The 144,179-nt window shown below is 37.2% G+C and overlaps 1 protein-coding gene across 3 annotated transcripts; it reads left to right on the top strand.

Moving 5' to 3' along the window:
• Positions 1–29,816: 29,816 nt before the first annotated feature.
• TDRD3 (tudor domain containing 3) lies at positions 29,817–128,758 on the top strand. 3 transcript variants are annotated; one of them, XM_082042974.1, is made up of 14 exons: positions 29,817–30,049; positions 68,373–68,457; positions 71,651–71,716; positions 78,490–78,650; positions 80,709–80,850; positions 86,801–86,872; positions 87,415–87,564; positions 88,261–88,404; positions 91,321–91,477; positions 91,835–91,960; positions 104,155–104,993; positions 106,877–107,002; positions 124,033–124,169; positions 128,507–128,758. In XM_082042974.1, the coding sequence occupies exons 1-13, from the start codon at positions 30,009–30,011 to the stop codon at positions 124,150–124,152; spliced, it is 2,229 nt and encodes a 742-aa protein (XP_081899100.1). In that variant the 5' UTR covers positions 29,817–30,008; the 3' UTR covers positions 124,153–124,169; positions 128,507–128,758. The 3 variants fall into 3 exon arrangements, with proteins under 3 accessions (XP_081899100.1, XP_081899101.1, XP_081899102.1); XM_082042975.1 differs by having other exon boundaries at positions 30,023–30,049; positions 71,655–71,716; XM_082042976.1 differs by lacking the exon at positions 29,817–30,049 and adding an exon at positions 64,503–64,625.
• The last annotated feature ends 15,421 nt before the right edge of the window (positions 128,759–144,179 follow it).

Here is a 144,179-nt window from a genome sequence, read left to right as displayed (position 1 = left end):
TCAAAACTCCCTTGACTGCACTCTTTGAGCATCTGGACAGCAGCCCAGGATTGGGCTTAATGTTTTTCCTATACCATGGAGACATATGGAGAGTCCTGAAATACCACCACTTGCTTATATCCTGGATCTGACCTAGTATCTGTGTCAAGAAGCATCACTCAAGGCTGTTCACTTAACTCATCAGATATCCAGCTCAGTCTAAATATGACTTTTAAGTTAATTATCTCACCTTTTCTGTGTGTGCTAGAACACTCAAATTGTTGATTGGTTAGTCAGGTTTCTTGTTTTCATTGATGGTCTGAAAGAAATGTTAATCTTCTGCCACCTCCCACCCCAAATATATATATATATATTTTGAGGGTCAGGAACCTTATCCTTTCTTCAAATAATAAGTATGCAATGGAAAAGGTCTGTAACGATATATCTTCCAGAGACATAAGCAGGAAAATATCGTTATCAGATCATGGTTCTAGCAACTGAGTTGGCTAAGGCAAATGAAAGTCCACAGTGAGGGAATTTTCTGTTTTCTTTATTGTTTATTATGAATTCTTGATTGGTTTAAATCTACTCAGTTATACCTGGGCAAATGATGGATGAATATGTTCAGATAAAAATAACAGACTATTCTCATTCTTTTGCCTACACATGCAGCTCGGTGGCCCATTAGTACTTTCTTCATGTGGGTGGCTGCCTCATAGGAACTAAATGGATTAACCCAACTCATTTAATCAAAGTAAATGAACAATCATCAAATGCTGAAATCTGTTTTTTGACCTAACATGGCTTTGAGCCACTCACTTAGAGATAGAACTCTGTATTCCCCTGAACCACTCTTGCATATATTTTTAATATCTTTCCTCTCTATAATACACTTCTACTGTATGTTATGTTTTATGAGTGAATCTTCCAGCCATGGGAATTTACAATTAAAATAACCTTCACGTTGAGGACATTTCTGGTATTAGCTCTGTCCCTTATTATCCTACTTCTGTTTAAGCCTCTTAGATGTGAAATTGAAATGGTGAGTTGTACATGGTAAAACAAGGAAAATCTATTTCCATTTCCAAAAGATGAAACTTTCTGGTGCATTGGCTGGGACTAAACTCAAGGGCGGTAAATTTTCAATATGGTATGTAGGGAGTTAGCTACACGACTCATTAACATTAATTCCCATCTGTAAATAATTTTGAAATACTTTAACTAGCAGGGGAGCTATTTTATCTTTTATAGCTAGCTGATTGTAAAAATGTATGCTGAAACCATCTGGCCTTAGTGTTTTGTTGGACTTCAGACTTTTAATAGCCAGTCTGATTTCCTTCACTGAATTGGGGTTTTCTAATCCCTGGCTCAATTCTCCTTCCAAACTAGGTAATATTGTGTTGCTATTTGCTTGTCAATCAATCCCTATCTCACCAATTGAGATGAATAACAGAGTTGCTATAAAAACTTAGGAAGGCTTTGGGCCTAATTCTCATTCATGCTAAAGTTACTTTACACTACTCCGGTTGCTCATTTACTGGGTGTAAATGCAATTTACTGCCTGAGCAATATAAAGCGACTCTAACATAAATGAGAATCAGATCCCCTATGTTCAGAGCAGCTAACAACTTCAAATTGCTGAGCACTATTTTCCCACAGGAGCTACTGCGCTAGGATTTCAATGCATATAAAGAATGCAACAAGCCAATTAAAACTGAAGATATTAAACGAGAAGTTGAATGGTTATTTCTAAGGTCTTTTAGAGCTGATTTTTCTAAACAATGGGACTGATTAAGCCTGGCTGTTGCTAACATGCCGACTTCATCTAAAGATCAGCCCTGCGTGAAGCTTGGATATTTGCCACAGTATATGCAATGAACTCTCCGTATTACTTGGAGAAGAAGGACTATGCTTCAGAGGTTCATGCAGGACTCCCTGACTCACCTGATGGTGATTCCCACCCAGGGACTGTCACTGAGATTCAACAGTTATTAAGTAGCGATGCACAATGGTGTATTTTGATAATGGGTGAGTTGGCTGGATGATGGTAAATGTAACTTGAAAATGTAGTTACTACAAATTCCAAAGTATTCTTTATTGTCTTAAAGACTTAAAGCCATTTTTCATTTTAATGCCCCGTAATAACTGTGAAGATCTAAGCTGGTGTTGGTCAATACTAAGGAAGACATTTGATGGCAAGAAGGTTGTGGAGTCAGCTATTCTAGTTCAGACAGAGGTCAGTCATCCCCATGTTCTTCTTACATCTCTGTTACATCAGCATGAATATGGACTTCAATGTGAAGTCCACATTTCTGCCACCCTCCTGCTTTTCTTTCAGTCTGCTGAAGACACTTCAACAACCCACATGCTAATAAAGAATTGTTCTATTGTGGAAACCACAGATACATGAAGGCTGATTTGCTAATACATTAATCCTTATATGCCATAAGTAAATTGTCCTCTGTACTCTGCTCACTACTTCAGACCTATAAATCTTGTGCCTAGTCTTCTCTCACCAGCTGCTGATTTCAATCCTACCTTCACCTTGCTGAAGAACATAGGGAACGCAGTGCACATATCATCTTATACAAAGATAATAGCCTTCCACAGTTGCTAAATATCAGCCTGGTTATCTAACGCAGAGCTCTGTTAAGGTGTGCACGTCGTAGTTTATATCCCTCATCTGCTATAGCAGCACTCTTAGTGTGGTGGTTTTGTGGTGCTCCTCATGCTAACTTAGCTCTTGAAGCTGGATTCTCTAAAGGAAAACCCACGCAGTTCCTCTCCTGAAGGAGAAGGCATGTTCCTGTTGCATGAAAAAAACCTCATCATCAAGCTTTGTGTCCATCTAAAAGTGACTTTTGCACTGTTCTAAGGGAGACCTGTGTCTAAAGTTACTTTGCCGATTTTTAGATGAAAGGTAAAAATAATCCTTCTGCTCCTATGTAAGTAGAAAACAGGCTTTATGGATGCTAATAAACAGAATTCTCTTCTTATTCTTTGGCATTGAACACTGTGATTTACAACAATGTAATTGAGAGTGGAATATTCTCCTACTTCTTACTTCAAATAAATCACTGTAAGTAGTAAAATATTTTTGAGATGTTGGTGCTGCTATCGTAACTGTCTGTTTTGCTACGGGAAAAAACCTATACAAATGTTTTAGAGCAGAGTTGATCATCATATATTAGTCAGGCAGTTATGATTAGTTTTGCATATGTTAAAACACTACAACATTATTTAATGTTGTGGTGAATGCAGGAATTACTAGTGCCATCTATTGCTGGAAAATGTAGACTTGTAAATGTTAATTTGCAGATTTTATGGTAAAGCAGCATTAAAAATTTAATATATTACTGAGGTTTATTGCAAAATGAAAATAGTTTATGTAATTGCAGGTTTGGAATGTTTGTACTTAGCATTCTTTGAAATTTGTCTGTCTTCAGAAAGAATATCCTTGGGTTTTATTTTCATCGCAGTCTTGCATCTGAAACCAAGCTCTGTTTTAGTTTTGGACCCTGAAAAAAAGCTTGTAGTGATTTACTGTACAATAGGAAAGAAAACAAATTTTTGCTTTCTGAACATAGTTAATTTTGAGTTGAAGAAGCTTCAAAAATATGCAGCAATTTAAGCCATATTCCAACACAGTGCTCTGATGCAGAAGTCTCTGTTTCACTGACTGAGAAACTTAGGGCCAGATTTAGACTTAGAGCAGAGTGATGTGAGGCATCAGAGATCTGCACTGCCAATACAGGGAGGAGGTGTGTGGCTCCAAATAGACCTCAGAAGACCTAAATGTGGTTCCTACCCTTCGCCACTGGTACAAAAGTAAACTTCTGATGGGTGGGCTGATAAAGCAGAAGTACAGAGATGCAGATTTTCTCAGTCTCAGCATGCTTGGGAGCTGTTGCCTGGGGAGTGGCAGTGGTACAGTTTTTCCTGAGGGAAAGTTGAGACTTGTTCCTCTGCTGCCAGGGGAAGCACAGAAATAGTGCTACAGCATAACCAGATCTCTGTGGTCTCTGGCTGCCAAACCAGGTGACATTTGTCGTGGTGACACTTGAATGATGAAGTGTCAATATTACTTTCATGTATCACAACTGTTCGCTGTGGCTGCTGCATCACCACTCTCCATAGTCTTTGTCAAACGATGGGTCAGTTGTACTCCAGGAGTGTTAATCTTGTCTCAGCAACACCTCTAAGCCACATAGTTCATCACCTGGGGTTTTGGGGGCACTCTTGCTGTTTGGCTGCTGTTATTGTACGACAGGTCATGAAAAGGATTGTAACTATGGGAAGAGGGCAGTGGCTGCCTGTATCAACAGATACATACAAAGGATGAGGACATGATCAGAAGGAGTGTAGTCTAGCTAACTCCTTTTTAAAATCAGGCTAAAACTCAGCTACATCCCCCACAGCAATCCCTTCCATCTTGGTCTAATCCTTCAGGCACATAAATTCGGTGGTGGTGAGTTCCTGGCCGTCACTTCATGCTCCATTGCAATCCCCATATAGGCAGGCATTCCTTTGACTCAAACCAAATCCCCTAAATATACCCTGATTTTCAGACACAGTCAAGTCAGGACCAATGCACCATTGTATAGCTAGGCTTACGAGGATCATGTGGAAGAACAGACAAGCAAAGCCTAAATAAAAGTTTGAGGGTAGGGCAATCACCCAAGAGAGAACAGATCTCTGATTTCCAGACCACACATCTCAAACATGTACGTTACAGTAGACCATCTTTGACTAAAAATATCAGCAACCTTGAGAGCAAGCGCCACTACCGCTCATCTTCTAGCAAAGTGCCCTGCACATTTCATGCTTCATCATTAGGGGCTCAGGCAGTCTGTGTCTTTTCTTTTTTAACATGTTCCACTTGATAAGAAGGGAATTGTAAACTTTGAAAAGTTATTCTATTCTTTTACCTCTGACAGAGTAATTTTAACAATTAAAAATCATGTAAGAAAAATAAGTATATCATAGGATAATCTCAATAATACTAAAGGAAAAATATTTCATTTCTGCATGGCAAAATGGCTTCCTTACAACAAATCAGCATTGCTATTTTGCCTGGGGTAAATCACTCCATAAGAAAAATATCATGTTTAAGTATAGAACAATTTATTTTTCAGTTAAAAACTGTATATTTTGGCTTTAAATAAAATGTGAAATAATCCTTCACTTCCTCACAAACATGTCTGATTTTCCTTCACTTTATAACATATAAACTATTATGTTTGGAAATGACTTTTTTTTTTTCTTACACATCTATAATAAGAAGAACAGCAAGACACAACTTGTTACAGGTATATCTTGAGAAGTTAAGCAGTTTGAGACTTTTCAGATTGCTTCATTTTCCTCTGAAATTGATTTTGCAATCAGGTATGTCTTTTCCGTAATCTTGTTTATTTTAGAAAAATGTACATTAAATCCTGTTTTCCTGAATACAGTGGAAAATAAGAAACAGGAGACACATCTTTCACCTGCTAACATTTTACACAGAGTTCTCTTGTTTGGATTGCTCTCTGATGTATACAATTATTTCTCTTGCTGTTTCCTGTGTTTTTCTTCTGGTATACACACATGCATGCATAGCAATTTCAACTCAGGTCATGTATTACCACTTAATCTAAACTTCAAACAAAATCCCTATGAGGTGCAACCAACGACTTTGGGTTTGTCTCACTTGGAGAAGAGGTGGCTGAGGGACCCTCGTTGCTCTCTACAACTTCCGGAGGAGGGGAAGTGGAGGGGGAGGTGCTGATCTCTTCTCCCTGGTATCCAGTGATAGGATGTGTGGGAATGGTTCAAAGCTGTGGCAGAGGATTAGACTGGACATTAGGAAGCATTTCTTCACTGAGAGGGTGCTCAAACACCTGAACAGGCTTCCTAGAGAGGTGGTTGATGCCTCAGGCCTGTCAGTGTTTAAGAGGCATTCGGACAATGTCCTTAGTAATATGCTTAACTTGGTCAGCCCTGAGTTGGTCAGGCAGTTGGAGTAGATTATAGTCATAGGTCCCTTCCACCTGAAATATTCTATTCTAAATTTCCATCACTCTCTGCCATTACTAAAACAATCATAAATTTAACTGTTTCCATATTTGACTTGCATGAAATAGCTGGCCTTACTAACTACAACAGCTTTTGAAAATCTGTGATCCTATATCAGTTAAAGACCAAAGAGTTGTAAACCATTGAGCTTCCTGCATAATAGCTGGATTATGAACAAAACATTTAATGTAGGGTTTTCAGCAGGCATATTTACCTCCCCTATGTTTTTATGGTAGTTGAGGAAATGGAAAATTTAGAGACCTGAGTGTGTACAATGCTGATTAATAATAATATCATAGTTATGTCATGCCAAGTTTCAGAAAGAAAAGATTCTCACATGCAAAAATTAATTCTTAAACCTGAAATATAAAGACATGGGAAGTACTCTAATCCAAAAATCAGAAGCTTTTTGGAGAACCTCAACTACAAACTGTAACTTCATTTTTATCATCCTGTTGAACTTTTTGTCTTTGGTTGACATCAATAGATGAGCCACTATTATAAATACAGAAGAACTGTTTTTTAAAAAAAAATCTTATAGAGAGCCACAGCCAATTTCAAAAGTATAAAACGCAACTGTTTTAAAAGAAACATCTTGGCAGATTTTCAGTTGCCAAATTTGTTTAATGCTATTCTGAAACTGGATCGAAGTTTGATGGAGCTGGTTCTTCACTCAAGATAAAATTAAAAATCCATTATGCTGCTTTATAGTTCTAATAGCTGAAATAATTAGCTGTCACTAGGCAAAACGCAGGTCACATATAAGGTCAGTTAGGAATCTTAGTTTTATGGATCAGATCTGTTCATAACCACTATGTGGGCAATCCGCTTGACTGAACACTGCACGTGCCTCAGATCTGTTAGAATCGCTTCTAGATACTGTAAATATTTTTGGAAGGTTTAAAGGTACTTAAGCTAGATGTTGTTGAAATGTCTAATACCAGTTCAGGTATTTCTTGTGCTGTCTTATAGTGATATAATTTATACTAGCTCCAAGGTTCAACCATATTATCTTCAACATATTAATTCCTGAATCTAAGACCACTGTTTAAATTTATCACTATCTGATGTCTCAAACTGTCAGAACGCCAGGTGAAGTCGTGTATGTAATCATGCTCAACTGGAGAACATAATGGCAGAGAGCCTGAGTGGCAGAAAGCTGCAGGAAGATACAGAAGACTACCTTGGCTCTGCTTGGCAAGCGTGAAGGTCCAGCAACGTTTCAGGGCCTCACAGACAAGACACTAATGTGACTGTGGTTATGTATTCACATCTTGATAAATGCTGCCTTATGCATACATCTTACAGACTGAACATGTACAAAGAGCAAGAACTACTCTTCAAAAGTTATTTAGGCTAATGGGATTCACTTCCACCCCAGCCCTGTAATGAAATGAGAAATGAGGAAAACTACTGAGGATAATCTTTAAGAAATAAAAACATTCTAAGGCTTATAGATGTGTATTTTGCTGGTGTGTCCAGTTTTACCCACAAAAAGGCAAGTGAAATTTTTCATGGGCTTAGCTGGGGAACACGAAGTTGCATGCATATATCTTTTATAGTTTTGACTTTTTGAATGGACTCATTTGATAGAGGTTAAACTAAGGAAGATACAGACATGATGCACTGGTATGGTCAGTACAATGTGGGTGATGTGATGATTGGAGGCCATCTTGGGAACAGCAATCGTGAAATCAAATTTTTGATTCTTGTGGAAGTAAGGAGGGTGGATCAGCAGAACTTCTACTTTGGAGTTCTGAAAGGCAGACTGTGGCCTGTTTTGAAGCCTGGCTGACAGAGTCCCTTGGGAGACAGTACTGAAGGGCAAAAGTGCCCAGGAAGGCTGGACATTTCTCAAGGAGGAAATCTTAATGGCATAGAACAGGTTGTCCCCATGTGCTGAAAGATGGGCCAGCAGGGAAGAAGACTGGCCTGGCTGAACAGAGAGCTTTGACTGGAACTCAGGAAAAAATGAGAGTTTATGACCTTTGGAACCATGGCCAGGTGACTCAGGAGGACTACAAAGATGTCATGAGGTTATGCAGGGAGAAAATTCGAAGGGCCAAAGCCCAACTAGAACTTAATCTGGCTACTGCTGTATAAGACAATAAAAAGTATTTCTATAAATATGTGAGCAACAAAAGGAGGCCTAAGGAGAATCTCCATGCTTTATTGGATACGAGGGGCAATATAGTGACAAAGGCTAAGGAAAAGTCTGAGGTACTTAATACCTTCTTTGCCTCAGTCTTTAATAGTAAGTCCAGTTATTCTCTGGGTACCCAGCCCCCTGAGCTGGAAAACAGTAATGGGGAGCAGAATGAAGCCCCATAATCCAAGAGAAAATAGTGACCTGTTACACCACTTAGACACACACAAATCTATGGGGCCAGATGGGATCCATCCAAGGGTCCTGAGGGAGCTGGTGGAGGTGATCACCAAGCCACTTTCAGTCCCAGTTGACTGGAATTTGGCAAATATGATGCCCATCTACAAGAAGAGCTAGAAGGAGGATCTGAGGAACTACAGGCATGTCAGTCTGACCTCAGTGCTGTGGAAGGTTGTGGAGCAGATCATCTTAAATGCAGTGTCAGGTTTATGGTTGGACTTGATGATCTTAAAGATCTTTTCCAACCTAAATGATTTTATAATTCTCACAGTCAAACTCCTACTCAGCTGCTCTCTCATTGCGCCTCCTTAGTGGGACAGGAGGAAAAAATAGGATGAAAAAAGTCAGGGGTCAAGATGAGGACAAGGAGATTGCTTTCCAATAACTTTCATGGGTAAAACAGACTTGACATTAGAAAAAATTAACTAATATTGATAATTAAAATATAGTAAGATGATAAGAAAAAAGACAAAAACTAAAACACCTTCCCCCTACCCTCACACCATGTCTTCCCAAGCTCTATACCATTCCTTCATTCCCAGCTCCTCTACCTCCTGTGTGGCGCAGGAAGAATGGAGGTTGTGGTCAGTACATAATAACAGCTCCTCTCTGCTGCTCCTTCCTCCTCACACTTTCCGCATGCACCAGCATGGGTCCTTCCACAGGATGCAGTTCTTCAGGGTCAACCTGCTTCTGCATGGGCTCTCCAGGGGCTGCAGTTCCTGTCAGGAGCCTGCTCCACCATCGTGTGCTCCAGGATCTGCAGGGCAATCTCTGCTTCTGCACCTGGAGCACCTCCACTCACTCTCTCTTCTCTCACCTTGGTGTCTGCAGGGCTATTTCTCTGTTTTGTAACCTCCTCCTCTGCCTGTCTGGTGTTTTCTGGCCTTTCTTAAATATGTTTTCATGGACATGAGGCAACCCCTGTGTTTCCTGGCTACTAAAACCTTGACATCTGCACCCAGTACCATCTGGTCCATGTGGGTTACCCTTCCATGCAGATGCATGTAAGCCCAGTAATTAAACACCTGGACTCTACGGGGAATAGGATCTCAGGTTAATACTTCTGCAAGAGTTTGGAGAGGGAAACTCTCATATAACATTTTGTATGAGTGAAGCTACAAGATGATAGTGCCATTTTGTGGCCATCTGTGTTGTTCTAGTTGTCAAAAAGGTTGTAAACTAATGAGGGTGGGGGGATTTGAAGACATGGCCTCACTGGTAGCTGGCACTTCTTATACTATGGTCCTATGCTTTTGTTCAGATACATGAGGTTTGTTTTTGTTCGTTTGGTTGGTTTGATGTTTTTTTGGTGTGTTTTGTTTTGTTTTAAATAATATATGAAGACAGAAATTACAGACAATGAGCGAGTGTCTACCTCTAGTCTTGAATGGACAAGTAACAAGGATAACTACTATGGAAACCCAGGAGGAAAGACACCTCAGCCTGTAAGAAAAAAAAGATGAAGATGTTAGAAATAAGATAAGGAGATGATGACCAGCTGAAGGACTTGCATAAATTCCCAAGAGCAAACAGTATTTATGGCCTTCGAAATGGCCAAAGCCATAGATTTGAAAGTGCGTGTTGTTTGTTGGACAAGGCTGTTTCTGCCAGATCAGCAAAGGTCACTTGTTCAATGTGGGATGGTTGTGGTTACGCTCTTATTTTGCGTATTGACATAAACCAAAATCAGTTTGGAAAATTATTTTACCCAGAAATGTGGTGGTGCATATGTGCTTAAGAGTCAGTCAGAATCAGACTGATGTTTCCTTACCTGCCAGAAGAGATTGTCTTTGTTGCTTGGCCATTTATTTCTTTTCATAAGTGATAGTGCCACATAAAATCCATGCAATCGTCCTCACAGAATTATCACTATTATCCTCGTTTTCCTGTGTTTCAGAGTATGCAGCAATAATGTTGCCCTCACTGAGCCTGTGGCAATGGTTATCTGCTGTAGTTACGTTCTACAGAACAGAAGATAAGATGATTTTAAATTTGTAAGCTATCTGCCAGGTTGTAGAATTTAATTTGCAAGACCAAACTTCCTCAATATTGTGTTTATATTGCAGTGTCATTTACTGTTTAATAGAAACATTCACAATGCCCTAGTTCCATCTGTTATAAATAGTGAAAGCTGATAAACACTATGCAAACACAAGATGCAGCTTTCTGGCAAATTATGTTTAGCACAGCCCCCAAACATAAAGAAAGATTTATAACATTTGCATTTCTCTTTTTTTTTTTTTTTTGTTTACTCCACAGTAATTACTCTAGAGCTTTGAGTAGATATATAAATAACACGCAAAGTTTTACATTAAATTATAGTTTGAGAAGACAGGGACAAGTATATGCACACACACACATACATGTTTCACACCTTCAGTTGTACTGCAGTTACAAATCTTGTTATGGCTGCAGAATTTTTGATATAACTACTTTAAAATACATTTTTTACCAGACAAAAACTGTTGAAAGGCAAGCCCACACACTATTAAGCATTGTATGAACAAAACTCTCAGTTTTCAATCAAGAAAATGGAGAGGAACAAGACGAGCAGCAAGAGACTTGCAAAGAGCTCTCTGATGAATAACCAAAGATGCTGTTCCCTGCTCTCAGGAGAAAGGGAGAAATTGTGCCTTGATAGGGTGAGTGAGTCACTGAACAAGGCTGTTACTTAGCAGGTGTGGGTGAGGTGTGGTAGGTGCTGGTAACGGTGTTTGGGCGTCTTCGCTTTATCATCTACCCAGACTGAAAAACATATTATTCTACACCGTTAAAGAAAAACAAACTTGCAATCTGAAACACCTGAGACAGTATACAGAAACACTGAAAAAGGCAGTTTAAGTAACTTTACGTCTTCTTTTGCTCAATCTGGATGCCTGCAGGTGAGCCATGCATCCAGTCAAAAAGTGGAAGAAAGATTTTTTTGTTTGCTTTAGTTTTGAAGCAGACATATTTTTAAGGAATTTACTTGACAAACCTCACGGTAGTCACTGTTGACAGTCTTTAAGGTTAGTGGATATTTCTTTCTGTGAATTTTTCTTTTTCCAGTTGAATTGCCTGACTTTCACTTAACTGTACCTTTTCCAGGATGTATCCACACCATTTAAATCTTCCTGGTTGTGCAAGCAGATCATGTTATAGCTTGGACTTTTGGAAAGCTAAGTTAAAACAGTTGCTGTTGGAAAGAGAGGGTGTAAAAAGCTCTGAGATGAGTTTTGCACTTTGCACTTTCACTTCTCCCATGTCCACAGCCTCAACAGAGTAACCCACAGTGCTCATAGACTTTCATGGTTTCATCTTCTGTTTTCCTTAATTGAAGCAGTGACTTCTGAAGTATTTTCCTCCTTTCAGTATAAGAACATGCCTTTGATATGAGCCTCAAACTGGAGAGGAAAATGGGGAGGAAGATATGTATATTTAGAACACACTGGCCAATGCAACCGTAGCTTAATCCATTTCTGACTTTTGATGCAATATGGTCTGTTTTGTTTCTCTGCAACAAAAGCACAGCATTTTACGTATATCAAGTCAGAACATGTAATCAGAAAGTGACCTTAATCTGGAATACTGTAAAGTGTCAGGTATAAAGAACTCTGTCAGAAAGATGGATATTTACAGAAAATACAGGTCCCTTATCCATCTGGCCATTATTTCTCTATATTCTGGAATTTTTGAATGTGCACTCTTCCCATTCTTTGTTTGCGACCTTTCTTGTAAGGACAGGCATTTTCTTATCTTTTCCTTCCTGGAGTCAAGTTAATTTAATTTACTGATCATATCAAAGGCCTAATTCTTATGTATGTGTATTTCACTGGATTAGCTTAACTGGCTGTAAAAGAATGTTAAGTAAAGATAATAGGATGATTCGTTTGAACACAACAGGTACAAATTAAGTTGTTAACCGTATTATATACATTGCATTGCTTATCATGTCTGCTAAGCAAGCACAATACCATTTAGCTTTGGCACATCTTGTAGTTGCTTCAAAACCATAACTTTTTGTACCAATTTTTAGTGGCAAGAAAAGCAAAAAAGAAGGCTTCTGATTCAGAAATTGTTTTTGCCCATGCTTCCTTTTCCTCTCAACCATCTCCCCTCCAGTTGCTGTGGGGAGAAGTCAGAGTTTTATGCAGCAGCTTCTACTACATTGCTGGATATTACAGCATTGTTCAGTATGAGGAACTAAAGCTGGTCTATTGCAAATAATTGTAATTGATGCCAGTTTACCATACCAGGTTGTGCTGCAAAGTGAAGTAGTTTAGTTCATACGGGAGAGACAGGGAGGTCCAAGAGAAGTATGATGGATGGGGGAGATGGACATTCAGCTTTTGTCTGCCGTTTTGTTTGTATGAATCATCACCCTGATAAAACCTCTGTTCCTGCTGTCAGGTATCATGCAAGGCCTGCATCACTTCAGTTCCACCACTGAATAAGGCCAGCAGAGCTAACTAAGTAGTCATACAGTCAGAGTCATTAGGATTAGAAGGAACTTCTCTCTGGAAGGAACGTAGTGCAATCCACCATTCAGAGTAGGTCTGGCAGGTTGCTCGAGTCATCCAGACGATTTTTGAGTATTTCTAAGGGTGAAGATTTCTCAGCCTCCCTGGGCTCAATAGGAGTAATTTTTTTCTCTTAATATTTTATTAGAATTTCCTTTGTAGCAATTTGTGATCACTCCATCTCATGCTTTCACTGCACACCATCAAGGAGAGTCCTGCTTCATCTTCCCTACACCCCACAATAGGCATTGGTAGAGAACAACTCCCTCCAGCCTTCTCAAGGCTAAACCATCTCTGTTCTTTTAAGCTTCTCCTCATAAGTCATGTATTTCAGGTCCTAATCACTCAGAGTAGATAAACACTTTATCTAAACTTGCACATTAAACACCTTATAGTGTTCAGCTCTTGGAATTCAAGTCCTAGACACACAGCAAACTTATCTTAATTTTCAGGAGGAACAAAAACAAATTACAAGATTTATCCTAGATGCATGTAAATTGTCAGGATAACTTAATATCTAGTATCTGAACTAATTGTTGTGATAAATTAACAAGAAAACTGAAAGGTGTATTTGTATCCTTATATATGGTATTAGTGCAGAAAGGAGTAAGAAATAGTGCTATTTTCTACCATCTAGTCTTTAAAAACATACAGCAAATACTTGTAGATTTCTTCTAAATCTTTTTTAATTTGTGAAGTTTGGAAATCATGCCTCAAATCAAGGAGATAAATTAATGATTTTCATTTAATAAGTTTAGTCAACAGGAAACTTATTTAATCATAGTCTATCAGTATTGTACACTGGGATAAGACTTGTGTCAGAGAACGGTAGGAATCAGTAAGACAACATATAAAAGTTCCGTAGTTGGAAGACAAACATATCAAATCAACGTAAAATAATGTACATCATTTTGTCATGACGGCAATTTACAATCAAAACAAATTACTTTGGGAATTAATTAACTTATCACAATGTGAAGCTTTTAAGTTATGATTATGTGTCTTCCTAAGAGATGTCCTCCAACACAGCCAGAAATTATAGGTCACGAATTACTGGGGGAGGTATTGTGACCTCTACCATGCAAAAGCTCAGAGTAAATTGTCTACATAGTTATTTCAGTTTTTAACTCTGTGGATCTATAAATTAGAATTAGACTGATGTGCTACATGGTTAATCCTCAATGGCTCCCTGGAATGGAAGAAATATCTTACTTCTCTGTCAGATACTACCACGCTCTCCCTTTTACAAATTTCTAACCACCTGTGTTCATTTTTACAACAGAGGTTCTCCTACCCCTCTACTCTGCCCTGGTGAGACCACATCTGGAATATTGTGTCCAGTTCTGGGCCCCTCAGTTCCAGAAGGACAGGGAACTGCTGGAGAGGGTCCAGCGTAGGGCAACAAAGATGATTGAGGGAGTGGAGCATCTCCCTTATGAGGAAAGGCTGAGGGAGCTGGGTCTCTTTAGCTTGGAGGAGACTGAGGGATGACCTCATTAATGTTTATAAATATATAAAGGCTGAGTATCACGAGGATGGAGCCAGGCTCTTCTCGGTGACAACCAATGATAAGGTAAGGGGCAATGGGTACAAACTGGAACACAGGAGGTTCCACTTACATATGAGAAGAAACTTCTCAGTGAGTGTGACAGAACACTGGAACAGGCTGCCCAGGGAGGCTGTGGAGTCTCCTTCTCTGGACACATTCAAAAACTGCCTGGACACATTCCTGTGTAACCTCATCTAGGTGTTCCTGCTCTGGCAGGGGGATTGGACTAGATGATCTTTTGAGGTCCATTCCAATCCCTAACATTCTGTGATTCTGTGAAAACATGGCAGAAGGAAAGGATGTTCTTTTTTTTTTTTTTTTTTTTTTTTTGAACATAAGTTAGACTGTCTTCTTTTGATAGTTAAAGTAACTCAGGTTGTATAACATAACTCGGCTTGTATCTCCTGTTGCAAATAGCTAGATTTTTAAGGCAATTTTTGACCTCTGAGTATAATGAAAATGAAACCTATTAAATAATCCAGGTGGATTAAAAACCCTAATAACATTTCACTTTCAGATCATCTGAATTTACATTTAATTTCTTGAATCTACTGCATAAGAAATTCTACAAAACAAACAAACCGAACCAAACCAAAACATGATGCATTTAACTTCAGAAGAGAACAGAGAATAGCATTATAAACCAAGGAAATAATTTGTCTCCTTTTGGCTACATGGGGAAGCAAAGGAACATTTAAATCACCCAAGGAAAGCTGTTAAGGTAATTATGAGCTAAAATCTCTGCACTCCATCTTTCTGTGATGTTCCTCGTCAGAAAAGCATTAGACTTCAATATTCTGTGATTTCCTCTAGAAAGCCCTATCTTCTTCACTGGGACTCCTTCTGCTTTGCAGTACTGGGCTCTTCGTCCCTGGAGCTATTCCATCACTTCTGTGGCAGCACACCATGCACATCCGTCAGCCTGCTTACACAATAGATTGCAGTAAATCTTCAATTTAATATCCTAAAACCTTTTTTTATGAGGCATAGAAATAAGCTTCCCTTCAGTATGTGATACTTGCTCAGCTTTCCAAAAGCACAATCTAACTTGAGAAATCTCAAATAAATTGTATGCGTGTTCTATAGAAATCCTCTAAACAAACAAAATGGAGACATTTTATAGCAGTAATAATTTGTTACTTGCAAGTGTTTTAAAAGACTCCCACAGCAGCAGGTGTTAAGGAAATATCCATCTGTTCTTGTTTCTCTGCACAATGGAATATTGAATAGATAGAGTTTCTAAACGTTCAGGGTTGTCATTAAAATGGGGTAGCTGTGATCGTCACTTAAGGCATTCCTGATATTGAAATTAAAATGAAGACTATCTCTGGTTCTGTTGCAATTTGAGAATGAGATCAGTGGTTCCCTGGAGAAACATCCTGTCAACTGAGTACTTTTAAAATTATCTTCTGAAAACCGCTTCAGTATTCCTGTGACTGAACTGGAAATGCTGTATCAGCAGCATTACTGTTCTCTGAAAATACGTATCAAAACCCAGCTGTTGCAGATATGTTAATTGGTGAACAAGGTTAAGAGATCCAAAGCCTTTATGCTACACTGGAAACTTATGTTTCTATTTAAATATTGAAGGCTTTTCAGCTTCTCCTCCATTGGGAAGTTCTTTGAGTTACTTGTAAGGAAGGCTCCAGAGTCTCTGACTTAAGTACTACAGTATGAAGACTGGAAGACTGGAGCTTCATCCATGCAGCAGTGGAACTGGAATGAGAAAGAAGAGATGCACACAAGCTGAGAAACACAATGCACCAGTGTTTGCAGAGGTGAAAGAGAAAATGTAGGGGGCAATCCTGTGAATGAATCTATGAAACATCTATGAAACTTCCACACACTCCAGGGTGTCTTTGTACCTTCAGTATTTATATTTGAGTTACTACATTGTTGTATATTCAGATCAGAAAATGCATCTTGGAAAATAGTGTGAAAGTGTTAAGAATCAAAGTTCCATCTTTGCTGTTTAGGATTGTACCCCACTAAACAGGAGGAAACAAAAAAGGGTTTTTGTATGTAGCACATATAACAATTATAATAACTTTAGAATTAAAGCTAAAATTATACCAGCTGTGGTATTAAGGCTTTGTATTAGTTTGTGATTTGCAATGGCTGGTAGCTTCCGTTCAAAAAACTGCTAGCAGTACTTTACTTAAAGGCCAAAGTTTGATCTGTCCATTACATTTTCACTTTTATTTCTGTATTCCTCTGATTCATTGTCCTCTCATACAGGCGTGTTTCTTTAAGTTCTATGGAATATTTTTCAATCTGTGTGTGAATGACTTGTTCTGGATACCTGGTAGCCAAATATTTTCATTCCATGATGGAGTAATTCTGCCATTGTCAACCACAACCTTTTATAGCTGAATCTGTAAGGCTTCAGGAACTTACCTTTGAAACCATTAGTTAAAAAATAATAATATGGAGCTTTCATAGAGCTTTACATCTTCCAAAGAATCCTCTCAAAAAAGTAACGGCTGGCCAGACTCCAGCTGATATGGAGGTATGGGATTTCCCAGATTTAAAATCCAGCCTTAAATGCAGTTATAACTTTTATGGAAGGCTTTTTTTGTTGTTGATGTTGTTATTATAGCTAAGATTTTTAGATCTACGAAAATGTGACTGGAAGAAACTGTTGGATTTCTTTCTTTCTTTTTTTTTTTTTTTTTTAATCAATTTTGCAAGTGATAAGTGGTTAAAAAAACAAGCACAGCATTTTTACCCAGAAAAAAAGGCTAAATGAAACAAAAAAGGAAACAACCAAAAAAAACCCTCCCATCCTACCATGATCTGGACAAGAGAGCATGCGATATCCTAATTTGTTTGATGGAAAAGTATAGGCAGTGTGCTAGGATTGTTTCGGTACTAGGCATTGTGCTAAGCCACCTGCCAGGTTAAGCCACTCTAATCACGTAACCATGGTAATACTGCTGGCGTCAGCGTGAAAGACTGATTTGTGCAGGCAGTAGGGATTGAGCACCTTAATGCATTAACTGGAGCTGTTAGGAAACGTTTGGAAATAGATATGTAAAATAGGTATAAAAGGTTCTTTTAGATTGCTTAGTGTTTTGCTTCAGGCAATATTTGTTAACAGCAGGCCACCCTTTTTATAAGGCTAAGCGAACGTGGTTGTGAGCACTGAAATAGATAACAAATTGCTGGTAGATTCTGCTCTGCTGCTTTGCTTTTTTGTGCTTTGATGGAAAACAACTGTTTCATTTTTAGCAGTAAAAGTGTGTTAGTCCATGCCTGTATATCTGCTGATGTAAACCTGAGTCTTACAGCAGTAATTGCAGAAAATCTGAAAACAAGACAAACCCAGCAAAACTTGAAAGTTTTAATTAAGTTCTATAAAAAATGGTCAGTGAGCTGGCCAAGGTGTTGCTACCACATATTACCCCTCTTCTCTCCATCCATCTGTTGTTTTCCACACGCATTTTCTGTCCCTTTCACATTTGCCTTTCATATGCCCCTCAGTTGTGTGTTCTCCTCACACCTCTAATTTGCAGCTACACTGCTCTGCAAATAATGGGTTTGTTTTTTTCCAGAGAGGCAATGATCTGATGATATACTGTCTCCAGCATCAGTGCTGACTTAATTAATTTCTACATCTATGTCAACACAAATGGTGCAGGACTGTAAGATGAATCAGATCAGAAAAGAGATCTACTTTAAAGTAAAAGCCTTGCCCCCTTTCCTCTCCAGCTTGCCTTTTTTCAGTCAGGTGCCTGGTCCACGTGATAGCCCCACAAGCATAACCATATGTAATCATAGTTAAAGGAATGCCCCAGTGAATTTTACAGGGGGTGGAAGAGAGTAATAATTATCTCTGATTTTGTGGCCAGAAAGGGGAAAAAAAATAAACTTATAAAATCTGTATTCACCCTTCATGCCAAAAGGCAATTTGTATGAGAAGAAAAATAGGAGTCCTTAACAACCTCTATGTATATTCATATGTTGTATTTACTTTGTTTTGCTTACTAGCAGCATTACTTGATGCATTATTGTTTCATGACAAGAAATTATTTTCATTCATTGCATCTTATTTTACCGGTCTGAATTCCAGTTGACACAGGTAGCCCAAATTGTTGCTCTGGGGTGTGGCCCAGTTGTTGCCAGCTTTTCTTTATTGTCTCAATTTTTTCATTGTCTTCCTCTAGAACTTTTTCTTCTGATCTCTCATTTCTCTTTTTTTCCCCATTTTGCTAATTTTTTGTGATGAGTGCCAGTTCTCAATGGTTCACTAATTTGCCATAGAGCTCTGTGCTTTCTGGACAGTCTTTGTGTCCCCCAGGCCATCAACTGTTGGATTCTGCGTAGAGCAGTTGCTGAATTAGTGTGTATATTTGCTTCTGAACCAAATCAGGAGTTTTTATGGGCTATGGAGAAAGTGAGCTTACACTTTTGTACTGAATTAAAGGAATTACAGCTTTTTAAACAATTGTGGCAATGGGAGCCCACTTGTGGATTAGGGGCAATGCAGCTTTTTTGGTCTCTGAAGCTCTTCCCTTTGCTCTTATGCCATGTTGTTGTAGGGACTATATTTGAAATATCTTGGGCACTCAGGATAAATATCCAAGCCAGGGAAGTTCAAAGTGTGTATTTGCAAGTACTGAGAAGTTGCTTAGGGCTCTATATTTCTGTTTCTTCTCATTCTTCATCTTTGAGAACCGCAGAATTTAACCTAAAAGTTAGCTGGAACACATAGTTGGAAGAATAATATTTTGCTTTTAATAACTTAAAATATGCAAGGCTGCTTTAAGGATGATTCTATAATTCTGTAATTCCCATCATAGTTCTGCAGCTACTCAGAATATGGGGCCTAATTCTCTACTGAAAGAAGACTAAAAACCTACTATGAAGATCTGCCAATTCTTTCACATTCTTTTGGTTTCTTGTATTTTGCTAACAGGCAGGAAACAAGGAGTACTAAGGACAGAATAACAACTAAAATCAACAGAGACTGAAAAGATACATATATAAAACCAGGAGAGAAAGGAATTGAATAATCCGTAAGTGAAGATCAGCAAATAGTATGTCCAGTTATTGCATTTGATTTTTTCAAGTGTTGGTTTTTCTGCTTCTTAAAAGTTCTTAAGAAATCTAGCCAGTTTTCCAACCTGCACTGGTTTGGGCCTGCAGACTACAGGGGAAAAGCAGTGGTAGGCAAAAGCTTCCACGTCTGAATAGGAAAGAAGCATGACAGAGTATATTTTCACTGCCAGGAAATAACACAAACACATACTTGCCTGCTTAGTGTGCATTCAATCATGGATAGAAAGTTAACTGCTTAGCTAGAGCCTGCCATAGATTTCCAATAATTTGCTTTTCCTCAAGCACAAACATACGACAACACTTGTGGAAAACCACAGAGTGCATCTTTTATGATCCGAAAATAATCTTTGTAGATTTCCATGAGAAAACAATATTCATTTATTCAGTCTTTTTCCCTGACCTTGCAATCAAGTCAAGTGCTCGCACAGATTGCTGGATTATTTATGCCCCAAACTGTTCATATAGATATGACATCTTCTGGTATCGTGGATATATAAAATTAAAACTTTATGGCTGTTAATAGTAAGAATAACAAAACCAACACACAGATTTACTACAAAGCCATGTATATTGCTGCATAATAGGTAGACACTGTTTTGTTGCACAGCTGTGCTATCGAATATAATCTATTTTTATAGTTAAGGTCATATTCTGTTTGTGTAATATACAGGATGATGATGTCTATGTCTGAGTTGCTCTGTTGGGTTGATCTATGGACTTCCATGAGTGGCCATGTTTGGGGTGTTGCTGCCCTATCATGGAGGAACACGCTTAGCTTTAACACGGGGGACTTTAACATCAGTGGGACTGGACAGGCAACTCTAAGGTGTTCTATACATGCCCACACTGCAGACATTTAATGTCAGCCTGAGAGCTACCAGACACTGTGTGAGGCACCTATTTGCACAACACCTATCCTGCAAGGCCTTTAGCACATCTTGGAAGACTCTCCAAGTGCTTTCCTAGCTCAACTACTCCACATATATGCCATGATTTCATCATGCAGCCCTTCACAAGCAGTTCTGCCCAGCAGTGTCAATTAGTATCGACCTTAATTTCACTGAGACAAACTATGCTGAGTTCAATTTGAAAGGCAGGGGAAGCATGAGGGAAGCAGAAATCTCCAGAGAGGACCAGACATTCCTTACCTGCTCTCCTTCTATTTGAAGATACTGTTGCTGTCTTGTACATCGAGTGACTGTATGGATAGCAGCTGGCCTTCAGCAGCGTCTCCATTGTTATTGAGTTTTGTTCAGTTACATCATGTATATCGATTTCAGACATGAACAGACTGCCAATGGGACACTAATTTATCAATGTAATAGACCACATTCATAGCTCTGGGGTAGGAGCTCTCAGGAAGCAGCAAGCACAGGCTGCCCTACAAGGGAAGGCAAGCCAGGAGCTGAGGGTGACAGTAAGGCAGGTAGGGCAATGATCCTACCCAAGTGGACACAATCCCAGAGTACCTGAGCAGGTATGATGCTGGTGAGCAGGGTCAGCCCAATATTCAAGATTACTTGACATGTCTGCAGAGATGAAACACGTGCAAGGTCAAGCCAGTTAGTCAAATCAGTGGTTCAGGATCAGCAAGGCACATGGCCAGGCACAGGCATCCTTCGGGCAAGTCTCAGGGATGGAAGCCTGAGTTTCAACACAGTTCCCAAACAAAGGGCAGGAGGGCCCCATGAGGTTTTCCGTAGCTCCTTCTCACACAGCACTTTCCTCAACAGCCTGATCCAGGGCTACAGCTGCACCACATCAGAGCTGGACTGGGGCACAGGCAGCCAAACTACAAGGGGGGAGGCAGAGGCTGCAAAGCCCCTTGGTGCTCTCACAGCCCTGACAGCAGCATGCTTATTTGAAGATTTCCATCCAGTCCAGAAAGCACCAGTATCTTAAAAGTAATCTCATTAGAGATGAGGCACAGCTGTCCAGGGCTGGGATGTTTACTGCAGCCTGGTGGCAGTCTGAAAAGCCATATGTCATTTGATCCTCTGCTCCCTGGCTATTTACTAATTCAGTGTCCAGAGAAGCAGTAGGTAAAGCTGTTCCAGAATCACTGAAAAACATAAGCCCTTCTGCTGGCCCTTGAGGAAACCCACCAGCATCATAAATATGTGAGATTACATTTGTAGAATCATAGAATCATTTTGGTTAGAAAAAACCTTTAAGATCATCGAGTCCAACTGTTAACCCAGCACTGCCAAGTCCACCACTAAACCATATCCCTAGCCACCACATCTAAGCAACTTCTAAACACCTCCAGGAATGCTGACTCAACTACTTCCCTGGGCAGCCTGTTCCAATGCCTCACAACCTTTTCTGTGAATAAATGTTTCTTAATATGCAATCTAAACCTCCCCTGACACAAGCTGAGGCCATTTCCTCTTGTCCTATCACTTGCTACTCAGAAGAAGAGACCAAGACCCTCCATGCTACAACCTCCTTTCTGGTAGTTGTAGACAGCAATAAGATCTCCCCTCTGTCTCCTTTTCTCCAGGCTAAACAGCCCCAGTTTCCTCAGCTGTCCTTAATAAGATTTGTGCTCCAGACCCTTCACTGGCTTTGTTGCCCTTCTCTGAACTCTCTCCAGCACCTCAAAGTCATTCTTGCTGTGAAGGACCCAAAACTGAACATAGTATTCAAGGTGCAGCCTCATTGGTGCTGAGTACAGTGGCACAATCACTTCTCTAGTTCTGCTGGTCACACTAAAAGCCAGGATGCTGTTGGCCTTCTTGGCCAACTGGGCACACTGCTGGGTCAGTTCAGCCTGCTGATAACCAGTACCTCCAGATCCTTTTCCCACAGGCAGCTTTCCAGCCACTCTTCCTCAAGTCTGTAACGCTGCATGGGGTTGTTGTGACGCAATGCAGGACCCAGCACTTGGCCTTGCTGAACCTCATACAATTGGCTTCAAGTCATCGATCCAGCCAGTCCAGATCCTTCTGTAGAACCTTCCTACCTTCCAGCAGATCAACACTCCCACCCAACTTGGTGTTGTCTGCAAACTCACTGAGGGTGCACCAATGTGCTCAAAATGGCCTCATACCACTACATCTCCCACAAGTCCTTCTGTGTTCACAAATACAGGTCCAGTAGGGTGCCCTGCCTAGTTGGTTCACAGACCAGCTGTGTCAGGAAGTTGTCATCCACACACTCCATGAACCTCCTGGACTGTTTCCTCTCTGCTGTGTTTTATTTCCAGCAGCCACCTACTAAGTTGAAGCTGTCCACAAGAACAAGGTCTAGCAATTGTGACGCTTCACCCAGCTGCTTATAGAACATTTCATCTGCGTCTTAATCATGGTTGGGTGATCTATAACAAGATTCCAGCCTGTGGAATAATTACTGAGGGGACAAATTACTGAAACTAATTATCAAAGATACACTTATTGAGAATAAAGTTATATCCACATCTTCAGCATATAAGGCAGCTGTGCAGCAGCGAAGGAATCTGTTTTGTATTGTTTCACCTCCCTCCACCTGGGCTGCATTCTTGGATGGTCATGCATAAGGGAAGCCCAGTGTGGTGGCAGCTAAGAAATATGAAGGAGTGGAGTGGTGTGAAGACACCACAGTCAAGCCCTGCGTAAAAAGGCAGGTACAGGAATCAAATGGCATAGCTGTTGTCAATTAAAAAAGATAAGGTATAGCTGCTGCCAATTTAAAAGGTTAAATGTTTAATTCCATTCAAAATGGTAGTTACTGAGCCAGAAGTTTGTCTGGTGCATGAAATTTGTTCACGATAATCTCATTATAATACCAAAACACACCTCCATCTCAAAAGGATACCCGCCTCCCACACACCCACTATTCACTTTCAAGCATTCTCAGTTAAGTTTTTACCTTAAAAATAGAAGTGAGAGTTTCTACACCAATCAATAACAAAGGTGTGTATGACTAGAGTTGCTCAATCTCCATCTAAACACAGAAAATAGTATAAAAAATCCTAACAATAGGGGAAAGCTGGGGAAGACACCATCACTGAGAAGTCAAGGGAACAGCATAGTAGACTTCTGGGACCAGTTGATGGGCTGAGCCTATCTTCTCCACCCAAAGGGACTCTTTTGGGCAAGATTTACACACTTGGTTAAACCAAGTATTTCCCCAGGCCACTTAGACTTCAAGCTTGTATTTGTAATCACATTAGTAGTGCTATATAGTCATCTTAGAATTTATATATATTTGGTACCAATACTTATTTCTTGCAACTAATGTGTGTTTTTGCAACTAAAGTGTATTTTGCAACTAAAGTATGTTTTTGCAGACAGTGTATTTTATCAACGGCAATCTAAAAGTACTTGCACCTCTTGCTTTAATAAGCTTCATTATTCATGGATCTAGTTTTGAGAATTTCTCATTAAATGCGCTCAGACTTACAGTAAACACTATACTATTTGGGAACCTGTGCCAGCCCATAAATTCAAGGTTCATGACTGCCCTGTACTATCAGCAAATCCATAAATCGTGCAAATTCAATGTTACGCTGGACCGGCTGTTGAGGGCAACTGGACTTATAGTGGTGACTTGAGGTTATTTGATGTAATTGTGCATCACTCAGGGTTTCAGCCCAGCTGCATCTAGCCCCCAGTGCACACACTGAGGACAAGCTATAACTAGAGGGGGCTTAACTTCTGCTAAATTAACCCTCTTAATGCAATGCCACCATGATATCTGCCTTGCTAGCCTTCCCCCCGATTCTTATTCATACACACTCAACCCTGTTGTCACCATCATTAAGCTCTAGACATTCAAAACTTTCCCTAACGCACAGGGCTGCCCCACCACCTCTCCTTCCTTGCCTGTCCCTTCTGAAGAGTTTATAGCCATCCATTCCAGCACTCCAGTTGAGTGAGTCATCTCACCATGTTTCCGTGATTGCAACTATATCACATTTTTTCTGCTGTAGAGGGCTTCCAGCTCCTCCTGTTTGTTGCCCATACTGTATGCATTGGTGTAGATGCAATTCAGCTGAGCTGCTGATCTCACCACCTTTTTGGGGAGAAGAAGCCCTAATTTTCCTATGTGACCATTCTCAGGCGCTTCCATGGTTTCTAACACATCAATAACTCATGCATCTTTGCTGCTGCATGGATGTCCATCCTCTGCCTCCTTTAAGTTTCAGCTCCCCAGGTCTGTGAGCCCACTGCTGAACCAAGATGATTGGGGCTAGAGTTGGAGGGAGATCAGGTCAACAAGGATGGATCAAGCCACAGGTTGGAACCTCTAGGCCTGCTAGAAAAATCGGCCTTTGTTATCTTGTCCTGTGCACTAGTTCTGTTTGTTCTCTGCTTCACCAGTGCCCTAACGGAGGTGCTCAAGTAAACCAAACATTTTAGGTACTTGCAGTTACAGAGCATTGTGTAAATAACCTCTTTGCTGTAGATTCAGTTGTCCCAGGACCCACAGGCAACAGTCAAGAACTGCATTTTAGGCACATATTTATGTGGCTGTCATCACCTGCTACTCCATGGGAGGGGCTACCTCCCTCAATCACTGGATGACACAGTGTACAGGTTGTGGATTTTGTGAAGACATCACAGGATCTAGTTATTCTTTCCTAAAATAAACAACAGGAGCTACTTGCTGCCCCTAAATTCAATTTCTGCTCTCAGCCTCTTGCATTTTGAATGAATAAAGCAGATAAATACAAGAGATGTAAGCAAAGTGATAGTCACAGAGCATTAAGAAGTAATACTTTAAATTTTGTTGGTTAATAATCTGAATGTAATAGAAAAACTAGTTGTACCGCATAGCACAGATGAGGGGTCCTTACTTCTTATCTTGGTCTTCAGCTATATTATTTGACATAGTTGCATACTTGCAGTTAGCATGCTTAAGATGACATATTAAGCAATCTTTCTCCATTTACCCCCTCTACCTTTTTAAATAACCATGCCATACCTTGAACATATATAATACCTAAAATGTAAATTTAATAGAACTAAAACTTAGTGAAACAATCATATTGATTTAGGAAGATCTTTTTAAAATGCAAATAGTTTCATGCATAGCACCTGGAAGATATAAAGTACTAGATAAATTTTATTTATTTGAAGGAGAAGATCAATACAGATAATTCTCCAGTTTTCCTTAAAAGCTGAAATCCCTTGTACAAGATGTACCAGAGCAAGCTGTTAAACCTCATGCCCTGATTTTGGATGATTCAGAGACCTGTTTCTGCTTAAAACACTGAGAAACCCATCTTCAGAGACAAATTGTGAATAAATGAGTATGTTGTTCATCAGACCTGTTCACACATTCATAAACCAGCAGAAGTGTCTTGTTCTCATCCTGCTTCTAGGAGGTCAGGTAGCTATGTCAGTGAGCTTAGCTGGCCAAGTGCACGGTCAGTTTTGTTGTGAAGAAGATAAAAGTGAGGCTCTGCCTCTCCTTTCCCATGGAAGCAATATTCAAACAGTGGCCATAGTGCCAGCCCCTGCCTGGGCTACATCACAGCTATGTCTGTGTATGGGCTTCTACCTCCTCCATTCTGACTGGACTCAGACCTGGTTTCCTGGCTGTGCTCAGACCTGTCTTGTCCCAGGGGCTGTGCTGAGTGGTCACCGGGTTGTGTTTGACCCTGGCCACTGTCTCTGGCCCCAGTTCTCACCTGAACTTGCCACTCCGCATCCTGGCTCCTTGTGGTGAGGTTACTGTTCCTGCCTGCTGTGTTGCTGCACCCCACTTCTGGCTTGCTGTCCCTCGAGATACAGCCAGCCCTTCCTGCTCCATGAGACTTCTCTGTGTCATTTGTAGAATAATTGCTTGAGGGATTTTTTAAAACCTAGCATGGCCGATTTATGCATGTAGAATTTTTAAATAGGACTGTCAACCAATCATGCATGAAGGTGCATCTGTGCAAACCATCGCAATGACTAAAAATTACTCTTTTTTTTTTTGGCTGGTATTGACATCTTTCAAAGGTGTTACCAGAAGTGATTCTGTATCACAAATTATTCTGAAGCTATATATGAAGCTTCGTAGTGTTAGTTGTTCCTCACAGACCTTGTTTTTAACCCCACACTTTTCCATGGCTAGCACTTTGAAACAGATGCTTGGGAAGAGAAATTAGAATGAGGCTTTCAACTTCAGTGAAGTATATCAAACTAGACTATGGTTTGGACAGGAGTCCATGTGAATTCTGTAAGCAGTGATGTACTGATTCATCTTGAGTAAAACGCATTTTTCAGAGGAAGTTATGGAGGCACAGAGCCCCTTATAGGTGTGCTGGAGTCTAACCCCAGGTACTCTGATGCTCATTACATTCAGCAATGTAATTTATTCTAAAGGTGATGGATATGGAGATGTGCTCTAAGAATGCTTTACTGTGAACAGTTGGCACAGAGGGTCCTATCCCTCTAATTTGTAGTTTTCTTCTGCCTGGCAGGCATTGTATCACCTTCTGTTTCACGGTGGTGCTAATTATTTACCTCACTGCAGCACAGCTAACAGCAACTAGAAAGAGCAAAGATCAGACAGAGCCATCCGCGAGTAGATAAACAAGTACTAATGGGGACTTCTCATGTACAAAAGGATGTGTATGTATGTGTATATATATATATATATCAGGTTGCACATAATGAATTTGTTAGAACAGATGCTTACAGACCTTTAAGAAGGATAGCGCTGGATACTACATTTTCTTTATAGATGGTGTTTTGTGCCAAGAGGTGCAACAGCTAGTCATATCCTGATGTAAATTGTTGGTATAATTGCCTTGTGATTTCAATTAAGATTTAAGTGAGCAAAAAGCTCTAGTCTTAAACTAACATAAGGTAATGCATAAAGTCTGTAATTCTCATTATCTTCTCCTAGGTCATATTCTATCCCTTACTAATTGGCTCTACGGGTACCTCTTTTTGAGTTACAATAACGTTTACAACCTTTTATTGATAATCTAATGTGCAACCAGGCCAGACTGCTAGTGCAGAGTGCTTTTATGCTCATTTCTTTTGTATAAGTGTTTGAACTGGCACTTCACTTCCACCTATCTGCTGGTGCTTTTCTACGTCAGCAGTTGCTACGGTTGTTCATTGTGTAACAAGGGTGTGACTCGGCCACTAACATTGCAGCATGGCTCTTCTGCTTTACTTCAGGGTCTTCCTCAGCAGTAACTTAAGAGCTTCTTTGGTACAGACATACAGTAGATCTGTTCCAGGGCTCTTAGGGTAGTTCTCCTTGACATTATTCCTTTGGGAGCTCATATATATCTGGAGTCTTGTGATGATATGGGATTGCACAACCTCTGAAAGCCCAAACAAATGATATGGTTTTTCAGTCTATGAACTATATGGCTGGCTGGGCTGGCTCAGTTTTCTGAACTCCATGTAGATGACTCTGGCAATTGCTCTCTATGAGCGTGCATAAAAAATGTGGGTTTGCACTTTCCCAGTTAATAATGCTCCCTCTGCTATTATTTTTAATTGACCAGCACAAGGATTAAAACTTCCCTGAGCATGATACTTGTTTTTGGATTTTGCTAGCAGAGATCACACATATCAGTTTTCTATTTTAAGTGGAAATTTATTATTTTAGAGCTAGAGTATAATATTTCTGTTAAGACTCCAGATCAGAAAAGCTTCAAAGGTTATTATATGTGTAACATACAAGATTGCTCAGATTAATCTAAACAATATAGGTTTTGTTTCCTTTTTCTATATCAAACATTTTATATTTACCAATTTAAAACAAGATGTGTAACTTGTTGAAAAACAGCAGCCACACATGACACCATATGCGCTGGTGACAAAACCTTTGTCCTAGAATATATAAAACATATGATATGAAAGAGAATGCAATAAATGAACAGGAAAAGAAAAAAAAAAAAGGTGAATACTGCCAGCCAGCACAGCAGAAGTCTCAGGTTGTTGTGTGTAAAACTTCTGAGCAATTTCCACTCAGCATAGCAAAGAGAGGTGTCCAGGTGGATCAAAACACAAAAAACCAAAAACCAACAAGAAGCTGTTTTGAAGATGCTGCATGAAAACTGAAACATCCCAATGATGACAATGACCGATGAAGAAAAGTGCATCTTTAATAGACAAACACAGTGGGTAGCTAGGTTTTGAAAGCTCGGTGCAGTAAAAGAGAATTAACATTTGGCACCAATGGATTACAGAAGTAGCCAGACCTGACAAATGTGAACTGTCAGTGTTTTCTGGAAGGGAGCTGCCCTCACCTGCAGGCAGAAAACCAGAGCACCAAGGCTCAGGTAAGCATTTACTTAACTCCTGACCTGCTCATGTTACGCTTCTGGCAGTTTCTCTGCCTGCAGCAGCACGGATGAAGCGGGAGGACAGCACTCCAGACAGCACTCCTGCTGTCCATGACTGACACCTGAGGTAACCAGGCACCTACAACAGCAATAACAAAACAGTGCCACTCCTAATTCCTATTTAAAAGGCAGATCACAAACCCCAACATTCATGTCAGTGCTCAGCATTTTAGAGAAAAGCATTAAAAAAAAAAATAATAAAGATGCTAAAGAAACACAGGAACAGCCTTTTATGTCTTGTCACTCTAATTGTTAAAAGCCCCCCTTCTCACCCACAGTAGGTGTTTTGAGGGCACAGAGGAGACTTTTTCCTACACAATATTGTTACCCCAGCATCATTTATTGATCAAATGCATTTCAAAACACAGAATGTCCCAAGTTGGAAAGGACCCACAAGGATCATCAAGTCCAACTCCCATCCCTGCATATGACAGCCCCACAGTTCACACCATGTGTCTGAGGGTGTTGTCCAGTCTCTTGAACACTCAGGCTTGGGGCTGTGACACCTCCCTGGGGAGCCAGTTCCAGTGCTCCACCACCCTCTGGGTGAAGAACCTTTTCCTAATGTCCAACCTAAACCTCCCCTAGCACATCTTCCTGCCATTCCCTCGGCTTGTGTCATTGGTCGCTAAAAGAGAAGAGGTGGGCGCCTGCCGCTCCTCCTCATCTCTTCACGCTAGTACAAAGCGGCAGAGACCCCCTAGAGCGCCGTGTGAGACCCTCCGTAGCGGGGCAGGCCTGGGGGAGCCCGGGGCCCGCACGCAGCCGGCAAAGCAGTGCCCGCGCTCCGCCACCTCCCAGCCCCGCGGCGCCTCCTCCTTCTCCTCCTTTGCCCTCACGTCTTCCCTTCTCCGCCATGGCGGCAGCAGCTTCCACTCAAGCGGCGGGACACCCTCCCCCACCACCTCCCTCATCCCCGTAGCAGCTGGTCGCGGGCTTTGTTCGTCTCTCCCTGCGCCGCCTCCGCCCCTTCCTTCTCTCTGCTTAGTTCCTCTCCTCTCCTCTCCCCTCCCCTCCCTCCCCCGCCGGAGTGCTGGCCGGGCTGTGCGCCCGGAGAGGGCCGAGGGGCGGGGGAACGAGCGGGCCTCGCGTCCCTCCTCCGAGCGCCGGAGCTCCCCGCAGCGCCCGGCCGCCCCGGCCCCGCCGCCCCGCCCCGGTGGCCCCAAGTTCTGTGGGTGAGCGGCGGCAGGAGGCGCCATGGCCGACAGGACGAGGGCGGCGCTCTCCGAGTCGGGCTGGTAAGTGGGGGCGTCCTCGGCTGCACCGTGGCCTGTCCCGCCGCCGGGGCTGGGCCGCCAGGCCTCGCCGGAGGCTGCCCGCCACCCCTGGGGGAGCGGGCCGGGGGCAAGTGCATCTTGGCGGGTAGCCCTGAGCAGCAGTGTGGGGTTTAGGGGGTTCTCCCGTTTTTGAAGCTCTTAACGCTGAGGGGACACCCCTGGCCGAGCTCCGTCTTGGAGCCTGTCGCGGTGCCCGCGGGAAGGGGGTGCCGCCCCCCTTGTGCTTTTGGGGCCTGTCGCTGGAGCGGCTTGTGCTCGTCGCGGGGGAGCAGCTCTCGGCCCCTGCGGAGAGGGGCGCTCCCCGGGCTGCGCAGCCCGGGGCAAAGCGGCTGCCGCCGGGGCCGTGAGCCTCCCCGGGGCCGGCGAGGCTGAGGTGCGGCCTGCCCGCTGCTCCTGGCTGCGTTTTCCCGAGGCCTGTCTCGGCTGGGTGTCAGCGATAGCAAATGCCAGGTGGCCTGGAGCTTGCCGATAGTTTTATTGTTCTTCATTACACTGCACAGCCTTTCAGCAAGGAAGATAAGATGCAAAAAGTGGAGTTAAAGTAGAGTAAATACTCATGTGAGTCTTGAACCCGGGTATTTGTGTTTTCTAGTCGGTCCTAGTCGTTGGGCACACCACATCTGTTTTGGAACAATGTCTTTCAATGAGTTATGCAAACTCTGCATCTCACTTGGTAGCCTAGCGGTGTTTAGACCAGAAGTTGATTTTTGTTGTTGTTTGCTTTTTTTTAGTCTTTTTTTCCTTAACTACTTACCAGTCTTTCACCAAAACAAAAGTTCAGTACTAACTAGCAAAACACAAAGCAACTGATTTTTGGTTGGAATTGAGAAAAATTGCTCAAATGGCAAGAAGCATTGTTATTTCCAGGGGCATTTTAGGGATATTTCTGTTCAGCTGGCTATCTTAGTCCTTCTTCTGGATTGTTATTTTATGTATGGCTAAGTCATAAAATATTAAAATGGATGTCATATTGTCTAGAACAGAATAGGTTATTTCAGCTGGAAGGGACCTACAACTATAATCTACTCCAACTGCCTGACCAACTCAGGGCTGACCAAGTTAAGCATATTGCTAAGGACATTGTCCGAATGCTTCTTAAACACTGACAGACTTAGGGCATCAGCCACGTCTCTATGAAGCCTGTTCAGGTGTTTGACCGCCCTCTTTCTAAATAAATGCTTCCTAATGTCCAGTCTAAACCCCCTCAACACAGCTTTGAACCATTCCCATGTATCCTATCACTGGATACCAGGGAGAAGAGATCAGCACCTTCCCCTCCACTCCCCCTCCTCAGGAAGCTGTAGAAAGCAACGAGGGTCCCGCAGCCACCTCTTCTCCAAACTAGGCAAACCCAAAGTCCTGGGTTGCTCCTCATAGGACATTCCTGCCAGCCCTTTCACCAGCTTTGTTGCCTTCCTTCTCTGGGTACATTCAAGGACCTTCACATCCTTCTTAAATTGTGGGGCCCAGAACTGCACACAGTATCCAAGATGAGGCCTCACCAAAACTAAATGCAACGGTATAGTCACCTGTTTTTGACCAGCTGCTTCTACTTTGTTAACCTAGCTTTTGCAGTGTTACTTTTTGATAATACTAACTAAATTGAGAAAATTAGTGTCTTTAGGCCTGCTTCTTTGGTAAATGTACTGTATCTTTCGAAAATACTGTTCTAAGTGGTTCTGGATCTCAGAATCCTGTGATTCTGCCTGTTAGTGAACTGAATCATGACTATTTATGCTACTTCTCATAACATTAGTTTATTTAAAAGGATGTTTTGACTGTAACTTGAAACTCACCCCCCCCCTCCATCTATACTTATTCGCCTTTGTAAAGGAGAATACTTTTATTGAAAGCTATTTTTGTTTTCATGGTTTTCTTTTCTTGCTTTCTATTGCTTGTTAAAAATTTTATCACACAGTTTTCAATTCTTAGTTATTTTACTACTTAGTTAAATGATTGCCATTGGTAAATGGCTTTCAGGTTTTGGCGGTACGAATAGGAGGTGCCTCTGAAAAAAATCTGTCATTGTGCAGTGTTTGTCTCTCTCCTTGGGGGAAAATACTCTCAAATGGCTAAAAACACTTGCTATTTTTGCAGTATTGCAGGGTGTGAGCCAAAGACAGAGACTGAAAGATGCTTGGGCAAATAGTGGGCTCATTATCAGGTGCATTGGAATTGTGCCTTGGGAAGGTGGTATGCATTGGGAAGGTGGTATGAAAGATGACAAAATGAATGCATATACTTTTGAGGAGCATGAGGTGGAGTGGAAAAACAAATAATTAATCAGAAATCTTGTTTAGCTAAGTGTTCATGCACTTAAAAAAAAAAAAATAACCTAGGTGTCCGTGCTTTTAGCCGTTTTGCTGTTGCTCTTATGCTTGTGACTTTTCTCATATTAATAGTAGATTTTTAAAGTTATTTAACACATGTATGAGTAAGCCTTCAGCGGTATTTAATGTAATATGTTTCTGGCTGTGCTTTACTATGCTGGTGATTAAATCATGTTCTGTACCAAATTAATTACCACTGTTGCTGTCATTTTTTAGTACAAAAAGGAAGCTGAGTTTTTTACGTTAAAATCTGTCCCCACTTAAACTGCAGAAGTGTTGATGCTTCAAACCAATTAAGAAACCATTGTTCTTCCATAGTTGCAAATCTGCTAGCTTGTAAGATACTACCTGTACTGATTGAGTTTTACTGTAAGTTTTGTAAATCTGTAAAGGTAAGAATGGTTAATGTAGTTTATGTGAATTTCTGCAATTTTTTATAATTCTGGATACAAAGTGAAGTTATTTTTCAAGTAAAGCAGGAATGTAATGTGGTTAATACGGTATAGTAATAATATTTTTTTCCAAATAGGTGTTGTAAGAAAGTAATCCGTTGTAAAAATGCATGGAAATTTGAAGTTACCCTACGTACTAAATGGAACAGTGGTAGCTAATTGCTGAGGTGTGGTGTTTTTCTTTTCTTTTTTTTTTTTTTTTTTTTTTGATGGTGGCATTTTGTGAAAATGGTTAAAAGACCTCTGGAGTTTGTGTGCAGAATTGTAGTTTTTCTGAAGACATGCCCTTGCAGCTGTCTTTCAAAGTATGCATTTTTTTGAGGATGGTTCTTTTCATTACACACTACACTGTGCCTCGGAATCGGATATTGGCTCTGACTTGGAGATAAGGTGTGTCAGTATTATGTTGCAGTGAAAAAATCATCTGTCTTGGAACAAAAGTTCTGTGTTAACTTTTAATTTAATTACCAGACACTGATGAGGAGAAAGGCAGAGGGGCAGGGAGAATTACCTTTTTAATTATTATAGTTACATTCATGAATTTTGGAACCAATTTGCCAGTGCTCCAATTAAAATATAGACCTTAATGGAACCTGAGTTATTGAATCCACTTTTCTTACTGAAAGTGCAGTCCAGAAGGACAGCAGAATACATCCTTCTTATGTAAACAGTGATTTGTGGAATAGTTTGTGTTGGAAGGGACTTTCGAAGGTCATCTAGCCCAACCCCCCTGCAATGGGCAGGAACATCTTCAACTAGATCAGGTTGCTCAGAGCTCCATCCAGCCTGGCCTTGGATGTCTCCAGGGATGAGGCATCTACCACCTCTCTGAGTGACCTGTGCCAGTGTTTCACCATCCTCATTGTAAATGAAAAATTCTTCCTCATGTCGAGCCTGGGTCTCTCCTCTTTTAGTTTACAGAACACCTCTCACTGAGGTACAACACAATTTTTTGTTTGTTTTGGAAGTCTCCCAGGTGGTATTTCACAAGAGAATATAAAAAGCCAGGACCTCTTCAGTGTCCTAGATCTTTGCAGAACTTGGGAATTAATTGCATGGAAATGCCTATAGGAAGTCTGTGGAAAAAAATACATAGTCTAAAACTTTACATATTTTCAAGATTATGTAGACAATGTTCCAACTGTGAAGATTTCCAGAGATTAAGAGGAGTTGGAATTGTACTAGTTGTTTGGAAACAAAAGAGTGGTACTTAGCAATCCATGAGAAAACCTGTGTATTGATGTAATTCTGGTTTTATATACTTCATAAGTGAAAACTATATAGTTGGTGTATACCGGACTATTTTAAACTGAATTTTAGGTGTTTCAGGAAGTAATGCACTGCATACTGGATAACTTTAGATTTAAAATTGGTCTGTTCAAGCTTGTTCTTTTTATGGCTGGTCATGTGATGTGAACCAATCTAAAGCAAAAGCAGGTACATGCCTGGAAACCCAGGGAGGTGCTCACAGGGAGGAATCTAACACAGCTTTTGAAAAGTGTAGCAGGAATTTGGCAAAGTAGTTCTTGAGACTGCTTTTGTGATTAATGTTATTTGGGGAGATGGGTTGGTACCATGAAATCTCAAAGTGCCAGTACAAAGCAAAAAGATGCATGGCTGCATTTTTTGCTTGCTCAGTTGTATGCCTTACTGGCTGATCTGATCCTTTTGTATTCTTGCTGGATCATGAATGATGGGTAGTTAGAACCTGCAATTCTTTATGTCATTTTCACTCTAGAGGAGCAGAAAAGGTCCAGTGTTTTACCTTCGGTTAAGGGAAACAATTTCAGGAAAGTAATACAGGCACTATTTTTTTTTAAAGTAGATGCTAGATGGTAAGAAATTAGTGGAATCAGATGGCAACATCCTAACTTTTACAGGAAACTGATTTAGGGCTATAATTAATAGTTTAAAGGGTGCAAAGAAGGATAGCTAAAATAAGGAGATAGAAGGGCGTAGGGGATTAATATGTCTGAAAGGAAAAAAGCTTAGTCTGCTTGCAACACATCTAAAGCTGAAGCATTAAAACCTTTAAATTGTTACAGACCTTTTCTTAACACCCAGCTTTTCAGTGGCCTGACATTTCTTGTTATATTGTGTCTCAGTTTGATTCTCTCCAATCAATGAGTTTTGTAGGAGTGTGTAGTCTTTCCATAGCTAGTCTCCTTTTTGGAGTCCTTGGAGATTTTGAATGTACTGAGTCTTGTTTCAGAACGTATTTGCTTATAATTCATAGGCTTTGGTGCCTTTTTGAGATGCAAGTACTTCATTAGGACAAGTGTCACTTAATGTGTTTGACTCAGCGATGCAGTAGATTCCTCCTTTTTGCCTCTTTTTGTCACCAGGCTATTTGACTGACCCGATATTGAACAGTGCACGTTATCTCTGAGATGAGAGAGGTCTGCTGAGTTTCATATTTTCTGAGTTTGTCTGTTGTTCAGGTGATGATATCAGTTTGTTTACCATGTTGAATCGGTGGAGCTTGTTACACAGTCGTGATTTACCACTTTGGACTAATTTTCCTGTTCCATCCCACAAATTTTTCTTCTAAGTGTACTGTAAGAAGAACATGTAAAAATGTGATTTTGGTAGATATTTGAGAGAAACGCTTGGGCAGGATAGAATAGCAGCATGCTTGGTTATTATTTGCCTTTTCCAATGAAGCCAAATGGACTGCCCAAAGGAAGAGTGAGATACTATTGTCACTGATACTGGTAACAAACTGATATATTCAGTAGGTTTTGACGTGTGCATATTTTACTTAAATGTTACTGTTAGATAAAATACAGCTTAATGTAAGTGATACATGTAGGAATATGTAGAAGTATGAAGCTATCTTGAAGCTTTAATTAGATAGAATTACTCTTAGAAACATTGGGTTTTAGCTATCTACTGCATTGGTTCTTTTTTTTTTATAGGTTGCTTAGTCTGTGATAGTCATAAGAATATAATTAAAATAAATTTAAGACTGATTCTCTGAACTGTGCATATTGTTCATAGTTTCAGGACTAGTACATTTTCTACTTCTTTAGAGCAAAAGGAAGATATTTAATTCCAATAACAATAATTCTAATACAGCTGACAGAAAGAAGGAAAGGCTTTCTGGGGGATGAATCACATATACATGTTTCTAATCACATTTTATGTACTTAATGTAACAGATAATTGTGAGGTGTGAGAATTTAAGAAGACTGGACAGCTCTAGGACTGGTGTACAACTTTTGAGAGAGCTACTTTGCACATTTGAGGAAAAAGAAAGTTACTGTTTTAAATAATGTTTGTAGCAGTGGTATGTAAAGCGTGATGGGTGTTCTTGCATTGGCATCCTTTTGAGCTCTTCACTTTGAAAAATGTAGGTATTAGAAACAGGAGTGATGGCATTGACTGACAGCAAGTGAAGACTTTGAGTTAGAGAACAGACTGCTGAAATTGCTTCTTTGTCAGAGAGTGCTGTCTGGGGAGCGTGGTCAAGGCTGGCTTTTTCTTTCCTGTCGTTTGTCTCATAGTGCTCCAGGAATGGCTAGGAGCTACTTGTGCTGTGTCTTGTCTGAAACAGAACTGTTGAGGAAAGCTAGAGGAAGAAAAGCCATGTGTGTTCAGACAGCTTCAAGATACTCTAAGTGGCGTGGCAGCTGTGTCTTTGGCATGGCCCCAGCCTTAGAGTATTTGTGTTCAGTTAAACGGTTTAGGGTGGCTGCCAATCTTTTCTTGGGGAAATGTTGGGTGAGAAACAGTGTTCACAACTTGTATATGAGCAGAAAAAAAAAAAACTTTCATGAGGTGAGGAAAGAAAACCCTCATTGTTGTCGCTGTTGTATGTTGAATTGTTGTGACCTGTTTTGAATTGTGGAGTAACAAATCTTGTCGAGGAGCAAAGAATGCAAGAGCTGTTGTCCACTGCTTTTTGACTGCAGGGGCTGTTTCTAGCATCTGCTGTATTACAGCAGTGCCACTTGCTACAAGCTTATCTTATCGAAGTTGGGAGTTAGTGAGGTTATCTTGGGCACATCTCTGTGCATTACCTGGAAAAGCTTGACATTTTTGCATCTCAGCTATTACTGCAGGATAACAGTATGTGTACTTATCACTAAATCTTTTCTATTAAGTAGTTGTAGAGACTCAGGTTAACATTTTTTTTTTTTTTCAATCTGCTGAAGTTTCACTCTGTTATATTCTTTTCCTGTTGTAAGATACAGTGCGCTGTTATTGCAGTATTTAAATACTTACAGAGATGTAAATCGGGATATACCATATAAAACATGGGCTAAAAGTTTATGTTATCCAGGACCTTTACCAAGTGCATTAACAACTTTGTTTTCCAATTCTATGAAGATAGGAAATAATTTACTTAGCTCTGATATTGATGGTGGTATATTGAATGGGGAAAATACAATTTTCAACAGCTAGATCATCTTGTTATGTAGTATTCCTTAATAAAACAATAAAAACAGAAATTACCATTTATTATGGAAGAACATTTAAATTTCTTTCTTTTGGTTGATGTTACCATAATTACTGTTAGGGTCATTGTACAGTGGGAGTGGGGAGCATCAGGGCAGTTAAGTTTACTAGGAGGTTCCAAGTATGTACTTTTTTATTTGTTAAACTGTGATGCTGTATCTAAGATAATTTTAAATACAAAACAGACATGTTGAATTCTGAATTACTTTTAGAATGGTAACACTAATAAAGCATTGTATTTTTAACTTCTTAGAACACTTTCTGTGTTATAATTGAAAGTACTTGCAAGTGCTGAGGTTTTTATTTAACTGTTATTTGGAGGAGAGTTGGGCTGGGGAAAAGTCAATGAAAGAGATATAGAGAAGGTGGCTGATTTTTAGGGGTCTGATTCTGACTGCAGAATAGTGTTTTCTGAATGAAGCACGTTTTGTGTTGAAGTATTGAGCTGCTCAGGAGTGCTGAGAGGACACATGTAAAAAAAGTATGATCCATCAAGCTGCTTTTGTTTCAAAAGAAAGGTTGAATGAGCACAGTCATGAGTCTTGGTTTTAAAAACTTATTCAGGGTTATGTTAATTCAGATGTAACATACATATACATCTGTGTAATAAACATAATTATTGATAGAATTGAAAGTTGCTATTGAGCTTGTCTAAGAAACATCTTGGAGTTCTGCCTTCTGGCAAGTACTTGCCAAATTCTTCTGCAACTTTTCACTCAAGTGCTATCTGCAATGTTTTACGTATTTTTGATACAAAATAATATCAAATTTGTTTGTTAATTACTATGATTTTCATAATTAGAAAGTGGATGCATTAATGTGTATACTTAATATTTTAAGCTAAACCAGTTTGCATTTGTTTATATTCTACATCTTCAGAAACAATTTTAACTTTTATTGATTTCAAACCATCTTTGTGTCATTAAATAAAGTATATAACAATTGTTAGTTTATTATTTTGTAATGGCTGATGATTTCTCTCACTATCAAATTGGTCTGAAACTTTTCTTGCATCTGTTACAGTGTTTCCTTTTGAAGGTGTGCTGGTTTTGGCTGGGGTAGAGTTAATTTTCTTCGTAGTAGCTAGTATTGGGCTATGTTTTGGGTTTTTGGTGAAAATAGTGTTGATAATACAGGAATGTTTTATTGATTGCTGAGCAGGGCTTACACACGGTCAAGATCCTTTCTGCTTCTCGTACCACCCCATCAGCGAGTAGGCAGGGGGGATCTGCAAGAAATTGGGAGAAAACACAGCCAGGACAGCTGACCCCAGGTGACAAAAGGGATATTCCATGCTGTATGACATTATGCTCAGCATAGAAAGCTGGGAGAAGAAGGAGGAAGGGGGGAATGTTTGGTTTTATGGCATTTTGTCTTCCCAAGTAACCATTGCATGTGATGGAGCCCTGATGTCCTAGAGATGGCTGAACTCTGACCTGCCAATGGGAAGCAGTGAATGAATTCCTTATTTTGTTTTGCTTGTGTGTGCAGCTTTTGCTTTACTGACTAAACTGTCTTTATCTCAACCCATGGATTTTCGCACTCTTCCAGTTCTGTCCCGCATCCCACTGGGTGAGTGGGTAAGTGAGTGGCTGCATGGTGCTTAGCTGCAGACTGAGGTTAAACCACAACAGAAAGATTGGCTAAACTGGAGGAAATCCCCTATCACAGAAATTAATGATTGATGCGCATTATGATCTTGGACACCTAGCAAAAAGATTCTCTACTGCATGGTTTTTAAGATGGAAACAGATTTCCTTGGACAATGTTGCTAAGGTTTTACCAGGGTGTGGCTTTCTCTAAGTATGGAAATGGAGGAGAGAATGGAAGAGGAAATGTCTTTCTAATAATTTCATTACTCACTGTCTCTTCTGTTTTCTTAGTTTACATTTCAGTTCTGAACCTAACAATGTTGCTGTAATAGAGGTGTGTGTATTTTAAGCATTGATGACCACAGCTGTAAAAGAAATTATTTTCCGCTTGGCATTTTCAGTTATAACATATACTACTTTGTTTCAGTAATGAGTACTCATCTCTCATCCTTGTCTTCTGAGCAGGTTGTAACTTATTTTTTTGTTTGTTTTTGGTGGATGTGAATATGTAGGAGGGAGGAATGTGCATGGAGTGTCTTCAAAAGTTTTTTAGTTAGAACACTAGAACCAGTTCTCGAAGAACAGTACCCACTACAGCAGATATTCTTGGGGACTTTGTGTTGGTGATAAAATTCTGGTTTCAATATTTCAAATAAAATTGAAAGCATTTGCTTAGCAACTTGCTTTGTGAGTCAGCAGACACTGGGGATGTTAAGCTTCTATTATTTCTGAAATTAATATGAAGTGTCTTGAAGTAGAAGTAGTCCAGGTCTTTGACACTGATATGGAAGATATGCTTTAATAACAAAATACCAATTAATATTGTTTCCAAGTTTCATTTTGTAGTTTTGTGATTCAGTGTCATTTCTGTCTGGTAATAAAGCTGGAGTTGAGAAATATTAATAGTCTCCTTCATGAGTGCAGTTGATAAGCTAAATTACGTGATGAAAATTGATCAAAATTAGTCTACTAGAAATATAGCCTTTTGATACTTACGTATGAATATTGTATGTTTTGTATTCCAGTCTCAATAGGCCAATTTTTAAGTATCCTTCCTGGAAAAATGCACAAAATGTTCCTTTGAGAAAGTATTTTTTTTTTTTTTTTTGTATTTATGTGTTACAAAGAAGCCAGGTTTTCCTTTGAGATACTCAAAATAACATAAAAAAAAATAGCTTGGATAACCTCTGGATAGGTGATCCTAGTCCCATCCCTTGCTCAAAGCAGGGCTAACTCCAAAGAGGAATAATCATGTCTCTTGATTTGCTGGCTGCAGTCTTGCTAATGCAACCCAGTGTGTTGTTAGTTTTTACCACTGTATGGACACACTCATTTGAGTTCAAGTTGTTCTCCACCATGAACCCCCAGAGCTGCTTTCTGTCCAGCCATCTCCCAGCCTCAGTGGTTGCAAGGGGAATGGCTCAGCACTTACCTTTGAGCTCTGTGATGCTCCTTTTGGCCAAGGAACTGCTATGGTGGTGCTTCTTACATGGTTCAGTTTTTACTAGTGTGTCATCCCCTGCATTCTGAAAGAAAAAAAAAACGAAAATCAGTTCCATTATGTTTTTCTTGATGGAAAGTTTTGTGGCTCTTTTAAACTATGAAGTCATTACGTTGATATAATTTTGACTTGCTTATGCTAGCATAAGCTATGCTGATGGTGGGAAAAACTAATGTGCTACTTGATTATAGAAAATGTGATTGATAGATAGATATATATATATAAAGTAACTACGTAATATGAACCGTTATACTAATATGCCTTTTTTGGTCTGACTGCTATTTTAACTAATTATTTCTCAAATTTTATGAACTGGAGTCTAACATGGAAGGTAACAGATCTCTTCATTTTATATAGAAGTGGTATTTTGAGTTAACTTTGCTATAGATCCAAGAGTCCTAAATCATTCAATTCGCCATGCACATCTTTCCTTCCTCGGTCTCTACAGTGGATGATCTTGCGCTGTCCTTTGCTGTGTCGATCAAAGTTTCTGTCCCAGTACGGTGTCTCTAATCAAGTTCAATAACTGATGTCTGCAAAGAAGCCTGAGAGTGTGACAAATATGCAGAGATGATGTCTCAGCATGTTTCCCTAGCTTTTATATTGTTTTTTTTTTTTTCAGCAATTTCCTTAGCTGGACCTTTTCTTTCTATTATATTAAATAGACTTCTGGTGAATTTCTTCTGCATATATCCGTGCAGTTGTTTTCTGAACCTCCAAAAAACAGTGACTAGCAACTTCATATAATGTATGAAGCACCCTGTTCCTGTATTTGGTGAATTTCGCGGTTGCTAATTGAGAGACAGGGAATAACCAATCCATTTTTATCTCTTCAACATCACTTGCAATGATAGATATGTTAAATCTGTCAGTCATTTTCATGGCGAAGAAGCCTGTTCTGTGTAGCTGAACTTCGAAAGACAGGTGTTCTGTATGTTTGATCTGCTTTCTTACTGTCAAGTAAAGAAGGGTAGACAGAAGATGCAGGATCCTGAAAGGAAGTGATCTGATGAGGACAAGGAGCAAAAGGAAGATGAAGTGAGATGCCTTGTAGATAATGTATCATTCAGTCTCTGTCATCGTAAAGGAAAGTACCAAATGACTGGGAAAATCTGACATGATGCAGATATGGTATTATTCAACTCTCTCCCTCCCTTCTCAAAAAGTTAATTAACAGCTTATTAAGCTAAATATAATGCATGATAAATTACATTCAAGTTTTGATATTGGACGTATGTGGCCTTTGAGTGGTGCCTTTTAGCCCCTCATGTACTTGTGAGTTAGAGTAGAAGAGTGAGCATAAGAGTGTGAACAGTCATTTGCAGCTACAAGAGGTCGGGCTTGACTTGCACAGGCTTCTCTTGAGACTTGGTGGCTGGATGTGGGTGTGTTCCTATGTCATTAAATGTGCAGAATAAAAAGGTTTAGTTTTATCATGCCATCTCTCTCTGTGAAGACAGTATGCCTGTTTTACTACTTGGCAGATGAAGAGTGTCATCAGTTACTGCTTCTCACTTGAGATGTGATTATTTCTTGAGGTGTCTTATCTCAGCTGGTTCTTGCTTGTCTGCCTGCATCCATTGGAGTCCTGACCCTATTGTGTGCTGTGAATTAGACTTTTCTATGGAATGCAGAAGTATATTTCACTTTGTACTGTTTAGCTTAATATTACTTCCTAAATGTTGTGACACACACTTGATTTCACTGTTTTTTAACTGGAATATTAGGGCATAAACTTTAACTTGCATTAAAAATGTAAGTAGTCTGGTTTTGAGCTGTAGCATTGTGTGATTACTTGGCTCTGTTGAGGAAATGAAAAAGAAGCTGAAAACAAGCTTTTGAGAGCTATGGAAATCTGAAAAGTGTGGTTGTCTTAAGGCTTGTGCCCTCCACTCCTAAAACTAAACTCAGCATTGTAAACTTTCCCCTTGGGCTCTGGTGACTGTCTGCTGCAGCGTCCTTCGTGCTCTCTCACACTTCTGTACTCTCATGCCTCCTTTTCCTTCTCGGGATCTGTCTTACCCCGGAACACATTTGGGTTCCTCTCATGTCCCTCTCCATTTGGCAAGCACCAGTGTGTGTTATGGCTGGTTTGGAGCTGGGTGAGTGCTTCAATTGACCAGTTGATTGCTGCAGCTCGGAATGGATGAGAGCCAAGTTCTGTTTCCCTTTTCCACAATGGAACTGCTAATTTGTATGTCTTGCTTCTACCCGGCAGCTGATTTCTGTGAAACCTGAGGGAACTCAGTGTCTCTGAGACCTGTTTTCTAATTTTTGCACACAATGTTATTTGTTGTATGATTATCCACTGCAGTTATTCTTTGGTTGGAAATGTGCGGTAAAGTGTTTTTAATCCTTCCGTGTTTTCAGAAGCAGAAACTAAGCTCATCATTCAAGACAGCTTGGGAGAGACCATTTCCTGAAAGACTTGTGAGGCTGATAAAATTTCAACAGGTGCAGAAAAGATTTTATCAGAACTTGTCCAGAATAAAAAAAAGACTAAGAGTGATGTTCTTCTTTTACATTTTAGTTTATAGGGCATATACAGTTATTGGCATATAATTATCCTGAAAAGCGTAGGAGAATAATTTTTGAAGGAGGTTCTCTTCATAGAAATCAGATGTTTTAGTGTGTCTTGCCTTGATTTGGGCCAATGTCTTCAAAATAAGGAAGACAGTGGTCCTAAGCATGGCTTTGCGAACTTTACTTTTTTCCCCCTCTATGATGAGGCACCATGACTTGTCCTAACTATGAGTTAGTTGTGTTGGTCTCTTCTCCATGAGAATCAGAAAGCAAAAGTTGTGAGCTTAGCTTCCCTATTTATCCTAACACAGGAATTTTGCTCACTACCATCTCCTGCCTTACTTGGCAGAGATTAAAGAATAGGTGTGTACTAAGGTGTTAAACTTTTAATACTTCAGATGGAAGTGGACTGGAATTTAACTGAAAACAGAAAAGGAAACAAAAACAAAAAGGCAAACAGAACCTGAAGTAGCTGGGGGGGAGGGAGGACGGTGCTAATTAAGGATGACAGAATTGCAGGTAATACTATGTTTTGATTAATCTGCAATACGCTGAATAGATAACAAAACATGGCTCTCCTGTTACTGTGTTTCCACATTTGCTAACATACTAACTCCAGTCAAATAACAAAAGCAAGAAGAGAGAGGATAAAAGAATGAACAAACAAAACAACAAAACAAAAAAACCCAGCAATTTATGGCTGTCATACTAGTTACCTGTTTATGACATTAAAGACGGACTTCATGTTGCTCTGTTCTTTCTGGATATCCTTTGTGAATACTGCTGAAAGAACATCAGACTGTGTGAAACTGAGTTGTCTCACTTGAAATGATATTAGAAAAAACAGCAGAGGCAAGATTACTTATTTTGTCATTTTTCCTAGCTTTGTTCTTCATCCTTATATTTTGTCATCCTTTTTGTCTGGGTCCTTTGCATTGCTTGCAGTTTTCAGTCATTTGAGCAGTTTAAAGAAATTTTTTTTTTGGTCAGTGTGTAAGTGCTGCTGATGGCTGGAACTGAACACCTCAAGTCTTAATCCCCGTACAGCCCCCCTCTACATCCCATGGCTTGCTCACTGATTATCCTGTCTCACCTCACTGATAAACATAGGTGGAGCTATGAATACACTTGTATGTAATGTTATATAAGTTTTGATGATATATTGTCATGTTGCCTCCAGAAAATGGAGCTGGAGTTCAGTTAATTCAGACCCATTAAAATTTTCAGACTTAAGAACAGAATGTGTCAACTAATTAATCTGAAGGATACTTTGTAATATGCAGGTTACTGTACAGGTTATTGTGAGGTGATGGCAGTTGTTAGCACGGAGATCATGAATTATATCTATTCATCAATTGAACTTCAAAGGAGATACAGGTGTCTGATGACACGTGTGAAGTTAGGCAGAATACATAGTAAAGGGTTTGCACAGGCTGTAGAAGACTAAAAGATGCCTGGTTCAGGAAAGTGTCTGTGAGTAAAATGAGAGTTCTTTATCAAATTTGTAGGGACAAAGCAACTTGATGAGATCAGCACTGTGAGTTATATGGCTGTTTGACCACTCTTCCTGAAAGCCAAATTTTCTGTTGTCAAGACATTAACTTTTCTTAACTTCTCAGTAGTAAATAGCATAATAGTCTTGCCAAGTGCAGGCAGTGACTCCTTATCTTTCTAAGGGTTGTCAGTAACGTCAAAGAGATGAGGGCAGTCATGTTTGTGAAGAGGGATGTGAAAGTGGTCTCATGAAGAACATTTTTTTTTTTTTTTTAATTTTATTTTTGAGCAGACATTTGTTAAATCCTTAAATCTGTAAAGACAAAATAAATAGTTGGCCATAAAGGGTAAGCATAGTCTGAGTGTACAGCAAGACAGAAGCCCTCACTAAGTTGTTTAAGTAGGCATTTACAGCTTGTCAGTGGCATCTAGAGAGGGGAAAAAGAAAATAAATGACTTGTTTAATCTCTTAGTTGATTATATCAAAAATACTTTCCTGTGTGAATTAAAGAGGTCTAGTATATAAAAAATATTTCTGAACCTTCAAGGTCATGAGGAAATTTTGTAGTGTGTATATCTGAAGTAATGATATTAATAGAATACACACTGCCAGAGTAGAAAAATGGCAAGCCAGATGCCAAGTTGCTTTATCTGAGTACACTTAGCAAAGTACTCTTTACCTGCCTCTCTGTAGGTGTTATTAAGTCTCTTTGTAACACTTTGCTGATGATCTGCTTGTATTTGGACAGTGGCTGGGAGAAGACTGCTTTTCATCAGCTACAGAAGGCAGAGAAGTGAAAGGGTGGGAATATTCACACTAGAGACGAAAGCAGAGCCATGAGGAAAGCTGGAGTCGGGATTTTTGAAATTGCCGACCTTCTGACTATCGTACATTTAGTGTGTGCCTCTAAACTCGCATGAAAATGGTAGCTGCTCAGACAGAAAAGTATGGTTGTTTCAAGCAGGGCATTTAAAGTTAATGCTGGTCTTTTTGATGCTTTTAACTAAAATCTAACTGCAATTAATTCCATGTTGTGTAAGAAAGGTAATGTCATCTTACCTTACAGAAGCCCTTGAAGGCAGGTTTAATTATTTCATATTGTTCATTTGGGTTCTCTGATGACCGTATCCTAGCAACTATAACAACAGAAAAAAACCCATAATGGTGGAATAATATTATATTTGGTGTGAACTGCAAATGGTAGCTATTGAAAATAAGAATGACTACGTATTATGTTTTTGCCTGTACCTGAAGTGGTGCATGTAAATACACATAAGAAGACTGCTTTTGAAACCCCAGTTTGACCTTTAATGGTTGTATTTTCTCTCTTTTTATTGTTTTTGAAACCTTAGTGTGTCTTTAATATAACTTTTGTATAGTAATACCTAGGCTTTGAAAGCAATCTGTAGATTTTCAATATATCCCGTTTGATAAGTTATTGAGAACTTTATTTTTCTATTCCTGAATTTTCTATCCACATGTGAAAGTATGGTTACAAAATCAATTTGAGAAAATTGTGGGAAGAAGTGCAAGGTGAAAGAGGTTTTGTTTTGTTTTTTTGTGGTGGTCATAGGATCAAGCAGAGTAGAGACTGTAAGATTTTGCATTATTGCTACTGTTAATGGGCTACATACCACCTGTGGCAAATTTGATTTACACGAAGTAGAAATTTAGGCTGGTGTCTCTTCAGTGAAAAAATAATAGCAATTTTTTCTGAAAACAGGCACGTAGCAGCAGATGCTCAGAGGTATTACAATTATGTGCATTATTTGGTTGTCATGAGTTTCTTTGGTGTCTTTTACTTTCTGGTGGTAAAGTATCCTGGAATGGACTGTGCAGGCAGTTTACGGCTATACCTGTGGGAGCTGGGGTGCTGTGCGTGCTGGGAGGTGACTGTTTCTAGAAGGGATGTCGTTCAGCTGTCCTGACTTAACACTGTCTCCCTTATGCACGCTTCGGCAATCTATCGAGCAGCCATTGGTGCTGTAGGTGTAAAAGTAACAGTGTTTGAAGTAGCAGTTCCTGTGAAATCATCTGGATCAATCTATATCATTTTTGTGAGCCAACAAGTTCAGTCATCGGTGGAGGATGGTAAAATGATTCATTAACTTCTTGGGCAAGTCCTCTACAAGACTTGATCTGTAGTAGCTGTTTCTGTATTCCTGTTAGAGAAAAGAGTAGGAAGCACAACTGTAGTTCCTCCAATGAAGGACTTTTTTGTCGATATTTGGAAAACTAGGGACTTCATTTTGATTCTCAGGAGATTTTGATTATGTTATGTTGTTTTGTAACATATTTTTGTTATTTCTGAGGAGGGAATTTTCCCTAGTGTTATGATTCTGTCTATTTTCTAGAAGCTTTATATTGTTTTCTGGCATACTGAAAAGCTATTCTGCAGTTGCATTCAAATATTGGGTAAATCTTAGCCTATGCTTTGGAAAATATAGATTCTGTCTTGATGCCTATTGTCATGAATGTGTAGTCCAAGAGTTATGCTCCAGCCGTAGACACAAGTTTAATTCTCTGTCCAAATTTACTTGTCTAAAATGTAGATGCTTGTGTTGAGCTAGTTACTCTTAAGTCTCCATTAAACTTACAGAAATAATTACTTCCAGAAGGCCATTCATCTTTTTCTAACCTAGATGTTCAAGATAAGAAAGATAAATTGCTGTGGTGATTACAAATGGAGCAGAGAATGACTCCTTCAGATTCAAATATCTAGCTTACCCTCTGCAGCGAGGGTCACTGCATCTCATCACAACTGTCGTGGATTGCTTCTTTCTGTTTCTAGCTATGGATATTTATTTGTTTACTTATTTATTTATTTGTGAATCAGCCCTTGCTGTGTGCCTTTGAGGCTCTGGATGTTTGGATGAGTTACTGCTGTTTGCTTCACCTTTTGGTTCTGTAGGCCCAGTTCAGAGGGTCAGTGGTCGTTCAGGAAATGTTCCTTTTCACCTGAGCCATTTTTAAAGGAGTATTTGTTTTCTAGGTTGTTTAGGCATAGTTAAGATGGATGTATAATACAGTCCAATGATTTTTATTTATTTTTTTAATTTTTTACCATGGTAGACAATATTAATTGGTTTTTGCTTTTTAATTGTGTCTTTAATTGTAGCAACAGATGTAATAGATCACTGTATATAAAATAAACATGCTTTTTATTGTGCCTTCTCTGTGGAGGAAGAAAACAGAGGAAGGCATGTATTTGTGTATGTGATCTTTGCAGTATTTCTGAACAAGAGGTGTAATAACCACATTGTGTCCTATGTTTAGTTGTTAGTTAAAAAGACTCCAAATATTCTTGTAAAAAACCAACTAAACAAAAATAATAATTAAAAAAAAAAAGTCCACTTTTTGTCTCTGAGTGCTTCCTACCTCAAATTCAGTTTTCCCTTCAGTGCTTTTGTGAGGTCGAAAAATGTTGTAATGGCTCTTTTACGGCTGGCTGCCGTGGCAGCAGTTTTGCTGTAGTTGCAGGCACAGAGCGCAGCTGCCCTGGGAGCTGAGCACCAAGTCCTGTGGGGGCTCCGGGACGTTACCTGGACGGGCAAGTGTCTGATGCTGGTTGAGACTTAGGGCTGGCAGGTGTGACACATGACTTACAGGAGCCTGGTATGGCATCTGAGTTGGGAGCTGGTGCTCTCTCAGATAGGTACTTTAATAGAGAGCCTTTTAAATTGACCACATAAGGATTTCAAGATCCCTGTTACTGGAATATTTCAATTTTCTGGCATATTCTTGTAGCATTTGAATCCTCCAGCTTCCTGGGGGAAGTAAAGTCTTCAGTCTGAACTCAAATTTTTGCATTATTTCATTACCATTAGCTAGTGAATTAATTTAGAGTGGGAAAGTTCTAGAACAAAAGCTATTTATACAGAAAGATAACATAACTTTTTTCTTTTTTTTTTCAAACATAGGCTTTTCTCATTTCTAAAACCTATGCAACATACCCTGTTAAAATTCTTGAGTGTTTTCACTTAAAGTATGATAACTTGGTGCCAAATTTTTTGTAGTTCACTGTGCTGTGAGTTGTCTTGAGTGATGTTACACTGTTAAAACAGTAGCAGATGTGTAGGAATAGTAAACTGTAATTTAAATATTCGTGTTAGTGTATTGCAGTTCATTTTCACTGCTTAGTGTTTTTTTTTTTTTTTTTTTAAATTTTTTTCTCTCCTGTAGTTATAGAAGACAATGTAAGGCTAAAGTAAGTGTGAAAGTTTCACTTATAATTAAGCAGGCGCGGTTGCACTGGTAAACCTTCTGGGTGTATTCACGCTGTCAAAGTTTGTAGAGGAAAGGTTTGCTGTGGTTGCGACTATTTCAGAAAATGCTAATGATGCTAGGAATGATGCTACAAAACCTTAAACTCATAAATCCCGAGAAATCATAAGTCATTTGTGTTACATTGGGCCGAATACTTGGACAGTGTAGTTCCTATTTTCACCTCTATATGGAGAGACATAAAACAGCAATTCCAGAACTCGGGGTTATTACCTGCATTGAGATTGTGACAGGTGGAAGCAAGGTCACAACAATGAGCTTTTTTTTTTTTTTTTTTTTGTCAATTTGTGATAGTTTTTGACTATTACTCTGAATTCTCAGCTGTAATTGTGTTAAAATGAATTTGATTTCATATTGAATACTGGTTATGAAGATGGAAGTTAAAGTTAGCAGTATTAAAATACCAGAGAAGCATTAGAATCTGAAAAATGTAGTTATTTGAGGTTTTTTGAAACCTGCTCTGGTGCTGGGACATCCATTTGTGTCTCTTCCCCATACTGCAGAATATTTTCAGGGGAACTTGAGTAAAGATAAGAGTTGACTTTAATTAAATTTCCAAAAATGTTTTGTTTTCTTGCTAGGAAATATCTAAGATTTTACAGTCTCTGCATTTTCAGGCGTCAAGTTTACTGTACATCCCTTCCTAAAGAGGGGACTATTCTTATGTATTGTCACTGAAAGCTCTTCTTCCTGGCTGTCAGGAACAGTAAGGGCCTTTTGCTGTTTAATTGTTTCTCCTGGTACTGGATCCATCCCTGTGAAAGTTCTGAGTAGAATGGACCGCTGTGTTTTTTTCCTTTATCCTGTATAATTTTTTCTTTTTTAATGCTCTAAAACCTTCTATTTTGTTATCATCTGTATATGTGTGTATATATATATTCCACTTTGCTTTTTTTAATCTGTATTAATGGTAGCCATTGTAGATGTGTTTTCTCATCAGGAGGAATGAACTGTAGAAAGAAATGGAAGTTTCTTCAGCAGCAGTTACAGTATCCTGCAGATGGTAGGAAGGGATCAGCTGTTTGTAGTGTTGGCTTCCAATTGAGAGATCAGCATGTTACTGTCATTTTTGCAAACTATGAAGGAACTTACCACATGCTTAATTTAATTGTTCATTGTGACTTAATTTATTTGCAGTATCCATTAATTATTGTTTCGTTGGTCACTTGTAGTCTGCAGCTAGTGTACGTGAAACAATGTTATAGCAGGATTTAAGGTAACATACTTTTAAAAGTACTGTGAGAATCCTTTTTGGAAACAGGTGGTCCATGTAAAAACAAATGTTACAATGTATGCATCACTGTCAAGTGGACTTTTTTGAAAGTGATTCTTTTGTTGTCTCTACATTAGTAGTGTTACTGTAGCTATGATGGGCCAAGGATAAAGCAAAGCAAGCTTTATAGGAAGAAACAATTTGGAAAGAGTGAACAAGCTTTTGGGCTTGGAATCCTTTCAGTTTTTAACAATGAGCAAACTGTAAGGTAAACGCGGATTAACGTAGATACAGTTTTTATGGATCAGCAGCTAAGCTTGTATACTTCAGGTCTCTTTGAGTGGAAAAAAAGGAGTTTAGCACCCAGTTGACAACAGGAGGAAAAGGGGGGAACAGGGGCACCCTGTCCTTGAGCATTGTGCCTGAGATGTTGAGGTGCATTATTTGATCTGTTATAAAGGTGCGTGGGAATTTTGCTTATTGATTGCTTGAATTCCTTTTGTGCCGCAGTTAGCTTAGTTTTGTCTGAGAAGTTTTTCTCTGTATGTTGAGCCTCTCAAATGTGAATACTCCTATGCTTAGGGTGTCTTGGCCTTAGGAATCCGATAAATCTTCATGAATGATGCATCTGTATGTAAAATTGGGAAATTGCGTTCTGAAATGTTTTGCCGTGGCATGATTTTATCTTGTACTTAGCAGAAGGAGATAAACATCTGTGTACAGGTGCGTATCTCCAGCAGTGCTAAGCTGTTGCAGTATGCTGAAAATTAACTTGCTTTTAATTTATTCCCTTCCTGGTTTAGTAGAGTGAGAATAGGGACAGCCCTTTGCTCTAATACAGCTTGGGCTAACTAGTGAGTATTTGTCTTCATGGGCTGTAAGAGGGCAGGTTAGAACAAGCATTCATACATCTTGATAAAAAGCTTGACAAATATACTTTAAGAAGGTTGTGAAGCCCTGTACTTCTAGTAAAAAACAGTAATCTCCTGGGAGTTTGCAGAAACTGGCATTGGGGAAATGTGCTGAATTGCCTAACAAGTTTACAAAAGTGTTTTTACATGATAAGATATTTTATAGCACAAATACACTGATTTGTTAAGTGAAGGAAGGGAATAGGTTTACCTTTTGTAGCTGAATGTGGTTGTAGCTGCTTGAACTACCTGCAAGATGCTCTTTTGATGGCAAAGCTTACCATGTCTCCATCAAAATGATTGGGACTGCCACTGAGAGGTTCCAGATAATCTTTGTCCTGAATTTCACTACTACAGATAGGCATAATGTCATTCTTCTCTATTGTACTGGTGCAGCCACACGAATTTGTCACAACGCAAATTTTTCTGTGAGATGCTGCCAGCAACTATTTGGCTGGCATCCTGCAGCAAGAAAGCAAGAATAGTATGCATTCAAGTTCTGATGGCAAATCATGTGTAGGTTAACCTTTATAACCCATCTCAAATCAATGCACGTTTTCTCTCGGGAACAAATCTGGCATATTTATAGGAATACTCTACCTGGATTAGCGTGCATGCAAACTATGCAATTAATGCCTCTAGCAGTTGTTGCTGAGAAGCTTCCCTGCTGTGAGGCAATGTCTGTGAGAAACTACTCTTGTAGAAAGTAAATCCTTTTTTCACCTTAAGATTCCACATGAGTGACTCATTGAATATGGAAGTATCAGTATGGTTTCTGTCACTGAAATAGTGTCATGTACAGGAACAAGTTACAGTTCATGTCCTGTTTGCTTTCATCTGGCATATGACATGAGTGATAACTGGCAGCATTTAAGTGAAAGATGTTGTGACTTGTGATCTGGGATGTCATGCGAAGATTGTAAACACCACAAGGCATACTGTAAGCTGGCATCAGTCAAATTTCAGATGCCATGCTTGAATGCTCACACTTAACATAGTATAAGGGTCCAGCCACTAGCAATTAGCACAGAGGGAAAGTTTAAATGACCAGGTGTTCTCCATAATTTGAACAGTAGGACACACCTTTTGAGAGAAAAGTTGGTAAATATTTTGTGGCTCTTTTTAATTCCTTCTGTCCTTCCATCCTTCCTCTGAATTCGCTATCACAAGGAACAGGTTAAGGTAGGGATCTTATTGTATGAAGTACTCGTCCTTTCTAATGTTATGTGTTTGAGCTGTTCATCTGGATGATCTCCATCCAGGATAATGTTAAAAATTTTGGCCTATAGCTGGGTAACATGATTACCTCCAAAAAACCTGCTTTTGCTATATGTAAAGTTGAATGGTTCACACTTGTGTAAATGTAGCAGCAGTGGAAGACACGTAGAAAATATTCACAGGCTGTAGCCATTGTTACTGCTTCTTTAGATTTTATTTCCTGTAAAAATGAGAATTTCAAAACACTTTGGCTAATAATTTTTCAGTGTTTTTATAAACAAACGTAATAGTATGGCAGGCAACCACAAACAGAAATTTAAGAAACAAGACATGACAAGTTTTGACAAGGGAAAAGCAGTACTTCTATCTTTAATGAAGCTTTTTTTTTTTTTTTTTGGTACTTAAGAGAAAAAGTAGTTTATATACAGCAGACACAGTTGCCTGTAGGATGGGAGATTACTTATAGTACAAGACAATATCTGACCTGAAGGGTTGCAAGCACTTCAGTGGCAAGTCTTTAGAATTTAAAATGAACTTTGAAAAGGATGCGGAATGGAAGGGAAACAAAGGCAATGTATTTCAATAAGTTTAATGCAGATTGTTTTGTGGGTGTAGGTAGGATTAGTCACCTGCATATCATAAGGATTCATATGAAGCAGTTCTGCAGAAAAATATTTTGAGAATTTTCTATACTTTATAATACACCATATAGAGTAGGATGCAGTATCATTCTGCTGAATGGGGGCATAGAAAGCAACTATTATGGTTGCTAGTTAAGTATGGTGTTTATAAGATACCTGAAAATGTTCTTTCACCTCGGTTAGTGCTGTAAGGCATTAGCTGGAGTTGGTGTCCAGTTTGGGTGCAGCACCATATGGAAGGTGTGTGGGTGGGAAGAGAGAAAAAAATCTTAAGTAGAGAACTAGAGAACAATATGACCTTTTAATGAAAGGCCAAAAGAGTTGGGGCAGTTTAGTTTAAAAAGAGAAGCCTAGGAAATCCAAGACTTCAAAAAAACCAAAACTATGCTCTTCCCTCATACCCCATTTCCTCGAAAATAACTCGTAAACCAAAAACAAGCCCTAGCATGATTTTTCAGGATTTTTGAGGATGCTGAAATATAAGCCCTACTCCAAAAATAAGCCCTAGTTACAGTTCATTAAAAATTCCATTTAAATAGTGTCTAGGCAGTTGTACATGTAAAGAAGTAAGCAACTTTTTGAGTAAAAATTGTATAAGACCCTGGGAAACAGGGTAGCCGTTGATAATGCTTTAAGAGCAGTGATGATCAAGGTGTAGTCAAGGAATGTATGCCTGACTTCTACACTTACTTCTGCGTATTTGGGTAAATGTATTTTGCTTGTAGGATTAATGTGTGACCAATATGGAAAATAAAAATAGTCTTGAGTAGATAAATTACTATATGATTTATAAGCTAACACAAATCCCATATATGTGAGTGTAATAATACAGCAGTAACACAGAGAAGGTTGTACTGTCAAGGAAATGTATTTATGTTGTGGATCTTCTCTGAGAGTATTGTGAACTGCCTATTTGAAAGCTGTCTTGTCATATCGGTCATAAAGCTAATATCTTGCGTGCCTTCTTGCATATTGTTACATGAAATCAGCTTACTTTTTTCTGCAGTCCTTCACTTTGAGAGTAAGAAGTGTTTAGATCCATGGGGAGGAAGAAGATTAGGGAAGGGAAATAAATAGAAATGAACCCTTCTCCTATTAAAAGTGCTATTTATGCTTATCTTACAGCCTCAGTTATTTTAGATAAATGAGGAAACACATCATCCTTGTGGGTTAATTGAAAATGTCGACAAATAATGGATATACTTATCATGTCACTATTTGAAGACAAAATGAGCAAAACAAAGAGGAGCAGTCTAGAAGGCAGAGCATTTAGAGAGATCCTTGCCTTTGTAGCTGTCATTGGTAAGGTGAAATCTCAAAACATTATGTTTTGTGGAAGTTTTTTACCCAGTGTTGATGATAAATTCAATTACTTTCCCTGTATTAGCTTTGAGGTTCAGAAGATTGAAATTAAAACATTGTTTTTGATGATTGGGAAGTATTTCTAGAAACAATTAATGGACTTCAATAACAAATACTTTAATGATTAGTTTATGAGGGAAAAGATTGGTGATTAACTCATATTTGTGTTTATGTTGGAGCTGCTTTTTCTTTGTCTGAATTTTGGTGTGATTAATGGAATTCACTTTTTGCTGCCATGCTTTTTGTTTTTATATGTTTCCTTTTGTTTTGGCAGAGAACTAGTTGTTTTCTGATTGTAGACTTGGCTTTTCTATGAAGTGGAATGCCAGCCGTCACAGCCTCACTTTCTACCTTGCGATAATAAATTAGCATAAACACTGTAATTGCTGTATTTACCTTCATTTTATAAGCTGGGAAAACATCGTTATAAATTACATGAATTTAGAAGGCAGTAACATCAGTTTGAGTGCAGGAGGAAGAGAGAAACAGTACTAAATTGAATAAAAAAAAATGAAATAACCAAGGTCGTTCTGGAACTACATATTGATAAATATTAATATATGCTTATGAAGATGCATCCCAAAATTTGACAGCAAGATAATGACTTAAAATTCATGGTATTTTATGCCAAATCAAGTCTTTTTTATGTCATTTTTATGGCATTGGGTTACTGCTGGTAATATTTATTGACTTGATAGCCTTACTATCACCCTTTTCCACATCCTAATTCTAATCCTGCCTGCCTTTTGTATCTGTCTGAAAAAGAGAATGGTTTCTGTGGGTGAAGGGCTTGTGTCTGGTCAAGTTTTTCAGTGCTGACATCCAATTAGAGCCATCAAAGATGGTGATTTTAGGGGTGCTCTGTGTCACCAAACTGCAGGCCTCTGTCATTTAGTCAGCTAAGGAGTGGTGGTGATATCTTAACTTTAGATGGCTGAGGGTGTTGGTAGACTGGAATGAATTGCTGTGTTCCTCCCAGGTATTGAGCGAAGCAACCTTAAAAATCCAGCCAAATAAAATATCTAAATATCAATTGCAAAATTACATTCCAAATCTTAAAAGTGGTTATAGAACACTTGGAACTTGTAATTGTGACTGATTCTGGAGTGGGGGAAAGGGGAGCGATCAATATTGGTAACACAAAGACTCAATTGCCTACATTTATCTATGCGATAGTTTCTTCCAGATCTGTTTCAGTATTGGAGGCATTATTGATTCTCAACTCCTTCCCAAGTCATTAGTTGATGAAAATATGTACTAAGTTCCTGTACAGTAAATTACCACTTCATTAGTTGTATTGTACATGCTCAGAGCTGGTCTTGGTTCATTCTTGTCTGGGTTTTTATGGAAAGCTGAGCTTTATCATCTGTCATGTAATCAGCTTGGTTACACAGAGGCCACATACCTATCAACTGTTTGCTGTATGTCTTGTAAATATTAGTAAATTAGGACATTAAATTATGAAAGTGTTGTAACATATGAAGGTATATGCCTTGAACCTTTGCTCAGGCAGCAGTACTAACTACAACACTTCATGCTTTCAGAGAGATGAAAAATGTACCACATAGAGTATTAGATGTGTTCTGAACTGGGATTTGGTATCTTTATCTCTCTTTACCAGTATTAACAACTGACTTTAAATTTCTCCTGTACTTAAATGTAAAATGTATATGTTATTTGCCAAAGGATTACCAAATCAATTTATAGAAGCTAAATAGTGCTTACTTCGATGTACAGAAGAAAACAAACCAACCAAACACTGACCTGAAGGGCTCACAACATCATCTGTGAAATTGTGGCATAATTCCAGTTGAATTTAAAAACATGGAAATAAAGTAAATATATATATGTGTGTGTATATGTGTATATATATATATATATATATATAAACCCAACATGGAAACATGAATAAAATGCAGTAACATAAGTCAGCATAACTTTAGATTATATTTTATTATGCAAACATATAGGCTTAGTTTTAAATAATGTTCAGGTACAGTTGCAAATTGCATTGAGTTCTTGAAATAACAGAAAGGTTGATTGAAAGACGTACCTCAAAGTTATCTTAATTAAAACTTTGCTCCAAGAAGAACTGTAGATCAGGTCAGCTGTAGCTTTGCTGAGCTGTATCTTGAAGATGTTCAAGGCTGGAGGTTCAGCAACTACTCTGGGGAACCTGTTTCTGTGCTGCACTGTATCACCTGTGGTGGAAATCTGTGTTAAAAATTAAACAACTTGGAATTTTCAGCTTTCATAGCTGAAAGTTATGTACAGAATCACTGTTGCGTGGTAATTCTGATGGGATTTTTTTTTTTTTTAAATAATGTCTTGCTTTGAAAACAGATCCTAGTATTCTTTCTGTGTTTTGGACTGCTGTCAAGCCATGGGTTAATGTCCAGAAAATAACCACGACTGCATATTTTTTTTTAATGCATGATAACTAAATTAGAGCTCAGGACTCTGCATGTTGTATTACACATTTTTCCTTCTCCTTATGCAGTACTTTGTCTTTATTAATGTTGAAATTCACCTGATGTCTTATCCTGTGGTCACAGAGGTCAGTGAGCTTTAGATTTTGGTGTCATCTAGAACTATGTATCATCACCAGTTGCAACCTTGCTATTCAGTCCTTTGTCTTAATGTTTGGGTACACAGTGCGGATCAATGAAATACATCCACTGTTAACTAATCCTCTAGGAGAGGGACCATTGTATTCATACCCTTCTTTTCCCATGTTTTAGTATGTGAGAAAGTATTTCTCGTTTTTCTTGTACCTTAACAATTCAGTTTCTTTACGAACCTTTGGTGAAGGGTCTTAATCAAAGATACTTCAACAAGTCTTTCTACCCCCTCCTCCCTCTGCTCATTTCTTCATCTTTCAGAGAAGTCTAATAGCTGTGAGTGGGGCATCTTGTATCTGCCAGAAGTATCGCCTTCGCCTAAAACCTGACAGGCTTCTCACGAGCCTACAAATTCTGGTTTCTGTTATAGCTTATATGAGTGTGCTCATAAGGGTCTATATAACTACTAGGATTTCATTTGATTGCTCCTTTTAAAAATACTGTGTGATGTTTTACCATTTTCCATTGTTCTGGTAGAGGTGTTGATTTAAAGCATGTCAGCTGTTTTGTATTTTGGCTCTTGTAGAGCTCTTGGGTGAATACTCACTGGTGCCAGTGGGTTTTGTTGTCATTGCTGTATTTATTCTAAGACCTTTTATCTTGTAATATCAGATTGAGAAACTTGCTTAGATACTTATTTCAACAATAACTTAAGTTTGGAAAGCTTCCAAATATGTGTTGTAGAGATTTTAGAAGTAAATGGCAAAAAAAAAGAAAAAAAAAAGCTTGCATATTACAGCTTTCTTTCTTTATCAATCCTTTTGCTTCTCAGTCATTTATCAGCCTTGTCATCTGTCAGATTTCTTGCATCTGCTTTGAAATGTCTTATTATCTTCTGGACTATTTTTGGTCAGTCTTTCTTTTGAAGTTGTTGTTTGGTATAATTAACCTCTCTTTTTTCTTTGAAGCCTGTCTATTAATTTGGGGGTTTTAAATATAAAATTCACTACTCCTTTGTTTTGCTTAGGCCATCACTAATAATGGCTGTGTAATAGTTTTCTGAGAAATCACAGTAACATGAAATGTGTTTTGTTTGTGTTTTTTTTTATCTTTTTATCATGAAATAGTAATTCCTCAAGTTTAAAAATATTTTAATAGTATCTTAAGTAACTATTTTTTGCTGAGCTTTTGTCGGTTTTCTGGAACTTGATAGCAGCTCATTCTCTCTGTATAAGATTCTGTATGTAACTATCTGCACAGTTAAGCAAGAGCTATATACATTTTTAATCTTCATAATCAAAAGACATTATGCAGCCACAGAAGCAGGATGAAGTTCTCAGTTTGACTCAGACACTCCCAGTCTTAGCTATACATGGTGGTGAAATAAGTGATTCCTGGGTCTGCATTTTGATGTGATTTATATTTACTTCTGGGTTATGGAACTTAGTTGATTGCTTCCGGTAGAGACAGTTACATTCTGTGTCTCCTGTGTTCACGAAGGACTGAAGAAGTAGAAATACGGTCATGGGTGAGATGGGCAGAAGTTCCTTCTAGATCGATGCTAAGCAGCTGGCAATTGCAGTCATGTCTTGGGGGAAAATTCTGTTACTTTTCATCCATTCAATCCACTTAATTCTCTACTTTCTAACAAGCCCTTCAGATTTTGACATATTAAATACGAAATATTTATACTTTGTTAGATAATTTTGTAATGTAAACCACCTGTTAATTTACTTATCAGTATAGCTTTTGCAGTTGCTTTAAAGTTGAAAATAAAATGGCTGTTTGCTTATGTAAACCTTGAGGGTGCTTACCTTGCATATACTCACAGTGCTGCTAATACAATTTAAAAGTATATCACAGATAATACCCTAAAAATACAGGTGTGCGATTTATCGAAACCTATCACATGCAGATCTCACAACTTTACTTGTAGCTTTTATCCTGTCCTTCAATGGTTTCTTACTCTGTTCACAGTTGCAAATGAAAAGAGATGAGTGTTACAGCATTCAGTGAAGGCTGTTTAATTTGAGCTTTGTTTGAAAGCAAAAACAAGTAAAATCAGCAGCTGTGCAGCTCTTTGAAAGGGTTCACTCCCTAGACGTTCCTTGTTGGTTCAAGTGGGGCTTCTCCACATGCATTCCTCCCTTTCTCAGTTACTTGCTTGGAGAGGAACAGAGGGTGTCCCAAAACCATCCTCTTGTAGAACTGTGTCATGAAACATTCTCTAATTTCTAGGATTTATGACTCTTGTTCAGGCCTTATTGGAGATAGGTAATGTGGCTGTATAGGTGTTAAAACTTTTATATTTGGTTCAAGCACAAAGTTTTTCTTAATTTTTTCAGTTGTGAAATGCTTGTGGAAGATATGCTGCCTGCCTCATAATATAGTTTTAAACCTTTTTGTGTTTTTTTATTATATTTTTTGTAATAAAATTGCATTTCCAGCAGTAGGAATTTTATGGAAGAAAACAGACTTGCAAAAAGCGTATGTCACACTGCGTCTCACACTGTGGGATGTGCTACTATAAACACCTCACTAACACAAGTGTTGAAATGGCTTAAAATGCACGTTCTCTGTGGAAGAATTTGATGAAGAATACACTGAGAACTTGCTTTTGATAGTTAATTTTTGGAACAGAATAATTTCAGGGAGGCTGGAAAGAGAAAAAAACAATACATATGCCAGTAATTAAAAAGAAGAGTGGTGTGTGGGTCTAGGGAGGTGTGTGAGAGAATGATGGACTGTCAGGCTATCCTAATAATAGACTAATACTTCTGTTTGCATGTCAAATTTACTAAAGAATTATTCTAGAACTGTCATTGGTTACTCAAGCTTTTGTATAAAAATAGTCCTTGTCTTTTGGAAATGGATGAGAAGCTGGGTTAGAAAAGGTGACTGAAAAATCATGACACAAATACAAACTTTGAAGCACTTAAGTATTGAAGGGAGTGCTGGGGTGCCCCCTCTGCCTTTGGTAGCCCCTAGCAGAAACCTTCTTGCCACCAGGTCCCAGGACCTACTGACCAAGGTATAAGGCAAGTGTCTTCTTCTAGCTGGTGGTGTTGCAGGAGGAGGGAGAAACGCTGCTCATGAGGGAACGCAGTTACACCCAGACCCTTTGCCTTTGTGGTGTTGGTAGGAGGGGAAGGAACCGGCTCTGCAGCAAGATCAGAGGGGCTGGGTGGGGAGCAGGAGGTTCATGAAGGAGGTGGTGGGTACCGACCTTGGGCTTCACTGTCAGATGCTGGACTAATACTATTTATTGCAATGCAAATGCCTTATTTAAAACACTGTTGTGTTGTTTTTTTTTTTTTTTCTTTTTGTCTCTCTTCCCACCCCCGCCCCACCTTTGCTCTGTGTGTTTGCTGTGTTTTCCTTAGGTCATGATTTCACTGACAAAACAGATTTTACTGCTAGATAATTAACTTATGTTTGCTTCCCACATTTGAAAAAAGGAGGGGACAGTAATGACAGACATTCTGCTTTTAATATGTAATGCAAAAAAAAAAAATCCCTTTTCTGCTTGCTTTGTTCTAAAAATACCTTGGCTTTATTAGCTGGTGTTTTTATTGAAAGTCAAGTGTCATGGACATCTGAGAGAGGTTTAGGCCTTAAATTCTGTCAGCTAAACGTGTGAGAACTTGAGCTTGGGAATGTATATTTTATGAATTCCTTTCTGGGGTTTCAGCCTGACCTGGGTTGGAGACAGCACTTAAGGAAGTGGTATATTCCCAGGAGGGAAAAGTTTGGTAGCTGTGGTGAAAGCTTAACTGCCTGGGCAACAGAGGTGCTGTAGTGGCAGTGTGCCAGTTTTAGGAACGTCAGTAATATGTTTAAAGGTAGGCATAAGTACCTCAGTGTTTGTTCATCTAAATGCTTACCTAGTTGGCACCAGAATTCTGTAATTCTCAGTGTGTTTTCTGGATAGTGCAAATAGTTTTTTACTAGTATAATTCCACTTAAAACTTGGTGAGTTTTCAGTAGTGATATAATACAGTACATTGTGTTATTTCAGCAACTTGGTTTTGCATTTTTAAGGAGTGAAATAAGGAAGCAATTTAGATTAAGTTCCTGTAAGGCAACTGTAAAACTGGTTTGACTGTACCAGGAGGAATGGTTACAAATGGTTCACTGTCAAAACCAGAGGCTGCATGAAGGCATCTTCTAGGTTAAGTTTTATTTAATACTGTAATTAAACACCTGGATGATGGAGCATGAAGTGTGAAGCTTAAACACAAGATAAAGCTCCTTAGGAATGCAAAGCTGTGAGTGCTCAGGGTGAGCATTCAAAGTGATGTTAACAAATTGGAGAACTGATAGGAGAGCGAAAATATACTTGGATAGCAATAATCATCAGTATAAGTAGAAGACATAGAGGAGGATATCCAGATGCACAAGATACAGAGCAAGATGTACAAGTTGTAGGAAGTAAGTCTTGAGATGTGATTGCAAAAAGGGGAGGTACAGTCTATTCTCCACAGATGTGGAGAAAACAAGAGTCCAGAGAAGGCAATGCAGCGAGGTTAGACATTAGGAAAAACTTCGCTTTTCTGAGTGTGAGAATATTAATAGTAAAATTGCCAAGAATGCCACTGAATCTCCATTTGTCATTCCTTACAGATGTTTGCCTTGTGAATAAAGGAACATTTGGTCCCAATTTTGGCAGGTTTTTTCAGTCTTTCTAAAATCTTCTCTGTTCTTTTTCACCGCAAGTTCCATTGTATTTTGTCTGGTAGTTTGTACGATATTACATTTTTCTTTAAGTGAAATAAGTTGAAGGAAAGAACAGTGTGAGATGCCTTCCCAGTATTGTTATGTGGGTTATAGGATATGAAGAAACCTTTAAAAGTTGATTTTTTTTTTTTTTTTTTTATTTAGCATGATAATGTTTTAAAGTATGTGGGGGTTTTTTGTGTTGGTGTTTTTTTTTTTTTTTCTTTTTTTAACACTTCTAATGATAGCCCCTCAATAAAATTTGTAACATTGCAGTGTAATTCCTTGAGACAACTGAAATTTGGGAGAACATTTTGAAACCCTGTTAAGAGTACTCCAAGTTTTAAAATAGCTAATACAGGAGATATGGTTCTTCTGTTATGGAACAATACTGGCACCCAGTGGTGGTCTTGTACTAGTGCATGCTTTGAAGTTGCACTTTGTTTTTTGGTTAAAATTGCTCTCTCTTCTTTTGTGGTGATATCAAGTAAGAGAAATTTGAAAGCTATTTTCAGTTTATTTGTACCTTTAAAACCTTATTAGTATGGCATAATTGTTTAAATCTGCTTTCTTGATGAAGTAGTGGAAGAAACATTCTGTTTTCTGTGTACATATATTGAAAATAGCTCTAGAAAATTTCCTATAAAACTTCAGCATTGTTTCATGTGGCTTGCACTGGATTACAAGAAGTACTGTTAACACGGTTTGTGTTCTGTGCTAGTATCATAGTGACTCTGTGAAGAGTTGTGAATCTGAAATACATACATTTTATAGAGCATGTTTTTTAATATTGATTTCACTTATTTACTGATTTCCTTGAAGAAAGCTTCTGCTTAATAACATGTTAATTGTAGAGGTGATAGGAAAAAATGACAGAGGTTTTCTAGAGAAATGTAATGCAGGATAGAAAAAAGATGGAAGGCTGAAGATTCGTGTGTGTGGATGAACCGTTAATTAAAAACAGAGAAAACATGCTTTTCAGGAAAGCTGCTTATGAAAAATATATTATTAGGAAATAAGTTTACCCAGTAGATTTAATTCTAGAATAAGGCTCTTATTTTAAATCTTTTAAATTGTGTGTTTCTGAACACATGCATGTTTATCTGCAGACTGAGTATTTGATCCAGCAATATAGAGCAGACAAACAAAAATGCATCTTCCTTTGATACCGCCTGTTTCTTCAGTGTCTCAGACATAGGTGGTAATAGTGTAGCAGTACAGAAATCTGTCTATTTAGGCATGTCAGGTGTAATCTATTCTTGATGAAGTAAAGCAGAAGATAAAATAAGTAGAGGCACAGGTGAGATTGGTACTACAGAGATACAGCCCTTAGCAATGGGAAGCGCCAAAAAGGAGAATGTGGCCCCCATAATGTACGAAGGAGGGTTATTAAATCGATACCATACTTGATATGAAGAAGCAGTGGGGAAACAGCTCTGCCTGTCACTAATGTAATATATTTTTCTTTGTATTACAAAAGAACGATTACTGAAATCCATTTTTCATAGAAGCTTATTGTGAACATTGTGACAGAAAAATTGCATATTTGGATTTATATGTGAATGGTTCCTGTAGAAAATGCTGATTCATTACTAATGGCTTTGCTTTAATGTTTTGTTTGAAGGTAGGTTAAGAATCTGGGTACTTTCTAGGGGATGTTCTGACAAAAGCTGTTGCTAAGAGGACTGTACTGCTACGTGTCTCAGATGAGTGGAGCTGGGAGTGGGGGGGGGGTGAATAGATGAGATATCCCTCAGGTTTCAGTAAGCATAATGTGGAAGAATTGCAGTAGAAGCATTTATTTTCCTCTCTTCTGGTCTTCTCTCTCTTGAGAATGGTCCACAAATAACCATTCCAACCATTTGCAGCAGTTTTGTGCCCATTTGGCTGTAAACTGATTTTTTTTTTTATTTTTTTTAAATTTGTATTAATGTTCCAAGGCCACAAAATCCCTATGTGACTCTTGCAGCATTACTTGGTGTAATTCATTTGAAATCAATTGAATTGTCTGCATTGCTTCAATTTATAACTTTTGAGAGCGACTTAAAATATGTGCAAGAAAGAAGTCTAGTGAGTACTGTTTTACTTGGAAATTAAAGATACTTGCAATGTACATTATTGTAGTTACCAATTCTCACAAAGTTCATTGTGCTTTTGTGTGTGTGTGTGTTGGAGTTTTTCTGAGGTGGTGTTAAACTTTTTTTTTTTTTTAAATTTCCTCAAAAATATAATAATCTCGTTGGGATACTTTAAGATTTTAGAGGATAAAGCCAAAAATTGAGCTGCCAGTTAGAACATAGTTGCTTCCTTCTAAGTCTTTCAGGCCCATCTTGTGGAGTAGTATCATATATAAAGGAAATACAATAATTTGTCTCATTGCTGTCAGTTTAAGATGTCGGTGGTCAGCTACTGGCAAGCCTTTGAGTTCTTAGAGAGCTTTGTGGAGCTTGGCTGCCTCTCTATGCTTATCATTCATTTATTTTACCATTTATTTATTTGTTCCTTAAGCAAAGGTGCATAATTCTGAAATGTTTGTTTACTGGAAGGACAAAGGGAAATCTGTTAGAAGCAGCAGCAGCATTTCTGTGTCAGGTTATTCCTCATCCCACCTTGCCTTCTAAAGAAATGGTGGGAACAGCTTGGGATGGAGGGATGAAGAGCAAGAATTGCCAAGGATGCTGGTTGTACAGTGCTGCCAGGTCCCTTTTGGGAACTGGGAGCTTGTGAGCTGTTTGCAGCAGTGTGGTCTGGTTCATGGGTGGTTTAGGATTGCTTCCTGCCCCTTGTGTGGGATTAATGTAATAGGATCACACTGTAGTTCACCTTTTGTTATCGAAGGTTGTGATAGGTCATAATATTTTGCAAAATGAGCAGAATGGGTAATGTAGATGTTGGGAGGCACTGGAATGAATATAATAAAGACACAGAGCTGCAGAGCTGTTCTGTTTGACTCTAGAGGAGATTTTTGCTGTCTTTGGCGCTCAGGGTCAGATTTTTTTCTCTCATTTAATACGGAGAACAAAAAGATAGATTGGCCCTATGCTGTAAAGGTCCTACTGCCAGCAAATCACCTCAAACACTGTGTTCAGTTTTAGGCCCCTCATTACAAGAAGGACCTCAAGGTGCTGGAAAATGTTTGGAGAAGGGCAACAAAGCTGGAAAAGGGTCTGGAGCACAAGTCTGAGGAGGAGCAGCTGAAGAAACTGTGGTTGTTTATCCTGGAGAAAAGGAAGGCTGAGGGGAGACCTTATGGCTGTCTGCAACTACCTGAAAGGAGGTTTGTAGCATGGAGGGTGTTGGTCTACAGAATAGCAAGTGATAGGATGAGAAGAAACAGCTTCAAGTTGTGCCAGGGGAGGTTTAGATTGGATATTAGGAAAAATTTCTTCACAGAAAGGGGTATCAGGCATTGGAACAGGCTGCCTAGGGAAGTGGTTGAGTCACCATCCCTGGAGGTGTTTAAAAGATGTTTAGATGTGATGGCTAGGGACACGGTTTAGTGGTGGACTTGGCAATGCTGGGTTAGTGGTTGGACTCAATCTTAAAGGTCTTTTCCAACCAAAATGATTCTGTGATTCTATGATTCTTACTAAAAGCAGCTAGAAAAGGAGACTCTGTTACCTTCAGAGTGTGGAAAAAAGAATTTCAGATTTAATAATCTGTATATTGTGGGAGAGGGATTATACGATCTGGAAAGTTAATTTTGCCAATTATAACTCCCTTTTCATACTTGAGAGGTATAGGTCTATATTTTTCTGTATAAATTTGTTTTAAAACAAAGATTTCCTAAAAATATTGTGGTGGGTTTTTTGTTCTTTTTCTTTTTTCTTAAATAATTTGTGAACCTGTAGCAGGAAATATTCAAAACTAAAACTTAAGTAGTTCTTTTGGGAGACTATACAGACAATAAGGAGAAGATAAAATAGTTTATTTTAAACAAGAACTTTCAGTAAGGTTGTAAAGAAAATCTGAACAAATATTTGGAATACTCATTGCTGCATAAAGTATTTGGTAAAAGAGAGCTATTAGGGCAAAATGGACAAGACTGACTTGATATACTCTAGTTCCAATCTTCTATTAAAGAAGGAGAAATCTGTGCTTTGGCTAATTCTGGTGCAATGTGTTTCCTGGTTGTCATTTGTTCCCTGCCCAATTTCTGAACATTTCTGATGAAATCTGCGGTTTTATGTCCTGTTCCACACAAGTAACACCTGATGCTTTACTGGAAAGCTCTGCTGATTTTGTTGCTTTCTCTGTTTAAATTCTTCAGCATAATTTTGCTGACATACTTGTTGATTTAAATCCTTTTTCTTGAAAGTAATTTTGATCCTGATTTTACACATTTAAGGGATTTAAACTTTCATGTAATATCTGTAAAAACCAAACCAAGCAACCCCAAACTATAAAATATCCCCCCCACTTTGATGTTCACAGATTTTGCTTTTTTGAAGATTCTTTTAATAACTGTGTTAATCAATCTTTTGCTGAAAAGGTTTAGTGTTTGCTTAAATCAAACTAACAGGTGTCCCCAATGGCATTTCATTCCTGGTGCCTTTATATTGGCAGAGATTTCAGTCAGGTGGGCAATGTTTTCTGCTAAGTGCTGTTGCTCAAATTAGCACAAGTCAAAAATGAGTCTTTTTCAATGAGTTTCTCTTTATCCTCGTGTCTCAGAAAACCTCCAAAATAATGAGACAAACTCAACTGAAAATTTATATATAAATTTATATATTAAAAAGTTATAAACTGAAAATTTTGACTAAAGCAGAGGGGTATTTTGGCAGCTGTGATTCAGTCTTCACTTTGAAGTGAAAAAGTAAAACATGACTCAGTGAATTTTCTGATAGCAGAATTAATCTCATCTTATACAGGGAAAAATTAATTCTAGGTCAGATTCTTGTTTATTTGTTCTTTGAAAACATTATCTTCTTGCTGGAAAACAGTAGTGCTTCCATCTATTACATAGTAGGCTAAGTAACTAAGACCTGCAGTCTTGCTAGCTTCAGTTGAATTAAAGAGTGACTTAATATACGTTAGAAGCAGAAGATCAGCCATCTTTGCAAGACTTGCACTCCCCATAACCCATGTTGTTGAACTTAGGTTCAATTTTACACTGAAGATAACAGGAGGTAAACTTGTAGAGTTTATGATACTGCTCTTTCTAGGAAGTCTGTTGGTATAATTAAACCTCAGTTGAAGCCTGGAAAGTAGGGTAGTGCCTGTAGGATGTATCTGTTCTAGTTTCCTCTGGCACAGAGTGGGAATGCTGTTCCACATTACCTTCTGACACGAGCTAATAAGATCTGCTAATTCACAGTGCTTACCTGAATCTTCACAGGTCCCAGTACTTGAGCTCAGAGTCGCTCAGCTGTGAAATCCTGCATTCCTGTGCAAGCCACCAAATATTGCCACCATATTCTTCTTAAGCATCTGCCTTTTATATAAAAAATAGGGTTGTTTCTTCCTATGTTTTTATAGATGCTATTTTTTTCCATTCAGTGTATCTGTGTGTTTGGCATTTGTGTGTGGTGTGGTTTGTTTTTCGCTTGTGCTTTTTTTTAAAAAAAAATTTTTTTTTTTTTCTGGTGATGGTGGTCTAGTCCCTCAGGATTTGCTAGATATCAGTGTCTGACCTGAACAGTTGGATCCTATCAAATGTCTGGGTGAGAGCACAGCTGGGATCATTAATTAGTCTGGGAATACTGGCAAGGCTGGAGAGGGTGATGTTAATGTTACCTGGGCTAGAATCAAAAAGGCCTGTCAAGTGTACTTGCCTTCAAATGTTTTGCCTTGATGATATTTTACAGCCTGGATGTAATTTTCTTGAAAAACAAGTATTTCTTATTTTCAATATTTCTTAATGTATGTTAAACTTGCTTTCTTAAATCATTCTTTTATTCCTTGGGGAATGGTGGATTCTGGGTAGTCAGCTATTTAAATGTTATTTGGGCAAGTACTGTTTCAGGCTGAGTATCTAGCAAATATCAATTATTTAATGATTGCTGTGATGTATTTAAATAAAATGAAGAGCTGTGTAGAGAAGGCAGGGTGCCAGCTATGTAAAAATTAAAGCTGGGCCTTCAAATAGGAAATAGTAGGGAAAATGAATAACAAATGTCACAACTTCTGACCAGTCAAGTTTTTTTTTTTTTTTTAAAAGTGTTTCTAGGGATTAGAATACATCAGCCCTTTTGAATTCATTAGCTGAATCAGTTTAAAACTTACTTAGTTTCCAGATGAACAAATGCATGGTATGTGCTCAGAATTTTTGCAGAAAGATACTCATCTTGGACTGTCACCATGAAGGTCACAAATGCCATTTCTAAATGTGATTGTGGAGATTTTCTATTTTTTTAAAACTTTTTCACCCTATTCGACTATTGATACACTGTAATGTGCTTACAACTTTATCAATTTCTGTGTAGCCCGGACAAGCAAGAATCCATTTTACAGGATGGCAGTGTGTTATGTGCCCCAGCCCTCAAAGGCTTAACTGTGTGGTCTCGCTCTTCAGAAACAAATGTGGGTGCATTTTGTGTTGTGTGTGGGATGCAGGTTTTTGTTGGTTTGGTTTGGTTTCTTTTTTTCGTTGCAAGTTCATTTCATTTTGAAATTAAGTTCTTATAATTTGGGGAGGCAGGAACTTAGTGTTGCACTGTTCCACATAATCATCTGTTGTTACTTTGTAAGTAGAGTGCACTTTTTTCCTTTATTTAGAATTATGAAGGAAGAAACCTCTCACTCAATCTCAGTGTAAGGAAATCGATTACATGTCATGTCATGTCAATTGATTCATGTCAATTGATTCATGTCATTTACAGAAGCTGAGAGAATGTCCTGAGTTGGAAGGGACTCACATCGAGTCCAGCTTCTGTCAATTACATGAAGTTATTTTCCAAGTACTTTTAAATCTATGCTTCAGCAGTGCAAAAGATAGAAAGTAAAGACAATAACCTTATATACAGAAAAAAATATTTACCTAATAAATCATGTGATATTCTAACATCATTTTTTTCTTTAACAGGTATCTTTCAGATGAAGGAATTGAGGCTTGCATAAGTTCCTCTGAAAAAGTTAATACAAATGACATTATCCTTGTTGCCCTTAATGTAAGTTATGATTGTGAAAACTTTTTTTCTAGTGTATTATATTAAAAATGATATATCTAATGGTTCAAGTACAGGTTTGTGTGGCTAATTAAGTGTACCATTGTCTGTGTGATTTACATAAAGGGCAGAGTACCTGTCTCTCTCCTTGCGTGTTTAAGTTATGAATTTTATTTGGAAATAAAACCTATTCCAAACTGTGAAACGTGAAGGAGAAAAATGAACACAGTTTGCAGTAGGAAAGTATTTTTATGTTTATGAAATGTAAATCTAAAATCGAAGTACAAGCAGTAATAAAATAGGAAGTGTTGTGTACTGACAAGGCAATGAAATTGTAGCAGAAAATACTAGTTTGTTGGAATGAATAAAACACCTGTAGTTTGACTTCTGGACATGGTACTCCTTAAAGCAAATTTAAATGAACGGTGAATTTTCCTGTGACGTGTACATATTTATATAACTACAAACATGTTTTTTTTTATTTACTGTAGAAATTGGAATTAGTAGTCATTAGAGCCAGAAAGATGATTAAGGAAATAGAGCATTTCCCTTATGAGGAAAGGCTGAGGGAACTGGGTCTCTTTAGCTTGGAGAAGCGGAGACTGAGGGGTGACCTTATTAATGTTTACAAATATATAAAGGGTGAGTGTCACAAGGATGGAGCCAGGCTCTTCTCAGTGACAGCCAGTGGTAGGACAAGGGGCAATGGGTACAAACTGGAACACAGGAGGTTCCACTTAAGTATGAGAAGAAACTTCTTTTCAGTGAGGGTGACAGAGCACTGGAACAGGCTGCCCAGGGAGGTTTTGGAGTCTCCTACTCTGGAGACATTCAAAACCCGCATGGACACCTTCCTGTGTAACCTCATCTAGGTGTTCCTGCTCCATGGGGGGATTGGACTAGGTCCCTTCCAATCCCTGACATTCTGTGATTATTCCTGACAACAAATAAATATAAAAATATACCTGATAAAGAAACAACTTGCAAGCAATAAAGCTTACTACTTGTAAGGACTCAAGAAAGGTGTGCATGTGAATTCCTATTTTTCAGAATCCTAGTATATACATTGCTGGTAAAAATTAGTAAATCTGATCCTTTTCAGTAACAAACAAACAGAAAACAGCTACTTAATCCATGTATTTGTTACTTATTTTTAATGTATTCTGTGAAAATCAGGAGGTAGAGTTTCGTCAATTTTACGTTTTACTTGTTTAAAACTTAGTCATCCACCCTCAGAAGTTTTAAAGCTTGTACGTGCTGTGTGTAGATTTATGTAAAATCTGTCCTTTGTAATAACTATGTGTACTTCCAAGGGGAAAAAATGTACTTGAAAGTATTCTTTCTTGATGCAATTGTAAATGAGAATTGTTACGAATTATTTTGCCCATCTTTGAGATTCAGCCTCTACTGATTTAAGATGATATGCTGACAAGAGTATCCCTTCCGCTCCTTGCATTTATTCTTTGAAGCATATGTTCAATCACTCTTATGTATGAATGCACCAATTCATGTAATTAATTTGGAAAGGAAATAAAGCAAAATTATAATGTAAAAATGCAAAGAATATACAACAGTACATGCAGAGAATAAGCATTAGATTTCTGGGTTGTAGTAGCATGCACAAATTCTTCCATTGACTGTTAGAGACATGTTTCAGGCAGAAGAAACCAAGAAGTCAACCAGGTCTTTTAAATTTGTTTTTTATATGTGTGAATTGCTTAAATAAGTATGAAATAGATATAAATGTAGCTTCATTCCTTCAGATGCTTTTATTTTGTATAAGATCTTGCAAAGAGTTTGTAAAAGTTGTCCACTTCCTGCTGCTGTGATTGCAAAGCATCTTACTGGAGACTTGTCAATTATCTGGATATGGAACATGCTGGAACAATTTATAGGAGCCTGTGTGCTATTCAGAGATAAATAACTGACCGATGACAGATCACTTCCCTCAGGTGGGCTCAGGTTGAACACTGAATGTACTTTCTTATCACTTTCTGTGGATCTCTTGTGCAATAGAAAGTGGGTTAAGCGTTTATCCACTAAATAGATACTCGGAGTAAATACACTAAAAACATCAGTACAAGTAGTTTTCTGTTTGTAGGGTACCAATGTTTGTCACTGAAAAACAGAATAAAACACTTGTTTACAGTGTTTTAGATACTAAAATATCGTGTTGCTCAGTTCTAGATTAGGATGCTGGAACAATAATCCATTGACATATATTAATGTCAAGGAGTAATTACTTTTAACCCTTCTTTTGTAAGTGCTTATGATCATAATAAATACAGAAAGCTTTTAGGTTCACTACAGTAATCTGCACCAGCATGTTCTATTTAAAACAACAGGTTTATTTCAAGCAAAGGAGTTTAGAAAGCATAGGTTTTTAAGATGCACTGCTGTGCTTTATTTTTTTCTTAACAAATGTAAATGGACTTAAATGGACTAAAAACCTTTACACATTGTAAAGTCTAATTAGTTTTTACTCTATTTCCTAATTTCATATGCTACACCTTTTAGCCATCCAGTGCATCCTTTTGTCACATGTCACCCTGATTGCTATGCTTGTCCAAACAAAGTTAGGTGGCTAAGTGCTTTTGTGGAGATTTGTTCCTTTGATCGTAGGAATTCTTCAGTTCAATGTTGTCAGTTGCCGTGCTACACAGTTGCTGAATAATGTTATGCAGCTGTCTGCCTCAATTCTAAAAGAAGTAATCAGACATTTGAGTTAAGAAGCATTTAGTGGAAGTATGATGTAACCTTTTACTCCAGGTATAATTACAAAAATAATCCCAAACTTTTATGAAGGATTTGTGCATGTAAAAACACACGAAGTAAAAATGCTTTTCTCTAAGTGCCAGATGGAGAGCAAAGAAATTAATTTACCTATATTAAACCTCAGAGTTGTGTCAAATAAACATTATTTTGTCATTTTATCTACTAAAGGCATTTTAATAATCTTTGAAAATGTGCTTGAAACAAGAGTATCTTTTAAAAGGCAAAAGAATTTCTTTTGTAAACTCCTTTAGTTGATTTTATTTTTTTTCATCATATGCAGTTATAGGGACGGGGTTTTTTTATAGTCTGTAAATAGTTGCCATTGTAGAAGAAATACCCTTCTTTTTAATTTTTTATTATGATTTTTTTTTAAACAGGATATTTTAGGTTAATATTTTCTTGTCTTCTGTATTAATTTCAGACAGATTTAAGAACGATTGGCAAGAAATTCCTCCCCAGTGACATCAATGGTGGAAAAGTGGAAAAGGTAGACAATATTTTTACCTCACTTTTTCTATGTTCTGTGATTTCTGTGTGATAACAGCTTTCTATGCTGCACTGGTCTGATTTTGTCATTATTTCACATACAAAAGAACCCAATATTTGAGTATATTATAGGATAAATATATTAACATATTATTTTGTCCACTAGGCTTCCTGCAGAGAGGACTCTTCTATTTCTCAACTTTGTACTGCTTAAATAAAGTGAATAATCTTAGTAACTTAAGTTACGACTCAAAAGTAATTTAACCTATTTGATCGTGACATGGTATCAGAAGTTACTTTTTTCTCCTCCTTTATTTTTGGGAGGGCAATCAAAGCAGGTTATGAATAAAGCAAAGCAGCTGTATGATTGTGATACATGTTGATGCTGTATTACTTTGCTTACCGATCTACAGTATTACAGCTATAGACTTAATGTAATTTTCCTGTGACTATGTATCCTATAAGTTATGTGGATAAACCATGTTAGATGGTTCTGGAGAAACTTTTCACTACTGTTGAAATTTCAATAGTGATAAATCATGGGGTGTTGTTTTAAGACAGTAAGATTGATAAGAAAGGCTGTTAAGAACTGTTAGGATTTTTTTTTCTGCTGATGCTATTGTCTAAATGGAACGGTGAGTGCTGCAGACACTTTCTTCTACAAGAACAGCAGCAGGAACGTTGTTGTCAGATGCGAAAAGCCCACTTGAGAGTGTATTGCAGGATCATAGCTTCTGGCCAGGCAGGATTCTATGCATGCAACACATTGCTTAATAAATTAACTTTCTGGGAAAAGTTTTATTAACGTGGAGCTATGTTTTTTGCAGGTATTAGTTAAAAAAAAATCTGGTTGTTTACCTGTTTAGGTTTCTGGATAACATGCTCTTCAAGATATTTCAGTGCTTAAAAAATTTTTGTACCACCTACAAAAAATTGATTTAGCCGTTCTTTATATCTATGATTTTAATATTTTTCTTCCTCTTCAGTATCCTGTTTCTGAAATACAGAAAACAAGCAAAATAATTGCTTTTTATGCCATGTTTTTATGCCGTTTTTTTCTCAGTTGCTTAATTGGAGTCTTACTGAATTTTTCATTTCAGATCATGTAATATTCACGATGTCCAGATTTATTTGGTTAAATGCAATCCTTCAGAGTATGAAGGTTTTATGTGTGGTAATGCTTGCTTTATTTAGTTATGCTGTTGAAACATTATTTCAGTTCAAAATGGCTGTAATTGTAGTGTGTTTTCAGAGTTTTGCTGCATAATGGTAAAATTTCTTTAGAGGTAGTTGTTCAGTTTTTATTAATCTCTTGAGAATATACCTAGTAACTTGCCTATTTCCTTTAGAGAGAATGTTTTCTAAATTTCTGCTATTATGTAGTTCACATGGTCAATTAAAGGTAAAAGTGTCATTAATATCCTAAAAGCTTTGATGGACACTATATATGAGAAGCTACTTACATGCTTCAGAATGTTTGCTTCTAGTTTAACTGCTCAGGTCATCACTTACGTTTTTCAGGTGTTTCAGCTCAAACAAGTGAAGGTGCAGTTGTGCTGTTTGTTTCCACAAAATACAAAACCTCTGCAGAAAAATGAGAGATGTGTGCTTGAAAACTGGTGGTTAGTGCTTTGAAATACCTGTGAGATAACAGCTACCCTTTCATGGGGAAAAAACTTCTGCACTTGTACACACACAAATACTTCTGTATTTTGTAAAACTGAACATTTCAGAAAATGAAAAAGCTGGAAAGGTGAGGAAAAAAAATCCAATTCTAGTTTAATTTTCAAGGATCCCTATTAAACTTGCTGCTCTCCCCTCAGGGTATGTTCTGCTTTTTGTTACTGTGTGTCCTTTTGAGGGTCCTTGTTTGTCATACTGGCAATACAAAACAGTATATATGTAGGATCATAAATAAAAAGACAAAAATGAACTGTTACTGAATAGGATTTCATAAATTTCTACATGGGATTGTCTCACAGTTGACTGGATAATAGGACTGAATGCTGCAGGAATCCAGTCCGATCCAAACTTTCCTTTTGAAACTTTGTTTGAACCAAGGTATTTCTGTTTCTCACATTGTCTGAAGGTTGAGAGAGATTAGTGCTTACAGACACTTTCCATTTTTAATGGTTAAAGTGTGAAAATACAGAGCAAAAGGGTATTTTTTTTTTTCTCGTATGTAATGACTCCTGACAACAGTAGCAGGAATTGCAAGAAGCTGGAGGAAGCAAGCCAGGACAGAAGGAAAACATGGCCCCTAATGATCTTGGTTAACATCAGATGTTTGTTTAACAAATAGCACTTATTAAATCATAGGCACTTACATATCAGTATTATCAAGTAGCCAAGATTTTTTTTACATGTGAACATCAAGTAAAATTTAGTTTGATCTTAGTTTAATCAACTGTCTTTATTTGGATCATACATTGTAGAAAATTATTCTAAAAAAGACCCCAACAAACACCTGCAAACCATTTGCTGCAGGATAATAATCTTCCAAGTTTTGAAAAGAAGTAATGACTGCACAGAAAAAATCTGTGTTTGAGAAAGATTCTTATTTATAGTTTTTAGCCCAGACTTTTAGATAGTATATTAAATCTTTGCTTTCTTAACTGTAGTGTTTCCTTTTTTTTGAGTAACATAAACAAAATCTGGCTACTTAATAACTGCTGGTATTTAGCTTGCAATATATACAGATATGTTACAGAAACTGTGTTTATAAAGGAGAGTATTTGCTTTATATAAGTAAAGGATATGGTTGGGATAGGAGTGACTCCTTAATGTGATCTCTCAGAAAGCAGTCACTTGTGGTTCAGAAACACTTCAGGAAACAGTGTAAATTATATATTACTATTGTTCCTCTCATCCAAGACCACGATCAGTTTTATTTATGTCTTGAGAACACATGATATATTTCCATCTTGCATAGAAAATAACTTTCCTTTCATAGTGTTAGTGTAATAGGCAAATATTTGCATAAAAGCTGGCAGAGTCCTGGTGTAAAACAACATGGATATTTGACCATTATAGGTAGTTATCAACTTCAGTCATTAAAACACAGAAATGTTTTATTCACTCATTTGTGTCTGTGTTTTGTATGGATTTAAAAAAAAATAATGTTACCAGTCTTAACCACAAGATGGCCACATTTGCATAGTATTTGAAAAAGCTGAACCCATGTATTTCCATCTAGATGACTATATGCCATAAATATAGGTTAAGTATTTTAATGGAATAAAAATGCAAAGAAGACTATATAGTTATAATGTATAATTTAGTAATGATGTTATGTTCAAGGCATAACTTGTTTTCTCTTGAGTATTTGCATTCTATTACAATGGAAGCATTCATTCCACGAGCATTCAGAAAGGATTTCATTTCTGAGCTCTGAGAGTTGCTTTTTGAGTACCGGCAGATTGATGGCAAGCAGTTAAAACGTAAGTTGCCAGGGATTCTAATTCTTGTTCAGGGTTACTCATATGCTTCTCAACTTCCATCTAATTACTTTACTGCAACTAACTGTGCTTTGTTGCCTTTAAATGCCACTTCGTTTGCAGATTTTTGGTTTCCTACAGGCTTTTTTTTTTTTTTTTCTTAGAAAAGAAAGGGGGTGGGGGGTGGGAATGATCAGATATGCTGTTCCAGTTACAACTGATCTGCATTTACCAAAACTACTCCAGTCTTGAGGTGCTCATCTTCACCTTCCAGCGAGAGTGATTGCTACATCATATCTCCTGATGTAACTGCGTTTGAAACTGCCTCTGTCAAAAAATATCCTACGTAATTTTAGCCACTTGCTTGTTTTTTTCCAATTGAGATGATTTTGACAAGACTATGAGTGCAGTAATACTGACAGATCAAACTGAGGCATAGTCTTTTTAGAAACGGCTGTTTGGCAGCTTTACGTAACCTGTGGGCCTTGAGATTTTCACCTTGATCAGTGTTTTGATTGTGTTCTTAGCTCCTAATGCCTATTTCAGGAGCTCTTAAAAAGGCATGATTACTTCTGTGGTTTTGACGAAAAAGTATGTAATGTTAGATATAATAAGCTAAATTTTTGTGAGAGGCTGACTGGTTTTTGGTTTCAGACCAGTTTAAGTGTGTGAAAGCCTCTAGGAAGACAGTGCCGTAGTAGTCTTGAAAAGAGTAGAATATTGTCTAGTTGCTATATTGCAAAACTTGTTGAAAATTATTAGATAGGAATTGGACATGGTTTAAAATTTTATCTCTGTAGGGATCTGAAGAGATTGGTTTATTAGAACATGGAGTACTGTGGTGAGCTCTACAACATAAGAGGGACATGGACCTGTTGGGGCAGGTCCAGACGAGGGCCATGGTGATGGTCAGAGGGCTGGAGCAGTTAGTCCCTTCCAGTCAGTGTGTGTAGATAAAGTTTCAGGGTTGTGGGTTTTTTTGTTTTGGTTTGGTTTGGTTTTGTTTGTTTGTTTGTTTTGAACATGATGTAATATAAGTATTTAGATTAGTTTCTTCATATTGGAGAAGCCTATGGGCTAGCTACACATGAACAAATGATAAGAATGTTGTTTCAATTAATTTAAACTATGTCCAGAAAGACGTGAATAAATTCTATCACATGATACTGTGGATTTTTGTTTATTTTGGGTTTTTGTTTGTTTGTTGTGTTTTTTTGTTTTGTTTGTTTGGGTTTTTTTGTTTGTTTGTTTGTTTTTTTTTTTTTTTTGCTTTTTTTTCCTCAGGGTAATGTGTGTTCTTGCATTAGTGCTGATAGCCTTTATGGATAAAGAGGAAAGAGTGGAATGTGCTATGTCTCAATGACTTTTTATTAAACTTCCATTTCCAGTCATTCCTCTTATGCCTTTTTCTGCTCTTTCAGTTTTCAGATTCTGAGTTATCCAGTGGTTTTCCCATACGTTAATGTAATACCTATACTGTGAATATTATAATGAAATTATATAGTATAAGATAGTATTATTATATTTTTCACCTTGAAAAAGTAGGCAGAGCATTAATTATGGGGTTAATGATGGATAAAGCTAATCTTCATTCCTCAGCTCATTTAACCTATGTTCTGTACTCTTATTTTAATCCTTTAGATCAGGAGTGTCCTACTTATTTTCACCGGGGGTCGCATCGGCCTCGCGGTTGCCTTCAAAGGGCCGAATGTAATTTTAGGACTGTATAAATGTAACAGTCCTAAAATTACATTCGGCCCTTTGAAGGCAACCGCGAGGCCGATGTGGCCCCCAGTGAAAATGAGTCGGACACCCCTGCTATGGACTCTAAGCACTGAAAGCTGTTTATACTACTACTCTGGCACATAAAATGCAATTTCTTTGTTTTTCTACTTGTTTCTCCTCTTTTAGTTTTTTGTTTGTTCTTTTTTAAATTAAAGTCATCTGAATTGCTTTTCATAGCATTCCAGCCTTAATATGTGTGCAGTTGTTTGCCCAGTTTGTAAATAACTCCTGGAGCTACAGCTGTACTGTGTGGAACTTCAGGATGAAGGCATTACCTAAATAATAATATGGGAATGTATACAAGAAAACAGTTACAAGATCACAGAGTGGCTGAGGATGGAAGGGATGATCATCTGGTCCAACATCCCTGCTTAAACAGGATCACCCAGGGCTGGGTGCCCAGGACCATGTCCAGATGGCTTTCCAGTGTCTTCTGAGATGGAGACTCTGCAGCCCCCCTAGGCAGCCTGTTCTAGTGCTCGATTTCAAATAAAAATAATTCTTTAGCTTCTGAAATCCGTCATCCCATTTTCCTTGGTTTGATGTGAAGCCATAAATGATGCGGATGCCTTCAAATTTTAAATTTATTTGAAGGTGTCAAGAATAGGAAAATTACATAGAAAATTTCATTTACGTTATTTGCTATTGCCTTAAGGTCACAAAGCCATTTAAGATGTGAACTCTATAGAGTGCTAATTTTATTCCTGTTAGTGACAGTTTTCTTCCTCTTCTTAGTATGATTTCATGCTTTAATAGTATTCCAAAGTGTTTTCCTTTCTCTTTTGTTCTCATCCTAAATAAAGTTCATGTTTCCTCATCTTCTAATTTATTTAGTTTCACTGCTTCTATTCTTTTCTTTATTTATCTCACTCTTCTTTTTGTATATCCATCTCCTGGTTAGTTGCTCTGATTTTATATTCTTCTGGGCTAACTAGGTCTGTTTCTCAAAGGGAAGAAGTTGATGAAGTTGTCGCTTTTTCATCTTGTCTGCTGTCTTAGATGATAGAGGTCAGCTGAGCAGCTGATTTTATTTCTCAGAGGGTTCAGAATGACTGTGTACTCAGCTATGACCTAAATGTGATGAAGTGTGTTTGTGGGGCAGGTTTTGTTTGTTTTTTTGTGTTTGCACCTGTTTGAAGACGCTGTGTTACTAGTTAGTTTTTATAAAGCAATTTTACTTTAATTGTAGTCATTGTAATGATTGTAAATGAGACCCCGCAGTACAGCACGTGAAATCTTATCTGCACTCCATAGTATGTTTGAAGTGACACTAGTTGTGGTTTTGCTTGTTTGCTCCCCTCACCTCTTTTCTTTCAGTTCTTTTCCATAACCATTATTGCAGAGATGTATGAAGCATCACAACTGTTTCCCTGAAAAAGCCATTTTTATCATGCTTTTGAATGTACAGTACATGAACGACAGAAATTGAACATGACTGCCTGATCAAATTGAACTTTCCTTTGCCTGGGACCATCTGTTAGCATGTCTAGATAGTACAGTGTGTTTGCTTCATGGTGTTAACAGTTTTGTCTTTTCTGTTTTGCATATGTAGCTGGAAGGGCCATGTGTTCTGCAAATACAGAAAATACGCAATGTTGCTGCACCAAAGGATAATGAAGAATCTCAGGCTGCTCCCAGAATGTTACGTTTACAGATGACCGATGGACACACAAGCTGCACAGCTATAGAATACAGTAGTATGTCAAAAATAAGGTGAACAACTTTCTTTTCAAAGTTTTGCTCTGATACTTAAATATCCTTAAAATAATGGAAGTATCCTTAGTAATACATGGAAAAATTGCATGACAGAACAGGTTTTTTCCTTCTCAAATTTTATATATAAAGGAGAACCTTAAATTCAGCATGCAAAGGTGTATATGAATGTAATTTACAATACTGTTTATGCTGAACTACACAATGGAAGAAGGTGGATTTTTGCAGTCATCTGCTGAGTTGGAGTTTACATCACAGACAGCGTTTTGGGTGCGTGCAAACTTGAGCCAAATTCCCCATTTTTGGTAGCAGCAGATCTTTTGTCTGACGCTGGAATATCACAGGCCTGACACACCTAACTTAATGCAACTAGTGCTGCTTCACCATGGGCAAGACTTTAACTTGAACTGAATTAGCAAGTATTTCTTCGGTTAAAAACAAAGGGTAAGAGACCTAATTACTGTTGAATGTGGGGATTTTTTGTGTGTTTGGTTATGAAGATGCTGAAAATTATTTCTAGTGTTTAGTCTCTGGAGTCATGGTGTGCTTTGCTCTTAACCCTAGTTCAGTTGACTTTGATTTTAAAAAAATCTCCTCTCTGCTAGCTGCAACAGTTAGATATAGATATATACCGCATTTTTAAATGTCATTTTGTACTGTTAAACTGCTCCTTAGCAGGAGCAGCTTGCAGTTTAGAGTGATGCTGTCTTAAAAGGTTGAACACTCAATCATATTTTAATTTTGGCTTAAACCAGCAGAACTTAGAATGTCATATTCCAACATGAATTTAAAGAGAGGAGAAAAGGAAGGGAAAAAGGCTCCTGTGTAAGTAGATTCTAAATCACAGAATACTTTAATTGGAACACTCAGTGGAAGACTTAATTTGAAAGCTTTTAGATAAAAGCTCAAAAATGTCAGAGAACTCATCACTCTGTACTAATGATGTGAGCTCTTGATTTCAAGTAACACAGTATGAAAAATTAATTTGTGTTGTATGTGGTTGTTTCAGGTTTGAGGTTAGATCATTAACCTGGAATAATATCCTGTTTCAGTACGTAGTGTTTCTTTGAAATAAATAAAAATCAGAGTTTTATTTTAAATTAGAATTTCTTCATTATTGGGGTTTCCATTTACTCCTCTACCCCTTTGCATAATTCTCATTTTTTTGCTGTATTTCTTTCTTGCCTGTTTTTTATGATCTCATTTTCTTTACTTTTATGAGAACAATACCTAAAATCCATTCATATTGCTAAGGTTAACGCCACTAGGTCTGAAATTGGCTGACTCCACTGTAAATTTTCCTTACCTTCCTTACCGTGTGGTATGGTCCTGTGATTGTAACAATAGCTTTAGCATATTTTAAAGAGGTTACTGCTGCTCACTCTGACTGTATCTTGTTTCTCACAAGAAAAAACATAGTTTCCAGATTGTTGTTCTTATCATATCTTTTAATTACGGGTCGAAGATGTGTGATCTTTTATACATCTGCTGTTATTTTTCATTGGGTAGATACCTTCTTGTGGGAGTTGACCACAAAGAGCGTCCTTATGTTTTTAAATGATGCACGTTTTTTACATTTATTCTGGTACAGTCCTGACTGTAATATATAGAAAGCTTTTTTTCTAACAGCTCTTAATTTTTTCCTGAGTTAAATGTCTAAAATAAATGAGATGATTAACCATCTGGAGTTCCTCTATTTATTAACTATAAATGCATCCTAGGATGAGGAACTTAGACAACTGACTTGGAGACATCTTCTGTTAGTCTAAACAAATCACATCCGTAGTTTTGTATTGTTAAATTGGATTTTAACCAAACAGACAATTTGCAAACATTCATCTCTGTTAGAATCTAATTTGCAATATGGCATTTTTGTGTAATGAGTCGGAAGTGTTCCAAAAAAGCTATTGAAAAGTACTGTGCATAGTGAAGGAATTATTGCAAAGATTTTTTTATGTGACAATAGTGGAAGTATAACAAGAGTAGAATTTGATATGTTTTTGGTGACGGAATATTAATAAATGTATTTGAAGTATTTGGCTTTGTTTCTAATTCTAGCCTGAACACTCCACCTGGAACGAAAATTAAACTTTCAGGAATTGTCGAAGTGAGAAATGGATTCTTGCTGTTGGATGACGGTAACACAACAGTTCTTGGAGGTGAAGTGGAGCATCTTATAGAAAAGTGGGAATTACAAAGGGTGAGGTAACACCACTGGAAATACTTGTCTTACAGGATGTATATTACATTTAATGACATCAAGCTTAATGTGTTGATTGTAAGCCTTCATATGATAAGCTTTTAGAACTTGGGGATGCAGCCAAATATCATTGGGGATGCAGCCAAATACATGTAAATAGGTCTTATGTATAATGTTGCAAAAGAAAAAAATGTATTTAGAATCATAGAAATATTTCTGTTGGAAGTGATCCCCAGGATCATCAAGCCCAACCATAATAACAATAACCTAACCTAGCTCTAGCACTAAACCATGTCCCTAAAACCTCGTCTAAACACCTTTTAAACACCTCCAGGGATGGTGACACAACACTTCCCTGGGCAGCCTGTTCCAATGCCTGACAACCCTTTCCATGAAGAAATGTTTCTTAATATTCGATCTAAACCTCCCCTGGCACAAGTTGAGGCTATTTTCTCTTGTCCTATCACTTGCTACTTGGGAGAAGAGACCAGCACCCTCCATGCTACAACCTCCTTTCGGGTAGTTGTAGAGAGCACTAAGGTCTTCCCTCAGCCTCCTTTTCTCCAGGCTAAACAGCCCCAGTTCCCTCAGCTGCTCCTCATCAGACTTGTGCTCCAGACCCCTCACCAGCTTTGTCACCCTCCACTGCACTCTCTCTAGTACCTCAATGTCCTTCTTATGCTGAGGGGCCCAAAACTGAACACAGTTCAGTATTCAAGGTGCAACCTCACCAGTGCTGAGTACAGCGGCACACAATGTAAGTCATCTTTGCATGGGTCAAACACATGAAATTTACTTCAGTGCAACCTTGGGTAGTTGCTTTCCTAAACAGTGTGTTTGGTACCAAAATATTATAGAATGATGCCTCTTAAAACTGCCATCTGCAGACTATATTTTTGAGACAAAAAAAAATAGTAATTGTATGGAAAGCGTTGAAGTTGGTAACCGTAAATATGAATTCTGTATTGCAGATTTCATCAGTGCTTTAGTTAAATTTGTGATTAGAAAGATGAATTGGAGGGTTTAAAATCTTTCAACAAGCCACAAGTGCTTGTAAACGCATTTACTCCATTTTAACCTCTTTCCTGTCCCAAGTGACCAAAAGTTGGAGGACTTTTTCATACATTTCCTCACAAATAAGTGGAAGTTCCTAGGGCAGGAAGTTGTGACCCTGCTACAAACATTCCCAAATACTTAACAGATCAGCTGTCGCTACTACTGCACATCTACATCTACATCATCTACATCTTTACATCCACGTCTCTGAAACAGAGTAGCTGTTTATGAACACCATGCTTATGAAATGTCATTTCTGTTTAAAGTACTTGTTTTATTGTTGCTGATGTGAAGTTTGGCAGAGCCATTATTGTTATGAATAGCCTTCTTCAGTGTTATTTGCATTTTTATGAATTTGAGAAACTGAGCCAAAATTTATTTGAAATGTGGTTTATGCAGTGTCCACTCTAGCTTCTGTTTGGCATCATTTCTGTGCTTTTATAGTTGAAAATAGGTTTTTAAAAACATTTCTAGTTTTAAAGGGAGCTGCCTGTTTGATTAAAAAGAAGGCTCTGAGGCCAACAGCAGAATCATCCAATTCTGTGGGTTTATTCATATTTAGTATGAAGTCTTGTGAGTTTTCTCTGCAGTTAAAAAACACTTAAATTTTAAGATTGTTTGAGGTGGAAAAGAGACAAGTAGAAGTAACACGTTGTTAAGAGTGCTGTCTAATTGGTAAGAGAAGGGTCAATAGAATTAATTAGCTTTATTTGTGATAATTTGGACAGTCTGTTTTCATGTTTCTTCTGTCTGGGCTTCAACAAATAAATGTTGCTTTATGAAAATTTGTTTTTGAGGTCACTGTCAAGAAATATCTTGGAATGTGTTCTGTTTACAAGAAAGCAAGCCATTTAATAACCATGATCATGCTGCTGACTACAAGTTTTAGCACTTCTTTTTAGTCACTTCTGTTGGCTTTATGTGATATGTTTAAAAGAGAGGTAACTAAGTTTTCACTGATTTACTCTGGTAAGATAAAATATAAGAAGTTAACTATTGCCTTTTGCTGTCCCCTCAATTCTCTGGTTCCATCTTGCGATTTGCTAAGGTATCGTTTTCTTTTTCTCATTGACCAGCTCACAGCGCACAGTCAGGTTCCCAGCGTAAATGTGGCCATGTCAGAAAAGCTGTGGGTGACAACAAATCAGTTTGGACAGGTGAACCATGACCATGGGAAATTGTAGTTCCAGTTCTATATCTGGACTGACAGCTAGACATAGAGCGCTCAAGCAAGTCTATAGAAGCCAGATGCTACTTTCATAGTAGTGTCCTCATGAACTCAGTGTTTCTGTCCTGTTCAGAAAGCTTTACAGAAGAGAACAGTTGACAGCTAACCAAGATTGTCAACTCTCAAAGAAACTTAAGTGAGGACATTGCCATTCCTTGTCTAATCTTGCCAGTGAAGCTTAAATAAAATGCTGAACTGTGTTTCCCTAAAAAGACAGAAAAACTTATTTGTGTGACTACGTCAAATTACTTGTTTTGAAGCCTTTTTATTTCTTTCCAATACAATATCTGAGAAGTGTTAATTTGGCTTCTTGTGTAGATGAAAAACTAAGGATTTTTTTTTATAGTTATTAAATCAGCTAGTGCTATTAAGTCAAATAATACTACAAAATTTTAATTCTGAAGTTATTGTTCCTGTCTTAAATTATTGCCCTTGCACGTATCTCTCAGCTTCTAGTTGCATAGTTGTGTTACTATTTTGTTCCATTCGGAATGATGTTTGACACTGATTTTGGGAGGAACTGAGTTTTAGTAATGGAAAATTCACACTACTAGTGTAGTGTATGTGGAATTAATGCAGTATTTTCACACTACAAATGTAGTTCATGTGGAATAAATATATTCTTTGTACCATTCAATTTTATTATAAGGTAATTCTTGCATAGAAATTTCTGGTTTTTTTAAGTGTTACTGTTTAAGCGATGGTAAATAAATAAGGAAGGAGTAAATGGGATTGTTACTGTGTGGTTGTTTGAAAATATAAGTTAGTGTGTCATGGACTTCTTTAGGTGAGAATACTGTTACAAATAATTATTGCTTCATAGTGTTCCCAGTGTTCTGGTGATGACTGGTATTTAAGTCAGTGAGGATCAGTATCTGCAAGATAATTGCCGGTACCCTTTTTATGAAGGAAGAGTACTTTTTGTTGCTGTTAATCAAAACATCAGACCGTCTGTAAGTGAAGGCTGACGGAAATTTTGCTGAGATGATTGGTGAGACTGTTTGGTAGGCCCTATATTTTTAAAATGCAGAATCTATCAAATTATGAATCTAAAAGTAAAGTTCTTCTTATACTTAGTGATTCTTTTTTGAGGAAGGTGAGGCTAAGCATTGAGGTTACCTGATGGGGGAATTGAAGTAGTTTTATGTATACTTCCAAATTCACATTAGAATAAATGTGAGGGGATAAGAGTATATGATATCTAGGAGTTCAGTGTCATATTGTAAACCTTTGTTTCTTAAGCGATTCCCTAAGGAAATTTTTTTAATGTCACATTCCAAATACAGCATAAAGGGTGAAAGCTGCATACTGAATGTATTACCAAAAGAGCTTATTGTAAATGATAGTTACTGCTCTGCTACAAGCAAATTTAATTGTAAGTTAGAAATATTGTTCTTGTTGCCACTTTGCTTTTTATTCAGTGCAAAGTGGAATTTAATTTCCAAAGCAGTTGTTCTCACTTCTCAGCAGACAGTGCTACTTGAAAAGAAAGTATCAAGGCTATTATTTACCATTAGACAGGATTCTTTCATTCTGGATAACGATTTTATGCAATACATTGTTATGATTCAGAACTCATATGGCTAAATGTTAGTAAATATGCAGTCAATTTTTAAGTGCTTCTTCGGCATTTGCTGAATTACATGTTTGAGCAAGTTTGCAACAGTCTTTTGCTTGTATGTGTTTCCTTGAGTCGGTTTTGGGAAAGAAAACACCCCAAACCCAAGTGAGACATTAAACTGAAGCGTGTTATTTCTGAGTATAGGACATGAGGAATTAAGTTTGACCAAATGTTAGAGTTCTTAGGCCATCATATAAATATTTTTATTATAATTTGAGTGCTGGAGTTCATTTCAGAATTGCCTACATTTCTCTGCATCCAAAGAAACAACAAAAGTGGAGGATTTGTATCTAAAGCACCTGCCCTGGGGCTGCGAAGTGGCTTGGCCATGAGATGCTCTTTGTTCTCTGCTGCTTCAGTTAACAGACACAGGAAGGTGTGAGGGTACTACAGGGATCAGCCTCTTGGTTTTAAGGCAGCACAGGAAGGTGTGAGGGTGCTACAGGGATCAGCCTCTTGGTTTTAAGGCAGCACTTGAAGTGAACTAACTGAAACTAAACCAGAAATAATCTGATTTCTGTGCTTCTAAGTGCTGCCTTAGAATTGCCCATGTAAATTATATATGTAATTATGAGTGACTGTCCCAGTAGCACAAAAAGGGACAATAAGAAATGAAGTTGATAAAACAGATGAATTATAGAAAATACAGTTTTGAAGCATTTTAACAGCATTAAGGACCTATTCTTCCTTTTTCCATGTCTGAAGCCATATATTTCTTTGTAATGTGAAATACTTAACACATAACCAAATGGTGATTCCAAAGAATCGCATTCTCTTGCAGAGTGTTGCTGTTGTCACAATTTGTAAAGAAAGAGGTGTATAAACTGTGAACAGATACTTTAATGCAATGTTTTACAAATCCATCTTTTTACTGTTCTTGGCCACTAGTAACTTGTATTATTTGAGTGTGCTTTGTTTTCAAGCCTAGGTCACTGATTGCTTGATTGTGGCTAAGAGTTTAGAGCACTTCTATAGATATTACGTATCAGTAGTTGTTATGCTTTTTATGGTCTTCCTGATCCAAAGATCTCCTGATCAATTTAGCATATGTACTGTACTTTTCATGAGACCACAGAGGAAATTTCCTAGAGGCACAGTGTTTTGTTTCCAAAAGTGGCAAAAGGAGATTCTTTTTAGGGAGAGCATGCAGCCTGAGCTCTTATACAGCCTTGGCATCCAGAATTGCTGTATTATGTTTTATCAGGGGATACAGTCTGGACTAATCCTTTCAGTATTTGCTTATGCATGGGTTTATCAATTTCACAAAATAATTGAGGTTGGAGTGGACGTCTGGATGTCATCTGGTCCAACCCTCCCCCTCTGCTTAAGCAGGGCCACCTAGAGCCACTTACTCAGGACCATGTCCAGGCAGCTTTGGAATATCTCCAAGGATGGAGACTCCACAACCTCCCTGAGCAATATGTGCCAGTGCTAAATCACCCTCATGGTAAAAAGAATGTTTTCTGATGTTCAGAGGGAACCTCCTGTGTTCCCATTTGTGCCTGTTGTCTCTTGTCCTGTCACTGGCCACCACTGAAAAGAGCCTGGCTCCATCTTTTTACAGCCTTTCTTCAGGTGTTTGTGTAGATTGATAACATGCCCCCTGACCCTTGCCTTCTCTAGGCTGAATTGGTCCAATCCCTTTTTACACATGCTAAAGCTGTTTGCCTTTACAGCCTCTAGCAGCTGGCAGTTCACTAGGCACTATGGGAAGAAACATCTGCTGCCTATTTGTGTGCTGCTTTGTTCTACTAGTGTCGATTTTGCTATACAACTGATTTTTTTCTGCATTTGCTGTATGTTTTGCCTTCATGATTTTGCAAATTTTCATAGTTTTCTGTGTCTCCCTGCCCCTCACCCAATCTTCACCTTAAGTACTTGGGGATTTTACGTATATAATTAAGTATGTTATATTAAGTATATAGTTTCTGGTTTTAGGTTAAAATGTTGATCTTGCAAGTTTCATGTATTTTCTGCAATAGAGACATGTATCATATAATCTCTTTTCTCTTTGCAATTTATTAATCAACACTTTTCTTTTACAGAGTTTAGCAAAGCACAATAGGAGTAATATTGGAACGGAAGGTGGGCCTCCCCCTTTTGTACCTTTTGGGCAGGTATAGTGCACTTCTCTTTGTCATTTCATAAAAAAAACCAAAACTATCATGATTATCTACTGGAACTTGTTCCAGTTAGGTAAAGGCCATCAAAATACTTTAGATCATGATGAGTTGGATCTATAAAATGTGCCTGTTTTTAAAAAAATGCATTGATCCTGTCACTTTGTTGTGCCAATTTATATTTAACATTTTTCCTTTCAATTTCAAACTTAACATTTTATTTGGTATGTGGAGCCTTTGATTCTTCTGGATAGATCTTGTAAGTGCTAACGTGGTTCCTTCTTGAACGCAAGAGGTATTTACAATAATTATATTACCTACATCATGAGCTATGCTTAAGATGTAGAAGTCCTTATTTTTGGCCTTTTTAGAGGACCAGAGGAGTGTGCTTTCAGCAAAGACATCTAGATGTCATAGGTGTAGATTTTTACAATCGTATTATTTATCTAAAGTTGTTCTACTTTAATGGAATAAGACTGAATTTTTTTCAGATGAGAATAGGTAGAAAAGTGAATTAAAGTTTTCCTTTGGCTTTTCAGAAATGTGCATCTCACGTGCAAGTGGACAGCAGAGAGCTTGATCGCAGAAAGACTTTGCAGATGACAAATACTGTAAAAACTGTTGTGGAGAATGATGAGTTTGAAAAGCAGAGAACAGCTGCTATTGCTGAAGTAACAAAGAGCAAGGAGGTTAGAATGCACATGTTGCAACATTTTACTTACTGTGATTATCTTGTTATTTTATGTATTTCTCTCTTAAACGACAAATGCTTTCTGATGTTTGCTTATAATTCTAGTCATGTATCTATAAAAAGATGAATCAAACATAGAGTCCTTTTGGATTGATGAGTATGTTCTCATTTTAATAAAGGCAATAAACTTATCATAATATTTTATTGTAGATGTGATTTTGATTTGATACTGCTATGAAAAAATGTGGCTTTTACAGTTTAGCTAATGAGATTTAAGTAATAAATGCCTGTCATCAGTTTTCATCAGCTTTTTTCAATTCTGAAAAACCCATGTTTCCCTGCATTCAGTCTGGAGGAACAGCTAGGATGTTTAGTTCCATCATGTCAGGTTTTTATGTCCTCCCTTGGTTTTCCTTTACGTTTATTTTTCAAATTTGCTTGGTAAGTCATAAAAACTAGAATTATATACCCTTTTTACAACATCATTAGGGCATAGGGGAAAAATACCTATCTAATAAGTTAATCTTTTTTTCTGTGTGTAACTTAGTGCTTTATTTCTTGATTTATTTCTTCTATTATAATCATAAAAAATACATCTGCATCAAATTTACTGCACTCTTTCTACTAGCTAAATATTAAGGCTTACTTTCATAAGTTCTGTTTACTGAAATGTTATTTTTGTGCTTATCTAAAGACCAAGACATTTGGAGGAGGTGGTGGTAGTAGCAGAAGTAATCTCAGTGTGAGTGCTGGAGGGAATCGAAACAGGGAACTGTTCCAGAAAGAGAAGATGATAACAAAACCTGAGGGAAAGAATGAAGGTGTCTACCGAGAACTGGTAAGGTGGAAGACTTAAATGGAACCTTAAACCTGTACTATTAAAAAACAAAACAAGCAACTCAAAAGCAATGTAACAAAAATAAACCAGAAGACCCTGACTTTAAAAAAACTATACCCTTCCACCCAAACACCCCCACAAACAACAGTAGCAACAAAAAACAAACAAATAAAAACCCTCAACAAAATAAAACAAACCGCAACAACAAAAAAGAAAACAAAACATCACCAGAAAAACACCACACAATTTTAATTGGGTAATTGTTTGAAGTATTGTTTTCTGTTTTTCTTGTGGGATGTGAGAAATGTACATTACATTGCACTGTAAAATGGCAGTACTTGAAATTTATCAAAACTTAGTATTATCACACAGAATCACAGAATGTTAGGGATTGGAAGGGACCTCGAAAGATCAGCTAGTCCAGGCTCCCTGCTGGAGCAGGAACACCCAGATGAGGTTACACAGGAAGGCGTCCAGGTGGGTTTTGAATGTCGCCAGAGTAGGAGACTCCACAATCTCCCTGGGCAGCCTGTTCCAGTGTTCTGTTACCCTCACTGAGAAGAAGTTTCTTCTCAAATTTAAGTGGAACCTCTTGTGTTCCAGTTTGAACCCATTGCCCCTTGTCCTACTGTTGGTTGTCACTGAGAAGGGCCTGGCTCCATCCTTGTGACACTCACCCTTTATATATTTGTAAACATGAATAAGGTCACCCCTGAGTCTCCTCTTCTCCAAGCTAAAGAGACCCTCAGCCTTTCTTCATAAGGAAGATGCTCCACTCCCTTAATCATCTTTGTTGCCCTGTACTTATGTCATTTAGCATATGTAGGTGCTGTTCAGAAGAAGCAAATATGAACCCACTAAGCCTATATAGAAAGCCTTCTTCAGTTAGAAGGAATGGATAACGAATTTGTTTCATCTTTTTAGAACTGTGACATCAAGTAGGTTTGATTGTTGTTCGTGTATATTGTTGACTTGTGTGTATATTTAGAAACGGTTAAAAGTTTTTAGTCCATTTGGTGTGTTACCTTCTGAGAAACCCAAAATGTTGTGTCTTTACCTACAAAGTAAGAAACAAAGCAGCGATTTTTTTCCTGTTTATTTGTAGACAGACAGTAGATTGTGGAGGTCAGTCATTGTCCTCTATTAATAGTCCTTACAGGCTATGTCCTACAGTTTCCTTTGTCTTTCCAGTTTTGTGTAGGAAAAGCAAGATTTTTGCTGCATAAATGAAGTTGGAGGGAGAGGTTTTGACATCCGAAGATACTTAGGATACTACTTCCTTTCTCAGTCTTTTTTCTGGGAAATTGCCATTCCCTTGGGTCTCAAATCCTGACTTAGCCAAGATATTTTTATTTTTCTTTTTTTTTTTAATCCATAGCTGGCTGTAGAGGTATATATGAGTATTCATTTCTTATTGGTCTTTGAACATAGCTGTTGTGCACAGAATTTCCACTGCCAAAAGGAGATGACGTAGCAGTAAGGGCTAGAAGTTCTCTTCTCATTGAAACCAACTACTTACCTACAAAGGGGATAAGAGTGAAATAGATTTGCTGAGGAAGTTCTTTTCTCTGTTGGACCCTTGTTATCATTCTAAGAGAATGCCCCAGAGGAGGAGCTATTAAATTCTGTCATTAAAAATAAGACATTATTTAGCCAACTTGAAGTCAAACTCAATTGAGATGATGATTCCCTGTAGACACTGAGGTCATGTTTCTGCCCCATTGATCTTTTAAATTGCTATTGCTTTACTTAGTCAGTTTGGACAGTTAAATTAAGAATATTGTTGAGTTGGGGAATGAAGAATGCTATATGATAGCATTGGAGTTAACTTTGCTGAGCATGTGGGAGTTGTCGCCAAGCACTGCAAAGTCATGTCTTGCCCATTACACCGTAAGACTGGAAAACAGAGGAGAGGAAGGGTTAAATGTTATTTGTCATACAACTCTCATACAGTTGTAATTGAAATCATTCTAGCAATAAAAGTTCTTTTAAGCAGTGGGACAGAGAGAGAGTTCTGTATCATAGAGATTAGATTCCATTGGGTCTGGATGGTTTGTTTTTTTTTTCTTGGGGGGGTATTTTGGGTATTTTGGAACCTGTAGGTAAAATGTTATGTTCATGAGACTCCAGGATGTATTTGGTTACAGCTACTGCAGTAGATGGGTAACTGGCATCGTTTTGGTTGCATATGGGATGGGGAAGGACAGATGGCCCAGTCCCATTTCATGTTTAGTGCATGTAGGTCTGTATGCACTGGAAGAGACCGTTCTTACTTGACTGTGTTGAAGCACTGTGCAGATGTAAGGTTATTTTCTGTACTTAATGTTCTGTGATTCCTGCTTTGCCTTTTTGTTTTCATACTCTATACAGTTTAGAATAAGAAAGCATGTATTTCTGTGCAAGTAAATTGTCTTTCCTTTCTTCTACAGAACCTTTACTGATTATATTTTCTCCATTTTTAAGAAGTGTATAACTGGGTTTTGTATTGTCTGTAAGTGGAAGGGTGTCTTTATCTATAAATAGCAACAATGGCTCGTTTTTATGCAAGTATTATTCTGAGAGATTTGTTTCAGTTTTCATCTCAGAGAAAGTATATTACAGTCTGTCATACTGTTCCAGTGTACAGCAAAGAAAGAAGTAGACTAGGGCAATTTGTGCTTGAAACCACATAATATTAGCACTGAAAACTTATTAATTAAAAATCATAATAATAATATTAAAAAAAACCCTGTACTAGCTAATTGTTTGTACCTAAGAAAGATAATATGTGAAGATTTTATATAAAACTGATATCATCAATGAAATATGAAATGGTGTTTCAATTAAAAATTAATGAGAAATTAAAGTCAAATCTGGTGTTTTTATGGAATCTCTCTTGCATTTTATTATTAGGTCTGTGTATATCTTTCATTTCAGGTTGATGAAAAGGCTCTAAAACACATAACAGAGATGGGTTTCAGCAAAGAAGCAGCAAGACAGGCGCTTATGGATAACAATAACAGTCTAGAGGCGGCATTAAATTTTCTTCTGAACAGCAGTAAACAGAAAACCATTCAGGGACCACCACCTAGAGGTAAAACTTGCCAAGAAATTCTTTGAACTGGCGTTTATGAGTGAAGGAATTTGTGTGTGATGGATTGCTAACGTAGGTATAGAAGGGCATATCTGCATGTTTTTTCTCCTGCAAGTTAGAATGCATTGCAAACTTGAAAGCAAATACTTAGAAAAGGCCTCTGTGTATTGTATTCTTGTCAAAATTTTTGGACTTGAAGTAACAGATTTTAGTATCCTTAAATGAAAAATATCTGTATCTATTTTGTCCGTGGTAAAATGTTTTAAAGATAGAAAATACATACATTTTATAAGTGAAATTTAAAAGTGCATACACTCTTATTTATTCCTCACTCAAAATGACTTTTGATGTTTACAGGTAAAGGGAAGGGCCGAGGCCGAGTACGGCCTGAAGATGAAGAAGAGCTCGGAAACTCGAGACCGTCTGCACCAAGCACACTGTTTGATTTTCTGGAATCCAAAATGGGTACTCTAACAGTAGAGGGTAAGTTATTGAATTTAATGTTTCTGGAACCAAGATTGGACAGTGTTGGTGGAATTGTTTTTCCTAACTTGTCATCTAAAGGTGGTTCCTAGAACTCCTTCCACAGTCAGCTGTAAAAACAAGGAGTGCTACAGAGCTCTTCCTCTCCTTTGAAGAAACATCAAACAAATCACACCGTGGTGCTTTGTACTTCTGTCTTGATTGTAGAATAGCTTAGGGTGTTTGTTTCAGGCTTAGATGTCTAAAAGTCAGTAATTCTTTAATAAGGTGACATAAATCCCAGTTTGTTAGTTTAATTTGATAAATGATCTCCCGACTTCAATGAACTTACATATTGTTCAGAAGTAAAGAAAGACAAAGGCCTCACAGTCCTCATTCCTCAGTTTATAAACAGCACGTTTTTGTGTGCTGCCCAATTAAGAGTTTAGTAATTGTGGTGACCTTAATTATTTTTGTATTCGCTCTCTCTGGAGGGGAAAATAATATATTGAACAACTATTTTCTCCAGGTTTTCCTGTTTAATAACTGCAAGGACTGAGGGAAAAGTTAAGATTTTTAGAAAGAGGGAAGTCAGTCCCTCAGAATAAATGTGAAAAATGTGGGATTTTTCTTCAAGTTATCTCCTAGTTAATTTCTTAAGAAGCCATACAAGAATGTAGACTGTGCACCAGGGTGTCTCTTTAGGTCTAAATCATTCAGTAATTTAACAGACAGATGCATTAAAAGAAACTCCATACATCCTAAGGTCTCTACGCTGCTGTAATATTAAAGTAAAACCCACTGTAAGCTGAGTAATAAATGGAGATAATTTTTTCTTTTGGCTATGGCCTTGGGGGTGTTCCAGTGACCAACATGAAATGAAAATATTTGCTTCCATTATTTTAACGTTGAGGTTTTGTGATGGACTTGCAATGTTTTTATCCCTATAAAAAGACACTTTTCATAAAGGGTGAAATAAAGTCATACTAGTTCATGTGAACTGTTTGATATTTTGGAATTTTCTAAGGAATGGCTGCATTTGCGTGTAATTATTTTTATAACTTCAGTTCCAAAATAGTCTTTGACTCTTAATAGTGGACTCTTGCTTTGTGGAAAAAGAAAGGAGTATGGAAAAGTGGAAAATAAGCTTGTAGTAAATGGAAGTGAACAGGTTACCCTGCTGGGAAAGGTACAAACAGCTGTAATGTCAATAGGCACCTGCATCTGAAATCAAGTAGAACATACCTATAACTCTGGTTAGTTGAGTGAGACATCTTTTTTTGGATGTATTATTTTTGTTTGTAGCTAATTTGTATTAAAAATGTGTAAATATTTTCCTCTTTTTTTGCTATAGCAGTGAATTTAAGGTTAGTTGGGTTTGAGAGTCATTATTGAATTAGCAATGAAAACACGAAGCCATATAGACTCTCTCCGTGCATCAAAACCTCAGTCTTCTGTGAGAATTATTAGGATTATCTGCTTTCCATTAAATGCGTGGTGTTTTTGTCAAGACTTATTTTTGTTAGATCTTTTGGAGCTTTGTAGCTGTACGTTTACAGTTGCTACTTGCATAAGCAGTATAGTATTTTGCATTAATATGTTTGCACATTTTTTGCAGCCTGTAGCAACTAAGGGTCAACATGATCAGGTGAAAGGAAACACAGCAGTCGAGAAATTCAGTTTTTGGAGCTGTGTAGCGGGTGCCTTTATCCAAAAAGAGGAGAGGGCAGCAAAGAAAAAGAACACACATTTTGTCCTAGAATACTTGCCTCTACAGATGGGCTCAGGAGTTAGTGAACCTGCTGGCAACCCCAGGATTCTTTTGCTGCTGCTGGTAGAGTTAGATGCACTGTGAGCCATTTTAGAGTTCACTAAACATTTTTGTGACATGCTAAAGTTTAACCATGAACAGAAAGGCATTTGCTTATTAATGTGATAACTTATAGTTCTTTGGATAGTAAATGCTATATTGTTGCTGTACCTAGGCTGAGTTTCATTGCAACAGTGTCTTTTTTGGCCTGCAACATAAGTGATTTTTAAATAGCTACATATTGTTTTTTATTTTAGTTGGGTCTAGGTCTTACTGAAACAGTTTGCACAAAGTGAACAAAAAAGCTATAGCAGAGTTTCTTATGTGTGTTGTTCATAGTTTGTTTATGGTGAGTAGCCACAGTCTTTATGAAAAACAGCTAGTTGTAGATTGAGTATTTATACCATGAGTCTCCCCTGCATTTGTAAGAAATTTAAAAGAATATATCTTTCAAATATGTCAGCATTCTGCATTAGCTGATATAATTTTGTAAATTGTTCAGGTAATTAATCTAATCACATTTTCAAAAGCACATGTAGGGAATTATGCTTGAGATGGAACTTTGGGCAAATCATTTTGCTTACCAAAAATGAGTTAGATTTTTACAGTGAACAGAAATGAAAACAGTCGTAGTGTTTTTGTTTTACATTATGAACATTGTGGGGGTTTTGGGGTAAGTTTTGTACTTATATTGAGAGATTAGTGAAGACATTTAAAGGAAAAATAATAGAAGTTATCCCTGTGGGACATATTCCTTTCTTATTGTCGGTAATTTTATAGTAAGTATATAGTAAGTAAGTAATAGTAATTTACCAAAAATTGTGAAATTAACAAATTGATTCTTTTAAAATAATATTGCTGAGTAGTAGTGTTTGCTTAGGGTAAATTCTGTGGTCCTTTGAGTTTAGTACATGTACATAGCCAACATATGGTCATGTAATAAAGCATAGTGCTCTGTGAGCAAAATAAATTGTTAATTAGGATGTAATATATATATTTAGAGAGAGAATTTATAATCTTCAATATTGTGTATTAAAGATAAATACACCTTTTATATATTTTTCCCTTTTAAATAAATGTCATAAGAAGAAAAACATAATTCAATGAAAGCTTTGTAAAGGCTTTGTACTCCTTAAGTTGCTGAAAGTTCTGGTGTATTTCCTAATATGACACTCAGGGTTTCTGGTTTTGTGTGTTTTTACACTGTTGGTTATGTTAGCATTCTCTGGATGATCGATATGCAATGTGATGTGCTATTTCTGAGTCATGCTTTTCTGAAAGAAAAATTGCTAGCATTTTTGAAGAGTTTGGAAAGTGTTCTGATTTTTCTTTTTAAAGAGATTTTTTTAGCATGTCTCTTTTTTTTTTTCCTTCTAAAGAAATAATAATGAGCGTTCTTGTACTTTCTGTTATTCAGAAGTCAGTGGGCTTTGCAGCAGTTGCTCAGTTGAGTTTTCTTGGTTTTTATTTTCCTTACTGAATGTGTGTTGCCCGTAGGACTGTGCCTCTGTTTCTATGACAGGTTTTATTTTTATCTTGCAGAGTCTACTTCAAATGGATTTCTCAAGAAATACATAGGCATACACTGAATTGCAGGTTTTTTGTCTCTTTAAAGTGCGTTTTTTTTCTTTGACAAGTCTCAGAGAACCTGTGCAGTCTGACAAATTCAAACACATCTTAAAAATCATTTCTTGAAAGTGTTATTTTCCTGGCGTTTTTATGCCTCTGTGGTTGAAAATAATCTCATTTAAATTCATAATGACTAGTTGTCTTATTTTTCTGGCATTTTTATGCCTCTGTGGCTGAAAATAATCTCATTTAAATTTGTAATGATTAGTTGTCTTAAGTTCTATGCAAACTGAAGTGATGTGTTAACAGTGTTAGCAGAGTGATGATGTGTCTGCAGTGATTACCACTTGTGAACTCTTTTGTCATGAAGTCTTCCTCCAAGTGTTTGCAGAACACGGTGTGTGTGTGTGTGTGTGTATATATTACTAGCACCTTGTTCATTTCATTTGGTCTTGTCAGTTGTTACTGGTAGAGACATGTAGTTCTCTTAGTATTGAAAAAGTAGTGATCAGAAATGAAAGACCTATCAGGGAAACAGCTAGAAACAACTAAAATATGTAATGTTACATAGCCGAGAATAAGGTCCCTTCATTGATTTTTCTGTGTAGTAACTAAGGAGGGCTCAGGCAGGCAGGTTTTTCTGCATTTATATGTAGTGTAGTACAGCCTCCATTCAATATAAAAGATAGATTGTTCTGCAGTATCTCTGGCCTCTTGCTGTCCCATATAGTCTATAAAATCCCAGTTTGTTTTTCACATATTCAGAGAGATACCCTCTGTATAGGGATAGTGGTTTGGAATAAATAAGGACACCCCTGCTCTTACACTGGTGCACATGAACAGGAGCATGGGATTACCTGGAATGGCCGTATTTATCGTTATCACAAGCATTTGGCCTCTGCGCCCTTCAGACACATTGTGATTTCTTCTAAATGACTGAGGGTCCATGTAGAAGCAAAATAATAAGGCACATTTACTGAACTGGGATAAATATTTTTTAGTTCTGTGCTATGCCATATTTTCTTCAAAAACTGCTTACGTGATCTGGGGAGTGGCTGACAAGAAGATGTACTTCTTTTCAAGCACACAGAGGATTTATTTGCTTTTCTCTGTGCATCCCTCCTAGTTTTTCTTATCTAGTGTTTCTAATTGCCCCTGAAACCTCAGTACTGTTGAGAATTTTTAAATTCAGTTCTGGGTTTGCAGTAACCAGGCTAGGTGGGTCCATTGGTGAACAGGAACTGCAGAACAGTTGTTTAAGTTGTTATCTTTGATTTTGTACCTTTTCATAGTTGCATTTAGACCAAGTAGAAAAATATTTATGAATCGAAATACCTTCGTATTTTGTTTAGGAGATACTTCTATTCCTTTCTAGAGATAAGACAGTACATTAAGCTTTTTGTTGTGTTTTTTTATTTATTTGTTTTTTTAAGAAGTATAAATTAGCTATAAGAAAGTAAAACGTTAGTCTTTGCCCTGTCAGTGGTGTCTTGTGAGGTTTTTTGTGTTATCTCCTTTTTCAGAATTAATGAAAAATGATTTTAAGTACGTACAGCAGTCAAAAGTATTAAATACCTGACTCTGTGGCCTGATAGTTCTTTAATTATAACACGTAACATATAGTAAATATAATTTAAATGAATTGCAAAGAATTGAAACAAACCTGTAGCTTTACACTGCAGATTTATTTATTTAATTTTAACTGTGAATGGTTGGTGACACCTATGAAAGGTATTCTTGTGTTAAAATTAAGTAGTTTGAGTTCTGGTTGGAGAGAGAAACCTGCTGACTGTGAGAGATGACAAAAATAGTAGTGCTGTCAACTAGCTGCTCTTGCTTGCACTTGGATTATTTCTGCTACTGAACACAAAGGACATTTTCCATTACTCTTTTTTTTCATTGTTATTATGAAAAACAATACATCCATCTTTGCCAGCTTAAATAAGTAAGCACAAGGATTATCAGAATTGAGCTCTGACTATAGAGTTAAAAAATAATGGACAAAAATGATGAGAACCGGGCATGTTCGAGATACTTTCTTTCTGTTCAGTTCTTAGGGACTGAGAACAGGCTGGTGCTTCCATCTGCTCAGCATCTGAAGTCAAAGACATATCTGTGTCTTTGAAAGACTCAAGCAAATATCAACTTCTTAATTATTTGTTTATTTATAGTTAAAAGAAGTAGGTGGTAGGAGGCATAGCAATTTTTCATCTCTAACCTGAATTTTCTATACTCAGCTTCTAACTGCTGTATAATATTATGCCTTTCTTGCCGTGCAGAGAGCTATAAAAATTTGTTTACTAGTAGCTATTTGTAAGACATAATGGACCTGTATTTCATCCATCAGCTGTTAGCTGTGTGGATTGAGCTTTTCTAGCTTCCAATCAGGGACTTTTGACCAGAGTGCTTTCTCTGTTTTCTCAACAAACTCATTTATGAGTTATCTTCTTCATATGCATCCCATAAATACAGACCGTACTCTTGTGGTGATTTGAATGATACCGTATAACATCAGTATCACATCGACTCTTGCCTCTGCTCACTCTACATCTTGAGCATCCCACCTAATTTATCCGCAGTTACCATTCTATTCTCTGTACCAGTGTTGTCTGCAGGATTTAAGTAACAAAACAGGTGCTGGCTCTTGTAGGAGGGTTTGCAAACAATTGCCTTGCGCAGAGGTTTTCTTACTGTCTCATGTGAACTCTTCACCCAAATGTCCCTCAGAAGAAATAGGACTTCAGTGGAGAGTAACCGTTTATCGCCAGCAGGACACATACCCAAACTCGTAGGGACCCAGCCGCAGAGATAAAGGAACAGGGCACTTCTGTGCTTTCAGATTTTAATATCTGTTTTTCCTCCCACTTTATTGTTTGTGGTTAAGGTAAACCAGAATGTATTATGTGTGGAGTTTTTTTTTTGTTTTATTTTATATGGTAACAGATTGCTTGGACATTTTGAAGGATGGAACATCTTGTCTAATTTTAGCAGTCTTTTTCTTCTTTTAGTCCATTATCATATATATTCCCCAAATAAGTTAAAGGTTCAAAATAAGTTGATAATGCAATATAATATAATTTTTAAAAAATATTTGTTTAATTTCTTGTTCAGACAATTTTTTTAAATATCTGGGGGTCAGGGAACTTGGGAGGAAAGAAAGAATCTGACCTTTTGGAGTTAAAGGGAATCTGTAACATTTGGAATTTACCATTTAGTAGCCATGATTTCAGCAAACACAATGCACTGAATTGAGATCTGAATTGAGAAATAGTCATGTTTATTATGCAGCTTTACTTCTAAAATTGAATTTCAGTCACTGTAAATTGTGAATATCACGAAAATGAAACTTATTTTTGTTGTATTATGTTAGCATTGGTGACATATTAGGAGACTTGTTTTTTTTTGTTAATAGCATCTCTTTAAATAAGAGAGAATAATAGTAGATCTCATGCATTTAGAGAATAATAAAAAAATAGCTATTTTTGTTTCAGTCCTTTAATCCTGTAAATTCAAGTTTGGAGTGAAAGCAATAGCAGAATGTTTGGGGTTTTTTTGCCACTTCTTTATTAATATCTTAATCCTCCTCAGCTTGTATTTATTTTGTTTCAACAGAAACATGAGCTCAGGTTCTAGTTCCTCAGTGCTGCTACATTTTAGAATTATATTGATACTTATGTAACTTGACAAAGCTCTTGAGTAATTGGAATTTCACTCCATGGCATGAAGTGTGTGCAAATGTATTACTAATGTCCTACTAATTTTTTAATCTGTTGGCCAATACAAGACTGAACATGCTCTGGGGGTAGCTGTTTCAAAGATATGCTTCCATAAAGTCAAACAAAAATATAATTCAAGTTGGAAAAAGAAATCCAAATCATTGCCACCAAATTGGGAAGGTCCGCTGTCTTTGAGTTTAACCACAATATTAAACATGATAAAATCCATGGGAGAGTTATAGGAAACAGCATGACTTAAATTCTATTGTGCATGGAGCAGTGCTTTTCAAATTGCCTTGGCTGGGATTTCGAACTGCAGCAGGTCCTGCCAGTTTCTTGTGAGCAAGAGAATGCAGCTGGTTCTGCAGAGTCGTCTTGGGTCATCACATACAAAAACTAAAAGGAATAAAATAACTGAGTGGTGGTTTCAAACTCAGAAATGCTAGTCGTCATCTTAAAACTACCCAGCAGATGACAGAAGCCTTGTCATTAATTTTGAAATGGATTTTTTGCAGACCATGTTCCCAAACACCCGGTTACAATGATGATGACTGGGTTAATGCAGCTTGCTGTTTGACAGAATAGTGCAACAAATCTTCCTCTTAAATGCCAAATTAGTATTTTGTTACTACCCTGTAGGAACTATTACTTTTCTGGGAACATTAGCTAATGGTTTGTTGGAGGTGAGGCAAGAAGTAGAAGCAAGGAACAGCAGCTTCAATAGGTAATCTATGAACAACCTCCCTCATGGCTTAATTTCTTTGATTAAAGAAGCTTTAGATTCCCTTCAGTTTTTTAAAGATCAGGCCAGACCGCACAAATTCATCTCCAGGTTTTTTTCATTCACTCCTGTTGACAAAGTAACATTTACTGTTATTTGGGCATTTCTATTTGTGAAAGGGTTGTGCTTGAATGTTAAACAATTGATTAACAAGTCCTGTGCATTCAAGACATTTGCATATGATGCAGTCCCCGGGGAAGGTTTTAGCAGAGTAACTGCATATTCATAACAGACATCAGTTCACTAGATTTTACATGTCTAAAGGTTAGAGGAGAAAAGTGTCAGGTGTTTTGTGATCAGCTTTTGCATATCACTATAAATAGACCTAGAAAAAAGATGCTTATTGTTTACTCTTCTGAAATTCTCTAGTCTTTTTCTGTGCTATCATTTCATATTATTTTAGTTTTTCCATACTATTTTAAAAAAGTCCTGTAACTGAAAGTTCTGACACACTTTAAAGTCAGTCACTTAAGGTAATTTTGTATCATGATCACATTATGTCGAGTAGAAATAATTTATTTGAACATTCAATATTCCTACTTTTGCAATTGATACATTAGAAAATTGTTGTTAAATGGATCTGCAAAAGATGGCCTTTTCTATTAACATACTACTAAAATTTCTGTTGCTTGAAAAAAAAAAAAAAAAGAGATGTTCTTCCTAACTGCTTTGTTCTTGCTGGAACAGTTCAAACCAGTGTTTAAATATGTTGATGTTTTTTCTTAGCAGTTTACTCTGTTTTAGCTCTGCTGCTTTGTGGAACAGTGGGGTATAACTAAATGAAACTTCTCAAAGTCCTGTTTTTTTACAGATAATTCTTGTTAGGTAGGTCAATAGCATTTGAGTTCTGAATTATTTCTTTGTAGATTTTGAAGATTAATATTGCATTTCTAAAGAGAGAAAATATTGTCTCACATGAGAATGCTTGTAACTTTTTGTTGGAAAGTAGGTCAAAGAGGTGGAAGAAGGGTAGAAAGAGAAGGTCTCTGCAGCTGTGTGACAGAAGTAGGTTGTTCAGAGTTCTATTATATCCAGATTTTTTGATTTCTAGTAAAACTAGCTATTTTCATTAAGGAACATAGACATTAGCTAAAATTGCATATTAAATGCTATGAAATTGAGTAGAAATTTCAGTGATTTTTTTTCCAATTATAGAAGAACATGTACATATTTCAATTTTTCCTCAAGGCTTTAACAAATGTATTGTAACTGCTCTGCATGCTTTGGGGATAAGTCTTGCAGTTGTACAGGGTCCTTGTATGTACCAGGCGCTCTCTGAGTTGACTGCCCATCTCAGCTCAGAAAATGTTTCTTCATTTAGGAAAAGGTCAAAGGACAACCCTTGAGAGGAAACACTTAAATTATAGGTCAGACCTAAAATCCTGCCAACTAGCAAAATATTAACATGCCCAATCTAGTCTTTAGCCCATTTCTACTTTTACCATTGGAACAGCTGTCCCCTGTGCAAGTGACTGTTTAATTTCATGTTACAAAATATTAGAGAGATTATTTATAAGGAAGTATTTTAGAATTTTATACGCATTTATAAGAGGTGTGTACAAGGCAGTAAACATTCAGAGGTCATCAAACAGTTCAATCATTTCATGTGTCTTTAATGTCAGGAAAAGACATGAGTTTAGTTTGGAAATAGGAAGAGTGGAAGCCAAGGGATTTTGCCACCAGAGAAGAGATATGAAATAAGAATGTAATGAAGGAAGACCATTAATTAATTAGGAAAATAAACCTTTCTAGATGATAGGATATCTAGAAGATTGGTATGTATTATACAGAAATGGGAAAGTGGAATGAAGATACTTACAGGAAAGTTACAGATATAAAATGCAGAAAAACATTTTTTTCATGTTCCATTTGTGAAAGAGAGATAAAGAGGTACTTTTAAACATAAAGGATTTAATCTAAAAATATTTTTAAATATTGCAAGATTGTCATGTTTTCATTTTTTAAAAGAAAATGAATATTTATGAAGCTCTTGATACTTTCTGAGCAATATATATTTATATATGCATGCATTAAACATTATTGGTTTCAAAGTCATAAATTTTGTAGTAAGATTTTTTTAATCAAGATTATGATCATGCCGACCCTTGTGTGCTTATGTCACTTAAAAAAACCCCACCAAGTCATTTTAGTCAAACCTTTTTACTTCTAAAAGTTTGAGTAAATCAGGGGTATATAAAGATAGAATTAGATTCTTATGAGCAAGTTTAGTTAATTAAATTGATAAAAATTCTGTGAACTATTAATAATTATGTGTTTTTGCTGTGTTTTTTAAAAAAGCTAAAGTTTACATGTTAATTTTAACTCTTGCCATGTAGCAACTCATTATGAAAACTGATATATTTGTTGTCAGGTGTCAGCATTTGTTGTTTCTAGCAGTAACACGTAAACTGAAGTTCTTAGTTTTCCCTCTCCATAGGAGTGCACTCAGGGCCAAGCCGCAGAGAGCCTGAGTGGATCATCTACCAGGCCTGTGCTCGCACCGCAGACTCATGCACACAATACATACATGGCCAGCTGCCGTGGATGGACACAGGCAAGAGGGTGACACCTTTGCAGGCATCCGCACGACACAAAATTGGTCATATAAACATGAATCACTCAAATGGGTTTACACTTTCTGTTTCAATCAGGTTCAAAATCTGGTAGCAGATCTCATACCCAACTGGCCACATGCTCACATGGGTTCTACTGGCCCCTAGAACCTTGACCTCTGATACCCACCTTAGACACCTTTTGTCCAACTTGCTTGACACAGAATCATAGAATGTCCTGAGTTGGAAGGGACCCACAGGGATCATTGAGTCCATCTCCTGTCCCTGCATATGACAGCCCCACAATTCACACCATGTGTCTGAGGACGTTGTCCAGTCTCTTCTTGAACACTGTCAGGCTTGGGGCTGTGACACTTCCCTGGGGAGCCTGTTCCAGTGCTCCACCACACTCTGGGTGAAGAACCTTTTCCTGATGTCCAACCTGAACCTCTCCTGGCACATCTTCCTGCCATTCCCTCAGGTTCTGTCATTGGTCACTGAAGAGAAGAGTTCAGCACCTACTGTTCCTCCTCCACTTTTGAGGCAGCTGTAGACAGTGATAAGGTCTCCCCTCAGTCTCCTCCAGGCTGAACAAACCAAGTGACTTTATCTGCTCTTCATACGGCTTCCTCTCCAAACCTGAAGTTTGCAGGAGGGTTACGTGAGTGTACTTAGATAAGTCTGACCAGCATCTGAGCCCAGGCTTGTGGTCTGATAGATGGCCTTCATACCCATGGTCTCTCAAGTATTCAGCTTCCAGGTCTTTCTTGTCCCACTTACCAGCTTATCCTGTCTCAAGTTTGCCAGCAGGTTTAAAAACTTTTCCCCTCACGCACATAATAGAGAACTTGATGACACGGAAGAGTTTTAGAAACGGATTTGAATGAGGACATGAGGCAGTCTATAGTGATCACGTGCAGGAGTTGGCCTGGCAAGTGTATTGATCAGGAGCCTGCTTGCTTTCAACTGTCCCATTTAATCTCATTCTTCCTTTATTTTCTGATGCTTATTCTTCCTGGATTCATCTTGACCTTTCCACTTCTTTGGCTTTTCATCTAAACATCCTGTTAAAAATTCCATGTTTGCCTAAAAAAAATTGATTTCATAGAAACTTTCACAGATCACTACGATTCCCCTCCTTTTTAGCATCCCATAGCAAATTTACCCTTTCTTATGAGATCCATGATAATCTTGTTTTTCTTCTCATCAGTTGAAGTTCTGGTTGAGTCTTTTGAAGGTAATGCTTGAGCAGTTCCTGTTATGGCTCACTGATCAGGGTCTCCAGAGTTTTGGGCTTTGTTACTATGCCTGTTATCTATGGTTTGTCATTTTATGACTTCTGTTTCTTGCCTTTTTTCTGCTGAATAGCTGTTAAGTTATTTTTACAGAAAGTTTCAATTCAGACTAAAAGTTTCAGTTCCTTATTTTCCTCTCTCTTGTTGGAATTCTGTTTTTCTCTCTTACATGGTTGTTATTCAAGTAAGTTGCTGATGTCCATAGGGAGAAATGAGTAACCTGGAAATTTATGCCCGTTTTTTCTCGTACTGGTAGGTGGTTTGGTTCCAAGTACATCCCAGAGGATTGTATGTTTTCCAATAACTAGAAATTACAGTTAAAATGTCTCTGCTAATTTTTCTGTGTACCTTTCCATTTCTGCATCACAGAGGTAAATACTGCATGCTTTTCTAAATAATACTGTTGCTTTATCAGTGAAGGTCTGAGATGCTGTTTCTAAAAGACATTTGTGTGAGATATGTTAATAATTGAAACAATTTTTTTCTTTGTAGAACCAAAATTGCAATTTCAGCCACCGCATCAAGTACAGCACAAAGTTACGAATATGGAACAGAATGGCATCAAAGAGAATCATTCAAGACACATGTCTCGCAATGACATGAGGCAACCAAGGAATGAGAAGCCCCCTCGTTTTCAAAGGGATATTCAAAATGCAAGGCAGGCTTTGGAAAGTGGTGGACTACCAAGAAACAGAGGTCCCGAGAGGCACAGCTCTGTAGAACACTGGACAGATGAAAAAAATAAAAGTGACAGACATTATCCTAGAAATGATAGGCCAAAGGATTTGGGTTATCCCGTAGCCACTCACCAGAGTGATATTACTTTCAAAAAAAGGGATAACAATATGCAAAACAGAGTAGGAAAAGGAGTGTCTTTCACAGAATTCAAGGAGAACTCTGCTGCTCAAGATACTACAGACAACAACCACCAGAAACGTGGGAAAAGGGAAAACCAAATACACAGTTCTGAAAATTTCTGTGATAGAAAGGCACGAACAATAAGTAGTGAAGCCTTTCTGGTAAAAAGTAAGCAACATTTTGCTGTCAATAATGATTACCAAAATCCTGGTAGAACTGATAATTTTAATGCTGTACCAAATGGAGATACTGAGCATCATCAGAAAGGAAGACGAGTAGGACCTATCAAATCATCAGGACCCGCTACAATCCCATCTTTTGATGATAAAATGTTGTATTACAACACCGGTCCCAAAAGGAGGTCTGGGCCGATCAAACCAGAGAAAATATTAGAACCATCGATTCACATGGAGTATGCAAAAAGCTGGAGACCAGGGGACGAATGTTTTGCTCTTTATTGGGAAGACAACAAGGTATGCCTTTGCCAAATGAGAAGTACTTCAAATTGTACCTTTAATCTTTTCTCACATACATGTGGGAGATTCAGCCTACTGGCACAGAGATGCGGGACTTTGTAGGTGTTTAGTGTGCTTCTTGGATATCTTCTTATTCTATTTTTTAAAAATTTATGAGGTGTGTTGCTTGTATTTATTGTCTGAAGCTTTAAGTGCTTAAATTAAGTTATCTTGAAGGTAATTTTTTTTCTCATTTAGGTGGAGTTTAGCATGACTAAACTCCTAATTGAAGCATTTGACTTAAGTGCCGAAAATTTTATGGGATAAATAGGGATCTAGGTGCCCATTTTCTTTTCCAAGGAACAAGAAGCAGGATGCTGTGCTATCTGGAATTGTCTGTAATGCCTTTTTCTAGAATAAGTTAGCATGCAACCTTTGCCAGCACAAGGGAGGACCAGAGTCTAGACAAACAGGCTGTTTAAAAAAACTTTTATTTCAGTCATTAGAGAAAGAAAACAGCAAAGGCTTGTTTTATTATTATAACTAGTAGATTATTAGCTGAAGTATTTGTGGAACAAATTAGTTATGCTTCGTGATAGTTTTGGTTTACTGAGTTTTTTAAAAGTTTAAATACTTCCTCTTCAGCTGTTTGTCCTATTAGTAAGATTTCTCTTGCAGCAAGACACTTTGCTTTCATCTTTTCTTTGCTAAAAAAAAAAAATTCAGGCTATTTTCTTTGATTTGTCATTATCTGTTCAGGTCTCTGTCACTCTTCTTGGGTAGTTTCTTTTAATCTGAGAACTACCTTAAATATTATTGTTCTTTGAATAGGTTTTATTCTCACCATTTTCTGGTTTTTATTATTGTTTGTTATGTATTTAAGTGGTTGTGGGTTTTTTTTTGGTCCTTTTTACAGGAAGTAGATAATGTTAGCTCAGCAGCGTATGTTTTTCTCTCTTTTGTTTGTATGTCTAAAACATAGGGCATGCAAAACTTTTCATAGTGGCAACATATAGTAAGCTGACTCTCTGAAATAAGGATATGTAGTTTGGGTGGTGGATTAATATGAAATATAATGGCATATTATGGAATTGCTTCCTGTTTTGAGACACATATTTGCATTACTGTGAGGTGAGTTTTTGAAATTCTGGAAAGTATGAAACTTGCTAAATAAGTAGATCTGAGGTAATTCCAGACTTTTTATCTGAAAAGCATTCATCACATTAGAAGGTTGTTTTGGTTTAGTGTTATTGTGTTTTTAAATGCTGCTTCTCACATCTGGGGCAATTTTGAAATGTGATGATAAAATACAGTACTGAGCTTAACCATGTTGGGAGGTAGTGATGTCTTTGTTCAGTAACATATAAGTGGTTGAATACCTTCAAGAAAGCTGACCTGTGTTTACGTAAATGTGAAAAAATCAAGTTTCGTGTTTAGAAAAAGGACTTTTTGAAGGGACAGTTTTATAATATTTTACCATATTTTATTATGTTTTAAAATAGGCATATATTAGTATGTACAGTGTATACGGCTCATAGGCACTGGTGTGTATTTTAAGAAAACATTTTACACTAACATTTTTCTGTATATAACAGCATTTGTATTAGTGAAGAATTTGTTGTGCCTTCAGAAAAATTAAAACGAGCCTTTTAAATGTGCAGTCTAATTTAATAAGCTGCATATGTTCTCCATGAGTATTCTAAATGCATTTTGCTGTGTCCTTGCAGTCTACCATGTGGAAGTTTGATACCCCTGGTTTAATATCTGGTATAAAGCTTTTACAAAATATAATACTGACTAAGGCTAAGTATGTATATATATACACATATATATGAAAAGGTATTTGTTGTTCGCAGTATTTCAGGTAGTGTTTTATGACCTTTGAAAATTTCTCTTTTAAGTTCTACCGTGCAGAAATTGAAGCTCTCCATTCTTCTGGGACAACTGCAGTTGTTAAATTCTGTGATTATGGAAATTATGAAGAGGTGCTTCTCAGCAACATCAGGCCTGTTCATGCAGACACATGGGTATGTGATAACAAATTGTATTAAAAAGTATAAACTACGTGGTCTGTACAAAATATGTGATCCTTCAGATATTAATGCCTACTCATGCAAAGGTTGCTAATTACATGTGTAGCAAACAGTGAAGCAAATACAGCAGCAAAATCTCGTCTTTTAGTTGTCCATAGGAAACTTCATGAAGGTGTATTATCATGTGATATTCTTCCTGTATAATAAAATTGAATTGTATTGTTTGAAAATGAATAATTGACCTGTCAGCCAGTTTTATGCATATTTTCTCTCTAAAACTTGTTGCGTACTCTATTAAACACAGTTTTCTGTTTCATTTTATATACATTGTATGTTGTTTTGTAACGGTTAGGAAACAGTCTTTTAAAATATATAGTCTAAAAGTTTTAGTACGTGTGTATGTATGGCTGAAAATAGACATCTGTATCACTTTATTTTGTATCTTGATTTTATTCTTGTTTCAATGATTTCTTCTTTGCCAAATATTGTGGTGGAGTTGTATGCCTTGAAATCTGTTTTATGAGGTTTAGAATGTAATAGCCTTATGGAAGCTGCAAATTTCAGAAGGCTTTATTTCTGAACGTCATGGAAATAGAGGTAAATTTTGATTTTTTTTTTGTTTGTTTTTAACATATCAGGAGTGCACAGTTCTTTGCTGTTTGCTTTTACTAAAGAAGCTGCACACAAAAAAATTCATGTTTGTCTGTTGATTCCATAATTATTAGTTGACTGTGCTTATTTTAATTTCTTACCTTGGGGTTATTTAGCCGTATTACTGCTGCTGCAGAGGCTGAGCAGACAACTACTGTTCCCTGCCAGTGGCCTTTTGATATGTGTTCTTGCTGTAGCTCTCAGATGCCCTTATGACTTCTGAGGTGACCTTTCTGTACTTAAAAAGATATCTGAAGATCTTCCCAGCTGATGCAATACTGTTTCTATGAAAATGTACCCCTTTTTTTTCCTCCCTGTTCTTTTTATTTCAATAGCTGAGCTGGAAGGTGCTAATTTCTTACCATATGATTGTAATCAAGTGTGAAGAAAAGGCTGATTATTAACCCAGAAAAAGGGTCAAAATAAGTACAATCTTCAGGAGTGTCTTTTATTTGACTGTAGCCCTCTAAAAGTTAGTTCTTGCAGCCTAAGAACTTGAGCTGATGTTAAGACTAAACTGATCTAGTAGTGAGGTGCCAAAATGAAGCACTGGTCCTTACTGTCTCTGAGCACACGTTCCTTCTGTTTCTTCTCCTCCCACATTGGATCATTAGTCATGTAGCCACAGGATGAGGTGGACCACGTTTTCCCCTCCAGTTTCGTTTGTTTTATGTCAGAGTTAGTTTGTTAAACCTGACAGAAGATGGTGGGACAGTGTATGGAGAGAGGATTCTGTCGCTGAAGTGGCATAGTCCTAACATCATGCTGCACCCTGATAAAGTCATTGAGACTTCCTCTGTTGTTACTGAGGAGAGTTAAGGATTTTCCAAGGACCTTTCAGTCCCTTCAGAAATGAGAGATACCTTTCTCAAGGTTCTTTTGTCTTTCAAGGGACCTAGGTGAATAGTGTAAATTCAAACAACTGAATTTAGATCGCTATAGTTATATAAGATGAATGCCAAGCAACATCTTCACAGTAAACAAAGTTTTTATGGTTTCTTTCTGACGTTTTACTGTTTTGTTGGTAAAAGGCCCTTGCAGCTCTGGGATTTTTGCAGGAGAAACTTGATAAGCATGTTGGTTTCACTTTTTTGTGTTTGGGTGCCAACTTTAGTCCTCATTGTGCACTTGCAGTTCTTAGTCACGCACTGGAGTCACGCTCTCATCCCCAGGTTTGTCTTTTAAGCTGAACACTGTTGGTCCTGTTTCTTTGTCTCAGTGTTCATATTAACATACCAGTCTAGATAGCACACACAAATGCAACTTGAAGTTTTCATGCTGCTTAATACTTAATTCTTTGTCATAAGATTTAAGTAACTTTGTGGTATTTCCTCTTCACAAGAGAACAAAACAGATTTTAAACTGACTTTAGTAATTACTTTTCTTTCATTGATCGATGTTATCAGCAACAGTGAACTTGTTTTATTAGAAGTTTTATGCTGAGTTTTATTTCAGTCCTTCCAAGTATCTTCCGGATAGCTAAGTCTTTCCTAGCTGTCTTCTAATGTAGAAATATACTGTATGTGAGCTCTGATGTCCTAATATTGCCAGTTTTTCAGACTCCTTTTTGAAAGAGTTCTTTATATTAAGAAAAGATTTAGTGAATTGGCTTGAAGGCATAAATTTAGTCTGTGTGTTAGAATTGATTATTCTTTGCTGTTTTCTCCAGCACACTTTATGGTAACTCGTGTGTTGAATTTAGTATTTTTCCAACTATTATAAACTTGTGAAAGTATACCACTGGGGGGAGGAGATAATAAAAAGGCAAAGCAATAAGGTGTTCAACTAGTCACTTGAAAAAACAGCCAAGATATCACAGTGATCTTAATTTGATGACATGACCTATTGTTTAAACACCCGAGCTTCTAGTCAATTTCTAGCAACCTTTATAATGATTAAAAAAATAGTTAATTAATGAAAATTCTTAACATTGTTAGTAGGTTTAATATAATTTCATTTTCTCTCCCCGCCCCCCCCCCCCCCCGCTGGTTAACATTCTGCTCTCTGTTCCTGCTGACTCTCTTATACTGAACCACACTGCATTGCTTCAGCATGTGTGGGGTTGGTGTTTTTCATTTGCTGTGTGGTGTTTTTTGTGGTTTTTTTTTTTGTTTGTTTGTTTTTTTTTGTTTTGTTTGTTTTTTTTCATTGACTGTAGATCAAATCTGCCTGATGTTCTCAATATATACTGTGCTTTCCACTTTAATGGAAGAAGTGTTACTAGATGATCTTAGAGTCCTTGATAATTGATTGTATACTGTCCATCACCCAGTTGGCCCTGAGTCCTAAGTTTTCAGTCCCTCTTGACACCCAACATGCTGCTATTTATCTTTCTGATGGCTAGAAGTATACAAAATAAAGATGTGTTTTACATAAGGTAAATAAAAAAGTTACTGGGGATTTTTTTTTTTTTTTTTTACATAATCACATACAATACACATATAAACATATGTAAGAACACTAAAACTGTCTTTTTTCTTAGTGCTTTCAAAATATGTCTTAGGTATGCAATTCATAAGTATTTTTAATAATGACATTACATTTGGATTCCACTGGTTTAGAGTTCTTCTAAGTATCTTGTATGTAACACTACAATACTGTATCCTTCTATGTCCTGCAATGTAGCAGGCATCATTTAGTGAAAATATTATAACCTCAATGAAAAAAATCACTGAAAAGCCATTGTAGAAATAAGAACTGCTTGCTTTTTCTTGTAAAATATTTGAGATTATAATAACTGAAAAGCATGGAACGTTAAGGGCCTTTCTGGCTCAGTAGTTTGTTCTGTGGTAAAAAAAAAATAAATAAAGTCAAGATAATACTCTAAACTTTAAGTCTTAATTTTATTCTCTAGCTTGTAGGGTTTTCTTTCCTTAATAAATTATGAAAATGTGTAGCCAAATGCTTATCTTGCGACATTTTTCCTGAAAGCCAAGTCCTCGCTTTCCCTTTTCTGTTTTACATTTCTTTAGTCACGTGCTAGGCCTTGTTCCACCATTTACACTATTATTACCCTTTGTTTGTTTGTTTGTTTGTTTTCTATTATTACATGAAGGAAATAAAGACTGTAGTTTTCCCAACTGCATATGTTGTGACCTCATTCTGATTGCTCTCAAAACCAGCTAGAATTCACACAAACTTATTGCTTACAGTAATTCACTTAAAAATACTAATTATGAAGTGAAGCTTGTAGTTTGGCTCTTCCTGTATTGCACTGTATTTCTGCCTAGAGATGTAAGAAGGCAAAAATTATTATTAAGATTTCTATAATCTTAGTTTTTCTATAAACTCTTGTGTTCTGTGGGGACTGAAAATCCACTGGCAGCTTTCCTCAACTCGTTCCTGCAGTAAAGAATAGAATGAAAGAATGAGGAAAGAAAATAGCAAAGGGTCTTGGATTACAATTAATTCAGCAGACATTTGAGAGCTCGAATTTGGTGATTTTGTGGCTCATACCTCTCAGGTGTTGAATTATCTTAAACTATAATTCAGGGCTTTCTTATATCTGCCCCCTGTTTAAGGTAAGTAAAGAAGGAGACTCCTGTGAGTTTTTTGAAGGTGTTCAAACCTCTCTCCAACATTGTGAAGAGCAACATTGAAAACCACTAAATGGTAAAGGCTTATGGCTGACTCTTGAAACTAGAGAAGACTTTTGCCTCTCTGTTTTATGGAGGTTTTGAACCCATTCCACTGTCTTGATTCAAGACAGGCAGATATTACTTGAAGGACTGGATGCCATTTTTTTATGGTTCTACAGCCTAGACTGCCTTGGCATCACACTATGGTCTTTTTGTGTTGTGTGTCAAGTGAGAAATCTTTCCTATTGAACAATTAAGTAAGTGCAGTAGATAAACCTGTCTTGGTTGGATCTCTTATCTAGTCTGTCCTCACTGACTATACTGAAAACAGTGCTGTTTAGAGAGAATTGTGCAGTCTACCTAACCAGTTCCAAGATTACTCTAGGAAAAAATGTCCCTAAATAGTTGCATCAGACAAGAATTTGATATATTTCATTCATTGGCTTCTGTACAGTTGCAAAAATCCCTAGAATAATTTTACAGTTCAAAATTATTCATTGACTAAATGAAGTGAATGAAGGCTGAGTATTTTGGACTACCCTTCTTCCTGAGTGGTGGCACATATTTACTAACTAATTTAAATATTAAAAATTGCTAGCATGGATTTAGTTTCCACAAAAGGCTATCTTTCTGCCTTATTAAAACACTTCAGATTTAAGAAGTTATTTTATTGGTATGTGACTCATTTTCCATCTCACCAATGTGTGGTGATTTCAGTTGCTTCTGTCCTGCCAGGCTGAAAGGTTATTTTTCATAGTCTATCCTAAACCTTTATTTTTATTTTATTATTTTTTTTTTCTTACCAGAGACTTTTCTATTTACTGGAAAGGTTACCTTAAATTCCGTCTCTTCTTTTGCAGAGTGTCGTCATACATGCCTTTACACAAAATTAGCCTTCAGGTTCTGTCAGGATAATTCTTTATGTAATTTATTTATTTCCCAAGCCACCTTTTAAGAGGCGGTATTTAGAGACAACTGTTGTGGAAAGCATTTATCCTGGTAAACTACTGCCAAGTACTTTTCTTTAGCACCTCTGTTCTCTGAGAACCTACATAGGTTTTCAGGTGTTAGGCTGGTGTATCTGTGTTTGAATATAGACAGATGATCACAGCTTGAGTTAACTATTCCTCTGAAACTTACTGGCCCTTAGCTGAAATGTAATAACTGACATTTAAAGGTGGTTAAGGAACTGCATTTTACGTTTTAATAAACCAAAAGCAGGCAAATTTCAGTTGAGAGGAGGTAATTTAGACTGAGTGGGCATAAAACAATGGCTTTTGATTTTCTGTCTGTATCATTAGGCATTGCACAATATGTTTTAAGTCTTCCACTTGAGCATTTCATGTTCATCAGACTATGAAGTATCATTGCAAATTATTGCCAGCTGTACAAATGAGATTAAAGACACATTCTTCTTGGAGTTTTTGTAGTTATTGGAAAAAGTTGTGCCAGTTAAAGCAGGATACTTGGAGCATTACACTGTTCGTCTCTTCCTTCCCCCTCCTCACCACCCCCCCAGCCCTGCCCCTTGTTATTAAATGTAATTGCATATGATGATTATTAATTATTTGGAGACTGTGTATCAGCTCCTTAGTTTGTCTGTTTTGAGATAAACTGTTCCTCAGTAAACACCTTCCTCTACCTACAGTGCCTTGCAATTTTATTTTGAGATGGCATAGTGCATCCGGTTTAGGTATAGATTTTAATCTTGTTGTCTTGTGAAGTTCTTAAGATTCTGGTTTTGAGACTTCCAAAGGATTTAATGCTCAGATTTCTCTGTATTGTCTGTGTTGAGGCTGAACATGTAGAAGAAGTTTGATGCGTAAAAATGTCTGAACTATTCCCACAATCGCTATTGTCACCGTGCCTGGAGGTGTTTAAAAGGAGAATAGACAAGATTCTTAGGAACATGGTTTAGTCCTGGAGTTAGGTTATGTTTAGACTCAATGATCTTGAGGGTCTCTTCCAACCAAAATGATTATATGATTTCTCTTCCAATTTCCCTGTCTCCTGTTTCAGTGTTCTGAGTTTGTTCACATTTAATAGATTAATTCAAAGGATTTCAATTAAAAAGGAAACTGGGGGAATTGGTGTAGTATTCTGACTGATTGCTTTCTAGGGAAGAGACACATGACACTGTTGGCTTGGTATTGCAGAGAAATGATTCCAGATCTTACTCCCTCTTACTGTATACAGTACATGTTGAATAGACATGTTATTTAATGTACTCCATATCAAAGAGGGAAAGGAACTACTGTGAACATGAGTAGATTGGTGTATGGAGGGTTATTATGTAGTGCTTTTGATTTTCTTACACACGGGAAAGCTTTTTGTTTTTGTTTTTTTAATTTGGTCCTAATTTATTGACTAATTATGTGTAGACATAAAAATTTATTGAAGATTAGGTTTTAGAGCTCTGTTATATCCTGTAGCAGTTAAAAAAGTTCCTATGTTTATAAGTGTTTTTTGCCCATCATAATTTTTTGATCTTGTAGAACTTGCAGCATAACATGGTCTGTTTACTTTTCTGAAGTACATAATAATTGTAAAGGTTAATAATTTTAAAATAGGTGCAATTCAGCATATTTTCTTTCAAAATGTAAGCATACAGCATATGTTTTGTAAAGGTCTTGACTTCCGAGTTAAGATACTCTCTTTTTATGGGACTATTCTGAGCAACTTCATGGGCAGTTTCACTTTTAAGACTTTCTTAAATTGTGTCCTTGCATCACCTATTAAGCAATTTTAATTTGTTTTTTCTTTAATTAGGAGTTGGATTCTATTTGTTGGTTTAAAATTTTTCTGTATATTTACTGCAATACATTTTGCCATGTTTTACTTTCAAATTTTTTTTGTGTGCAGTTGGTCATTCAAAAGTAAAATCACATAGACGTTTGTTTACTGGATAGACGTGTGTGTTTGATGTTGGGGATTTGTGTGCCAAATCTTGTCATGGGTGTGTGCACACGGCATTCTGTTTCAACTAAAATGTCACCAAAACTCACTGCTTCCCTGTTTAGGTTTTGATAATAGTTTCATGCCCTAACAGCAAAGCATTAGATAATTTCTCATACTATCACTTAGGTGTTTTCTTTCTGATTTTTTTTTTTTGTGGTCACATCTGTGCGGATGTTTCTTTTGGCCATGTGTTTAGGACTGTGTCTGTGTTACCTATGTAAAACAAAGCCCTGTATATGGGGGAGCGAAGGAGATGGACCCTTAATTAGATGCTGTTTTCCAAAACGTAGCACAGTTACTCCTTATAGTAACATTACCCCTTATGGCACATAACTCCTTCTAGTGGTTACTGTTACAGGTTTCATGTTGTTAAATTGGTGTTTTGTTCAAGACATTCCTACTTCCAGTTTATAGCTTTTTTCTTTTGCTGAATTGAGAAAGCTCAATATGTGCTGGTTGCATGTTATTTATATAGCAGATCTTGCTTCAGTGTATCCACTTTTCTCTTAGAAATTATTAAAAATAAACATTTAAATATTTATAGTTTGATATTGCTGCTACTCTGTGAAGAAGCTTTTACAAATAGAAGTTAGTATTTCTATTTTATTGGGGGGATACAGTGCGAATGGCTTAAATATGTATTAATAAGGAAGTTTTAAAATTCATTATGTTTTTTCTATATTAAGAACATGGTGACAACATGCAGGAGGGAAGGTTTGTTTCAAGCACAAACCTCACAAGGAGAGTTGCACATTTATTTTAATATGTGGCATGGGGAATAGCTGCAAGTATGAATAACCTGTGCAGTATCCATAAGGGGAAGAGATAAACTTGCAAATGTCTGTGGGATAATCGTGCCCTAGGTTTACATTATCCTAGTTTTATGGAAATGGAATGTAGTCTATGTAGAAAATAAGTGAGTGCTTTGTTTTCAGAAATGACGACAAGCAATGAAGTACAGAGATACGTCTGATTCCAGGTTAACTGTTATGTTGCTTTTAGCAGTGTCAGATTTAAGTATGGAATTATTTTCCTTGTCTATCACTTTATTTTCTATTTTTTATTTTATTTCTGAAGAATCTACTTTTTCTCTCATCTGTTATCTAATATTTATTGATACACTCAAAACTCAAGACGTATATTGTAGTAACAGAATAATTTAAAAATTAGCTGTGTTTAAAGTTCAGCTGTTTTTGTCACAGCTTATATTTTTTGGCAAAGGAAAAATGAGTTAAATTAATGTTAACAGTGTATATCATTTTTTTTCAGGATTTCTGAAACATTATAAATTTAGTGTCTTTAATGTGTATCAAGGTTTTAGTTGATAAGCTGCTGGCCCTGAAGACTGCTTTGTAGAATTTTACAAAAACTGGCCAAGAAATGTAAAATTATTTGATATCCGATGTTTGGTTAGCGAAAGTCAACAGAAAAGATTTACTGTTGTTATTTTATTTCTGATGCTAAAGAAAAGACTGCTCAGGGAAGAGTCACCTTGAAATTTTTAGTTTGAAAATGAAAAAGCAACAGCTTTTATGACGTTGCTACATGCCACCTAGTTTTATGTACCATAGTTAGGAACATATTTACTTGTGGCCAGTGTGTGTTCAGTGAAGACAAAAACCTACCCTCATAAGGATCAATTCCTTTTTCTAAGTGTATATTTTTGTTTTTAAAATGGCAATACAGCAAGTTTATTTTAGTGATCTATCAGTAACATTTGAAATTAACTACCCCTGCATTAGGGAAACTATTAACTTAAATTCTCTGCATAAAAGGCTTTGTACGGGGCTTGAATGTAGAATGTAGTGTTTTATTCATATAGTACTCTTCTCTGGAGATAGCATAAATATCAAAAAGTTTCTCATACAATACACAAGATAAAATGCTTATTTTAGCTCACTCTTTGTCCCCTCAGTAAAATATATCAGGATACCTACGAATATGTATAAGGGGAAAAACAGAGATAGAGACAGTGGGGACGTATGAAAGAAAAAATGTACCTTTTTCTGGTTTTGTGAGTTAGAAAAAGGTGTATGGCCTTTCATATGTCTTGTGAATTTTTTCGTTTTTCACTTGTGATTCAACAGTGAAGAAATATCTGGTTCTTGATTTTTTTAATTGTCTTAGCCTTTCTCTCACTTTATATTCACAAGTTCCATGTAAAGTTACCAGTTGCATTAGAAGTTAATTGTTTTGGTCTTTAGGATAATATACAGTTAGTTCGAAGTCTAGACAATCTATTTTAAGCTCTAAATTTGCTTACAATCCATCGCAATTATTTTAAATTTAAAAACTCTAATACTGTTTAAGTTTTAAAAAATCGGAGCAGGTTATGTTTACTAAGAGAATTAAGCCATAAAACAGAACCAATGACCTTTGTAGTGTAGAAATGATTCTGCATTTGAAGGACGTGGATGATAGTGGGGGTTAACGTAACAATGAAAAAGTGACTTTGGGACCATTCTCTGACAAGTGTGAACAGAAACACACAGTCTGCTAAAAAAGGTTTAAGTTCCACTTCAGCTCATAAGTCATTATCCTCCTCAGAGGTACTTTTAATTGCTCTTAATTAAGTACTTAAAATGTCAAGATCTGTTTCACACACCCATGACATTTGAATAAGAGTGGTCTAATTGCCCATTCCATAAGATTCTTTTAATGGGCAAAGAATTTCTGATGAGTGACTGGAAGTGTGATTTCATGGACTGAGCTGATGAGCAGGGGTCAGCTCTGAGGGAGCGATGCAGTTCGTCCTCCCTAATCCTGACCATCCTGCCCTTAGAACCTGCATAGATACACATTTACAACTGTGTACACCTGAGCAAGAAAGGAAAAGTGGAAAGAGAAGTGATGAAAAAGGTGCAAGAGAAGAGAAGTGAAAAGAGTTTGAACAGTAGCCAGACATTACTGTGATGCAATTCTCCATGTCACTACAGCCATGTCAGATTTAGGCTGTAATTTTAAGGATGTCACATAATTTATTACTTTACTTAGTTATTTCGCTTATAAAATATTTAGCTGTAATGTGGTGATACACTTCAAAATATCCAGGCAAGAGCTAAGTAACAATAATAATTGTGGGTCTTATTGTTAACATTCTAAACCGGTATATTATAAAATTAAGTTATTAATTATTAATTTCAAAAACTTTAACGTGCAATTGCTACATTATAACTTTTTTTTATAAAATAACATTTTTTATTTAAACACAGCCATATCCTTACGATTAGTTATGTGCAATTTCAGTCATCAGTAATACATTACTGCAATGTCTTACATGACATGTGTGAGCATACTGAAAGTACATCTTTCTAAACATGTGTAATGCTACTCTGATTTTTTAAAGTCACATTATTAGGGCTAAGAGTTCATATTAATTATCTGACAGCAGTGAGGAGTCAGCTCTGTGCAGGACTAGCAGTATAACCTCGAATCTCACTTGCTGTTCTCACTTATAATTTAACTCAAATTTGCATGGCCATAGGCCCAGTCTAATATGGATGTGTTGTGTACTGTGAAAAAAATGTGAGTATCTACAGGCTCACAGAGATTACTTTGTGAGAGGAACTGATATTTTAAGTAACAAGCATAAGTTGCAAAGAAAATTGATCAAGAGCAAATATGTTGAATTATTCTATAATAGACACTTCAGAAGTGTTCTTCTCACAAAGTCAGTGCTTGGTTAGGATACTTAGAAAATCTATATTAGTGGTAATTTCTCTTTTACTTGAATTTTCATACCTGATTTGATAGGAATTTTTGAAATTATGCCCCAAAGCTGCTCTAAGATTGTATAACTTAAAACTTATTCTTTTATTGAATGAAAAAACCCTCTTTTTTCCATAAAATACCATTTTCATCCTCAGTTATCATGGAGTTCTAAGAATCCACTATTCAGATAAAGTAGAATCATAGAATGTCCTGAGTTGAAAAGGACCCACAAGGATCATTAAGTCCAACTCCTGTCCCTGCATATGACAACCCCACAGTTCACACCATGTGTCTGAGGGTGTTGTCCAGTCTCTTCTTGAACACTGTCAGTCTTGAGGCTGTGACGCCTCCCTGGGGAGCCTGTTCCAGTGTTCCACTGCCCTCTGCGTGAAGAACCTTTTCCTAATGTCCAACCAGAACCTCCCCTGGCACATCTTCCTGCCATTCCCTCAGTTTCTGTCGTTCGTCACTAAAAGAAGAGTTTGGTGCCTACCCCTCCTCCTCCCCTTGTGAGGCAGCTGTAGACCATGATGAGGTGTCTCTCCTCAGTCTTCTCTTCTCCAGGCTGAACATACCAAGTGACTTTAGCCACTCCTCATATGGGTTCCTTTCCAAACCCTTTACCAACTTTGTGACCCTCTTCTGGACACTCTCCAGTAGCTTTATATCCTTTTTATCCTGTGGTGCCCAGAACTGCACACAGTGCTCCCGGACAATCACCTCCCTCACCCAGCTGGCAATGCTGTGCTTGATGCCCCCCAGGACACGGTTGGCCCTCTTGGCTGCCAGGGCACCCTGCTGGCTCATGTTCAACTTGCCGTTTACCAGAACCCCCAGATCCCTCTCCACAGAGCTGCTTTCCAGCATCTTGTCCCCCAGTCTGTATGTACAGCCAGGGTTGTTGTGTCCCAGATGCAAAGTTCGGCTCTTGCCCTTGTCGAACTTCATGCAGTTGGTGATTGCCCAGTTCTCCAGTTTGTCCAGATTGCTCTCGAGAGTGTCGACAGCTCTTCCCGCTTTTGTGTTGTCTGCAAACTTACTATGCAATCCCTGAAGTCCTGAGTCTAAGTCATTTATAAAGACATCGGAGAGTGCTGGCTTAAGGGAATACTGTAGACACTTTAGCGAATAATTTTTTTCTTTACGAATACATGATGTGTTATATATTGCAGTTTAACCATTTAAGTTTAGCTTTTTCTAGGAAGTTTGTGATTTTTTTAAATATGGCCATAGTGTGGTTGGATTTTCTGTTTGTTTTTTTTGTTGTGTCTTTGCTATGTCTGGAAAATCTTACAGTATATATTCAATTGATACAGGCAGGGGTAAGAAGAAACTGCAAAAATCTAAGATTAAAGTACTGAAGGAGGTCAACACTGGATGATTAAGCAAAAGAAGCAAGTTTTAAGAAAGGAATTTAAGCAGCAAAATGAGATCACTTGGTGTGCTAACAGCAGGAGACAGCTGTTGTGAGCATAGTAGGCACTGCAAGAGGCATTAAATCTGGACTGGGAAATGGGAGTTGAAATGCACATGAAAGAAAAGTTCATTTTGCAAGGAAGCATGCACTTTCTTTGTACTGAGACCAAAAATTTTTCCATGCCTTAAGTATGCGGGTTAAGTTAAAACTACAGCTTAAACTGGAGCAGTGGTTTGACATGCCTGAAATGGAAAATGTCTTCTTTTTTTTTTTTGCCCCTCTCTCTTCTTCATCCTATGGTTCCTGGCCCCATGCTGCTCCTTTGTGCCTCCTTGTGCAGGCTCTGCTGCTTATCCCTTGGTAGCCCACAGGGAGCTTTAATTGAAAAACCTCAGCAGAAGGGCCCAGTGAACAGAGCAAAATTTTCTGTTCGTAAGCAGGAGTAGACAGTAGGGGGCAAACTGTTGGAGCTGCTCGGCTGTGCCTTGCAACTGCATCCTAAATATATGCGAGCAGAACATTTGGCAAAGCTCTTGTGTAATGCATAACTTCTGTCCTGCTCTTTACTGTCAGCCACCTATTCATTGTTCTCGGAAGTTATACAGGAAGGATTCACTTTAAAGACTGTATTAAAACAAACAAACAAACAAAAGCAATGACCAAAAAACCCACCACCACCAACAAAAACAAACAAAACAACAACAAAAAAAAACCCACAAAAAACAGTTTGTAGACTTATTTTGAATGCGTTGAAAGCAGTCTTGCAATTGAAACTCAATGAGAAAGCTTTTGATGAAATATAAATTTACTCTGCTCTAATATTGTTAATTTTAAGAGTAAATTGGTTATTAAAATATTTTAAATGCTGGATTTATAACATTATTCTTCAGCTATAGAATCTGTGTATTTTTTTATGTAAAAGCTTGCTGGTAGCAACTTGACTGGGCCAAAGTTATGGATTCACTAAGCTCAGCTGGTAAAGTATGGTGGCAGTACAAGCTTTTCGGAACATGTGGGGCCAAAATAAAACCACTTAGTGTGCATGTATTCCCGTTTCACACTATTTTTTTTTAGTTCTTGTCCATCCTATGGAACAAAAGTATCAAACTTAATACCAGATTTTTATGGTGAAATTTTGAACAGAAGCTGAAATTCCCAGTGACTTATTCTTCCTTGTTCACCTTCTTGTTTTAAGTACCTGAAGAACACTGGCATCTTCCATCTTCTTTCCCACATCGTTCTCACCTGTTACTGCAGTAATTTCTTTGTGCATTCCATTGTTTGTATTTTAAACCTTCCCTTGGTTTTTCCTATGGATCTGCCAGTTTTTGCCATCTTTGGCATGTGTGCTCAGTGGTATCATTTAAGCTCAGGGTACATAGCTCTAGGTATGCATTGTGCAAGTACTACAAAACTCAGTCTTGGATCCTGGAATATTAGGCAAATAATAAATGATAAGCTGAAGGATGGAGATAATAAAATATATAAGTTTTTTGGAGTACTGTACTAACATGAAACCTCTGCTAGTAATACAAGGAGAATGAAAATGCTTTAAGAGAGATTTGTGACCACCTTTGCTTTATGAAATGTAATCTGGATCTGACATGGATAAGGGAGTAGGAAACGGAATAATTTAGAATTAATCACAAGCAACTGATAAATTGAAAGCAAGCAGCAAGAAAGACTGGAAAAATAGATCTGGTGGCCAGATGTGTGACTTAATTGACTGCAGAGTTGTAATGGAAGAAATATAGACAGCTGAAGTTTTTAGAAGAGAAAAAAAAGCAAGGAAGTGAAGATCGGAGATAGTAAATTTTGCTTGCAAAGGATGGATACTGTTCCAGAAGAGGGGTGGCAGTTTTTGAGCATTTAGTGGAGAGATTTTAAAGTAAATTAGGATAAAGATGAACCCAGAAAAAATCTTTTAAGATCGAAATAAAATAAAATGACACTACAAAAAGGATGAAAGACCAGCTCTGGTGAATTGAGGGTCAGTGATCAAGAACTGGTGGAAGAAAATAAATGCAATTACTTGCAAAACAAGAAATAATGTTTAACAAAGATATGGCTTGACAAATTTGTTATTTTGGCGAATGTTAGATCCAGTTAGGATCAAATGTGACTAGGTAAGACCCAAGAAACAACATGTCATTTGACATGAAGATGGCAGAATTCAACAAGATTATTGACAACTCTGTGTTGGGAGTCACTGTGCATGGAGAGCAATAAGAGAACAGTTAAAAAGTGTTCTGTTCCTTATTTGCTCTTATTGTCATTTACTGCATTACTCACTTGCATTCAGAGCCTCAAGAAAGTGAATGTGATTTCACGTTTCAGTTTTGCCTGTTGTAATAAAAACATGCATCTGAAATTTTTTCTTTTATGTTTAACTACACCAAACGGAAATGTGTAAGACTCATTCTAGTTTTAATTTGATTTTACTGGATTAAAAGGATCAAAAACATTAACCTTGAGATTTGATGAAGATTTGCTGCTCTAAAAATTTGCTGTGGTATACTTCTTGTCAGAAGTAGGTTGGCTGTTACAGGTGAGGCGCAATGCACTAAACTATTTCATTTCTGTTCTTTTTGAGAAAAGACTGCCAAGGTTACAAAGAAGAGATTCATGTCTAATTTGCTACAGTCTCTTGAAAACACCAGTATGCATTGCAAAATTTTCAGTCGTGCATATATGCCATTTATTTTTCCGGTTTTGGAGAAATCCAGATATCAAGCACGTGGAAGTTCACCAATTTGTTCTTGAAGAGCGAACTCTCTTGTGTTAGATTGAAGCTTTGGCAAAGAAATTTAAGAAAACTTGTAATTGCATCTTTCTTTCATCTTTTGGCACATAATATGAAACTCTTTTCAGCTCTTCAGGTTTCTTGGAGTGTGCTGAAAGCGCTAAAGGTACTTAGACCACTTCAGGTATCTAGGTTACTTTTTCACATTTTGATGATAGTACAGCTTGTGTTGTCAGTGGTGGGAGGTTACATCCTATACTAAGTTGAGGGTTTGTACTAGGGTTAACAGTATTGCAAACTGTGTGGATTTTTTGGTTAGACATCTGCTTTTCTATTTTTTTTCTTTCTTATCATCAGTTGCTCTGAACCTCTTTATATGAGGGAATTGATAGTGCTGCAAGCAGTTAAAAAGGTACACAAAGAAAAGTAAGTTTTATGGCAGAATTCTGTGGCTAGTTTGAAACTAACATACATAAATCAATTGACCTGTGTTCAATTGTGCTGAAAATCTGTTTTCTTCTACAGTTATTGCACACTCTCTGTACTAGGCCTTAATCTGTTGTTCTGGAAATACAGCTATGACTACAGATGTGCCCTATAAATAGGAGACCTTACCATGAGGAATGTGGTTGTCTGTAACTTACTTTTAAAAAGCGTACTTGTTATTCAGTCTGATTCAGAAAGAAGTGTTTGAGTAAGATATGACTTTTCACAGCAGAAACAAACTTCGGCTGTAGATTTTCCTTTCTGTCTCTTGTAGTGAAGTATTTTACTGCTGTGGCGTACTTTTCGTTATACGTGTGCTGCACTCTAAAACAGCTCCAGGGTGTTGGAATTGTTGACGAAGTTTTAGTGACTCATTCAGTGTTCTTGGGTTTTGTTCCTGTATGTTCCTGTGCTGTGAATGAAAGGGAATTAGGAGTTATCTACTCAGTACTTTTTCCCAAGTGTTTTTTTGGTTTGTTTTGTTTTTTCACAGCATGTTCCCTCTGGATCTGGTGTCTTCTACAGTGTAGCGTTAGGATATTAAAGAAACAAAATTATACCTGTTTCCCTGAGGCACCATTTCACAATCATATTCAGCCTATAATTTTTTTGTCTATTTCTTTGTTATCAACTCTAATGCTCTTAAAATTCTTCTCTGTCTTTAATGTGTACCACCTTCAAATATTCCATCAGAATAATGTTCTTCCTTTCAGTATTTCTTGATCAAAGTAAATATGTGGCTATTTTAATCTTCCTTTGTAAATTATTCTCTAGTCTCTTGACTTTTTTTCTCTGAATTCCATCTAATTTGTCAACATCTTTCTGGTATTGAGATGCCTATGAGTGAATGCAATATTGCAAATGTGTAATTACCTCTCTTCTCACTATTCAGAGCTTATGTTTCTTAATGCTGCACATAGAAGATTCATATCTAAATTGCTATCCACTGTACTTGTAGGGTTTTCTCATTACTACTGCATCACAGATTTTATCTACTGTTTCAGATTTGTTTTTCTAATATGCATGTTGCCAGATACTGTTTCTTGCATTTCCATTTTATAATGCTTTTATTTCATTCCACACACATTTCTAAACTCCCAAAATCTAGTATTTCTCTTACTCAGGCAGGTTATTCAGGTAATTTTGCTTCTTGAGTTTCTTGCCTGTATGACTCTTGGAAAATAATTTTGCTTTAATACATACGCTTTTTTTCTGCAAATATTTAATAACTTCTAGTGCTGCCCTGGGCATTCAGTTTTGAGATTCTCCATCTTACATTTGTTAGCTTTCCTAGGTTTGAAAAACTCACTGCCATGATCTCCCTTATTTTATTAAGTGGTTATCAGCACAGAGGCAGCAGTTGCTGTATGTGCATGAATTCATTCATACGTATGTGGGGGGTTTGTATGTATGCATATACCTACTCATGTATAATGCGTTTATCTACTCTTCCATTTAAAACAATGCTGTCTATCTGCAGGAGGAGGAAGAAGAAACATATGAACAAACTCTAGAATTCCGCAGAGGAGGCGATGGTCAGCCAAGACGATCCACGCGGCCTACTCAACAATTTTATCAACCCCCAAGAGCTAGAAACTGATTAATAAGAAATAAAAGGTAAATACATGATATTGACGGGTTTTAATGGCTTTAGATTTCAATAAAAGTTTATCTGGATTGTTCTGTGCTTCAGTGTTCTTCAGTCTCTGTGAAGTTCATGAAAGAACTTCCTTGAACTTTACTGGTATTAGAACCCTCAAAATTGGGTTGCAGATCACGAATATTTTGAACAAATAGATTATTGTAATCACCATTTTACAAGCAAATAGACAACTTGCAATTCCTGGAAAAGACTTGTTTCTCTTTTGGAAAAAAAAAAAAAAAAAAATTAAGCAACAGGACATGTATGACTGACTTTGTTTAATAGAGGTAATCTGTTCCTAAGGAGCAGGCACAGAGCAATGGTGGCTGCATCTATGGGAAACTACGGATATTAAATAATACCTCATTATTTAAGTGAAACTTTTATGTGTCTTTTTAGTTTAGAAACCACGTGTTGCGATCACCTACATGGCAGATTATGTTTGGCATATTGGTTCTAAATTGTTTTACAGATATTGTTATATTTGTGTTAGAAGTCAGAGATACATGTTTCTCTCAATTTTGTGGCTGTTGGAAGAACCTTATTATACCTGTGGGAAGAGGCTGGGCAATAAAAACACATTAGCAAGTAGTGCTTTAACTTTGCTTTGTGTAAGGACTCGTGGTCTGAGCAATCTTTTACTCGATACTTCTGATAACAATCGTGAGTTTCATTCACGTATGTTGGACCATCTTCTTCCCTGAAATAAGTGGCTGCAGTCCCTGCTGAACTTAATACTGTCTCCACCTGTCCAAAATCCCATATTCTACTTACTATGAACCATTTATTTGCATAAATATTTTTTCTAAGGTTCTTCTTAGCATGGAAAGGAGAATTTGCACACTGAAATCTAAAATCTGTGAGTTCACCATTGAATGGGGAGGTCCAAGACCTAAGAGTATTTACCATCTATATCTTGAGGATATACTTGCACCTATATTTTATTAATTAGCAGAAATTAAGGGATTCTCTATCATCCTCAAAAAATACACCTGATCTGCACATTCAGAAATCTAACATGTCTAGCCAGATCAAAGTTATAATTCTTATACTGAACAAATCAGGTATACGTCACTGCTTTCGTTTTACTTGTGGATCTTCTAAATCTTTAATTTTCAGATGTTGATTAAAAATCTATCCTGAAAAAAGCAAGCTATTTGGTATACATCTACAATATGTCTTTGTCTTGAATCTGATATTTTTATTTTTCCTGAACTCTTTTTAGTTCCTTCTCTTGTTCCAGTCCTTCATCTTCAATTGGCTTAATAGGTGCTACTGATCTCTGCAGCTCTTTCTGACATGCAATGACACTATTTTTTTTTTTTTTGGTCATATGCTAAAATACCTTTTTTATTTCGGGAAGTACTGGCAATAGAAGACCAAAATTTATTCCTGACTCTTGCCAAGGTGATAATTGTTCTATTTTTGCCCATATCATTGGATTTTCTATTTTAAGTAAGTGCATCAATCGCTATCAATAAACATGTAGTGAGATAATTTATGCAGAATGCATTGGCACATGCACCGAGCTGAGTTCTAAACCAGCTCAGCTGGCTCAGAGGAGTGTTAGTGTGATCAGCCGAATGAAATGTGCTCAGTGTTGGTGAAATTAGGTATTTCCTGTGTCCTCTTGGCCCAGGACTGTTTACTTCAACATCTGCTTAAGTTAGAAAAGTTGTGCCAGTTTGTCATCCAAAACTGAACCTATTAACCCAGAGCAGTGTACAGGCAGTGGCAGCTTAAACCTGGTAAATTTTGGTCCTTTTGTAAGTCTGTCTCTTTTGGAATATTATGCACTTTACCTTCTACAATACAAATAGTAAATATTGTAGGAGTTATGCATGCCTTAAATAGTAATCACTACAAACAGCAATTCATTATGAGCAAATACAATTTACTCCTCGATAAGAAGATTCATTCCCTCCAGATCAAAACATTCAATATTATCTTATTTGGCTCCTGCTAACTGAATTGTTAGAAGTTTAATTAAGTGGAGACTGTCTCCAATGGCTAAAATGTAGTCAACGAGAATATTTGTGTATTTTATAATAAAATGATTTGCTGTATCTAGCTATTGTAATTAGCTACTTTATCAGATTTAGGTTTGTATTTGGAAAATTTCCAGTGTTCAGCTCAACTACATTTCAACATAAAATAATGTAACAGCTATTGGATGTTAACACCAAAAAGAAGTTGGCAAGATATGAAATTAAATACTTTGATCTTAGATTCTTGAAATACTAGGATCACACAAGTAGAAAAAGAAAATAGAGAGGCAGGAGATGTCTCCTATATAGAGGTTGAGTGGTGCTGCTTAGGCATAGTTAGCTTCTGTATTAGTTCCAGTCAAAACAATCCTTTATTTTGTCTAGAATTTGCAACTCCCATTTTTATCCTCTGCCACTGTGTTCTAGTGAATATTTGGAAAACTAAACACGGTGTTCCTTTCTTTTCGAGAGTGTGACATTCATGGCCATCTCTGAATAGTGTCAAAAAGTGGAAATTGTTCCTCAGTTTAAGAACACTATTGCCTGTCTTTCTGAGGATAAAAATATTGTAGTGCTGTATCCAGAAGCTTCTACTGTGTGGTTCAGAGTAGCTTTCACTACTGTCACTAAGAAAGCTAGATTTGCTTTCTTAAGAACATGTAAAGTCCAGTGTAGCTGCCCTCATTTGCCTTGTTTGGTAGGTAAAGTGAAGTGAAGAGGTGTTTATTGTGATACTGTGGTGGAAATATTTTTCAGGTTTGGCTTATAGCTCTCCATAGTACATCTTGTGCTACCATATAACTTATGTTGCATTTTGAAATGCATTACATGTGACCTAAGGAGTGGAATCAGAGAGAAACCAGTAAAGATAATCTGTTAAGCTTTTAAAAAAATAAGTGGTGGATGTAATCAGTTCTTATCTGATTTTAAATGTAGGCAGAAAATCGAACATAGTCCTTTTCTAAATCACTTTCAGTTTACCCAGACTTCTGCAGCAGTGTTATTTTAATATCTTGACATGTAAAAGTTCAGGAATATTGAATGTCGGTTTCTAGAAATGGATTTCTATGCATTTTTTCCTGCTTTTTATTTCTTAGAGCTTTTGAGAGCGTGGCATATTGTTCTTATTTCAAGTGTTTGATATCCTGGTAGAAGAAAATATGTTTTATCAGAGGAGATTTTAAAGGATACAGTGAGATAATTTTACCACAACTTTCCACTGAAGGATGCTTTACCTCTTCACCTGATCTTTGATGATTTGAACCTTTACTACTTGAGAGGGAGTACCTCTGTATTAGTAACTTTTTTTTTTCCTGCGAAGAGACCTTGTTGGTGATTATTTTATATTATAAACTGGTAAATTCTGAAGAATTTTAATATTGCAGGGGTGTTGGACTAGATCATCTTTAAATGTCTCTTCCAATCCAAACCATTATATGATTCTATGATTCTGTGATCCTTCTGAAGAGCCACACTGTTACATGCTTTGAGCATTAGGAACAATTACTGCAGCCTTGCAGAAAGTCTTGCCCTGGTGATTATTATGAAGACAGAGCAATAAAATAGTCATGTTAAGGTGAAGTAACAGAAGTATGGGGTAGTCAGTACCTCACTGTGGTACTAGAAATGGTCATTTATTAATATCCCGCAGTGTGAAGTAGAGAACACTAATTCAGAGTTTTTTCAGAGCATTCTATTGAGAGTCCTTGAACCCACTCTTAAGTTGTTTAGGGTGTGTGAGTCAAATACTAGCTTTAACGGGTCTCTAAAATAAGGTGTTCCTCCTAGAGAATCAAGATACAAGAATTAGAATCTGTCAATAATAAAAATACATCCTGAGCTTACACTTCCTGTATAGCATGTCATGACAGTATGAAAAAGAAGGGGAAAAAGTAATCAGAAATGAATGTTTTGAAGGATCATAGCTTTTGGGAGAGCTTGAAAAATCCTGTGAGTATAAACCTATGAGTGCTTGGTCATTATCTGTTTCTTGGGTATTCCTTTGCTCTGTGGCAGAATTAATCTGCACCTTGTCAAACTGGCTATAAAATCTGTATTGAAGTCCTTACCAATGGAGAAACTGTATTTTTGTGAGAAGTTACTGCCAGAAAGTGTTATTTCCTTGTATTATACCAATCATATTTATTGCATTGTAAGTGCAACCTTCTGATTTATTCTTTACAAGACTTATATCTCTGTAAGTACTGAAAAGAAGATATCTGCTCTTTTGAAAGAAGAAAATGAAATAACGGTAAAGTGTATGTTGCACAAAGAGCAGAGACTTGTTTTTATTTTTATCTATTTTTTTTCTTTTTTTCATTTAGAAACTTTCTTGGGGTGGAAGAAAATTCACTGGCAGCTCCAACTTGCTGAAGAAATTCTTTCTAGAAGAAATTCTGGCTTTTCCCAAGCGACAGAATGGAACAGAGAAAGCTCATGTGAGCAGAAGGAATGTAGACATGACACCACAATAGACTTTTTTAAAGTTCTTAATTATACGAAGCTGAATACTTTTTACATATGAAAGAGGCAAATTGTCATTGCTGCCATCAATAAAACCACAGTGCACTATTCTATTCTTTGCCTTGTATTCTTTTTACTGAGCCTTCATTGTTAGTCAACATAATACTGATGTATCATGATTTTTATTAATTTTGAATTGATTTTGGTTCTAATGTTGTTTCTAGTAAAGTAAAAGTAAAAGATATTTTCTCAGAAGCAGACAGGATTTGGCCTTTAATTTAGATTTCAGGCTAGCAATAGTAAAAGATGTTAAAAATTTTCAGGTAATTATTGTACAGTGACATTCTGAATAGGTTTTGACTGTGTTGTCTATTTTCCAAAGTTGCTGAAGGCCAAATGACAGGTTTGCTTGTTCTGTTTTCCATGATCTGTGACTAAAAGATTGAAGGGGAAAAAAAAATCATCAGTTACAATAGGCATTTTCTAAATATTTTAGGTAAATATTTTCTTTTTAGGAATATTTATATTACAAAAATAGAAACATTTCTAGAAGGTACAGGAAAGTAGTTTAAACAAAAAATATCGAAAGGTGCATATGAGTATTTTAAACGTAAATATGTGTATACATGCACAGATGTGCAAGCTGTTGAATAGTAGGTTCTAACTTTCTTGTAGCTTGAAACTCTGCTTTATTGCTTCGTACTATTAGAATTTTTCAATTATCATTGGCACTTGAAAGAATCTTGTATCAAACTACTTTTAATTCTAAGCTGTATCTTCGAATCTTATGTGATTATGACAAATAGTTGAAATTTCACTATTTCTTTAGCTGAGAAGCACTCAAGATCTATGTACCATGCAAATCCCTTCTAAGCTTTATTCTGATTGAAATAGCACATACTTTTTGAGGTAATTCTTTAAAGACAGAATTTTACTCAAGATACGTTTTGATGGTATAAATTGTACACTTAGTTCTACTGAATTTCTCTCTGAGTGCTCATACAAAACTCTGGACAGAATCTGTTTATTTGGATGAAAATGAGTTTTATATTGATGATGTAATTGAATGTATTTGTAGTACATAATGTGGATTACTGTCCGAATGTAGTCATATCTTAGCAAGCGCATAAATATTTTCAGATTAGTAAGGAACAAAATGTTTTTCTGCCTTAATGGATCCTCCGCAACTCCTTGAGAATTATAATGCAACTCACTAATAATTCCAAAGAAATTTGGAATCTTAAAACTTGAGCTGTATAATGTTGAAGTTCTTCACTACCAACTGGCACGCAGCAGATTTTATGAGGTCTGTGAAATTTAAGTTAGAAACCACTTTACAAACACTATGAGTCATTCTGGTCAGTTCTCCTAAATTGTACCAGCAAATAAATAAATTGTAGATCTTAATACATTGGATGTTGGATGCTTTACTTCCAGAATTATTGCTAAGACCACTGATAGCTGTTCTGCTTCATAAAGCTATGCAGCTGTAGCATCGTTTTAAAAAGTAGTTTTGATTTTTCTTTACACATAGACTGTGCATTAAATGAAAGCCCTAAAATCAGTGTACCAAAGCATTTTCTGAAATTAAAATAACTTCTGTGTTCTTTTGAGCTTTCATCCTTGCTGTGAACCAAATCATAGAATTCAGAAAACCACAGTCTTATTTAGTGAACGGTAAAAAATAAAACCTACTTGTGAAAATTTGAAGATTATAAAAATAGAATGCAGTGTTCCTCTGTAGCAGTTGTGGCATTCTGAAGTTATCACATGTGTGTGCAGCTGTCTATAGGCAAATGAAATATGTTTGAGAATTTTGGTTTTGTTTGTAAAACAGTAAAGACCACATCCTGGTGCTGAGGAACTGGAAAGCCAGAGTTAGCAAACAGCTGGAGAGTCTTCTTGAAAAGACATTGTCGTCTTTATGTGTTCTGTGATTCTTTTCTGTTTTGTTTTGACTGAAATAAGTTATTTTGAAAGCTCTGCGTGTTAAAGATCTGAAGAACCAGTGACTGAGTAGATAAAAACTATTTCCACCAATCTGTTCTGAAAAGCAAGAATTGAGATATTTATGCTCTTTGATTCCTATATCTGGAAACAACATTATGACAAACTAGGTATGTATATATAATCTTTTTTTATTTGCATAATCCATCAAAACCACTAGTCACAATGTAGTAAAGCTTATATACACATGAACAACATTAATTTACTGAGCTTTTATGTTCAGAAGAAGTTATCATGACTAGGTGGGTCTTCAAAACTGATATAAAGGTTAACTTTGTCAAAAGCAACAGCAAATGTAAACTCCTAAACTTTGTGGAGCTCCATCTGTGTAGTAAAATGAAAAAGGCCAATAAGGAGCACTGGATCCTAATCATCCACACTATTTATTTACTAGCTTGTTTCTGATTTTCGGAGTGTTCTTGACTAGCTGTTTCTAAGACAAACCTGTGACAAAGGAACTTTGCTCTTTTGTCACTGTTTATTACAGGACAACAATAAACTGGTAGACACTCTCATAGGAGGAAAAGGGAGAGAGACTTACAAGTTGGAAAGTTAAAAATTCTTTACTAATAATGCTAATAATAAGAGAGAAAAATCCTGCAAAATATACAAAATCAATATTGAATTTCCTGGTATAGCTGCTGTCACTCCAGTGGCTGCAGGGCAGGCACCCAGAAGTCCTGGGCTGGACTCCACAGCAGACAGGAACTGGATTTGGGGATGCACAGACCAGGCCTAGGAACCAGGTCTAGGATCGCAGGCAGAACAGGCAGGATCCTGTTTAGATTCTGGCCATGGACGAAGAGAGTGAGACCCTTGTGATCTCCTGCTTTTTTAGGGTGTATGACATGGATGGCATGGAATACGTAGTTGATCAGTTTTGGTCACCCATTTTGTATGCCCCTGTCACTTATGGGACATACAAAATTTATCAGCGACCTTGACTGCCACAGCAATAAGGATAAGCCTGGGCCTTTCCTGCATACCCTTCCTACCGTTATCAGCTCTGAAGCAAACAGTGTCCAAAAAACATGCAGCCAATTTCAGAAACATGCGGTTACTTAGAGGAACTTAGCTGAAAAGGAAATGCACTAAAAGAGAATTGGTCTTGTTTTAAACAAAACCAGGACACCTTTGCAAGCTGGACATGAGCCAATCTGTGCCTTTTGATCTCTGAACCAGTAGGTCCACAGTCCACTGCCCTGCTTTACTAGGGTTATAGAAATAGCTTGTGAGAATTTCTGTCTTGAAATTTAGAAATACTATTCAAATGAGATGTTTTCCTTGCCATGGACATGTATATAACATTTTCACCTAAAGGAAATTTTTTAAAGTTAGAATTTCTGGTTAAAACTATTCTAAAAGTTATATGCCAAGTTGGCGTATAATTGAATAAAATTTTATTTTACTTTTTTTCCTCCTTCATATTGTTGAGATACTGAATCATTATGAACAGTGGAAATGTTCTAGTTTTATCTTACATGTTTTTAGAGTTTTGTAACAAAATCTGACTGAAGTCATGTTGTAATTTAAAGTTCTTCCTTGGACTAACATCTTCTGGTAGATAATTCATGTGTATTTAATATACATATTAATATAGCTTTTTCTTTTGTCGCTAACAGGTACTTATTAAGTCTTTGGCAGCACCTACACAAAGGATTTTGGGGATCACTTGCAAAGTCACTCTTCCAAGAAACACGTCTGGAATTATCACTGCAGAATCTCTCTGTAATGACTTGGGCCTTATACAGATGAAACTTGTTGGGCGTGTGGCTTTGTAAGGCAGCATTAACAACAACAACACATATTTCCGCTGGGTGGCAAAAGGTTGATATCGCAGGAAGGACAAACATTACCCCTGAGATGCACTTTGTATTAGATGCAGAATGAGTAAAAGCTTAATGGAAGATAACGATTTAGCTTGAAGTAAATCTGAAGAGACATTTTCAAGAGAACTCTCAGATGGCCAAACTGACTAATGAAGGTTGGTCTAGTGTTACCCACATAGCTGAAAGAATCCAGCAGTGTAGGGTAAACAGTCCCTTTCTAGCATTATGGTTAGACGGGACTTCATACGGTGAAATATCTATTGCTTTTGTGCATACACAGGAACATATTGTTTGGGACGAATGTCTATAGATGCTTTCTTGAAGGAGAATCCCAGTTTGACTGTCCTTTCATCACATTACTTTTTACTCCGGTGAAATCTTACAATTTTCTTGAGAACTGTATAAGCATCAAGAATGGCAAATTACGAAAAGCTTCGTGTATTGGTGGTATCCGTCAAATCAATGATAGAGACTCATAATTACTTTTTTTGTCCTGCTATTAATTTCATATCAATTGCTTATGTTGGCCTCTTCTGGCTATAAACTACAATTTTGTTTTGGGGTTTTGAGAATGATTCCAAATAATTTAAAAAGTAAAGAAAGAAATTACGTCAATATTTAATTTTCCCACAAGATTGAGAAACCGTAAAAAGTCAGTTTCCATACAAACGTGTGGACTGTTGATGGACATAATTATATTCTGGAAATTATAGTCATATGAATGAAACCAGAATCTAGTATATATTAAAAATAAATCTTACATATATTCAAATAAATAGGAACTGTGGGACAGCAAATGATTAGATGTAGAATAGCAACAGCGCACTATAGATGATGTAAAAAAATTCTGCAGCTGCTTCTAAAGAGAATGTTTGCAATGATATTACAGTGCCTTGTAATATCTCATGCAACTTGACTATTTCTGTGTTAAAATGGATGCAGAGTTAAGTATTGTGCAGAAAATATTCATGTCATTATCAGGCAGTTTAGTATTTCATGGGATCTTGAATGCTTTGATTTTATTCCATACCTATCTAAACCATGAAAGTTAAAGAATATAAATAATATTTTATATTTGTTTTGCAGTCAAAATATTCTTAAGTATATTTTGTAAGTCATTAGATAAATGGCTATGCCTCTGCTAAACCAATGTAATCTTACAAGATGGTGCACACATTCAAGTCTTAATTAACCATCTATTTTGTGGTGATTATTTTTCTGTAGCTATTTAACAAAGGCACTTGGTTGGTTTACAACAGTAATAAAAGCAAAGAGCAGGATAAATAAGGGATGCTCTATCATTTTGACATGCCACAAGTGAAACAGTGTTTGTTTGTTTTTTTTTCATACTGGGGGACTAGAATAACATATACAGCGTTCCATGTGCTATTTGAATGGATAAAATAGCTTTCTTCAAAATTGAACTGTTTTTTTTAATGTAAAAGTTTTCTATTTTCCTCCCCTGCTCCCACTTGCTGATTTAAAAAATATTTCATCTGAGTTTAACTGATGAGATAAGACAGATGATCTACTCTGGCATTTTACTTCCTTTGCCATATCAGTCTCTGAATATATTAGGATCAAATGCTCCCAATAACATGTAATCATGATGACCAAGTACTAAGTGTGTGTTTTTACTCCAATTGGTTGGGTTAAAATGTATATCAAAACTTGAGATTCAGCATTGTACATGGCAAAGTTCAGATGTGTCATGCTGACATTAATCAGGAATAGGAGCTATAGCTAAGTTTCAGTGTGCTGCAGCTATGGAAATGACAGCAGAATTCAGCCTGTTTTGGTCCTTTTTACTTGTTTGCTTTAACTTTGAATTCTTTTTTTCAAAAGGAAAAATAAAGAATGAATTCTTATAGCTGTAAATAAAACACTGAACATGTGATGTAGTAGACATCATCTTCTTGTTTTAATTTCCATCTTCAGAAAGAAACAAAAAGTTGTAAGAGTTTTGAAAGGTGAAAACGTGCCACGCACATAATCTAAGAATCTTTGTGCTCTGTGGCATCTGGCATTTTTTTCTAAAATATTGACAATCTGAATAGTTCTGATCTAGAATAGTTATATTTGAGAACAACCTTACCCCAGCCCTTCATTCAGCCCTTATACCCCATGAAGAACTTGGCTTCGGTTGCCTCTGGCACTCCAGCTTCCTCACAGCACTTTGCAAGAAGCCAGACAAGAGCTGGGTGTCTCAGATGAAAGTTAATAAAGAGGTTTACAAGTTCCTCCTAATTAATGTGAGAGGCTGTACTCAAAATACGGAAGGAACTGGGACACTGGTTAAGTAGTTGTTAGGGATGAACACTGTATTTTTAACATGTTACAAGCTGCAGTTGCGCATACTTGCACAAGACGGGTGGAAAAACAGCTGGTTAAATGATGATATAGTAACTTAGTTTTGCCAAATAAGATATGCCATCTGCAAAGTGCTTAGCATCCTGAAATGCAGCCTCTTGTGGGTAGAATTCACAGAATTTACAGAAAGAATCTTAAATTTAAGATCCTTTGAATGTGTCATCCATATCAGCACCACTTGTTTGACTTTTCTGTTTTGCAATAATGTGATTATGTGGATGTTAAGAAGGCCTTTAACTACTGTTTACCTTAGGTGTCGGCGAGGTGCTCTTATTTCCTAGAAGGCAAATAAAAGTATTCAGTCACTAGATTATTTGTTTTCTCTTTTAATTGGTGATTAGAAATTATCATAGAATCATAGAATCATTTCAGTTGGAAGAGACCCTTAAGATCATCGAGTCCAACCATAAACTCTAGCACTAAACCATTTCCCTATGAACCTTGTCTAAACACCTTTTAAAGACCACCAGGAATGGTAGCTCCACCAGTTCCCTGAGCAGCCTGTTCCAGTGCTTCACAACCCTTTCTGTGAAGAATTTTTTCCTAATAATCCAATCTGAACCTTCCCTGGCACAACTCGAGGCCACTTCTTGTCCTGTCGCTTGCTACTTGGGAGAAGAGACCAACACCGTCCATGATACAACCTCCTTTCAGATATTGTTGTTTCCTTGATACTAATGGAGACCACTGTTCTAGGAAGAGCAGGCCGTCTAGCCTCCTGTGGGAGAATTGTGGGTCACATGCTGAAGCCCGGCCAGTCTGTGTAACTGAATTCATATCCTCATCTGACCAAAACTTTGTTCATTTTTGCACCTCTTACTGTAGATTAACCATTAATGAATGATGAGTCACACTGTTTCTTTGTTATGTTCAATTATGTTCTGTTTGAGCAATAAGTGCCCATGGGATGGTCCCTGTATCTCTCAAGAAAATGTGTGTCCTGAGCATTTGTCTGTTCCACACTGTTCAGTTGGGTCACTTCTGACCTGCAATCTGTAAACTGTTAAGCATTGCGTTAGTCATTTTTGTGACTTTTCCCTAGGCAGCATAACACCTACAATTCAAAGCTAGTGTAGTGCAGAATAATAACAATATTTGTTTTGGCTTTGTTATGTTGTTTTTTCCTGGCAAAAAATCTATTGTAAAACAAGGCAAAGTATTCTGGTTCGGGATTAACTAGGCAGGAGTAATACTGTTGTGTACTGTTGTCTCAGATCCTTTCATCAAAGACTGCTTATCAGTGCTACTTTATGTTTTAAAATTATGTTTTTAAGGCAAGTTTGACTTTCATCACATAGGCTGTAGACTTTTATCCAAGTATTTTTTCAGCTTAGCTAATAGGAATCTCTTGAGTCCTTTGCATATGAGGGTTTTGTTATTTTTTTTTAGACATTGATTAACTTAGGCCTTTGATAAAGCTCCTTAGCTTTCGCAAGCACTTCACTCTGTTATTCCTAATTACTTGTATTACCAGGTTGTTCCAGAATTTAATTCCTCAGAAGGCCAACAGTCTTCTAAATACAGCCTAAACTTATTCAGTTATACACACTTGTGCTTGTGTCACCATTGACCTTGAGTTTGAAGAGCTCTCATGTAACTCTAGGGGTATTTGTGGGCAGTTCCTACACTGTGCGGAATGAGGGCATGGGAGAAGAACATTCTGCGAATTCTGTTCAATAAGGGTTTGCAGTGTGGTAGCGTGCTATCGCACGAGGTTACATGACTCACATAGTCCTTCATGCTTCTAATTATGCGCAGTAATTTCTGTTCAGTTGCGTATGCCTTGATCAAATTGATAAGTTCTTTCAACTTGTAGTTTCATGTGCTTTTCTTGTAGTGATCAGGGAAAAAGAATGTATAGTATTACAGAACAATGCTGTTAGAAGGGACCTCAGGAAGTGTGTGTCTGTGCCAGCCTCATACTCAAAACGGAGTCAGATGTGAGATGATGGCAGGGGAGATTTAGGTTGGACATTAGGAAAAGGTTCATCACCCAGAGGGTGCTGGAGCACTGGAACTGGCTCCCCAGGGAGGTGTCACAGCCCCAAGCCTTAGTGTTCAAGAAGAGACTGGACAACAACCCTCAGACATATGATGTGAACTGTGGGGTTGCCATATGCAGGGACAGGAGTTGGACTTGATGATCCCTGTGGGTTCCTTCCAACTCCGGACATTCTATGAAATAAGGTTTCTCAGGCCTTTATCCAGTCAGGTCATGAAAATGTTCAGGGATGCAGATGCATAACCTTTCTGTGCAACCTGATCTAATGTTTGACTCTGTCATCACAGGAAAAAAAGTCTTTCCTTACATACAGTCTGAACCTGTCCTATTTCCATGTGTGCTTGTTGTCTTGGGTCCTGCCATGCACCGCTGTGAAGAACCTGGCTTCGTGTTGATAGATCTCCCTATGGGAAGGCTGCTGCTAGGTCAGAAGGATGCTCGTCAGACAGTAATTATTTGTGCTTCAGAAAACAAGTGAAATGTTTACTTAATAGGAGAGATTTGCAGTGAGGCTATATGACAGGGACTACCTGTTACTACAGCATACCATGTGATATTTAATGTTCTAATTACAATTTCTATGCATTTTTTCCATCTTAGAATGTCTCATGCCCTTGTAAAAAACTAGGAAGATTCAAAAGTAGGTTATTTTAGAAATAATTTAAAGAAAGCAAATATATGGATATAATTGTGATAGAAAGAAAGTGTTATATTGTACAATCTCTAAGCCTGGCTGATCTAATGCTGCTACTGTGAATCTGCTCTATTATGTTTCTAAAATATTTTGATTCATACTCCTTGTATGCCAAATGACTGTTGCTCAACAGAACAAAACCATGCTCTGCTAACAGATATTGGAGTTTTGTGTTGACCTGCTGATGTTTCTTGACAAGGTGTTGACCTGACTGGTTGTTAAACTTCCTCCTGAATATAAAGACAGGCGAAGAGTTGAGCACACATGACACACAAAATCAGACAGTAGTAACTGAGCCTGAGGAAGGAGAGGTTGCTTTTTACATTGTTGATATTATTGGTATGAAGCAACTTTTTTACCCTAAATATGCTGTACGGAATGCTTTGAAGTAGGGCAGGGAGGCCATCTGCTGACAGCAATACATTATGTTATATGGTAGGACCCAGAAACAAAGTAGTCTAATGCTGTCAAAGTAAAATCACTGTGCTAGCTACTCGTTTCCTATGTGGAACAGAAGTGAGTGTCTTGGACAGTGTGAGGAGCAGGGCTAGCCTTGGGTGCAAGTTTAACAAAGTCTGACGAGCATTGACTTGGCAACAGAGAAGCTGGATTAATGTGTCTGTTCCCAGCAGCAGGACCTGAGGAATAGGGAGCTCCTGGCATGGTCTCCAAACTGTCTCCAGAGAAACTTGGTACTGTACAAATCACAAGGCTAGGCATATCCGGAAGAGTCCATTTAATGAAAAATAAATGTTATTTTCCTCCAGGACTTGCTCTCAATGGGTATGTTTTATCACTAGCAGTTAGGAGCATGAGCTGTAACATATATCTTTTTATCCCATAAAACTCGGAATAGACTGTGCTGGTCACAGTAATCTGAAAGATTAGAGCATCCTATTTTCTATTAGATTACCACATCACTGTAAGTCTGTTTCTTCCTCTGTCTTTGCTTGTGGACTGCAGAATTAAGGCATCATGTGAGGATTTATGCAAGACTGGATTTTAAGAGTCTACATTTATTGAACCTTTTTTGGTCCAGTTCCTCCAGCTGCTTATTTAAATGTACCAAGTATGAAAGTTGCTAGCATATTTAAAACTTTCCTTTGCATGGAGATTTATACTGTGAGTTCATTTATTATGAGCTATGATATGCTGTAAAATAGATAATCCAAAATACGACATAAAAGTCAACATCTATATGTGATTAATTGAAGGAGTTATGGAGGGGAGACCTAAGCTGTGCTTGGCAAATTCAAAAAGTACTTCCAATTTATCTAATGCCAAGTAATAAGTAATGAACAAGATCAAATTATAATGCTATGGTTCATTGAGCGTGGTTGATTAAGATCATTGTTCATTCACCTAAGGCCTGTCATTTAGTATTTATGTTGTTAGAGAAATTCATGACTTGGAGCCTAGCAGTGCTTCCCTTCTCAAAGAAGAAATATTTATAGAATCATAGAATCGTTTCAGTTGGAAGAGACTCTCAGGATCATCGAGTCCAACCATAACCTAATCTAACTCTAGCACTAAACCATGTCCCTAAGAACCTCGTCTAAATGTCTTTTAAACACCTCTGGGGATGGTGACTACACCACATCCCTGGACAGCCTGTTCCAATGCCTAACAACCCTTCCTGTCAAGAATTCTTTCCTAATATCGAATCTGAACCTTCCCTGGCACAACTTGAGGTCAACTTATAGAACATCGTTCATTATATAAAACTTAGCACAGGCAAACCTGGGGCTAGAATACATTGAAATGTGATCTCTATGTAATAACTAGATCATAGAATCATAGAATACTGGGTTGGAAGTGACCACAAGGATCCTCTGCTCCAGCCTTTCTTGGCAAAAATGTAAGGATATAGTTTTTCCTTTCTGAGCTAACTATACTGGTAGAAATTCTCCTATAGCAAAGATTTATGATAATTTAAAGAGTCATTTCCTTTCCCTTATGGAAACAGATTACAGTAGTATAAACACTGTGAGTATACCAGTATAACCAAAGCAGAATGGTTTGGTTTCTTTTTTTTATTCATGCCCTTGTGTGTGTACATGTACTCTGTCATATGAGCACCGTAAAGACCTGCTCTTGAGAGCTTGTTGGGCGATGTTTTGCCATGGGCTGGCTCACCAGCTTCAGGAACTGCTAGAAGATACCTGCCCCACATGGCAGGTGTGGCTGCTTCTGCCCTATGGAAAAACAATGGTCTGTGCTACTCTGCAACACGGAGACTATGAATGAAAATCGTAATCTCTCTCTTTTTCCTCCTTACTGTGTAAACAAAGTAATCCATGGGAGCTTTTTCCAGTCAAAATTCTGCCAGTGCTTCACCCCACATATTTTTGGCTATGTGGTAACAACAGTCTAAGAACAGCTGCCATCTTTCTATCTGTCTTGTCCCACCCACACTGTGTTTCACAGTGTGGATTGTGCTAACCTAGTGTGACATATATATATTTATTTGTGTTTTTTATAATTCTTCTACACAGGCAAACAATCCTGCAGTCAACAGAGCCTATTGTGATCAGTAAGTCTTTTGCCTGGTAATTCTTATGATTTTCCATTGCAATTAGGATCTAACATGGCAACAAGTAGGAGTCAATGCTGACAATATTTCATCAGTTTTCTAATTGAGAAAGAAAACAAACTGCTGCTGCTTTCATTATGGCAGTTAATGGTAAATATAGACCAGCCAGACTTGAAATATCATTCATCTCCCTGTACTCTGCGTATTCTTGATTTGCTACCCTACTTCTGTACATTGCCTTTGCCCACTTCTGTTTTTTTCTCATTTTTCAGGAATCTAGATTTGCATTAATGGGTTTAAGTGCTCTTTTTAAAAACCTGCAGAACTGCATTTCTTCTAACTAGCACTGAGGATTAACTTTTGCACTAGAGAAATGTTTTAACCTCTGTAAACAGAACAGAGTTTTGAATACCTAGGAAAATTACTGTATTGGAAGTCTGTATAGTCTGATGTAAAAACATACTAAAATGTGAACTGCAAATAAGCATCTGTCTCAAAACCAATTTAAAAACTACAAATATATTGTTGAAATCATCACTTCTTCTTATGAGAATAAAAGTTGTTGCTTTCAGAAATAATATTGTTTTGGGTTCTAGCATCAGTGTTAACGTTATTTTTGCTGTGGTTTGATACCCTTGTTTTGAATTCTGACTTCTGTGTTCCTCTGTTATAGTAATTCTGATATTTACTGTGGTTTATATGATAGTTTTCTAGGGAAAGAGATTTCTCCACGTGCTCCAAATTTCACACTTAAATCTGTTAAAAGTAGCACAAATTTAGGTCTGTCCAGGTTATTTTTGTTGGGGTTTTTTTTTGTGGTTTTTTTTTTTTTAATGCTTTTTTGTTGTTTTGGTTTTTGTTTTGTTTTGGTTATTATTATTATTATTATTATTATTATTATTATTAGTCTAGCACTTCATTCTGAAAGGAAATCTGAATGGCTTTTGTAATCCTCATCTAAAGAGAGGTCAACTTGAATTACATGAAGCTCATGAAATTTTTATGTTGAGCTAGATTAGCTCAAAGCTCACATTTCTGTGATGCAGTAACAAGCAGATAACTTGATGAAACAAATAAACAACCCCTCCGAAAAAAAACGCAAACCAATTTACTGCATTGTCCTTTTGTGGCTTCTCCTTGCCTTTGTAATTTTTAAAATACATGCTGTAATAAAACATTTGAAATCAGTTTTCTGTTTGTGCTGTGCTCAAAACAGTTAAAAGGTGTCACTGATTCTGAATGCCGACAGATTCACTAAATAAACTTATAAAATACAGAAATATTTATCTCTAATCTTGTACTTACAAAATAATATTCAAAACAACTGTTAATAAGAGGAGAGAAGCACTTTATGGCAGTTTATTTTTAAATATTTGAGTAGGAAGTGTTTAATCTAAACATAGAATTCCTTTCTCTTTTTTTCCCCTCTGAGATACGTGGGAAATTGAGAAATAGTTTCTCATCCTAGTTCTCAATAACCATTCTCTGTCAGTATGTATTAAAGACTAGAATGATTTTTAAAAGCTAAAAAGACTAAACATAGTGTCTATGTATGCATTGCCTATTGCCAAAAAGTGTGGTTCCCAGGAACTGGAAGGGAATCTTGCCTGTTCCTATTAACACTCCTTAAACAGCAGAGTTAAGTGAACCGTGGTGCACTTTAGAGGTTGCAAGTATTATTTTCCTCACATGGTTAAGGTTTCATTATTTGATAGCTTCTTCGGCAAAGCTCCATCTTTTTATGCTTAATCATTCCCTATTACATCGGAAGATTTCATAACCTGAAAAAGTTATTGTAATCCTGGATCCCTTTGAGGGATCCAGACCTAAAATTCATTGTTACAGAGCACTTTAATGCTGCATAATGAATGCCATTGAATCTGCATGTAATGAGAAAAATCCCTTTGCCCTTGACAGCTGAATCATATTAAAATGAGAGTTTAGGATAGCTCATATTTTCAGGGGTAAATGAAAGGGGTGATTATGTTTATTTGGATAGAAAGCGCTTATATTCATGCAAATACATAGGTTTTGCCTCAATCTTCTCAGCACAAAATGTTTCACTTTCCTATCTGTGAGGGACAGGGAATTAATGGACTTTCAGGAGTCAGTAAAAACTAGATCTAAATACTTCAGTGATACAGTAAGAATATCTAAGGTTGTGTTTCTGATGTGTGTTCCTCAAAGTGCTTATGCTGTTTGCTCAAATTTTTAGCACCTCTTGACAGAGTTTTGTGTTTCTCTCGTAATTACTTTGAGAAACATCCAGGCAGTCTTTCAAACTGGATCTCTTCAGTTCTAAATCAAAGCTTTTCAGATTGGGCAGAAATTTAAGAATATAACTTGTTCCTTTAGGGATAATTTCAAGCAGACGCTACCCATAACTATGGAGAGGAACATGTCTGATAACTGTGATTTCCTTTTTTACGTTTGATGTTATGTTACTGAATTGGCTTTTTGTAAAAGCTTCTGACTTGTAGAGCAAACTTATTTGAAATGGGAGGTACAAAAACATGAAAAAAAAATCAGATTTATTAGCAATTTCAGTTATGTTTGTTTACATTAACGAATCAAATATGTTATACTTCTGTCCATGCTCACTGAAATTGCACTGCTCTGTATTTTAACAAGGGATGTTCACAGTTCGAACAGTGAGCTGAGTAGGCTTGTGTCTCTTGCTGTGTTAGAAAGCTCCTTCCAAATTCTTGTAGCCTATCTTCATGGTATGTCTAAACATAGTCGTTGTACCCACTGTGTCCCTAAAAATACAGTAGCTGTCTTTTTTAGTTGGTTTTGATTCCAACATTTTATTTTCATGGAAATTCGGTATCCTTTGTTGTCACTAATAAGCAGAATGCTGCATTTAGTAAGCAAATGTACCAGTTTGTTTGCAAAGATGAGTTGGAACTGTGGGGCTATGGAGCATGACTGCATGGCTACCGTGAGGGCCATCTGTTCTTCCTTCCTGCCTCCCATCCCATGGTGGGAAAATTAAAGAGTGCAAGCCAGTGTTTTAGATCTTCCTGACAGAGAAATGATCCTCGAAGCATCCACATGGAGGTGATTAATTGTAGAGTGTGTGAGTTTTGGGAGAAGAGCTTGAATTTTCACCAATAAATCTATCATAGCCTGATATTGACTGAGTGAATCACTCCAACTTTTAAAACAGAATTCTGTGAAATTCCAAGTAGAAGAAGCTCTAGCGATATGGTTTACATTGACTGTCCAGCCAGAGACACTAGAAGAGTATGTTGTTTAGTGACTTCTGCTGCTGGTACAGACTTTTCCATGAGAACTCACCAGTGAGTTGCATTTGGAGGCCATACATTCCCTGGCCATTCGGAGCAGAATGTCTTGGTGAATGTCCACAAGGCAGGTCTTAAAAGAGATTTTTGTGAATTTTCTGCTTTACATGCCCCATGTTCCTGTCACCGAGCCTGTTGTTACCCTGAAAGCTAAGATGAAGCACTGGAGGCTAACTGACTTCCCAGTATGGTTGAGCCTCTTACTGTGGAAGACAAGACGGTAGTCACAAACAACAATGGATAAAGTGGCAAAGTGGTGAATAAATACTTGTTCTGGAGTGTCCTTATGTCCAGCTGACATATATAATACTGCTTTGGGGTCTCAGTTTGAATGGTCATTATGCGTTTTCATAGAACATTTTCTTTTCTTTTGTCTTTTTTTTTTTTTTTTTCAAACACTGTTTCTATTTGTGAAGTGATGTAAAGGAAGTGTAGTCCAATGTAATTGCTAGTTGCTTTATCAATGCCATATCTAAGATCACACAGAATCACAGAATGTTAGGGATTGGAAGGGACCTCAAAAGGTCATCTAGTCCAATCCCCCTGCCGGAGCAGGAACACCTAGATGAGGTTACACAGGAAGGTGTCCAGGAGAGTTTTGAATGTCTCCAGAGAAAGAGACTCCACAACCCCCCCGGACAGCCTGTTCCAGTGCTCTGTCACCCTCACTGAGAAGAAGTTTCTTCTCAAATTTAAGTGGAACCTCTTGTGTTCCAGTTTGAACTCACTACCCCTTGTCCTACCATTGGCTGTCACAGAGAAGAGCCTGTCTCCATCCTCCTGACGCTCACCCT

The sequence above is a fragment of the Streptopelia decaocto genome (genome assembly GCF_964273445.1).
Source record: "Streptopelia decaocto genome assembly, chromosome: 1".
In the NCBI taxonomy this organism is placed as follows: Eukaryota; Metazoa; Chordata; class Aves; order Columbiformes; family Columbidae; genus Streptopelia; species Streptopelia decaocto.
This window is presented reverse-complemented; position numbering and strand designations above follow the sequence as displayed.

What these genes read in the sequence shown, in the direction of transcription:
- TDRD3 (XM_082042974.1), top strand. Translation starts at nt 30,009, where the DNA reads ATGGCCGACAGGACGAGGGCGGCGCTCTCCGAGTCGGGCTG. An exon ending in TTATCCTTGTTGCCCTTAAT is followed by an intron (nt 68,458 to 71,650) that starts GTAAGTTATGAT and finishes TATTAATTTCAG; the next exon opens with ACAGATTTAAGAACGATTGG. An exon ending in TTTATTGGGAAGACAACAAG is followed by an intron (nt 104,994 to 106,876) that starts GTATGCCTTTGC and finishes TTCTCTTTTAAG; the next exon opens with TTCTACCGTGCAGAAATTGA.